The following is a 144,179-nucleotide window of genomic DNA, read 5'->3' on the forward strand; positions in this document are numbered from 1 at the left end:
CACTGCTGTATACCTGCACAGAATGGGGAGATATATACACACTCAAACAGGAGGATAATAAGTATATAATACACTGCTGCCTACATAGCATGGAGAGATATATACTCACTCATACAGGAGGATAATAAGTATATAATACACTGCTGTATACCTGCACAGAATGGGGAGATATATACACACTCATACAGGAGGATAATAAGTATATAATACACTGCTGCCTACATAGCATGGAGAGATATATACTCACTCAGGAGGAAGATAAGTATATAATACACTGCTGATCACCAGGGCTGTATTTACAGCTTGGGCTGCCCTAGGTCTCAATACGCCCGTTGTGAAGGCCCATTTGAACACGCCAATTATCGCTATTAGCAAAAGATCTAAATATCACCAACATATATGACTAAATAATGCCACCATACAATAACTTAAAGTGACTGTACCACCAGCCCCAGGCTGAAGCATTGGAGGCGGGCCGACCCACCCTTAGGGTACTATTACACCAACAGATCTGACGACAGATTATCTGCCAAAGATTTGAAGCCAAACCCAGGAGTGGATTTGAAAAGAGGAGAAATCCAGTCTTTCCTTTATGACCTGTTCTCTGATTATAGTCTGTTTCTGGCTTTGGCTTCAAATCTTTGGCAGATAATCTGTCATCAGATCTGTTGGTGTAATAGTACCCTAGTGGGAAGAAACTCCAGCCCCTCCATGACGTGACTGCATTAGAATCAATGGAACCCTATGATGGAGGGGCGGGGGGGTTTCCCCCCACTAAGGGTGGGTCGGCCGCCTCCAGTGCTTCAGCCTGGGCCTGGTGGTACAGTCACTTTAATGCCGCTACTGTAGACTAACTGCATAGCATGATAACTAAAGTCCCTCTAGTAATTGCCAAGTTGCATTATATAAGCAAGAAAAAAAAATTCCTGTAGTGCTTCTCTAACTCCCCACTTTTGGCCATAAGTACCAAGGCCTATTTTTCAAATCTTTGTGAAACTTAAAGTGTACTGATCGTCTTTCTCTGGTGGCAGGATATCCTGTACATGCGCGCAGCGGAGATGGAATACTTCCGTCAGTGTCGTTGCATACAGTGCAATTGATGGTATTGTTGGACCTTCACAGGTACTGTAGCATGGTGGCAGCATTTTGACAGTGTATCCTGCCACCAGCGAAAGATGATCGTTACACTTTAAGGCTATGTTCATATTCTGTACAAACAACAACCGTTCAGCTTGAATGGCTGTTGTTTAACACAACCTACGGCTGGAGTTATTGAACACGTTCATTACTTCTGACCATAGTTAGCGTTAAACAACAGTTGTTCACGTGGAACGGCCGTTGTTTGTACAGCGTATGGACATATATGTGGTCACCAGTAGCTGCGCAATCATGGCAACATTGTACATCTATTGGTGACCACATAGGGACATGGATTAAACTACATACATGGACCAGAATTGTGGGGAAACAGTATTAAAGGTGATATTCTCTATTATCAGGAGTGATTCTCTATTATCAGGAGTGATTCTCTATTATCAGGAGTGATTCTCTATTATCAGGAGTGATTCTCTATTATTATCTCTCTGTACCCTCTGGACTGCCATGATGAGTTTTAGCTACTATGTAAAGTTAAGTTGTGGCTCTGCCTCCTCAGCCTAATGCAGCAGCCTGCTGGGAGTAGTAGTATTAGAAGTCATCTGATTACTCCCCCTAGAGAAGGGGCTTTCCTTATAGTGACTTTAGGGGACATCAGACAATACACAGATAATGAGCACTTCTTCCGCAGTCCCTCCAGGTCACTGTCTGTGGTCCAGGCTGGTCAGGCAGAGAAGCCTCATTCATCCTCCTTCCCTCCTGGCAGTGCCTGGTAGCGTCAGCAGCTGGCTGACAGACATGATAGCAGACAGCTAACCTCAGTGCACAGCAGGGAAGGGGTTAAGTCACTCCCATCCTCCCCTCCCCCCTTCTCTGCTGAGTCCGTACAGTGCTCTGGGTGCTCAGCACGGAAGGTGGGGGATGTGCTGACTCCAAAGGTAACTTAACCCCTTCCTTGTAAACTGCCTCCTGCTCGGCCTCATTAACACCCCCCAATCCCCTTATACCGGGCCGTGCAGCAGCAGTGCTCCTCTTCTCCCTCCTTCGCGGTCTTCTGGTGGGCGGGAGCAGGGAGTAGTTCCCCTGCTTCATTGGTGCAGCCGGCTGATACACTCCTGAGGCCGGGAACAGACTCATCAGAGGGAGTTTGTATCTCCCGCACTCTTGTGGCCGGAGGCAGAATGCAGCTTCCGGTCACAGGAGCCAGCCAATCACAGCCACGCATCTGCCAGCGCTCACCAGGAGCACTAGTAGTTAAAGGGCCAGCTGTGTTTTGGGGAGCGGGACACTTGGGGCCCGTTCCGGGACGGCGGGACATGACCCCGAAATCGGGACTCTCCCGCCGAAAACGGGACGGTTGGGAGGTATGAATAATAACGCTTTTATTTGTATTGTGCCAACTGATTCCGCAGCACTTTACATAGTTTTAGCCAGTTTTGGATAATTGACATTTCACATATTCCACACAAAAGAAAGCTGAGATTATGTGTTAGAAACTGCATCCAGTAACATCAAGTGGAACTTACATCACGCTTAAATGCCCTTGGATCAGGTTCTATGGCCGCTTCACATCTGGAAGGAGAGTGACATGTCCTTTGACTTAGAAGAGCGAATAATTGTGACTGGTTAAAGGGGTTATCCAGCGCTACAAAAACATGGCCACTTTCCCCCTACTGTTGTCTCCAGTTTGGGCGGGGTTTTGAAACTCAGTTCCATTGAAGTTAATGGTGCTTAATTGCAAAACGCACCTGAACTGGAGACAACAGTAGGGGGAAAAGTGGCCATGTTTTTGTAGCGCTGGATAGCCCCTTCAATTTTCTGACCATGTACTGAGTGGTGCCCTGAGAGCGCCCGAAGAACCCCCATGGCCATGCAGGTCACTCCCACCGCATCTCTGGGAGTCTCAGCAGCTAGACTTGTACCAGACTCTTATGACAAGGTTATCTTTTAGAGGAATCCTTTATATTATAGCGATGAATTTCATTGACATGTGCGTTTTGTGTTAGTCCTGGGGGTGCTTTGCTTGTAACAGCCTATGGCTGTATCCATGTTTTCCTTCCAGGACTCCCTTGGGTGGCATCCAACTTCTCCAGCCAATGGGAGTCATGTGCCGAGTGTTTGGGTTTAGATGAACGTTGCTAAACCCGAACTTTCAGCAAACACTGCTTGTGACCAAACACACTGCACACATGGCAGATATATTGCGTTATAGTAAGATTTGTGTTGCCTAAATGGAAAATAATAAATACATTTTGGAAAAGGAAGATTTGTGTTGCCCATAGCAACCAATCAGCGCTCAGTTTTCATTTTACCAGAGAAATATAAAAAAAAATTAAAGCTGGGCTCTGATTGGTTGCTATGGACAACAAAGCGAATGTTACTATATAAGTTTTATAAATCGCCCCCAGAGGGCGCTCCACTCTAGGTTACAATGAACAGCCTCGCTATCAGTAGCTTGCTATATGGTTCCCTGTTACTATGTGGTGAACCCTTCTGTCAGTAATGGATATAGCACAGGGTATCTCCGCCATTCTTGCAGAACAGCTCGGCTCACACTGTCTTATAAGCGGCCGCTGTTCTTTTCTCTAACCTGCTAGAGGGCGGCAGCCATTTTGTTGGAGCCCAGAAGTGCAAATGCTATGGAGACAGTGTGCGCTGCTCCTCTGGCGGCGCTCTGCAGGTAACGGGCTCTGCTGATTGATCTCATTCATTAGCCTCAGGATTTATGGGGATGCGTATTTCTGTGATGACATGTGTGTAATGACAGGGCGGTTAGTGTAGTCCCCCAGGGCTGTCACGTCTCCTCCTGTGCCAGCACACTGTCACTGCCCCGACAGCTGTCACAGGGGCTGATGTGCCGCATCATGGTGGACATCAGGGGAACAAAGCAGGGGCAAGTGTTATGCGGAGCAGGTGCTGTAGGGATGTAGGGATGCTGGGGCTGGAGGTATGGTATGGAGCACAGCAGGTCCTGATGTGCTACAGCTGTATGAGGAGGGATAATATTATAGAACTACTGTATGGACTCTACTAATAGAGGATATCATGTCTGGTACTACTCTATGGACACCACTACAATATAATAATGTCTGATGATAAAGGATATCATGTCTGGTACTACTCTATGGACACTACTACAATATAATAATGTCTGATGATAAAGGATATCATGTCTGGTACTACTCTATGGACACTACTACAATATAATAATGTCTGATGATAAAGGATATCATGTCTGGTACTACTCTATGGACACTACTTCAATATAATAATGTCTGATGATAAAGGATATCATGTCTGGTACTACTCTATGGACACTACTACAATATAATAGGAACAGTACAAGATCAGGACACATTACATGAAGGCAAAAGACAGGCTGGTACATGGGGGAAGAGGGCCCGGCCCCACGAGGGCTTGCAATCTATAAAAATAAAGGATATCATGTCAGGTACTACTGTATGGACACTACTACAGCAGAAACTAATGTCTGATGATAAAAGATATTGGCTCAGATTTATCGAAGGGTTTAAATGGACTACAGCTATATCAATTTTTACTTTTTGGAATAGTTTGGCGCAAAAAAAAACACCACAATGATGCAACATTCTAAAACCCATAACTTTCTTGTTTTTATATTTAGTTACATTAACATTTTTGATTCCTTTTTTGAGTTTCTTTGGGAGGCAGATTAATAATATGCCGCCATTCTCACATTGATTTCTTTTATTTTTATCCCATTCACCATATATAATTATATATAGAGATGAGCGAATCGCTTTGTTTGATCCGCACTCCGCTCATCAAGTCACTGGCCTTCCCAAGCTGTTTCCTGCCGCTCCACCCCGGGTGCCGGGGAAAACTGGGAAAAGTTTCCCAAAGTTGGATCCAGCTTTTCCTGGCATCCTGGGAGGAGCGGCAGGGAGCGGAGCAGCGCTGACAGGCAAGCGGCTTGATGAACGGAGCTCAGATCAAACGAAACTAATTTTATATTTTCACAGTTTGGGTCATTATGGATATGGCAGTACCAAATATGTATGTTTGTTATCTTGATTTTTTATTGCATGTTTTATAAGAAAAATAATTTTTTTTAAGTACAATTGGTTCTGCAAAAAAAGAAGCCATTACACAGCTCTGTCAAAGAAGAAATAAGAGTTAGGCTATGCTCACACACACAGTATTTCTGTCAGTTCTTTTGGTCTAAAAAAAAAAGACTGATGAAAATACTGTATGTGCTCAAAGAGTATTTTTTGTGTTTTTTTTGTATTTTACTTTGAAGCTATTTTGATGAGTTAAATCAGTATATACTGTTTCTCAATCTTTAGGCATACATAAGGATGTCAGTAAGAATGTCGTGATGGACACGCACCAGACCCTCACATCTGCAGGTAACAGGAGGCTTCACAAACTGGAGTTAGGACCCATTCACACTACAGAAACGTCGCTGAAATTTCGTGCAGAACCCTCCCCCCCCCTCATCCAGACTCTGCCTCCCTTCTGCTGTCTGCGGCTCTCCACTCAAAGAATTGAAATGTCAATTGTTTGAGCGGAGAGGCACAGAGAGCAGAAGTGCGCGAGCCCTCCCATTAAAACAGATAGAAGGCAGGATTTGGTGCCAAGTCCGCGCAGGGGGGTTCCACATAGAATTTTGGTGCTAATTCTGTAGTGTGAACGGGCCCCTAGACTTTCGTAGAAGAACCAAGTTTTAACTGTATTGCCTTTCTCTCCAACATATATTTCTACAGACGGAGAATCAGCTTTATGTAATGACGAACATTTATTAGACACCTGCAGTTATATTCAGTGGCCATCTTATTCCAAGAAGACATCTTCTCCTTTCGAAGGTCAGAATCTTTGCAGTACTGATAGTTGTAGCTCTCCAGATGATACAGACCAAGAGCCATCCGCTCATGTTAAGGAGGAATCCACTTCATGTGATGGAGATTTCACAGACACTGAAATGTGTATGTCTCTTCATATCAAGGAAGAATCTGTTTCAGGCGAGGAGGAGGATGAGAATCTCAGTGACAATGACTCGCATACTTCTATGGAACATGTAGATCATTTGTCCCCTCATATTAAGAAAGAATCTATCTCTGATGAAGAGGATAATCTCACAGATTATCCACAAGATCCATGCCTCCATATCAAGGAGGAGTCATTCTCTGGTGATGAAGGTGATTACATTGATGGGTTTTTGCCCACAGATCATTTTGAACAACACCCATGTGGTCAAAAAGGAGAATCTGTCCCTTGTGAAGATGACAACCCTATTAATAAGCAAAGACATGACATGTCTAAAGAAAAGGCATTCAAATGTTCAGAGTGTGGTAAATGTTTTCTGAGGAACTCTTTTCTTTCTGTGCATCTGAGAATTCACACAGGAGAGAAACGGTTTCAGTGTTCAGAGTGCGGTAAGCGTTTCTTGGACAGTTCTCACCTTGTGGTTCATCGAAGAATTCACTCTGGAGAAAAACCTTATCCTTGTTCTATGTGCCACAAACATTTCCGTAGCAAGGGACATCTTGTATCGCATCAAAGAGCCCATGCAGGAGACAAGCCATATGCATGTTCTGAATGTGGTAGATGCTTTTTATGGAAAGGTCAGCTTGTGGTTCATCAAAGAACACACACGGGAGAGAAACCCTTCCAATGCTCTCAGTGTGGGAGAAGGTTTATTGCAAAAGATAAGATGGAGAGGCATCAAAGAACCCATGCCAAAGACCAATCATTCATATGTTCCCAGTGTGGGAAGAACTGTAGGGATAAATCAGCCCTTTCCACCCATGAAAAAATTCACTTAAAGGAGAAGCCAATCATCTGTTGTGAATGCGGGAAGGGTTTTCTAACCAACACTCAACTTATTATACACCAGAGAATCCACACAGGGGAAAAGCCATTTCAGTGCTTGGATTGCGGAAAAGAATTTCCTGCGAGAAGTAACTTAAACCGACATTACAAGACCCACACGGGTGAGAAGAAGCATAGGTGTACAGATTGTGGGAAGGGTTTCTCTGAGAGGTCTTCACTACTTGTGCACCTGAGAATTCACACTGGGGAGAAGCCATTTGCTTGCTCTGAGTGTGGACTGCCATTTTCCGACAAGAGGACACTAAAGACGCATGAACTGAGTCACACGAAGGATCAACATCCCTTTGTTTGCCCCCAGTGTGGGAAAAGGTTTGCTCAAAACTATAGTTTGAAGAGGCATCAAAAGGGCCACATGGATGACAAGCAACACATACAGACTTTCTGAGGTTTTCTGGATTCTATCATCAGCCCTAGGGAGTCTAATGTAGACGTCTATGGGTTTTCCAGAGCAAAGATAAAATATGGCTTTCCACTAAGTACAATAAAATAATTCCTGCCTCTGTTTTCTTGCCACTTCCTTAGCTCCTATAAACCCTATAGAAGAAAAGCTTTGGTAGATATAAAGGAGACATATCACCAAGATATTTTTTTTTTTGCTGATTAGAGCCAGAATTTGAAATGTTTTTTTTTTTTTCTTCTTTTTTTTCCATGTGTGTGGGGGCAGCCATATTACCTGAGTTTTCTGCAAAGCATTTAGAGATATACTGTACATCGTCCCGTTGGATAGCAATAGACTGGGTGGGATCTTGATTTGTATACCCAATTTAAAGGGGTATTCTCATTTTAGCTTGTTATCCCCTATCCATAGGATAAGGGATAACACACTGTTACCACCACACTTGACAGCCACTGAGGCCTGCACTCCGCTCTATGGGGCCACCGAGTGCTGAACTAAGAGACGTTTGGCAGCTCCATAGAGAATAAATGGAGTAGTGGCTGTCGGGGCACTTTGAGCTCTCCATTCATTGTGGCTCTATTCTCGGAATTTGTGGAGGTCCCGGAGGTTAGACCCCTAGATATCAGCTTGTTATTCCGTATCTATTAATAGGGGATAACAAGCTAAGATGGGAATATTTAACCTTTAACTCAGAAGAGCCTGAGGTTATGTTCATTTACTGACTATTTATTGTGGAAATCTCTGTGATGTTCCTATTAATCTAATCATATTCTTAGTTATAGTAACAAAAGGGTAGAGCTGTGACAGCATTCCACATCGAATGATGTATAACGTACCATGTCTAATGAATATGGAGGTAAATACTTTGGTTCAAAGTATTTTAGAAGTGATATCTTTAGGCCAACAAAAAAATTGTTAGAGCTGTGAGCTTTCGGGATTCAAAAGCTCCCGTCGTCAGACGGTTTACAAATGAATGACTCACAGAAACAGCACAACGTTTTAGGGATGTTACAAGCAAGAAAAGAGAGACATCTGGGAATAAGGGTGGGTTGTGTCAGGGGGGTGAAGATAGATACATCACATAGATAATGGTGCGTTTACATGTAACGATTATCGTGCAAATTTGCACGATAATGATCGAATTCGAACGATAATCGTACGTGTAAACGCAGCGAACGATCAAACGACGAACGAGAAATCGGTCATTTTGATCTTACAACATGTTCTCAAATCGTCGTTCGCAAAAAATTTGCAGATCGTTCCGTGTAAACAGTCGTTCGCCGATTTAACCAATGTGTGAGATAGGCTTAAACGATCGCAAAACGATTTTCCGTACGATATGATGTACTGTCTAAACGCTGATCGTTATAAAAAAAATCGTTACTCCGAAATCGTTAATCGTACGATCGGGCAAATTATCGTTTCGTGTAAACGCAGCGTAAGCCAGTGCAATAAAAGTGACTTGTAAATTAAAGGTTATTTAGAAGTCCCACTACATTGACCCATTTCACAGATAAAACCAAACTGACCAAGAAACTTGGACTTATAAATAACCTTTAATTTACAACAAGTCCTTTTTATTGCACTGGGTTATCTATGTGATGCATGGGTCTCCAAACTGCGGCCCTCCAGCTGTTGCGAAACCACAACTCCCATCACGCCTGGACAGGCTAAAGCTTTAGATTTGATGGGACATGATGGGAAATGTAGTTTTGCAACAGCTGGAGGGCCGCAGTTTGGAGACCCATGAATTGTGATGTATCTATCCTCACCCTCCTGACACAACTAGAGATGAGCGAACTGCTCAGACTTTTGGTCCTAAAGCAGTTCGCTCTCTCATCATGCCTTTGATCCCAGCCGCATACTTGCGCTCACGGGAATATGCAGCCAGTATATTCCAGGGAATCCCTGTTGAATTCCCTGGAATATCCTGGCCGCATATTCGTGGGAGCGCAAGTATGCGGCTGGGATCAAAGGCATGATGAGAGCGCTGATGCTGTCGGATCAAAAGGCAGACATCTCTAGACACAACCCCCCCCCCCCCACACACACACACACCCTTATTCACTCCTAAAACACTTTGAACGAATGTATTCTCTGGCTAACACGGTACCATACTACTCATGTATAATAAAGAAAGCATGCTGGTTCTTACAAACAGATACTCTTTAAAGTGACTCTGTACCCACAATCTGACCCCCCAAAACAATTGTACCTTCAGATAGCTGCTTTTAACCTCTTAACGACCACGGGCGTATATTTACGCCCTGCGGTCGTTAAGGACGTTCAGAGCAGGGCCGCGCTCTGAACCGCGGCGGTCCCGGGAGCCGCTTGTAGCCCGGGATCGCAGGTATTAGCGGGCACGGTCCGATCACCATGCCCGCTAATACAGTAATCGGATGCAGCTGTCAAAGTAGACAGCTGCATCCGATTACCGTTTGCAGCTTCATCCCTGGTGTCTAGTGGGGAGATCGCTCCTCCGGGACGTTGTCCCGGAGGAGCGATCTCCGTTACTAAAGCCGGCCGGGGACCGCTCCAAGATGGCGCCGTCCCCGACTCGGCACTCGTTTACTTCTGGCTGCAGCAGCCGGAAGTAAACGAGTGCCTATCTCTATGAGAGATCAGAGCACTTATACTAGAAGTCCCCTAGGGGGGCTTCTAGTATAATTGTAAAAGTAAAAAAAAAAAGTGTTGTTTATAGTAAAAAGCCCCCTCCCCTAATAAAAAGTCAGAATCACCCCCCTTCTCCCAGGTTATTAATAAAAGTAAATAAATAAATAAATAAACATGTTTGCTATCGCCGCGTGCGTAATCGCCCGAACTATTAATTAATCACATTCCTGATCTCGTACGGTAAATGGCGTAAGCGCAAAAAAATCCCAAAGTGCAAAATTGCGCTTTTTTGGTCGCATCAAATCCAGAAAAATGTTAATAAAAAGCGACCAAAAAGTCATATATGCGCAATCAAGGTACCGATAGAAAGAACACATCATGGCGCAAAAAATGACACCTGACACAGCCCCATAGACCAAAGGATAAAAGCGCTATAAGCCTGGAATGGAGCGATTTTAAGGAACATATATTTGTAAACAATGGTTTTAATTTTTTACAGGCCATCAGATACAATATAAGTTATACATGTTATATATCGTTTTAATCATAACGACTTGTGGAACATAAATAACAAGTCAGTTTTACCCCAGGGCGAAAACACATATCCACTAAATACACAAAATGTGTTTTTTTTTTCAATTTCACCACACATTGAATTTTTTCCTGCTTTTGCAGTGTACTTTATGCAAAAATTCAGCCTGTCATTGCAAAGTACAATTAGTGACGCAAAAAATAAGGGCTCATGTGGGTCTCTAGGTAAAAAAAATACAAATGCTATGGCCTTTTATGCGGAAAAAACGAAAACACAAAAATCTAAATTGCCCCGGTCCTTAAGGGGTTAATCCAAGATCTGTCCTGAGGTCCGTTCGGCAGGTGATGCAGTTATTGTCATAAAAACAACTTTTAATCCTACAGCGCTGTGTCTAATGGCCGGGGCTTACATTTGTATATGCATTAGGCTGGCACCACCTCTCCGTCCTTCCTCCCCACCCTCCTCATTATTAGGAATGATCCAGGAACATTTACTGTTGTTTGAGCTTTGCACAGGTGTCTTAACGATCCAGCCCATGTTCATTATGCACACAGGTGGGGAATAGGAAACAATCTGCCTGGAGCATTCCTAATCATGAGGAGGGTGGGGAGGAGGGACCGAAAGGTGGTGCCAGCCTAATGCATATACTAATGTAAGCCGCGGCCGTTAGACACAGCGCTGCAGGATTAAGTTGTTTTTAAAACAATAACTGCATCACCTGCCGAACGGACCCCAGGACAGATCTTGGATTAGAAGCAGCTATCCAAAGGTACAAGTGGTTTGGGGGGGACAGATTGTGGGTACAGAGTCGCTTTAAAGGTTGCTTCACATGTACCGGATCACAGGAGGTTTCACTCTCCATGTTCCGCAGCGAAATCCGCTACGATTCCCGGTGCTGTCATTTGCTATGGGTTAGCATACTTGCAGGGGATTTTTCATTCCACTGCGAGTATGTAAAGCCCTGTCCCCCTTAACCCAGCCCTGCCCGGGTAATACATTAACAGGCCACACTCCTGCTTGCTGCTCAGTCTCCCAGCTACTGGTGTCCTGCTCAGCCAATCAGTGCGCTGGCACTGCTATAAAATAACAGAGAAGCAAAACTCACCTGATAGATCCAGCGCTGGCACTGCTATAAAATAACAGAGAAGCAATACTCACCTGATAGATCCAGCACTGCCACTACTATAAAATAACAGAGAATCAATACTCACCTGATAGATCCAGCACTGCCACTACTATAAAATAACAGAGAATCAATACTCACCTGATAGATTCAGCACTGACACTACTATAAAAAAAGAGAGAATCAATACTCACCTGATAAATCCAGCGCTGCCCCTACTATAAAATAACAGAGAAGCAATAGTCACCTGATAGATCCAGGGCTACCGCTGCAGTTCTCCTCACTGTCTGCTTATACTTGGCCATACTGGTGATATACTAATGTTGCCTACATGACTGTTGTAGCCAAACACTGGCCTTACATGTTTACAGTGCAGTATATAGGTTGTATGGGTATGCCAAGGAAAGAAATATTTAGATCACTGTGATGCAGGGGTGGATTAACTTTACCATAGGCCCCGGGCTGTTCACCAAGCCTGGGCCCCCCCACACCACTGTAACTATGGCAGCACTAGCGTGGTGTTCATAGTACAGGACAGATAATGTCATGATGTCCTGATTTGTGCAAAATTGCCATAAAAAAAACTGTGACTTTTTGCAAATCATGGAGGAAGTGTAGCCAGGAGACAATACACCACTGAAAGTATAAGTCTTTTTGGGTGGTCATTGGCCCCCCAGGAGCTCAGGGCCCCGGGCTGCCGCCCGAAACGCCCCTATTGTAATCCACTACTGCTGTGATGTACCTGTCCTCTGTAAAGTACTTCGAAAAGCGGTACTGCTTGGGTCAGGGTTGAACACCTTGATTCCGAATTAATATCTTGTGATAGATGTGATAGAGTTCCTGTTCATTCTTGCTCTTTCAATCTAATCATTCACTGTGTGTTGTGTGGTAGCTTGCAGTCTATCAGTAACTGTAAGCCATGGCAGTCATCTCTTTTGGCTTCCCATGCCATGGCTGCAATATTTGGACAAGACCATGGCCACATGCAGCGGCAGTATTATCGAGAAAGTAGTGCAGGCATTGGGGACTGTATATAAGCATGGTTTCATCCATGTGTGGTAGACGCAACATGAGCTCCAGGCCTTGAAGGCATGTTCCCATTTCAGCTTATTAATATTAATCCAGTTTACGGAAACTTTCAGAGGCCCCAAATAAAATCATTGGAGCACCGGCCGCAGTGAGCGCTTCAATTATTGTCAGAACAATTGTGATACGTTACCTCTCCATCTATGGGATCCCGGCCAGAGTGTATACACATAGTATACGCACCGGCCGGGATCCCTAGCAGCACCGCAGACAATTGACATGCCAGTTTTCTGCGGCCGCTATTCAACCATGTCAGTGCACACTGTGGAGCGAACGGCCGGAGCCATAGTGTGCTGTTGGGAGTTCGGATGCGTCCACATCAGAACACTGTGGACGAAAAGATCTTTTCAGCGACCAGCCGGGTCATAGCCTATTGCTGTGGAGCTACGCAGCATGCACATTACACACTTTAACCCCTAGACGACCCTGGACGTAGGGTTACGTCATGGAAGTCTGTCCCCAGACGACCCATGACGTAACTCTACGTCCTGGGTGTTTCTCCGGCTAGGGGGAGGTGGAGGTGGGGGCCGGCTGCAGTGAGCAGCCGGGACCTCACCAGTAATGACACGCTGCAGCGATCGCGCTGCCGCGTGTCATTAACCCCTTAAACGCCGCGACCGCGGCGTTTAAGTGAAAGTGACAGGGGGAGTCCCCTGTCACTTACCGATCGGTACACCGAAACGGACCGCCGGAGGTCTCTCACCTGCCTCCGTGCGGTCCGATCGACGATCTGCTACACTGAGCCTGCACAGGCAGGCTCAATGAGCAGATCGCCGATAACACTGATCAATGCTATGCCTATGGCATAGCAATCATCAGTGTAGAAATCAAACTAGTGAATGTAAAAGTCCCCCAAAGGGACTTCAAATGTGTAAAAAAAAAAAAGTTCAAAACACTATTACACTACCCCAAAACCCCTCCCCAATAAAAGTTGAAATAACCCCCCTTTCCCATATATAAATAAAACATATAAAAATAAATAAATAGATAAACATATAATATACCGTAGCGTGCGTAATTGTCCGATCTATTAAAATATAACAAGCGTCATTGTGATCGGTGAACGGCGTACACGAAAAGAGGGAAAAAAGTGCGCAGATTACCGATTTTATGTTACATTATATATAAAAAAAAATCAATAAAAAGTGATCAAAACGTCCGATCTTCACAAATATGGTATTAATAAAAACTAGAGATCATGGCGGAAAAAATGACACCCCATACAGCCCCGTAGGTGAAAAAATAAAAAATAAAACCGTTATAAGTGTCACAATAGGCCCATTTTATTAATATTTAATTGCCAAAAAAAAAAAGGATTTCATAAAAAAATACATATATAACATTAGAGAATCTGTGTAACCTGCATATGGTTGTGTTCGGACTGACCTATAGAATAATAGTGTCATGTCGCTGTTACCATATAGTGTATTACGTAGACACAGAAACCCCTCAGACGTTACCATATTGCATTCTTTTTTACGATTTCACCAATTTATACTTCATAAATAATATATTTGGAATTCCATCGTACATGTTATGGTAAAATGAATGACGCCATTACACAGTACAACTATTCCTGTAAAAAACAAGCACTTACATGGCTTGTAGATAGAAAACTGAGAGTGCTGGAGCTCTTAGAAGGGGAGGAGGGAAAAACGAAAGCACTAAGATCAAAATTTGCGCTGTCCACTGGGTCATTTTTGGCCTGGTCCTCAAAGGGTTAACTATACAGACAGTGACAACAATCCTCACACACTGCTCAGGCACCGCCCCCTCCACAGCCTCAGAGATCACATGACTGTGACATCATTAAAGGTCCTTGAGCCATTACAGTATCTTCTAATGTTATTATTTCTTCCTGTATCAGGAGATTAAAGTGTTTATGTTCCTGACACCTGCATGAATAGAGCTGTATGCCTGATGTCTCAGCTGCGGGGTCACCTCTGATACATAATTAGGTATGTATGTATATATGTATGTGTGTGTGTATATTCTGTATATTATGTATCTATATATGTATCTCCTGTATATTAGGTAGGTATTAGAGATAAGCAAATCGGGTTCGAGACGATCCGAACCCGAACGTTTGGCATTTGATTAGCGGGGGGCTGCTGAACTTGGATAAAGCTCTAAGGTTGTCTGGAAAACATGGATACAGCCAATGACTATATCCATGTTTTCCACATAGCCTTAGGGCTTTATCCAACTTCAGCAGCCACCGCTAATCCAATGCCGAAAGTTTGGGTTCGGATTGACTCGAGCATGCTCCAGGATCGCTCATCTCTAGTAGGTATGCATGTATCTCCTGTATATTAGGTAGGTAGGTATCTCCTGTATATTAGGTAGGTAGGTATCTCCTGTATATTAGGTAGGTAGGTATCTCCTGTATATTAGGTAGGTAGCCATGTATCTCCTGTATATTAGGTAGGTATGCATGTATCTCCTGTATATTAGGTAGCTAGGTATGTATCTACTGTATATTAAGTTAGGCATGCATGTATGTCCTGTATATAAGGTAGGTAGGTATGTATATCTTGTATATTATGTATCTATACATGTATCACCAGTATATTAGGTAGGTAGGCATGTATCTCCTGTATATTAGATATGTATGCATGTATCTCCTGTATATTAGGTATCTATACATGTATCACATGTATGTAAGGTAGGTAAGTATGTATCTTCTGTATATTAGATATGTATGCATGTATCTCCTGAACATATAAGGGTCTTCACTCTATTCTTACTGGTTAAAGAACAAAATACCAGAATTACAGTCAAGACTGGCACACAGGAAGTATAGACATCAGGGAGTTATTTGATTTAATATAAATACGTGAGGGAACATCCAGCATCTTCATTTGGTGCAAGATGGGCTGCCCACTTATAGGGGCCTGCCAGTTGCCACTCATTGGCATTCCCCTCTACCCACCATGATACCGTTGCAGAGAACTAGACAGTGGTGTGCCACTATGCCAACTAATCCTACAGGCAGGACTACAGGGCCCTCTATAACTCCTTACCTCACCAAACGGTGAGCAACAGGGGGTGATGTACGAAAAATAGGTTGTGGGCTAACTATACAGTACAGTAGTGAAATATATGGCAGCCTTCTTGCAGAAATAAAGTGTGACACATTTTATTTTGATAGAAGAAGGCTGTCGTGATTTTTTCTATAATGGAATTTTTGGGCCAAAATATCCACAAGATATCCGTTCTGATACCCACCATCCTCAATGATCAGCTGTTCTGCAGCCACACTACACAGTGAACAGGGCCGAAAGCAGTGTGTCCGTCCACTGTGTAGTACGAGCACTCAACAGTTGATTGATGTGGGTGCTAGTTGTCAGCACCCCGACAATCTGTCCATTTTGCCCGGAAGCCCCCTTTAACCATACTTTAAGCTTTGATTCTTATTGGTTGGGTATTGTCTTTGTATTCTTCTCAGTGTTGTTAATGGTTTTCAGATGCTACTCTACTGATAAAAATCTTATCCAATAACTTCCATTCAGGGTAGGTTCCTCTTGTCTTCCTGTGACAATGGACATAAATGATGACAAGATTTCTGGGAGAATATTAAATCTAACCCTTGAGGTCATCTATCTGCTGACTGGAGAGGTGAGGCATGCAACTAGAAATACAGCAGAGAGAAGTCAAGAGAAGTAAGGGATTCTGTGATATGAAATGTATATGTGTGTGTTAGTAACACAGAAATGGGCTCTAAAGAAGCACTATGGGGATTTCGTTTTTGCTTGTTTAGTACAGCACATTAAATTATAAAGTAAAGGCTGTTGTGTATTCCTGATTGCAGCTGAGCTGGGATGAAACAAATGACACTGCAGAAATACTAGGGGGTGAGTTATCATTATATGGGGGAAAAAAACCTGAGTGTTTTTTTTTAATCAGAGCATTGGAAAATAAGACATATTATAGCATAGCATAAGCTATAGCATAAGAAGTAATCCCGTGATGGTATTTAGCTGTGTACTTATTGTGTAGGATTATAGTTTCACAAAGAAAACATTGGATGAACATGAGAGTTGTGGTCATAACTCAGGAAGATGGAACAGGACTCAAAGTCCCGTCATGGTGCCCCCTTCTTACATGTTAACACAAGAGAAAAACAATGAGCAGAAGATCTTACAGCTCACCAACAGGATTGTCCATCTTTTAACTGGAGAGGTGAGCATTGCTGGAACATTCCGCAGTAACACCAGGGAAGGTGTATGGTTAATGACTGCATCATTTTGGTTGTCTATTTAATCTAAAGATATTACTATTCATTCACATAGGTTTGGGACTATTTAGAAGGACACAAGGGTCTGCACAAGGATGTCCAAGAACTTGACCAGGCCCTCGCATCACAGGGTAGGAGAAGACTTTTATTGACTTTTATCGTCTTCCTATAAATGATATATAGATAATACATTATTCTGCATTTTCTTTTCTCAAGCAGATGAATACTCTAGAAGAAATACCCCAGAAAGCTGTCCCAGCCCTCTTTATTCCAAGGATTGTCCAGAGGAAGATCAGGATAGCTCACAAGACTGTCAGGTAGAATGGAATACAATTCTTATCCCCTTCTCCTTCATTGCAATAAAGTTTTTAAGTGTCACTGTTGTTATAATTTTCAAAATCTAAATCAACAGTAGATGTGATGTAGAGCAAGTTTGCAATTTACATATTTTTATTATTAGTAATTATATATATAGGTTCCGGGGGGATGCCGGCTATCACTTGGGGCGGCCACCTGAGGTTTGCCTCAGGCGGCAGAAACCCTTGAATCGGCCCTGTATATATATATTATTTTTCATGCTTAAAACACAGCTATACTTACCAGAAGTCCAGGTCCAGTCTCCTGAAGACAGCTTTTGAGTATTGTGTTGAGACTTTAGTACAGTGTCATGGCTAAATGCATCCATGAATCACATGACTGCCTTCTCTGTGAGTTTAAACCAGTACAAGACTAAAAATCTGCCTTCAGGAGACTGGACCTGGATACAGGTAAATATGGGTATGTTTTACACCCTGATAACCAAAAAAATGAATATAAGGCTGGGTTTACACTATGTTTTTGCAATCTGTTTTTTTTATAAAGTTTTTGCAAAAAAATGGATTAAAAATGAATGCATTTATATACATCCATTTTGATTAGTTTTTCCATTGACTTTCATTATAAAAAAAAGGATCAAAACGTATCTTTTTTTTTTTAATCTACACAAAAACGTGGTAGTCTACGTTTTTGTGTACATTTTTAAAAAAAAGTTTTGATCTGTTTTTTTTTTTATAATGAAAGTCAGTGGAAAAACTGATCAAAACAGATGCAAACAAATGTATCCGTTTTTTCCATCCGTTTTTCATCTTTTTTTTTTTTTTTTTTTTTTTCAAAAACGTATGGAAAAAACGGATTTCCAAAACGCAGTGTGAACCCAGCCTAAATTGCAAACTTGCTTTATATCACATATACTGTTGATTTAGATTTAGAAATTTATATTGACAGTGACACTTTAAGCTACTTTAGTATTTTTTTTGGTTTATTACATAGGATGAAAATTTGATTGATATTAAAGTTGAAGTACTAGAGGAAGAAGAGGAAACATATGGCACGGATGGCACAGATTCTGGCCCAGGTATGTTGCAACAGATTATAATATGGGCGGTCCGGACGGCAAGTTCTAGGCAAGATGTGCTCCAGCATCACACATGTGCGCCAGGTGCGTGCCACAGCCAGAGAAGCCAGTGTCTAATGGTGCGTTTACACAGACAGATTTATCTGACAGATTTCTGAAGCCAAAACCAGGAACAGACTATAAAAAAGAACAGGTCATAAAAGAAAGACTGATTTCTCCTCTTTTCAGATCCATTCCTGGCTTTGGCTTCAAAAATCTGTCAGATAAATCTGTCTGTGTAAACGCACCCGGGGGCTAGGTTCACACTATGTAACTGTGCGGCTGTATTTTTTATGCGGCTGTAAATGTGCGGATGAAACTCCGGCCGTGGGAAAAAATAGACATGCGGCTCAAAACATACGGTCATTTACTTGGAAATCTGGTTCAACTAAAAATAACAAATAAAATCTTAAGAAAGTGATGCAAACACCTCTGGATGCATCTGGGAAAGCAGGGAAACAGTTTACATGAATTGCTATTACCGGGGTTTGCGATCCTCTGCACTAATACCGATGTCTCTCATGGTTAATCTATTAAAATAATAAAACACATTTTTGTTGTAATAAAGTCCCTTTCGTTGTTCACTAACTAAATTTAAACTAATCCATCATTTGGCAATTAAATATACTGTTAAAATAAATAGATATATAAATAAATGTATATTTATATATATATTTATTTTTGACAGTATATTTAATTGCACAATGATGGATTCGTTAGAATTAAATTATTGACCAACGAAACTGAATTTATTTAATCGAAAATGTGTTTTATTAATTAAATATTAATTAGTACAGGAAGCTCCATAAGCCGTTAATTCATATTGCCGGCAAATAGAGCTTCTGTACTAATCATCACTTTACTTTAATGAAAACATCAAATGTTTCTTCTAATTATGTTATGCACAATAGCATTATTAGAAGAAACATTTAGAATTATATGTGCGCTCAGCTGATTGGCTGATCGGCTCAGCGCACATATAATGAGCCGGTCCGCAGTACAGTGACTTCATTGTGCTGCGGACCAGCGAAGAGGACACATCGGGGTGAGTATAGAGCTCTCCCCACCCCCTCCCCAGCACTGCACCCCTCCCAGCAAGGAAGGGGGGGGTCAGTTAACCCCTTCCTTGCTGGGATGGGTGCAGTCTGACATCAGTCTGGCCCCCAAGGGGTTAAGGGGGATGCAATACATCCTCCCTTAACCCCTTGGGGGCCAGACTGTAAGCAGCGATCTGTAAAGATGCTGCATACTGTAAGGAGCACAACACCGCTCACAATGATGGGTGTTGTGCTCCTGTTTGTGTGTTTTTTGTGTGTTTCTCCCTTTTTGTTTTTCAGATATCGGTATCCTGTGGATTACGTCGGATTCCGTGGACTACGTCGATGACCAGCGTTTTTTTAATGTTTTTTTTAATAAAATGGTCAATGAGGGGTGTGGGGGTGTTTTTATTTGAATTAAAAAATTTTTTTTAACTTGTGTCTTGTCTTTATTTCTTTACTTTATAGACTTAGTAGTGGAAGCCGTCTAATAGACGGAATCCATTACTAAGTTGGGGCCTAGTGTTAGCCGGTATAAAATGGCTAACACTAACCCCCTATTATTACCCCTGTACCCAATGCCACCAGGGGTACTGGGAAGAGTCGGGTGCCAGTGGTCCCGGAGCGTCAAAATTGGCGCTCCTGGACCGGGCGGCAGCAGGCTGGTAAGATTTAGGCTGGGGAGGGCCTAAACCAATGGCTCTTCCCACCCTGGTGTTACCAGGCTGCTGTCGTTTGGTTTTTAACCCGGCTGGTTATAAAAATAGGGGGGACCCTATGCGATTTTTTTTAAATTATTTATTTATTTTAAAAAAAAACGCATAGGGTCCCCCCTATTTTTATAACCAGCCGGGTTAAAAACCAAACGACAGCAGCCGGGTAACACCAGGGTGGGAAGAGCCATTGGTTTAGGCCCTCCCCAGTCTAAATCTTACCAGCCTGCTGCCGCCCGGTCCAGGAGCGCCAATTTTGACGCTCCGGGACCACTGGCACCCGGCTCTTCCCAGTACCCCTGGTGGCATTGGGTACTGGGGTAATAATAGGGGGTTAGTGTTAGCCATTTTATACCGGCTAACACTAGGCCCCAACTTAGGTAATGGATTCCGTCTATTAGACGGCTTCCACTACTAAGTCTATAAAGTAAAGAAATAAAGACAAGACACAAGTTAAAAAAATGTTTTATTCAAATAAAAACACCCCCACACCCCTCATTGACCATTTTATTTAAGAAAAAACATTAAAAAACGCTGGTCATCGACGTAGTCCACGGAATCCGACGTAATCCACAGGATACCGATATCTGAAAAACAAAAAGGGAGAAACACACAAAAAACACACAACAGGAGCACAACACCCATCATTGTGAGCGGTGTTGTGCACCTTACAGTATGCAGCATCTTTACAGATCGCTGCTTACAGTCTGGCCCCCAAGGGGTTAAGGGAGGATGTATTGCATCCCCCTTAACCCCTTGGGGGCCAGACTGATGTCAGACTGCACCCATCCCAGCAAGGAAGGGGTTAACTGACCCCTCCTTCCTTGCTGGGAGGGGTGCAGTGCTGGGGAGGGGGTGGGGAGAGCTCTATACTCACCCCGATGTGTCCTCTTCGCTGGTCCGCAGCACAATGAAGTCACTGTACTGCGGACCGGCTCATTATATGTGCGCTGAGCCGATCAGCCAATCAGCTGAGTGCACATATAATTCTAAATGTTTCTTCTAATAATGCTATTGTGATAACATAATTAGAAGAAACATTTGATGTTTTCATTAAAGTAAAGTGATGATTAGTACAGAATGCTCTATTGCCGGCATATGAATTAACGGCTTATGGAGCTTCCTGTACTAATTAATATTTAATTAATAAAACACATTTTCGATTAAATAAATTCAGTTTCGTTGTTCAATAATTTAATTCTAACGAATCCATCATTGTGCAATTAAATATACTGTCAAAAAATAAATATATATATAAATATACATTTATTTATATATCTATTTATTTTAACAGTATATTTAATTGCCAAATGATGGATTCGTTAGAATTAAATTATTGACCAACGAAAGGGACTTTATTACAAAGAAAATGTGTTTTATTAATTTAATATATTAACTATTAGAGGCATCGGCATTCAGCATCATTGCCGGCTATTTTTGAAGTACTCCGTACGGACCGCCTGTCAATCCTCGGCCGCATGTCCAGCCGCAAACAATGGTCTTGTTCATTTTTTACGGGTCCGTTTACGATCGGGCCGTAGATTCATACATAGTGTGCACTGTGCAGCCGTATATCCTATACTTTCCAGCGTACGCATGAACCACCAAAAATACCGCCGCACAATTACAGCCGCAAATACAGCCGCACAGTTACATAGTCTGAACCTGGCCTAAGAATGGAATCATGCTTGTGTGTGTGTAAACTGGCAGGTGAGTAGAGAGGTGGGTTACAGAGAAAGAAGTTCTGCACTGTGGTGCTAGTTTACAGGTGGAGCAGTATGTGGTTTTGGGTTACTCCAGGTGCAGCAGTTATTTATGTCTGCACTTATGGTACTTTTACACGGAGTGATAATTTGCGATCGCACGATTAACGATTCTGAATGAACAATGTGTTTTTCATATGGATCAGTGTTTATACGGAATGATATATTGTACGGAAAAATCGTTTAATCGTTTAAGCCTATCTCACACATAGGTTACATCGGTGAAAGATTGTTTGCACGGAATGATCTGCGAATTTTTTGCGACCGACCAATGACGATTTGAGAACTTGTTGAAAGATCAAAATGAACGATTTCTCGCTCGTCGCTTGATACGTGGACACCAAGGAAACAACAAAATGCCAGATAAATGCAATACATCCACCATGTTGGAGGTTTTTCGCGTCCCTTAAAACTTTTATCTAAAATTGGACAATTTGCTGTCATTTTTTGAGTGGTTCATTGCATTACTGTTTTCTAACGTTAAAAGGGGTACTCCAGAGAAAACCAATGGTTTTTAAATCACCTGGTGTCAGAAAGTTATACAGATTTTTAAATGACCTCCATAAAAAAACTTTAAACCTTCCAGTACTTATCAGCTGCTGGGATGTCCTGCAGGAAATGGTGTATTCATAGTATTAATAGAGCTAGAACAGAATGGGGGAGCAGAGACCAGGGCTTGTACTGCCACTCAAACGTTAGATGGTCTACAAACCTTTGCATTTATTTTAATTATAAAGAAATATAACGTTATTAAATTTATGTATTAAAAAAAAATAAAGTCTCAGTGGAGTATCCCTTTAATAGACTTTTGTATAAAAATATGCCACATAGAAAATGTTACACATATTTGTATTTTTTTTTAGGAGATAGGAAGAATAGCAGGGCTATTGTAGAAGAAGCTCCCAATGTATCTACTATTTGTGACAGACCAGACGTTCCAGTCATTGAGGAGACTCTGCTTACTTGTGGAGCAGATATACTGTGTGATAGAAGTTTTCCTGCTACAACAAACATTGATACACAGTGTACATCTCATACGTGCAGTGGATTGTTTCCATGTTTTGACTGCTTTACAAAAAAATCTAAAAGTCTTATTCCACAAGAGACAATTGACATGGGTAAAAATCCATTTGTGTGCGCTGCCTGTGGGAAATGCTTTACCAAGAAATCGAGTCTGGTACGTCATCATATTATTCATACAGGCGAAAAGCCGTTCCCTTGTTCTGAATGCGGGAAGAGCTTCAAAACACGGAGTGATCTGGTCAAACATCAGAAAACGCACACGGGAGAGAGACCATTTTCATGCACTGAATGTGGGAAATGTTTTACAGGTAAATCTAATCTTTTCTATCATCAGCTCATCCACACAGGGGAGAAGCCATTTCCATGCTCTGAGTGTGGAAAATGTTTTACACGTAAGCAGCAGCTTCTTGTTCACCAAAGGACACACACGGGGGAGAAACCATTCTGCTGTTTGGAATGCGGGAAACGTTTCAGTAGTAAGTGCGATCTTGGCTTCCATGAGAAGACTCACACTGGGGAGAGGCCGTTTTCATGTTCCAAATGTGGAAAAAGTTTCATTCGTAAGTTTCGGCTTGTTTATCACCAAAAGTTTTGCACACATGAAGAGGCCTAAGTACAAGTTTGGAGAACATACACTTTTGAAGGGGTTCTTTAATATAATAAAAAATATTAACTGCTGCCTGCTAGGGCTATAAGATAATAGATGATGCTGTACTTGCCTCCCTCCTCCATCACTGATGTGCTGGGCATTGCAGCCATGCTCCAGTCATCTGATGTAAACCTTATCTGAAATGTGAATCACTATAGTTATTATATTGTCTTTCTTGTTACCTTTTTCTAACCTGCAACATCTGAATTATCATTGTTATCAATCTTATTTTTATTGTATTGATCGCTCTTTCAATAAACTTGAATTGTTTATTTAAAAAGGGAAAGAAATATAGTCGCTCTGTCCATTAAGCTCTATGGGCCCGCTAACAATTTGTTGCAGTATATGGCTATGTTCAACAATGTAAAAATAAGTGCAAATAACGGCCGTTGTCACAAAAGAAAGGGCGTTATTAATGTTCAAGTTCATTCTTAACGGATGTTGTTTTGTAACAATGGCCACTATTTGCACTTATTTTACATGGTGTGAACATAGCCTATATCAGCATTAGAGATGAGCGAACCTGGAGCATGCTCGAGTCGATCCGAACCCGAACTTTCGGCATTTGATTAGCTGGGGCTGCTGAACTTAGATAAAGCCCTAAGGCTATGTGGAAAACATGGATATAGTCATTGGCTGCATCCATGTTTTCCAGACAACCTTAGAGCTTTATCCAAGTTCAGCAGCCACCGCTACTTAAATACTGAACATTCGGGTTCGGATCGACTCGAACCCGAACCCGGTTCGCTCATCTCTAATCAGCATGCTTTTTTAAAAGGATGCTGATAGATACCTTCAACACACTGATGAAATGCTTGTGTATCCAGCCTTACGTGGATCAATTTAAAAAGGGGTTATCTAGGCTTAGAAAAACACTTGGCCACTTTCTTCAAAGTTTAGTTATGGTTTTGCAGCTTAGTTCCATTGAAGTGAATGGATCTGAATTGTAATACCACACACAACCTGAGAAGACATGTGGTGGTGTTTTTTGTTTTTTTTAAGAAAGTTGTTTCTTTTTGTATTTCTAATTCTGGATAACCTTTAACAATAGTTGATGGTCACAGCTCCCACAGTGACTTTTTCACATATACTTAAAGGGGTTATCCAGCGCTACAAAAACATGGCCACTCTCCCCCTACTGTTGTCTCCAGTTCATGTGCAGTTTGCAATTAAGCTCCATTTACTTCAATGGAACTGAGTTTCCAAACCCCAACCAAACTGGAGACAACAGTAGGGGGAAAGTGGCCATGTTTTTGTAGTGCTGGATAAGCCCTTTAATACTTAAAAGGGGTTATCCAGTACGTTTTATATGTTGCTGCCCTATTATAAAACATAATAAAAATCTTATTACTTTCCTAGCGGCATCTTTGTGTTCTCCGCTGACCACAGCCACTGCCACTTCCGAGACTAACTCCATCCTGGCAGTGACAGCCCGTCAGCGGGTCACTGGCCACAGCACTGTCCCATCTCAGTCCGTGATTGACCGAGTGGGCTGTCACTCCCAAAACGAGTTTGTCTTGAAAGTGGCACCTTTAGCCAGTGGGGCATCTGGAGATGTCGCTGGAGGACACCAGTGGAGCGCAGGGAGGTAAGGATAAGAGGTTTGCTATGTTTTATAATAGTACACCACACAAAAAGAAAAAAAACTGCATATGTAATATAGGCAGAGCCGACACACCAAAGGTACAGTATGTGACACTATCGGACTGCTGATGTTGAATTTCACGCATATAAGAGCTACGGTCCATGATAACAACCGACCGGCCTTTATCCGCTGGCTTTACTATTAATTCACTGTCCTCTCTCAGGGATTGAAGAGCACATTTTTCCTCCAAACTCATATTGTAGTGTATCCCCAAATCACCTTTCTTAATAGAGCTGATTAGGCCCTTCACATCTCTAGAAACACAAAGGTTTAAACTGGGTGTGATACCTTAGGAGGGTTAAACGTGTTTTTTAATCTCAAACCGAGATCGTTCAATTTAATCATGTTAGTACAATCCAAGTTAGATAAAGCAATAGATGTCATTATTTGATTGGGAAAAAAATACTTTTAGACGTACATTGCGAAAAAAAGCATCAAATCAATATCCATAGAAAATGTATCAAATTGCTCCACTGGGCTAAATGAGTCCTTCTCAAGGACTTTCATTTGTACCGCAGATATGTTCTTAGAAGAAATGTTCATTACTAGGGATGTCTCCCTACCTAGGGACGAGTTTGTGTGATTTCTTGGATGGTGACTCCCTGCCCGTCTCCTCTTGCGGGTAGGAAAGGTGAGCGGCTTCTGGAAATGACTTCTCCGTCACAAGTGCATCCAAAATATCCTGTGCCTCGTATCGTAATAATTCCCCCCCCCCATAGTAATAATGACTTCTGCAGTGTAACCTCACATAGTAAAACACCCCTGTTGTACATGCCCATAGTAATAATGTCCCCCTGCTGTACACCCCATAGTAATAATGACCGCTGCTGTGCACCCCCACATAGTAAAACACCCCTGCTGTACATCTTATAGTAATAATGTTCTCTGCTGTGCCCCCATAGGTAATTATACAGAACACAGATCACTGATCTCAGGGAGACCACCTAAAGAAAACACTGTAGGCTGCCGGTTAAAGTGCTCAATACAGTGAACTCCTTGGTGCATTGCTCCCTGGGAAATACAAATATGCAAAAATGAGCCTGTGGAGCCTCAATTAAGAGTCTCAAAACACAGGACTAGCCAGATATCCCTCAGGGAAGGGCCCAGCCAAGGGGTGGCTTCTGTAGGGAAACCACCATGGCTGTAATTAACCCCCTCCATCCCCTTTCCACCTGCAATTAACCCCCCTCTGCCTGCAATTAGCCCTATACGCCCCACCACCTGCAATTAATCCCCTCTGACCCCATACCCACATGCCACCTGAAAAGTTCAAGGTCACCTGAGAGTGACAATAACCATAGGATCCGTTCCCAGGCAGCCCCACATCATGTCTTGAGGGTGCTATTGTTACTGGTTTATTTCCTTACCACTTGGGATTTTTTTTATTATTGTTTGCTGTGAGCTTTGTATTTATTAAGAATATCTTTTCCCTCACTTTGTTGTAATATTCGGTATTCTGATTACTTGTATTGCACATTGCAGCCATTTCTCCCACTGTGGTTTAACCGTAGATGGTTATTCTTAGAGATGACTGAAGCATTGTTTGGGAAACTTTTATCCCTACGCTACCCCTCCAAATCCAAAAAAATTAAACAAAAATTTCAGGATACCACATGGTATTTTACAAGACAACTTTCAGATGACCCGCCAATTTAACACTACAGCATGGAAATACACATGCGGAGACCCACAGACAACCCCCAACCCCCTTCCCATCCTTTACCTTCTTTGTTTTCTTTCTTTCCAAATACAGTGGTACCTTGGTTTAAGAGTAACTTGGTTTAAGAGCGTTTTGGTTTAAGAGCTCAGAGTTTTTAAAAATTGTGACTTGGTATAAGAGCATTGTTTTGGTTTAAGAACTCCCTGTACTGGGTGGAAGGGCGAGTTTGGGAGGAGAATATTCTGTATAGCGGGGTCTACAGCCCTGTAATCTGACCTAGAAAGTCTCCCTCACCTTCCAAACCATGGCAGATCCACTTCAGGCTGGGGCTTACATCAGGGGACAGGACTGTGGAGGTAATCTCTTCATAGCTGTAACCTCTCTCTCCCCAGACAGAGAGTGCTGCTATACTGCTGCTGCTATCACATATACCCTGCTCATTCGTTCATGCTCTCCTGCAGTTTCTGTCAGTCCTGATTGGTCCATGCTGAACACACCCCTCTTCTCCATTGCTGTCATGTGACCACACAGCCCTCTGACAGCAGCCCTGCTTTTCTATTATAGCTATTTTCTAGTACTACGCTACTGCATTATGGGGATCTGCAGTTCCATCCTGTATCCACAAACTGCTGCTGTTTTTTCAGGTTTATGCAGTTATTATACATTATACTCCACATAATTATTGCTATACTGTGCAGTAACCTATATTATACATATCCAGCTGTTTATAAATGTTTTTTTCATCTGTTCTACCTGTTATTCAGAATTTAAAAAAATCATTATTTTTTGGGTGTGGAACCAATTGTCTGCAGTTCAATCATTTCTTATGGGAAAATTTGCTTTGGTTTAAGGGTGGATTTGGATTACAAGCACGGTCCCGGAACAAATTATGCTCGTAATTCAAAGCACCACTGTATTATTAAATTGTCAAGCTTCGGCAAGCATTATAGGTTTTCATGTGTTTAGACTACTTGAGAGGCTTTAATGCCAGAGTCATTGTCATCCGTTTTTGTCCGTTGATTATTCGCTCCATGCAGGAAGGCACTCCTGTGTAACAAAATTGTACAATTCTCTTCTAGAGACTGTACGCTTTCTAGCTTAAACCCTCACTACAGACCCTGGAAAGTTTATCAAGATTGTGAATATTATTGTACCAATGTATGACCAATGAACTCCTGATTATATTATTTGTACATGTACTGCCGAAGACTTGTGTAATAAAAACAGTTTATAGAGAGATGAGAGATGCAGATTCGTACAAAGCAAAACTGATCTGCGCTTATATCCCTCAGGATGCTGGCTCCGTGCAGAGGGAGGATACCGCCAGGGACCGCCTGGAAAAAGGCCTGCAAAACATGGATACAGACTTTAGACTTTTAGACCCCCTTTAACACAACAATCTATCCGGATTTCTTATCAGGATATTCAGATCGATAATCATTTGGTTTAACAGGACATGTTAAATTGCCACGATCACCCGGCATGCGCAATGACGGCTGATCATGGTCTTTCAACATTGAAACATTACGAATAGTGCAGCAACCATCTGCTCCATGTCGCTCCACGTAACAGGAGCGGCGTGTACCAGACCCAGTTGACCTCAATGGGCTGCCCAAACGATTCTTAGATCCCTGTTCCTCCCCACTTTTCCCCTGCTCGCTGTCTGTGTGTGTGTGTAGCTGTCTGCGTGTGTGTGTAGGGGGAAGAATGAGCACTGACCTCACAGGTCGGCAATTGCCCCCCCCCCCAAAACTGTTGTGTGTAATACGGCCTTTAGACAAAAACCTGATTGTAAACAAGATTAACTTGTTTGCCTCCTGTTGTATAGTCTTAAACATACCCTGGGGGCCAACATGTCAGTGGAATGGAGAGCTGTCTGTACTTCATTAGATATTAAAGAGAACCTTAAAGAGGACCTGTCTCCCCTGGTGCCGGGGTGACAGGCTCCCGACCCCCCACTAGAGCCCCTCATACTTACTTGATCGCGCCGGGTCCCGCTTCTTCAGCTGGTCCCGGGACAGAGATATCCCCGCGGAAAGCCTGGCGCGCGTGCCACTTAGATGAGTCCTACGCTCATAGAGAATGAATGGAGCGTCGGACTCACCATTCATTTTCTATGAGCGTCGGACTCATCTCAGCGGCGCAATCAAGTAAGTATGAGGGGATCTAGCGGGGGATCGAGAGCCTGTCACCCCGGCACCGGGGGTGACAGGTCCTCTTTAAGCCGGATAGTTTAAAAAAGTAAGACATTCCAAATACAAAGATGCCACCCGCAGTAAGATGGTAGGTACTGTCACAGAACTGGAATTGACCTATATCATGTTAAAGCGATGTGATATAATAGACTTTTTCAAAAAAGGGGTGGAACTCTGGGTGTATGTATGTGTGTATATTATTTTATTTGATATATATACAAACTGTATTAGGCTATGTTCACACACAGCCATCGGCAACAATGGCCGTACTTTGTGCAGTGTGGTGCCTATTGTTCTATGGGATCCCGGCTGGAGCGTATACACATCGTATAAGCTCCGGCCGAGAAGCCATGCGGTTCCCATTCAGTGAATTATGGCCGCAGAAAGACCTGTCAGTTCATTGTGTGCTGTGGGAGGTTCTGATACATCAGAACCCTGCGGCCGGAAAGATCATCCGGCCGATACTGCAGTACATAACTCAAGCTGTAGACCTAGAATTAGAACAAAGTTGCAGGATTAGCAGTTATATGTTTTTTATGCTTGGATTCAACTGATGGGGAAGACATTCTGAGAATATTGCATCACTGAGTGGAAGCATCTAAGTAGTGAGTATTGAGTCATTGACTCAGGTCCTGTATATACATTGCATTTTATATATTTGTTATATAGTTGTTAGTATAGTCAACTACTAATTTGGTTGTTGGCACCAAGATTTTTTCTAGGTTGATTGAAGTTAATGTAAGATTAACCCTTTCCCGCACGAGGACGTAACTGTACGTCCTCGCACGGGTGCGGGCGTTCACAGCGGAGCCGCGCGGCGACCCCGCTCTGAACCGCCGCGGTCCCGGGTGCCGCTTGTAGCCCGGGACCGCCGGTATTAGCGGGCACAGTCCGATCGCCATGCCCGCTAATACAGTAATCAGATGCAGCTGTCAAACATGACAGCTGCATCCGATTACCGGATACAGCCGTTCCATGGTGTCTAGTGGCGGAGATCGCTGGTCTGATGCCGGCCGGGGACTCGTCCAAGATGGCGCCGTCCCCGGCTCGGCACTCGTTTGTATTCGGCTGCAGCAGCCGAAAGCAAACGAGTGCCGATCTCATTGATCTTTGCTGTATATCTATACAGCAAAGATCTCAATGAGAGATCAAAGTGTATATACTAGAAGTCCCCTAGGGGGGCTTCTAGTATATGTGTAAAAAAAAAAAAAGTATTGTTATAAGTAAAAATCCCCCTCCCCTAATAAAAGTCTGAGTCACCCCCCTTTTCCCAGGTTATAAATAAAAGTAAACAAATAAATAAATAAACATGTTTGCTATCGCCACGTGCGTAATCGCCCGAACTATTAATTAATCACATTCCTGATCTCGTACGGTAAACGGCGTCAGCGCAAAAAAATCCCAAAGTGCAAAATTGCGCTTTTTTGGTCGCATCAAATCCAGAAAAAATTTAATAAAAAGCGATCTTGTTCTTCACCTATATAAACAACAAAAGACTTAAAACTGAAAATGTTGGTCCCCTCAAAAATCATCTGGGTGTAATGGTGGAGGGGGAAGAGGAAAAGGCCAATCTATTAAAGAGTCACTGTCGTATTTTTTTTTTTTGCAGAAATCAATAGTCCAGGCGATTTTAAGAAACTTTGTAATTGGGTTTATTAGCCAAATCTGCCATTATCTGCATGTAAAAAGCCTTTTCCCAGGTCCCCCCCTCCTTCCTCTTTTTCATCCACTCTGAAAAATCTGAAAATTGTGACTTGTTGCAGGAGACGTCCCCTGTCTGTTCTAGGGAGAGGGGAGGGGGGAGGAGGAAGGAGGGAGTTAGCCGGCAGCAGAAAGCAGATAACAGAGGATTACAGGCACGGAGCTGGGTGACAGCTGTAATCCGAGCTCACACAGGTCACTGGTGATGGTCACAAGAGATATCAGGTGAGGGATTTGTAGATTAACTCTTTGTTGTCCTGTTTTGGTCTTTTCTTTAGCTCTCTCCATAGGAGAACAATGAAGACAGGGGGGAGAGCTTCAAACTGCTTTTTCATGATAAAAATGCTTTTTTCGGATAATAAACCCAATTACAAAGTTTCTTAAAATCGCCTGGACTATTGATTTCTGCAAAAAAAAATTTCACGACAGTGACACTTTAAATACATTTTTCTCTACTGTATTGACAGAGGAGAATCCCATAACAGAGGACATGACTAGGGATAATATAAATCCTCCCATAAATCTCACCTGCCTAACACAACAAGAAGTGGGAAGACGCCTTAAAAACATTAAAATCCATAAGTCACCAGGCCCAGAAGGTATCCATCCTAGAGTTTTGCAAGAATTAAATACTGTGTTAGACAGACCGTTATTCCTAATATTTAAAGATTCTATTACGACAGGGATTGTTCCACAGGACTGGCGCATAGCTAATGTGGTACCAATATTCAAGAAGGGGTCAAAGAGTGATCCTGGAAACTACAGGCCCGTAAGTCTAACATCTATAGTAGGTAAAGTATTTGAGGGGTTTATAAGAGATGCTATACTGGAGTATCTTAATGAAAATGATCTTAAGACGCAGCACCAGCATGGATTTATGAGGGATCGGTCCTGTCAGACTAATCTGATCGGCTTCTATGAAGAGGTAAGTTATAGACTGGATCTGGGGGAGGCTGTGGATGTTGTGTATCTGGACTTTTCGAAGGCATTTGATACTGTGCTGCATGAAAGGTTGGTCTACAAAATGAGGATGCTGGGACTCGGGGAAAACGTATGCAAATGGGTAAGTAACTGGTTGTGTGATAGAAAACAGAGGGTGGTCATTGATGGAACATATTCAGATTGGGTTTTAGTTACTAGTAGGGTACCACAGGGGTCAGTGTTGGGTCCACTTTTTTTTATATTTTTTATTAATGATCTTGTTGAGGGGCTACAGAGTATAATCTCCATTTTTGCAGATGATACTAAACTGGGTAAAGTAATCAGCACAGAGGATGATAATATCATATTACAGAGGGATTTGGAGAAGCTAGAGGCTTGGGTGGTGAAATGGCAAATGAAATTTAATGTGGATGAATGTAAGGTTATGCACTTGGGCCATAGAAATAATAAATACAGTTATGTGCTAAATAATAAAACACTGGGTAAAACTACTTCCGAAAAGGACCTGGGGGTATTGGTGGACAGTAAACTCAACTTTAGTCATCAGTGCCAGGCAGCAGCTGCCAAGGCTAATAAAATAATGGGATGCATCAAAAGAGGTATAGATGCTAAAGATTAGAACATAGTTTTGCCTCTTTATAAATCACTGGTCAGACCACACATGGAATACTGTGTACAGTTTTGGGCACCGGTATATAAGAAGGAAACAGCTGAACTGGAGCGGGTGCAGAGGAGGGCAACAAAGGTCATTAAGGGAATGGGCGGGTTACAGTACCAGGACAGGTTATCAAGCTTGGGGTTATTTACGCTAGAAAAAAGATGTCTTAGGGGCGATCTGATCACAATGTACAAATATATGAATGGACAGTGCAGAGATCTTTGTAGTGATCTTTTTACTCCTAGGACTGTAACCATGACAAGGGGGCATCCTCTACGTCTAGAGGAAAGAAGATTTTATCATCAGCATTGACGCGGGTTCTTTACTGTACGAGCGGTAAGACTGTGGAACTCTCTGCAACATGATGTTGTCATGGCCGATTCATTAAATAAGTTCAAGGGAGGCCTGGATGCTTTTCTTGAACAATATAATATTACAAGTTATGGGCATTAGATTTCCGGTGATACGTTGATCCAGGGATTATTCTGGTTGCCATTGGAGTCGGGGGGGAGTTTTCTCCCTGTGGTGGGGTGGTTGTCGTCTGCCTCACAGGGGTTTTTGCCTTTCCTGGATCAACACAGTAGGGTTTCCCTAGGTTGAACCTGATGGACTCTAGTCTTCTTTCAACCTTATTTAGTATGTTACTATGTTACTATGATCAAAAAGTTGTATATGCGCAATCAAGGCGCAAAAAATGACACCTCACACAGCCCCATAGACCAAAGGATAAAAGCGCTATAAGCCTGGGAATGGAGCGGTTTTAAGGAACGTATATTTGTTAACAATGGTTTGAATTTTTTACAGGCCATCAGATACAATATAAGTTATACATCTTATATATCGTTTTAATCGTAACAACTTGAGGAACATGCATAACAAGTCAGTTTTACCCCAGGGCGTATGGCGTAAAAACACATTCCCCCCAAATTAAAAAAAAAGTGTTTTTTTTTTCAATTTCACCACACTTTGAATTTTTTTCTGGTTTCGTAGTGTACCAAATGCAAAAATTCAGCCTGTCATTGCAAAGTACAATTAGTGACGCAAAAAATAAGGGCTCATGTGGGTCTGTAGGTGTGAAAATGCAAGTGCTATGGCCTTTTAAGCACAAGGAGGAAAAAACGAAAACGCAAAAACGAAAATTAGCCTGGTCCCGAAGGGGTTAAAAAGATTAAAAAAGAAACAAAAAAAAAAAAACAGACATCTCTGCAAAGAAAGTGAGATGAGAGTAAAAACTCCTAATTTTAAGGGGGATCAACCTAGGTCACTAGGTAAGGTGCATTACATACAGTTAGTCAAGTAAAGGTGATGAGAATCATGAGACTCTGACAGTTGACTGACGGTTAGAATGTCTACCCTCAGGGAGTGGATTGCCATTGGTGTATTAATGTGAGAGGAACTAAAGAAAAGCATAAGGAAAGCATAAGGAAAGGAGTAGCTGGATAAAATTGTGAAGCTGAAGTTGTAAAGATCTAACAGGTGAGGGGAAAGACTTTTCCTACATAATTGTGATTTAGAAGATAAGATGGAAGAGTATGGAGAAAGATGTAGACTTATAGGGGGAGATTTATTAAAGGGTGTAAATATACACCTGGTGTAAACTGTCCACAGCAACCAATCACAGCTCCTTTTATATGTTACCAGAGCTGAAAGATGAGCTGTGATTGGTTGCTGTGGGAAGTTTACACCAGGTGTATATTTACACCCTTTCATAAATCTCCCCCATAGACCGCAAACTACAATTTGTGAAAGTGTTTCTTGTTTAGTGTCGGGAGCATATAGCACAACATAGAATAGTTCTCATAAAAAAATTAACATTGAAAAATAATGTATCTGTTATATGTATGAAAAATCATTTTAATCTACCGTATCCTTTATGGCCTTTACAGCAAAAGAATGCGTGAAAAAGTGTTAATGTCTTTACTGAATGAGATGTGTGCACACATATCATGTTATACATCAGGACACTCTTCCCGTATCAGTGATGTTTTGTATGGTATTTATAGTAAATATTTTAAATATCATGAGCTGTAGGGGTGGAATGTGCCGTAATGTGCCGGTTTTAATGTTAAAGAGTCACTGTCGTTCATTTTTTTTTGCAGAAATCAATAGTACAGACGATTTTAAGAAACTTTGTAATTGGGTTTATTAGGCAAATATGCCATTATCTGCATTCAAAAAGACTTTCCCCAGGTCCCCCCCCCTCTCCTTTCTGTCATCCACTGCTCATTATCAGGAAATCTCGACTTTTTTACATCAGTCGGGCCCTGTCTGTTCTATGGAGAGGGGAGGGGGAGGAGGGAGATTAGTCAGCAGCAGAGAACAAAGGATTACACAGCGGGAACTGTGTGAAAGTGCTATTCAGAGGTCAGAGAGGTCAGTGCTGACTTGAGAGGAGATAGTCCGGTGATGTAGCTGTAAATGAACTCTTTGTTGTCTTGTTTTGGTGCCTCATCTCCCTCCACCCCTCCCCTCTCCATAGAGAAGAATGAAGACAGGGGGCAGAGCTTCAAACTGCTTTTTCATGATAAAAATGCATTTTTCGGCTAATAAACCCAATTACAAAGTTTCTTCGCCTGTACTATTGATTTCTGCAAAAAAAAAAAATTAAACGACAGTGACACTTTAAGTTGAATATTAATCATTATAACAAGTTTACCAAAACTATGTGTAAGAGTTACTGTATTTTGAACATTGGCTAAACATTTTAACAGTGTCCCAACAAAGTATGAGAGGGTAGAGAGGGGGGGAAGCTTCGGAAGACCACCATACACTTTATACTAATGGCCTTAAAGGGGTTATCCAGGTAACAAAACCAATATTCTAAATGATCCCCCTTCCAAATACCCCCCCCCCCCCTATGTTTAATATACATGTATAACCTATCTTGCACCCTTTCCCTGTTTTTTTCTAATTTTTATCAGCTTTGGATGTATAAAATCCTCTACTCTGGGTCCACTCAGACCACGCTCAGCTCCCTGTTCCCTCCTCCCTTTATAGACACAGGACATGTGATCTCCTCTCTGGGGGCTGGGTTAGCTGTCTATTAACTTGGTAACCCGACCCCCAGGAGACATTATCTGCATCATCTCCATGCATCTGTGCTGCTTCTATAGATTTACATGTGTCCCTGAGCCTAGGTTTCTGTAATATGAAAAGGTATAATTCTATCTCTGCTTGCTGTGAATGCAGGCATATGCATGTGTATTTGTGTCACAGCTCTGTATATTGTAAGTGTTACTGATGTTATTAGTGTCTGGATGGAACTAGAAGGTTTTCATTCACAGTCAGCAAGTAGAGATCTAAACCTACACTACATTCCTCACCCCCAGTAAACAGATGCCTGTTATGCAGCACATAGCTACACCCTGCGTGCATCAGCTCTGTTACATCATCAGCTAGTATGCAATACATATTTGGGTCATGTGATGCAAAATCAAAGAGAAAACCAGTCCTGTTAAGTGTGCAATAGTAATGACAGAAGTGGCCAGGGAACAAAGCTAAAGGGGTTATCCAGCGCTACAAAAACATGGCCACTTTCCCCCTACTGTTGTCTCCAGTTCAGGTGTGGTTTGCAATTAAGCTCCATTTAGTTCAATGGAACTGAGATTCAAAACCCCACCCAAACTGGAGACAACAGTAGGGGGAAAGTGGCCATGTTTTTGTAGCGCTGGATAACCCCTTAAGGTTGCAAGTACACAAACAGACTAATCAGGGAGATGCATGATGGGAAATGTAGTTTCCTATATTGGATATAGATTGGCTTTTAGAAAAACTTGTAAATCAGGAATGGCAGCAGCTTGAAAGACATGAGGCTCAAAATACTCAGGGGGACTTGGTGTGTAAGACCAGCTAGCATTTCTTTTTTTTTCGCTTTTAGGTGGATAACCCCTTTAAAGGGGTATTCCCCCCAAAATTATTTTTGCATTAAAATGTTGCCTACCCGTAGCTTTACATCTTTCCAATATCAATTTATTATGGATTCTGCACAGTATGCTGTTATCTAGATCCATTCACCCCCACTGAATACATAGAATCATCAGCTCTCAGTCCAACCCGACACGCTCCCTGCTCCTGGCCCGCACCCTCCGAGACGGCATCACGTGCCTCAGTCTCTTCAATGGGCTGGGTTAACCCAGCCCACTGAAGAGAGGGAGGATAGCTACAGTCTCCCTCAGCTTCCTCCAGTGCTACTGTGACCCCCTCCCCACACACACATCCAACCATGCCCGCTCCTGTCAGCCCCCCCGGCTCACCCCTGTGCTGTGACATCCCCCGCCCCCCCCCCCCCTAGATTCAACCATGCCCGCTCCTATGATCCCCCGGCTGGCTCCCTCCCCTTGATACAACCATGCCCGCTCCTATGATCCCCCGGTCCACTCCCCCCCCCCTTGATACAACCATGCCCGCTCCTATGATCCCCCGGTCCACTCCCCCCCCCCCTGATACAACCTTGCCCGCTTCTATGATCCCCCGGCCCGCTCCCCCCTCTTGATACAACCATGCCCGCTCCTATGCTGCGCTATGACACTTTCCCCTACACACACACACAGCCGACTGTGTCTGCTCTACCTTCCGTGCAAGCCCGATCCTGCACAATGTCAGCATGGGTATCACAGCACAGGAGCGGGCACCGTCAGCTGTGTGTGCAGGGGTAAGTGTAACAGCTCAGGAGTGCTCACCCGCAGCACACACACACCCGCCGGGTGTGTGTGCCGCGGGTGAGCGTTCCTGTGCTGTGCTTCTGTTCTAGTGCTCATCCAGCAAGTCCCGGCGGGCGCGATCGGTGCTGTGGCGGGGAAGACTCACCGGCAGCACGCGGCACCCCCTCCGTGTGACTCGTGCGCGGCGTCCGCACCCCGGACTCACCCACACAACCCCCCCCCCCCCGTGACTAGCCAGCGGCACCCCCCCCACTCTCTCCCCCGCGACTCACCGGCAGCGCATGGCAAAGACCGTTCCCCAATGCCCCCCCCCACAGGTGACTCACCCGAAGCACCGCAACACCGCCCCTGCAGTGGCACAATTGCCTCTACAGCCCCCCCACCCCACTCTCACCCCACAACTCACTCAACTGATATGCCGCACACTCACTCGAAACTGCTATGCCGCTCACTCACTCGACTCTACTATGCGGCTCACTCACTCGACTCTGCTATGCCGCTCACTCACTCGACTCTGCTATATCTTGTGGATATCAGCTCTGCTACATCATGTACCAACCAGCATAAGCATTGCATGATGGGAGATGTAGTTTTCTGGCCGGCGCCATGTTGGATTTAGTTTGGCCTTTTTGAAAACTTTAACTATAGAACGGAAGCAGCTAGAAAGACGGGAGACGGCTCAAAATTCTCAGGGGGACTTATGAGCTAGCTAGGTTTGGGAGCATTTTATTTTTTTTATCTCTTGGGGGGAATACCACTTTAAATGTATGGAGACCTTTAAAACAATACATAATTGGTACCAACAGAAGTCCCATACGCTGCTTGAGTGAAAAAACAGAGAAAAAAGATGCGATACAATTTTAAAAAGGAGTCTGATTCAAGGAAAAAAGGGATGGGATGTGTGATGTGCCATTGCTATTCTTACTAGAAATCTGCATCAGTAACCAACCAGATGTTACTAACTGGGGGCATGTCCCTACACAGTCTGGCACTGTCAGTTGTGACTGGATGGTGTAAGGCTAGGTTCACACTGTGTTCTTGCAATCCGTTTTTTCATCCGTTTTTTGCAAAAAACGGATGAAAAACGGATGAAAACTAAAGCAGATGCATTTGTATGCATCCGTTTTGATCCGTTTTTCCATTGACTTCCATTATAAAAAAAAAGGATCAAAACGGATCCAATACTACTACTACTTTTTTTTTTAAAAAACAGATGAAAAAAGCTGTGTGAACCTAGCCTAACAGTGTAGGGACATGCTCTGAAATGGTAATAATACCCCATTGGTTGATCGTCGATTTCTAGTAAGAATAACAAAAAAATAGCTCATCACAGAGCTACAAGAAAAGATGATCCAGAATTCTTATTTCATGGACATTGAATGTATTTGCTAACACAGACAGGTCAGGAGTGGTGACAGGTCCTCTTTAAAGTGAATGTTCCATTAGGCTTAATAAATAAATAAAAAAAAAATTTGCCTACCTTGTCGGCGCCGGTGTTGAGATCCCGGTGATGTGGTCCTCTTTTCTAAATTCTGCCCTGTTCTTAGCGCCGTTTTATTCTTATGCACTGGAGGTGGAGCCATCACCCCCAGTGTAAAGGATATGCCCTCCCCTTGGTGACGCGGCCATGCTTGATTATAATGGAGGCGCATCATTGAGGGGAGGGGATATCGTTACACTGGGGGCGCTAGCCCACCTTCAGTGCGAAGAGCAGGTGCACAATAAGAAAATGATGCTGATAACATCATGCAGATCTGTTCTGAGGAAGGGAGAGTTTCTCCCAAAACGTCAACCTCATGCAAGTTATATGCTTTTTAAATAAAGTGTTATTTTGTTTTCTAACAATATTGGAGTCCTTGGATGATATTCAGTGGCAGCACTGGAACACTTCGTGCCACATTTTTCTTTCTTGCTAAAATTACTTTCGGCTGCCTACTACCCGCACTACTGACCAGAACGCTGCTTGCTGGACCCTGGTGGGTCACCCTACCTTACCATGGATTGTTTAGTCCAAAATAAAGGTCCACGGACCCTGATTGGCTGAGCTTGCTGGAAGCCATGTGATGCGCTCCAGCCAATGAAAAGGCTGCCAGTGCGCAAGCGCACTGGCAGCCTCTTCCATCCCCTGGACCTGGAAGTGAGAGACATCGCTGGACGGCGGTGACGGAGAGGCAGACGGCGGGCGAATCGAGTGGCGATCATCACCGGAGGGATGGTGAGTATGGTGCCTGTGTGTGTCTGTGTTTTTTTTTTTTTTTTGGGGGGGGGGGGGTCCTGCGGGAGTTGTCCTTTAATGAAGTATTTAGGTCTTATTATCAGGCCCTATATAATATTCATGGTCAATATGATAACATTCCTTAAGATGCCCTACAGACAAAAATTGTGCAGGAAACGCCCCCCCCCCCCCCTACTATCTCCAATGACAATTGTTTATTTTTAGATGATAATTTTTCAGAGGAGGAGGTGGGGATAGCTTTAAAAGCTACCCCTGCGAGGAAGGCACCAATGCCAGATGGCTGTATGCCACATTTAAAAAAAAGATATAGGGAAATATTGTCCCTTCATTACTAAAGTATACAACCATATATCCCCTCTAGTTTAATTTGCCCATCAATCTCTTTGCTATAATTACAGTTATTCCTAAACTGAGAAAGATTCTCGCCTTATCCCTGATGGGCGGACAGGGGCTCTGCAAGGCAGGAAGGAGGCCTCCTCCCACACCCGATTTATCATGATTTACACCTCCTCACAGGCATAAATTATGATACAAATATACACCTGCTCCAGGGCCAGCATATGCCGCTTAGTAAAGAGAGCTCTTGATTATTTCGTGGTTTTACAGGATAAATGTCCTTAAAATGGACATAATGCCAAGATTTTCGTATATTTTTCAAACAATCTCATCATTTTTTTCAGAAACTGAAATTTTTGTTCTTAAGGGTGCCTTCACACCTACCGTATTGCAGTAGAAAATCCGCTGCGGATCCGCAGCAGATTTAACTAAATGAATGAACACAGCATTAAATACGCACTGTCAAATCCGCTGCGGATCCGCAGCGGATTTTCTACTGCGATACAGTAGGTGTGAAGGCACCCTTAAATTTATTTGGTAAAGACAAAGTGAGGGGGGGGGGGGGGGCTACCAGGTCCCAGACTGTACCACACAACATCTATCTTGCTGCTGTTGTTAGGGTATGTGCACACTAAGTACTTTTGCCGAAAACTCTGTTGCGGAATTCGCCGCTCGCGGACTCGCTCGCTGTCATAGACTCTATTCTATGCACGGGTGGATTCCTTCATCCGTCCAAAGAATGATCAAGGGTGTGCACATACCCTTAGATTGGTTCTTTGACAGTAAGAATAAGAAATGGGTTCTGTTGGAGTGCTATATGGTTTATCCATACCTCCATCTTCTTACCTGGCTTCCCCCTTCTAGCAGACTAACAGGGATAGAATCATGAAGAGATGTCTCTTAGCTAATTGAAATAGGCCTCTCACCCCATCTTCCATAACTTGGCCTTTCCCCCAGGGGTGTGCGAGAAAAATTTTATGGGATGGCTAGCAGACAGAGACCCCAGAGTGTATCATATTATTGAGGTTTCTATGTTACCAACCTTAGAAACTCTACGCACACTATATTGTGTTTGTTTATGTTAGTTTGTAAATGGATATGTTATGTGTACATTTTTGTATGAAAAACCTTAACGTGTCACTGTCATTATAAAAAAAATTTAACATGTCATAGAGAGGTCAAAAGTTTTGATCGGGGACAAAGAGCTTGGGGAGGAGCACGCTTCTCCCACCTCGTTCTCCCAATCGGTACAGGTCTGAACACCCTGACCAATCCCAACTTGTCCCGACATGTCTCTATGACATGTCAAAAGTTTTCTATAAAGACAGTCACACTTTAAGAAATAGAGATTAAATAGAGTTCTTGAAGGTTTAGAAAAAATCATTGTACACATCATCTATGGAAGATTATTAATAATACCCAACATGATAACTCTGTTTTTAATAATCAGAAATGATGCAATATAGAATTATTTATAGCATTTTATAAATGTATTTTCCTTCAGATCTCCCCAAAGAGAACATTTCTGGAAGATGTCTCAAATACAGGACTTGTTATTGCAAGATACATGTAAGTAAATAATGTGTCTGATATCAGCCCAGTGAGTAAGTATTTCAGGAAAAGGTCAGATTTTGAGGACCAATCCGCTTTAACTTTACTGAAGCAATTTGAGGGAGGAAATCAGACTGCTTTTGTCTTGGACAGATTGATCATTCTCAGCTATTAAAGGGGTACTCCAGCAGGGGGCACTTTTGTGCGGCGGGTCCCGCATTACGGCGCTCTGGTGCTAGTTTCCCGGCCGCTTACGGGTGTCTGACGCGGGCCCGAGACGTGACGTCTCAGGTCCGCTCAGCCACTCAGTGAAGGAGGCGGGATCCTTTTCAAGTACGCTCAGATCCCGCCTCCTTCACTGAGCGGACCTGAGATGTCACATCTCGGGCCCGCGTCAGACACCCGGAAGCGGCCAGGAACCGGGCCCCGCCACTGGAACCGGGGAGGTGAGTGGACGTCTTTTTCCTCGGCCACCTCCTCCCCGGTCCCAGCACAAAAGTGCCCCCCTGCTGGAGTACCCCTTTAATGTCTGGATTATGGCTTAACAGGGAAAGAAATCACATGGAAGATGGCTGAGTTCTAATAGACTTTTGATTTCCTTTGCAATTGCAGGTTTGTGATGTTTAGCAACGTAACATACATGTAAAGCATGGCTGCCTGGGATTTAAAGGGAAATTCTGGTCAGGTAAAATACATGTTCAATCATAAGCCGTCCTGGAGGCTAGCAATTTGTTCCATACTTATTATTGTTATTATCCTTTTAATCTTCTTCCCCCAGTTTACATGAGCCATCTTAGAAGGAAGGTGAGACAGAGAGAAGAGCTCACACACAGTTTTCCGTGTCTTCACCACAAAGCAGCAGGCTCAGAACTGGGGGAAGAAGACTTAAACAATAATGACTAGTATGGAAGGAATTGTTTGTCTCAAGGAGGAGGGATGATTTAACACCCCTTTAAGGATGGGTGCTGCAGCTGTACATCACAGAACTGTAGTTAGTCCATGAAGTAAGTTCATGAGCATAACGTTAAGTACACATTGACATTAGATCACGCTGGTCACGGCGCTGTTTCAGCTTATTCAGTGATTGGCTGAGCGGGCTGTCAATGTTGAGACAAATCCGTCTCGGAAGTAGCGTCCTTTCACTGGGGGACCTGAAGTCGTAACAAGAGGACCCTGTTTAAGCCTTATAGATGAGTATGGACTGTTTATTATTTTCTATGCAACCCCAGCAAGATATAAAAAAATATTAATGCCCAAAGTACCCCTTTAAGAGGTTGGCCAATAAAGTATTACAAATGTAATATTAAAATAAAATATTGTGTGTAAACATAGCCTTAGCGTTCAATAACCCTTCCTAGTTTTTATCTTTAGCTTTATTGGTCAATATCTTAGACCATGCTTCATAGGTTATGTATGTATTTGTAACCCGATCCCTCCATTCCTTGACATTCCCAGTTGTCTAGAGATCCATCAGAACATAAAGGCATCTCAGATTATAAGTTTGTTACAGTATTATCAAAAAGTTTGGAGATCACTAGTCAACCGTATTGACTATGTAACTATGTAACTATGTAACTTTCCCAATGAATTTTGTAACTTTCCAATAAATTCTCTTTACCATAAGATCATAAATTAGAGCTTTTATAACACAGTTATAATATTTCTTTTTCACTTTGTATGAAACAGACAAAAAACACCTTCAAGTGGGGAAACAGCTTAAAGGAAAGGATAGCACTTGCAATGGAACAGACGATCTACTCAGTAATGTGACTATTGTGAAAGAGGGCATGTCTGTCGTGGAGTTCATACAGAACAAAACAGATAGCTTGGGACCGGTAAGTTACAGCCATGTTTATCCCAAGATATTTTTGTTAGTGTCTAACATAGTCGAAGGTTTCTGTTCAAAATGAGACAATAAGAGCACAGGTCTGTTTCAGTCTCTGATATTAGCGCATCAGTTGCTGTATTTTTATTGTGTTGGTTCAGATCACCATTTGGTTTTGAGCCAAAGACAATCAACTCGTACCACAAGAATATTGCAGAAAACTATTTCTTTGTATTCCTCTGTAATAACTATATTGTGACAACAGGATAACCAGGACGCCTTCTATGTTGCTGACCTCTATGATGTGGTGAACAAATACCACAATTTCTGTAAGGAATTGTCCCGGGTCAAGCCTTTCTATGCTGTGAAATGCAACAGCAGTAAATTGGTTCTTCAGACACTCGCAATTCTGGGTACTGGATTTGACTGTGCCAGCAAGGTAATCTGCTAACTGTATCAAAACCAGTTTCAAGATCACAACCAGGCTTGGGTTGTATGCATGAAAATCATATAAGAGATGTGTAGTTGACATGGGTCCATTGAGAACTCTGGTTATCATAATGGTCCCACCACTTTTCCGAGCTTCTACTCTGTTGCAAGCTTTAATAAGCAAGCTGGGCCCCAAGCCATGATAGGGATAGGATGGGAGGAGGTGTTATAACTCTCTGAAGAACAGCAGCTTGGGAAATAATTTCTGACACTTTTCACTGAAGAATAAGTTTGGAAACACAGACTGATATGTGAAGGGTACCATATGTCTCCTTGACCTAACATCTAACAGTGTCAGCAGTTTGGAACATGAATTGCAGCTGACAGATTCACCTTAAAGGAGAAGTCCGGCCAAAATAATTTTTTTATATGTTGTTACTTATGAAAAGTTATACAATTTTCTAATGTACATTAATTATGGGAAATGCTCATATACTGCTATTTCCCTTAATTTAGTGTATCAGGAAGTGTTAGAATTCTCTCAGATCCAGTGACGTCACGACGAAAGGTGTAATTCCTATGGAGTGTCCAGCAGGTGGCGCTCTTTATATAGAAGTCAATGAGTACCATTGATTTCTATATATAGTGCGCCCCTGCTGGACACTCCATAGGAATTACAGTGTATGTAATGTAATGTTATGCACTGTACTTTTGGGGACTTTATGAATACATTTATAGAATACTTTGGGGAGCAAGTGTCCTTGCTCCCCAAAGTATCCCATAAATGTATTCAATGAATAGATTTGCAGGGTACCGAGCAGGGAGGGAGAGAGGTGCAATCTACCTCCCCCCTCCCTGCTCGGTGCTGGGAACATATCCAAAGTACTACTCCCCCATTATCTGCAGATAATGGGCGAGTAGTACCTGTGCTATCTATCGCCGCCTGCGCCGCCGCTCACACAGGGGCTGCCTCTTGACTGCCGCTCACTACCACCCACCCGCCCACGCCGCTACTCACTATCCAGCCGGCCGCTACTTACTATCCAGCCGGCCGCTCACTCACTCCCACCCGCCCGCGCCGCTACTCACTATCTGGCCGGCCGCGCCGCTCCTCACTATCCCTGACTCCCGCCCGCACGCCCCATTCCTCACCGGGGGACACCAGGAAGTGCCGTGCTCCGGGTCGGGGTGGGGGCGGGCTGACGTGGCCGTCATGCATGAGCAGAGCGCGGCGGCCGGCCAGATAGTGTGAGGAGCGGTGAGGAACGGGGCGTGCGGGCGGGAGTCAGGGATAGTGAGGAGCGGCGCGGCCGGCCGGATATTGAGTAGCGGCGCGGGCGGGTGGGAGTGAGTGGCCGGCTGGATAGTAAGTAGCAGCCGGCTGGATAGTGAGTAGCGGCGCGGGCGGGTGGGTGTTAGTGAGCGGCAGTCAGAGGCAGCCCCTGTGTGAGCTGCGGCGCGGGCGGCGATAGATAGCACAGGTACTACTCCCCCATTATCTGCAGATAATGGGGGAGTAGTACTTTGGATATGTTCCCAGCACCGAGCAGGGAGGGGGGAGGTAGATTGCACCTCTCTTCCTTCCTGCTCGGTGCCCTGCAAATCTATTCATTGAATACATTTATGGGATACTTTGGGGAGCAAGGACACTTGCTCCCCAAAGTATTCTATAAATGTATTCATAAAGTCCCCAAAAGTACAGTGCATAACATTACATTACATACACTGTAATTCCTATGGAGTGTCCAGCAGGGGCGCACTATATATAGAAGTCAATGGTACTCATTGACTTCTATATAAAGAGCGGCATCCTGCTGGACACTCCATAGGAATTACACCTTTCGTCGTGACGTCACTGGATCTGAGAGAATTCTAACATTTCCTGATAAACTAAATTAAGGGAAATAGCAGTATATGAGCATTTCCCATAATTAATGTACATTAGAAAATTGTATAACTTTTCATAAGTAATAACATATAAAAAAATAATTTTGGCCGGACTTCTCCTTTAAGGCTACAAACCCACTTGCCGGATCTGCAGCGAGTCCCCTCGCTGCGTATTTGCAGTGAGAGTCGCTGTAGATCCCGGCCCTATACTTTCAATGGCAGACAAACACGCAGCAGGGATGTACATCTCTGCTGCGAGTTTGTCCGCAGCCCGCCCCGTTAACCCCCTGGCCGCCGAAGCTGATACTTTACCTGATCCCGGCTCCGGCTTGCTTCGGCGGTTCCCGGTGTCCTCAGCAAGACGGAGCAGGGACCAGGTGAAGTATATGCTCCAGCCAGCCGCCCGCCCGCAGCCCCTTTAACACCTCCTGCAGCCCTGGCCGCCCGATTGCTCCCCTGCAGCCCCGATCGGCAGGGGCGTGATTGGGGCTGCGGGGGATCGATCGGTGCTGCGGGGGGGGGGGGGGGGAGTTATAGCGATCAGTGCTGCGGGGGGGGGGGGGGGGGTTGGGGTGCGGTGGCGATCGGGGCTGCGGGGGGGCGATCGGGCGGCCGGGCTGTGGGAGGTGTTAGAGGGCTGCAGCTCCGGCAGCCGGGGGTTAACGGGGCGGGCTGCGGACCAACTCGCAGCAGGAATGTACATCCCATTGAAAGTATAGGGCTGGGATCTGCAGCGAGTCTCGCTGCAAATACGCAGTGAGGGGTCTCGCTGCAAATCCGGCAGGTGGGTTTGTAGCCTAACAGTACACTTGATGAAGGGGTAGTTCTTGGGTCTAAAAAGCTGTTATAAAGGGAGTGAGTCATGTTTATGGGGCATGTACTAAAGTGCAACTGCTGCATTCGCAGAAAACCATGCAACCTTGGTTGCAGTTGAATGCCCTGTCCACCCAGCCCTTCTGGGGAGAAAGCTATTGGGCAGCATTGGTACAGACTCAGAGGTGGGGGAGGAAAGTAAAAAAATTTTTAGATCGCATTCACTTTAAAAGATCATTTTAGAAAACAGTTGTAAAATACCCAGGTCCATAAAAAACATTGGGCTCTCCAAACTTTCGTGCCCTCACAATGCTCTATCTTCAGCTATGGGTGATATTATATGTGCAGTTGCTAACTTTGCTTGTCTACAGGTAGAGATAGACCTGGTATTGAGTCTAGGAGTGCCAGCCGATGATATAGTCTATGCTAACACTTGTAAGCAGCCATCTCACATTCGCCACGCAGCCAAGAATGGGGTATTGAAAATGACCTTTGACTGTGAAAGTGAACTGCTAAAAGTGGCAGAGAATCACCCAGCAGCCGAGTAAGTGGACACAAGATGTCATATTAATCAACTTCTTTTCCTTATGCTACAGTTACCAATACAGGGAGGAATTAGCTTCAGCTGTAGTTGTACGAGAGTAATATAATATCCCAAACTTCTCACTTTTTATGTCTAAAAAAAGTTTAAAGTCTGGTGGAGCTGAGATAAATGTTGTGTGGTTTAATTTTGAAGAGTCATATGGACAATAATGGACAAAACTGTTTCTAGTCTATTTATAAGATGAACATAACTGGATCTATCAACTTGAATGGGACCCTTTTAAAAGGGGTTATCCAGCGCTACAAAAACATGGCCACTTTTCCCCCTACTGTTGTCTCCAGTTCAGGCGCGGTTTGCAATTAAGCTCCATTTACTTCAATGGAACTGAGTTTCAAAACCCCACCCGAACTGGAGACAACAGTAGGGGGAAAGTGACTATGTTTTTGTAGCGCTAGATAACCCCTTTAAAGTGGTTATTCAGCGCTACAAAAACATGGCCAATTTTCCCCATCTACTGTCTCCAGATTGGGTGTGGTTTCAAACTCCGTTCCATTAAAGTAAATGGAGCTTAATTGCAAACCACACCTGAACTGGAGACAAGAGGGGGAAAAGTGGCCATGTTTTTGTAGCGCTGGGTAACCCCTTTAAGACTTTTCCTTCTTATTTTATTATCATACTTGCAGGATGATCCTCCGAATTGTCACCAATGACACTGACTCAGTAAGTGTCCTCAGTAAGAAATTTGGTGCCTGTTTACCAAAGTGTGAAGGTCTCTTAAAGCTGGCAAACATTCTAAATTTACAAGTAGTTGGAGTCAGGTAAATACTTTTTTTTTTAAATCAAATTCCAGAATAAATGTTTGATATACTCATGTTTTCTCAGCGAATATCCATAAAATATATGCACAAAGTGTTGTAGTCACTGAATAAGAAACCTTATAAACAGACTACCACTAATCACTAGAATAAGAAGAGTTTAACTAAATCTGACCTATGGGTCTGGGACCCCACCTTACCACAACTATCCCCTCTCCTTTCTTTCTTTTCCCTTCCCTCTTACTATCCCTTCCTCCTTCCCTCCTTTCCTCCCCAACTATTACATATCTCTTTATGTTTTGATATGAAATACCATCCGAAAATGTCTATTATGCTCTCTCAGGTATATGGCCTCCGCACTAACACATCAAAAAGTCTACAATATTCTAAATGTTTTTGATATACCTTCTTTTGGTCCTGTTATGGCACCTGAATCATATTCAGACCTTTTAAAGACCAGCTTGGCTTGTATGTTATTGTTTATTCATCCATACCTTGTTTATATTACTTTGTATTTTATAAATACAATCAAAAACAACCTCTGTACCCCCGCCACCCAGCCAATCAGCATATTCATAACAGAGCAAGCGAGGCCTGATACGGAAATCATGGCGGTGCAAAGGTTGGACCCCCGCAATTTCCTACTTTTCCTATGAAATCCTTTTTTTTTTTTTGCAATTAATTATTAATAAAATGGGCCTTTTGTCACGCTTATAACGGGTTTAGTTTTTCACCTATGGGGCTGTATGGGGTGTCATTTTTTGCGCCATGATCTCTAGATTTTATTAATACCATTTTTGTGTAGATCGGACGTTTTGATTACCTTATATTAATTTTTCTTATTTAGCAATCCTGGCACTTTTTTCCCTCTTTTCGTTTACGCCGTTCACGATGACGATTGCTATATTTTAATAGATCAGACAATTACGCACCCTACGGTATATCATATGTTTATTTATTTTTATATGTTTTATTTATATAATAGGAAAGGGGGGTGATTTTAACTTTTATTGGGGGAGGGGCTTTGGGGTATTTATAAAGACATTTTTACCTTTTTTGTTTTACACACTGGGGGACTTTTATCTGCAATCATTAGATTGCATACACTGTACAATGCTATGCCATAGGCATAGCATTGATTAGTGTTATAGACGCTCTGCTGATTGAGCCTGCCTGTGGCAGACTTAATCAGCAGAGAGCTGATCGGACCACACGGAGGAGGGTAAGAGACCTACAGTGGTGCATTAAAACGATTGGGACTCCTGCATCGGTAAGTGACAGGGGTTAATGACAGGCTGCAGCGCTGCAGTCTGTCATCAATGGTGAGGGCCCGGCTGCTCACTGCAGCCGACCCCCACCTGCTATGAAGCGTGCTCTGCTCAGGAGCGTGCTTCATAGCACAGGACGTCCCTGTATGCCCAGGGTTGTCTGGGCACAGGTGGCCAGGGCGTACAGGTACGTCCTAGGTTGTCTAAGGTTAAGCAATTGTTCATGGCCTATTCTCATGACTGCAAACAAGCACTGATCACAGAGTTGAGCGTGTAATAGGACTCTTAGGCTTAATCTGTCTCTCTATATCTGCTGATATGCTTGAAAATAACAGTTAGAAGTGAGCAAAGCAAAAACCGATCTGCACTCTTATCCCTCAGGCTGCCTGCTATGTGCAGAAGGCAGATACCACCAAGGCACCTCCTTGAAAACATGGATACAGCCAACCTCCCACTGCACAGAGCATTCAGCTTGAGAGATATGAGCACAGATCAGTTTTGCTTTGCTTATCTTAAATAACGATATTAGACCATTAGAACATTGCACTTTGCTAGCTGTGTTGCACCTTTTTGCTGTTTCTGAAGACTCGTATGGAATAAACCAACACTACTTTTCTATACGTCTGCTGGAGTGCTGTGGGTTATTTGTCATCTATATCTGTTGATCTCCATAATAGCTTGGTTAGCTTTGCCTTCTACGTAACTTAATTATTCAACCTCTGCTGCAGCTTTCACATTGGTTCAAAATCCAAAAGGCCAGAAACTTTCTCCTGGGCCATTGCTGATGCCAGATATGTATTTGACCTTGGAAGGAAATTTGGTCATGCAATGAGGCTCTTAGATATCGGAGGAGGTTTTCCTGGAGACGACAACTTTCAGCCAGCATTTAGTGAGGTAATCTTACCAAGTAGACCTGATACGGTGCCTTCCAGCGCTGGGGTCCTGGGTTAAAATCCCACCAAGGGCAACATCTGCAAAGGGTTTGTATATTCTCTCTGTGTTTGCGTGGGTTTCCTCCGGGTACTCCGGTTTCCTCCCACACCCAAAACATACAGATAGGTGAATTTAGATTGTGAGCCCTAATGGGGACAGAGAGCAATAATTGGCAAAAACTATGTGAAGTGCTGTGGAATCTGTGTGCTATATAAATAAAGGCATTATTATTATATCTACTATGCATATTTCAAAAATGTTTGTCTGAACTTGTGTATGGTACATCCATCATATGACAGCCCCTTCAGTACATGTGATTGGCATAAGAGCAGTATGAATGAATTAAAGTCCTAAGTAAAGGGTTATATCACTGCAGAGGGGAAGCTAAGCATTTATGTGGAGGCATGGTAAGAGGAACATGCGGGTGGCTATATACGTGAACAGAGGGTTAAAGGAATACCCCCAGTGCACCAAACCACCTACTTTGCATCTCAGTAAGACTTTTACAGAAAAGTGGTGCAGCCTCAGATTCTCCAGATTTGAGTGCTTCTCAATAAATTCAGTGTGAGATATAGAGGCAAGGTTTATATATATATATATATATATATATATATATATATATATACACACACTACCATTCAAAAGTTTGGGGTCACCCAAACAATTTTGTGTTTTCCATGAAAAGTCACACTTATTCACCACCATACGTTGTGAAATGAATAGAAAATAGAGTCAAGTCATTGACAAGGTTAGAAATAATGTTTTGTATTTGAAATAACATTGTTTTTACATCAAACTTTGCTTTTGTCAAAGAATCCTCCTTTTGCACCAATTACTGCATTGCACACCTTTGGCATTCTAGCTATTAATCTGTTGAGGTAAGCTGGAGAAATTGCAGTCAAGCTGCTCCCACAACAGCTCAAGGGGGTTCAGATCTGGTGACTGCGCTGGCCACTCCATTACCGATAGAATACCAGCTGCCTGCTTCTGCTGTAAATAGTTCTTGCACAATTTGGAGGTGTGTTTAGGGTCATTGTCCTGTTGTAGGATGAAATTGGCTCCAATCAAGCGCTGTCCACTGGGTATGGCATGGCGTTGCAAAATTGAGTGATAGCCTTCCTTATTCAGAATCCATTTTACCCTGTACAAATCTCCCACCTTACCAGCACCAAAGCAACCCCAGACCATCACATTACCTCCACCATGCTTAACAGATGGCGTCAGGCATTCTTCCAGCATCTTTTCATTTGTTCTGCGTCTCACAAATGTTCTTCTTTGTGATCCAAACACCTCAAACTTGGATTCATCCGTCCACAACACTTTTTCCAGTCTTCCTCTGTCCAATGTCTGTGTTCTTTTGCCTATCTTAATCTTTTTCTTTTATTGGCCAGTCTCAGATATGGCTTTTCTTTCTGAAGCCCAAAATCCTGCAGCCGCCTCTTTACTGTAGATGTTGACACTGGTGTTTTGCGGGTACTATTTAATGAAGATGCCAGTTGGGGACCTGTGAGGCGTCTGTTTCTCAAACTAGAGACTCTAATGTGCTTACCTTCTTGCTTAGTTGTGCAACGCGGCCTCCCACTTCTTTTTCTACTCTGGTTAGAGCCTGTTTGGGCTGTCCTCTGAAGGGAGTAGTACACACCGTTGTAGGAAATCTTCAATTTCTTAGCAATTTCTCGCATGGAATAGCCTTAATTTCTAAGAACAGGAATAGACTGTCGAGTTTCAGATGAAAGTTTCTTTTTTTCTGGCCATTTTGAGCGTTTAACTGACCCCACAAATGTGATGCTCCTGAAACACAATCTGCTCAAAGGAAGGTCAGTTTTGTAGCTTCTGTAACGAGCTAGGCTGTTTTCAGATGTGTGAACATGATTGCACAAGGGTTTTCTAATCATCAATTAGCCTTCTGAGCCAATGAGCAAACACATTGTACCATTAGAACACTGGAGTGATCGTTGCTGGAAATGGGCCTCTATACACCTATGTAGATATTGCACCAAAAACCAGATATTTGCAGCTAGAATAGTCATTTACCACATTAGCAATGTATAGAGTGTATTTGTTTAAAGTTAGGACTAGTTTAAAGTTATCTTTATTGAAAAGTACAGTGCTTTTCCTTAAAAAATACGGATATTTCAATGTGACCCCAAACTTTTGAACGGTAGTGTATATATATATATATATATATATATACACCCCTATACTAATGCAATTTGGCACCTCTGGTCTTTTTCCAAGATTAAACTTTGGCATTTTATTTATGTCCGCTAAGTCATGCACTGCTTTAAACAAACAATGAAGCCCCTGTAATCACACTAATATCTAATGTTGATGTCAGGAACTTACCTGACCTGACCTCGGCTGGAGCGCAGCGCTGTCTTCCCGGCCAGGGCCGCATGATGTCACGGATACTCAACGGCAGGGGCTGGCTGGCTGGCTGGCAAATTTTGGCCTGGGGGGCAAGCACACAGCACTGGCCCATAAGTAACCGGCTAGCGGCCCATCCTTCAAGGACCATTCTGGCCCTTACCTATTATTACCCTCCCCACATCAGTGCAGGGAAGGTAGATGTCATAATCCCCCCCTCCCCCAAGCAATCCCCCTGTGGGTATAGGCAATCCCCCACCCATGGTTTATTCCTCCTTTTAGAATACCCCCCTCATGTGTCCACCCTGATTAGTAAAAATAATAATAAAACAACAAACACACATACTTAGGGTGCCTTCACACGTACCAGATCCACAGCGGATTTCATGCAGTGAATTTGCAGCGAAATCCACTGCTGTGAGTATGTGAGATGACCCCTCCACCGCAGCCTGCCGGCCGGAGCATACGTTACCTGCTCGGCGTCGCTGCTGCATGTAAGGCTTCCGGCTCCGGTCCTGCTCAGCCAATCAGTGCTGCCATGCACTGATTGGCTGCCTACGAACGATGAGAGCCAGGAGCCTAACTTGCAGCCGCGGCGCTGAGCAGGTAATGTATGCTCGGGCCGGGGCTGCAGGCGGTGGGAGGTTAACTCACATACTCGCAGCGGGATGAATGCCACTGGATCCACAGCGAATGTGCTGCCGATCCAGTACGTTTGAAATCGCCCTCATATGTACTCTTGCATATATGTCTCCTCTTTGTACTCCTGTATATATGTATCTTCTATGTACTCCTGTGAATGCCTCCTCCTGTATATATGTATCCTCTATGTCCTACTGTATATATGTCTCCCCCTGTATATATTAAAGTGTCACTGTCATTTAAATTTTTTTTATTTTTTTTTCCAGAAATCAATAGTCCAGGCGATTTTGAAAAACTTTGTAATTGGGTTTATTAGGCAAATATGCCATTATCTGCATTGAAAACTAAGGGGGACATTTATTAAATCCGGCGTTTTTTACACCGGACTCATAAATGTCCCCGCATCTCCGGCGCTACGGGGATTTATGTAGAGACGGACTGCCTCTACATAAATCCCGTGCGCTCTGGTGCGCACCGCCGAAAACCTACGCCAGCTGAGGACTGGAGTAGGTTTTCGGCGTATCTTTTTGCGGAACGGATGATGAATCGCGCGGACTCTGAGTCCGCGCCCTCTGTTCCGCCCCCTGTTCCGCGGAAAGTGCCGATTTGCGAATATTTTATTCGCAAATCGGCCATTTGCGAATAAAATATTGCGCAAATCGGCAAATTTCCACCGAAAAACCCCGGAGCGACAGATGATACAGGTCCCCCTTAGACTTTTCCCAGGTCCCCCCCCCCTCTTCTCTCTCATTCACTGCTCATTATCAGGAAATCTCTACTCTTTTACATCAGTTGGATACTGTCTGTTCTATGGAGAGGGGAGATTAGTCATCAACAGCTGACAGCGCTATTCAGAGGTCATAGAGGTTAGTGCTCACTTCAGAGGAGATAGAAACATAGAAACATAGAAGTTTGTCGACAGAAAAAGACCACTGGGTCCATCTAGTCTGCCCTTTTAGTATCCCGGTGATGTAGCTGTAAATTAAGTCTTTGTTGTCCTGTTTTGGTTCCTCATCTCCCTCCACCCCTTCCCTCTTCACAGAGAACTATGAAGACAGGGGCAAGAGCTTCAAACTGCTTTTTCATGATAAAAATGCATTTGTGGGCTAATAAACCCAATTACAAAGTTTCTTAAAATCACCTGTACTATCGATTTCTGTAAAAAAAATTTTACGACAGTGACACTTTAATGCTCTATGTACTCCTGTGTATGCCTCCTTCTGTATATATGTATCCTTTATGTCATACTGAATATATGTCTCCCCCTATTTACAGTGGTACCTTGGTTTAAGAGTGTTTTGGTTTAAGAGCTCACAGTTTTTCAAAATTGTGACTCGGTTTAAGAGCATTGCTTTGGTTTAAGAGCTCCCTGTACTGGGTTGGAGCGCGAGTGGAGGAGAGGCACGGTCTGCATAACGGGGTCTACAGCACTGTACTCTGACCCAGGAAGTCTCCCTCACCTTTCAAATTATAGCAGATCCACTTCAGGCTGGGGCTTACATCAGGGGACAGGACTGTGGAGGTAATCTCTCTATAGCTGTAACCCCTCTCTCCCTGGACTGAGAGTGCCGCTATACTGTGCCCACATCTGTCCTGCTCATTCCTTCATGCTCCCTGCAGTCTCTGTCAGCCCTTGTGTTTCCCATCCTCTCCTTTACTGTACAGTAACTTATAATATCACGTATTATGCTGTTTATAAATGTTTGTTTTATCTGTTTTACATGTTATTCAGAATAATAAATCATTATTTTTGGGGTGGGGAACCAATTGTCTACATCTCTATGATTTCTAATGGGAAAATTTGCTTTGGTTTAAGAGTGGATTTGGATTACAAGCACGGTCCCGGAACGAATTATGCTCATAATCCAAAGCACCACTGTATATTAATCCTCTATGTACTCCTGTGTATATGTCTCTTCCTGTATATATGTATCCTCTATGTATGCTTGTATAGGCCTCCTCCTGTGTATATATGTACCCTCTATGTACTCCTGTGTATGCTTCCTCCTATATATATATGTGTCCTCTATGTACTCCTGTGTATGCTTCCTCCTATATATATGTATCCTCTATGTACTCCTGTGTATGCTTCCTCCTATATATATATGTATCCTCTATGTACTCCTGTGTATGCTTCCTCCTATATATATATGTACCCTCTATGTACTCCTGTGTATGCTTCCTCCTATATATATATATGTATCCTCTATGTACTCCTGTGTATGCTTCCTCCTATATATATATGTATCCTCTATGTACTCCTGTGTATGCTTCCTCCTATATATATGTATCCTCTATGTACTCCTGTGTATGCTTCCTCCTATATATATGTACCCTCTATGTACTCCTGTGTATGCTTCCTCCTATATATATATGTTTCCTCTATGTATGCTTGTATAGGCCTCCTCCTGTGTATATATGTACCCTCTATGTACTCCTGTGTATGCTTCCTCCTATATATATATGTTTCCTCTATGTATGCTTGTATAGGCCTCCTCCTGTGTATATATGTACCCTCTATGTACTCCTGTGTATGCTTCCTCCTATATATATGTGTCCTCTATGTACTCCTGTGTATGCTTCCTCCTATATATATGTATCCTCTATGTACTCCTGTGTATGCTTCCTCCTATATATATATGTATCCTCTATGTACTCCTGTGTATGCTTCCTCCTATATATATGTGTCCTCTATGTACTCCTGTGTATGCTTCCTCCTATATATATGTATCCTCTATGTACTCCTGTGTATGCTTCCTCCTATATATACTATATATATGTATCCTCTATGTATTCCTGTATATGCTTCCTCATATATATATATATATATATATATATATATATATATATATATGTACCCTCTATGTACTCCTGTGTATGCTTCCTCCTATATATATGTATCCTCTGTGTACTCCTGTGTCGGCCTCCCCCTGTGTATATATGTATACTCTATGTACTGTACAGTAATTACCTGGCTCCCTGCAGAACACCTTCTTCTGGGGTAGTGTCTAAATCCCATACCTCAAAGGGACCTTGCTGGGGGCGGCCACACAGCTCCCAGGCAAGCCCCGCCCCGGCCAGATTTCATTGGCTGCTCCACTTCGAGCTTCCTAGCAGCCAAAATCAGACCCTGCCGGACCCCCGACCCTAATCAGACCCTGCCGGACCCCGACCCTAATCCAAACGTTTAGTACTAGGGTTAGGGTCCAAGGGTGATTAACACCAACCCTGAGGGTTAGGGTTAGGGTTGTTGTGTGGGAAGGGGATAGATAAGTCATGTTTATAGTAACCCTAAACCGACACCCAACCCTAACCCTAAAACTAAATGTTCGGATTAGGGTCGGGGGTCCGGCAGGGTCTGATTTTGGCTGCTAGCAAGCCCGGAGTGAAGCAGCCAATGAAATCCGTCCGGGGCAGGGCTTGCCTGGGAGCTGTGTACCCGCCCCCAGCAAGGTCCCTTTACGGTATGGGATTTAGTCACTACCCTTCTTCTGGTCTTTAGGCTCTATCCAGACAGCAGGAGAGAGCTGGGTGGAGAGAGTGGCCTCTAGTGGCCGGAGGACAAAGCAGCACTGTATGCTTTTAGCTATGAGCCTCATAGGCTTAGGTTAAAAGCATAGGGGTAGACGCAGGGTGCCGGGCTTTACGTTGCGGGGGGCGGGGCTTGGCATTGCGGTGGCAGGGCTTCAGCACAGAGCACAGACCGGCCCCTGTGCACTCAAGAGACAAGAGGACTGGAGCTGTAGGAAGCTGCAGAGTGGCCATGGGACATTCACCTAGCTGTCTGTGGCGACTGCCCTATGTTCTGGGGGAAGACTGGCTTGGGGGGCAGATGCGCCGTGGGCTCCAGTGACGCGGGACTGCTCAGCTGGGCGGTATTGTGCTCAGCTGAGCACTGAGCACCCAGCCTGCAGCTTCTCAGCTGTCTTGGGTCAGGGCTCAGTAGTCCGGACCAATTGCTTTCTGGTCCGGGCTCCTGGTCCTGTATTTAAAGAGCCAGCGGTCATGTCCTGATCGCTAACTATTAAGTTTCATGCCCTGATCCCAGCTCCCCCTGTCTATTCCTGCGATCCCCATACCTAACTCCTCTGCTCGATTTCCCTGTTACCTTACCTCCCGCCTGACCTTTGACTATCCGTTTGATCTCCGACTTTGAACTGCGTTGCCTGTTTGGTTCTGACTTGGCTCCCCTTTATTGTGTTTGTTTGTCTGTCTTGTTCTGTGTGCACGTATCTAGTACAGGGAACGTCTTCATGGTTGTCTGCGGCTGCCTAAGGCCGTTTGAGGCAAGTAGGCAGGGACAGTGGGTGGGTTCAGTATCAGGGCCCACTGTCTCGTCTTGTCCTCACCTCCCTGTCCTGACAGATGAATTATCTTTGCTGGGTTCTGAAATGCGTAGGATCTCCAAAAAGGATTGTCTCTTAAAGGGGTACTCCAGCAAAAAAATTGCTTTCAGATCAACTGGTGGAAGAAACTTATACAGATTTGTAAATTACTCCTGTGTAAAAAAATCTCAAGTCTTCCAGTACTTATCAGCTGCTGTATGTCCTGCAGGAAGGGGTGTACTACATTTTGACATGTTGCTCTCTGCTGCCACCTCTGTCTATGTCAGGAACTGTCCAAAGAAGGAGAGATTTTCTATGATGATTCGCTATTGCTTTGGACAGTTCCTGTCAGGGATAGAGGTGGCAGCAGAGAGCACTGTGTCAGACTGGAAAGAACACTCACTTTCTTCAGGGCATAAAGCAGCTGATAAGTACTAGAATTCTTTAGATTTTTAAATAGAAGTAAATTACAAATCTGTATAACTTTCTGAAACCAGTTGATTTAAATAGATTTTTTCCCGCTGGAGGACCCATTTAAAAGCCTGTTCTTAAAATGGTCAAACTGTTCAAACTATTGATCCCATGACTGTATGTAATATACATCAAAACATCACCTTACCTTGAATATACAGTATCTTACTAACATTTTCATATTACAGTATTCTGTAACCCCCACTAATTTATTGAAATATTGCCCTAGTCTTTTGACTGCTCATCATTCCTATTCTTTTCTACTGAGGAAGTAAAGGCCAACTGTTTTGGACTATGTAGCGGTTCCACTTAATTTCTAATCACCTTGTGTAACAGAATATTGGATAAGCCATAAGCCAGGCCTACCTTAATCCTTTGAGAACCAGGCCCTAAATGACCCAGTGGACTGCGCAAATTTTGTTCTTTGCGCTTTCGTTTTTTCCTCCTCCCCTTCTAAGAGCTCTAGCACTTTAAGTTTTCTATCTACAGGGCCATGTAAGTGCTTGTTTTTTACATGTACATGTTTTTTACATTTGTGATGGCGTCTTTCATTTTACCATAACATGTATGATGGAATTGTAAAATTATTATTTATGAAGATATAAATTGGTGAAATCGTAAAAAAAGAATGCAATATGGTAACGTTTGGGGGGTTCCTGTGTCTACGTAATGCACTATATGGTAAAAGCGACATGATACTATTACTCTATAGGTCAGTCCGAACACAACCATATGCAGGTTTACACAGATTCTCTAATGTTATTTTTTTTTTTTTTAATGAAACCCTTTTTTTTGGCAATTAATTATTAATAAAATGGGACTATTGTGACGCTTATAACGCTTTTAATTTTACACCTACGGGGCTGTATGGGGTGTCATTTTTTCCGCCATGATCTCTAGTTTTTATTAATACCATATTTGTGAAGATCGGACGTTTTGATCACTTTTTATTGATTTATTTTTTATATATATATATATATATATATATAATGTAACATAAAATCGGTAATCTGCGCACTTTTTCCCCTCTTTTCGTGTACGCCATTTGCCATGACGATTGGTTTTTTTAATAGATCGGACAATTACGCACACTACGGTATTTAATATGTTTATTTATTTATTTTTTTATATGTTTTATTCATATAATGGGAAAGGGGGGTGATTTCAACTTTTATTGGGGGAGGGGCTTTGGGGTAGTGTGTTGGTGTTTTTAACTTTTTTTTTTTTTTTTACACATTTGAAGTCCCTTTGGGGGACTTTTACATACAATACTTTGATTTATTCACTGATCATTGCTATGCCATAGGCATAGCATTGATCAGTGTTATCGGCGCTCTGCCGTGTTATCGGCGCGATCGCTGCAGCGTGTCATTAACTGTGAGGTGCCGGCTGCTGATTGCAGCCGGCCCCCACCTGCTATGAAGTGTGCTCCACTCCGGAGCGCGCTTCATAGGTCAGGATGTACCGGTACGTCCTTAATCGCCTGGGCACAGACGTCCAGGACGTACCGGTACATCCTAAGTCGTCCAGGGGTTAAACACATGGTTAAAGGGGTATTCCATTTAAAAATAACTTTTCATATATTGCTGCTCATGGTGAGACTAACAATTCCTTCCATACATGTTATTTTCTGTTTAGTCTCCTTCCCAGTACTGAGCTGCTGCTTTCTGCTGTAAATTTAAAAAATCTGCATGTGAGCTTTTTTCTACGCCACCCCTCCTTCCAAGACAGCTGATGTAAACAAGTACCTGGTAACTTTGTAGCTTCTTTGTAATGCTGGGAGGGTTAATTTCGGGTCAAGTTGCTAATTAATGCTGCGTTTACATGGAGCGATAATTCGCCCGATTGTACGATTAACGATTTAGAAGTAACATGTTTTTTTTTTTAATAACGATCATCGTTTAGACGAAACGATATATCGTATGGAAAAATCGTTTTGCGATCGCTTAAGCATATCTCGCACATAGGTTAAATCGGTGAACGACTGTTTACACGAAAGAATCTGCGAATTTTTTGCGAATGACGAACGACGATTTAAGAACATGTTGTAAGATCAAAACGAACGATTTCTCGCTCGTCGTTTGATTGTTCACTGCGTTTACACGTACAATTATCGTTCAAATTTGATCGTTATCGAGCAAATTCAAACGATAATCGTTCCTTGTAAACACAGCATTACTCACCGTGATTACTCCTCCCAGCATTAGAAAGTTGCAGATAGGGACTTGTTTACATCAGCCGTTTTGGAAGGGAGAGGGAGGAGCGGCCGGGACACAGAGAGAAAAGCTCATACAGTTTTTTTGTGTCTTCAGCAGAAAGCAGCAACTAAGAACTGGGAGAAGGAGACTGAATACATAATAACAAGTATGGAATGAATTGTCTCACCATATGAAAGGTTATGTTTGAGCAAAATACCCCTATAAAAACAATTACTGATAACAGGGTCTACAGTATTAATTTATTTATTTATCTGTCTATCTATCTTGCACCTGTAATCTTCTCTCATTTTAGTTTACTGCTGTCATAAATAAAGCTTTGGATCAGTATTTTCCCAACAAGGAAGAAGTGGAAATTATCGCAGAGCCTGGGAGATATTTTGTAGCTTCTGCTTTTACAGCTGCTCTCAATATCATTGGCAAAAAGGAAGATTATTTCACAGGTCAGTATATTCATAAGTCCTTATGGGGTCTATGGAGAATATACTGGGAATAATCAACAATCCTTTTTGGATAGGCGTTATTTAGAGGAAAAAATACAGCCTTATTTTGACAATTAAACCCGTAAATAACTATCGTGCTCTTTATTTACTGCTGTAATTCTCAAAATATGGACATATTTTAGCCTCTAAATGATGGCCATCCTAAAATACAGCCGAAGAAAAACGTTGTGTGAACATGGACTAAAGGAAACCTTCCACCCACTGTTAGGATAGGGACAGGGAGACACAAGGACAGGTAACCCCTAAAGCTGGCACCCGCCCCACTGTCCCTACCTACTTGCCTCAGATGCTGTAATTAGCAAACGGACAACTGGAAAGCAGTCCCTGAGCTCACTGAAGTGAAACACAGAACGAAACAAGACAAAACACAGGTCAGGTGTCCAAGTCAAAAACCAGCCGAGCAGTGAAGTACAAAGTCGTATCTAAGGGGTTAGTCAAAGGTCGGAAGCTGAAGTCAAGTAACCAGGTAACAAATGCAGGAAAACAATGCTGGGTCAAGAAACACCAGAGGCACTGGTGTTAGACACTATCACTGGCAAGGAACACAAGACAATGCCAGGTACTTATGGAACCTGGAGTCCCGGCCCCAGAAGCGATTGGTGCCGAGACTCCAGTTCCGGCCCAGTTGCTGACAGCTGACTGGTGTGTCAGCTGTCAGACACTAATCACAGTATAACATATACCTAATGACGATTGAGTTGGGGTGGGGAATCCCAGGCCGTGGCCACATATAATCAAGCGCCACAGTGCCATACTAGCAGGTTGGGAACATATTCATTCTCCAGCGCTGAGGGAGGAGCCGCGCGAGCCTCCCATAGAGTGTTATTATGACAGGGAGGCTGGCAGCATTCTTCGCCGCGGAATTCCGCCACTTTTTCTATGTGTGAACGTAGCCTAATATGCCCCCATGCAGTGCTGAAGGTGCAGTGGAGCTGTGCATGAGAAGATGCTGCAGACTGGGCACTGAGGAAAAGGGGGCAACTGTATTAAACTACAAAACAGTCCACCCTCATGCTCTTTGAAGTGTTTGGGCATCCCCACCGCTCATTTACCACAGAACACACAGGGCCTGTTCCTAGATGACTGGAGAAGGGATGGCATGCAAAGTATATTGCAGTGCTTCTCAATTCCAGTCCTCAGGCCTCACCAACAGGTCATGTTTTGAGGCTATCCTATACAAAGAACAGCTGTGATAATACCTGATGCACTGAGTATAATTATATCGGACCGCACCAATCACCTTTACTTTCCGGGTTACTGAGTCACCGACCCCGGATAGCTCCTGATCAGCTGTCATTGGCTGGCCAAAATTGATCAGCCAATGGCAGTGATCGTCGCCGTGAGGGGGGCCTAAATGTACGCCCGCTGTCCTTAAGGTGTTAAGAATCAACAATAATGCAGATCTAATTATCTCCAAAGTTGACCAGAAAGATTTTCACTTTCCTATTGGACTCCAATTGCCCCATGGCCCAGTCATTCGAGGTTAAAATGACAGTTCCTACCAGGGCCTAACATATTAATATATACCAAAATATAAGGAAGGTGTCATCTACTACAGTGAAGCATATGTATCTATGTGGTTCCAAGAAATCAATTCTGACCAATTCATTTTTTTTTCTTACAGACATAGATGGGAAAGAGCAGCGAAAACTCTCTTATTATCTGAATGATGGAGCATTCGGAACATTTAGGCTTGATGAATTACGTGGAAAAGGTGTTAAACTAAAGCCACTGAAGGTAAAAGAGAAATATATCTAGAATCAACACCTGGGGGGGGGGGGGATTTGTAAAAGGGTGTAAATATACACCTGGTGTAAACTGCCCACAGCAGCCAATCACAGCTCAACTTTTAGCTCTGGTAGAATAAAAGAGGAGCTGTGATTGGTTGCTGTGAGCAGTTTACACCAGGTGTATATTTACACCCTTTCATAAATCTCCCGCCTTGGCTTCTAGTAAAAGTGACTAAAAGGGTTTGTCAGGGCACAAGGGGGTTGTCCTGGTCTTTACTGTTGTGCAGACAGGAGATGGCCGTTCAGCATAGAGAATCTCCAGACATGCCCTTTGATTTATAGCAGCTGTATATAAATAATTAAACACAGAATACAGTATATTCTTGTATCTCCTAATAGGACTACCAACATGCACAGAAGCATTTTCCTAGCATACTCTGGGGACCCTGCTGCACAGACCATGACATTATTACTGAAGAGGTCAGCCTCCCAGAACTGGAGATAGGTGATTGGATAATATTCTCAAACATGGGCGCCTACAGCTTATCAGTGACATCAACATTTAATGGATTTCATCATCCAGCTGTGTATTACCCACTGAGGAAAGACAAGATCACGATAACACAGAAAATGTGAAGCTTCAGCACAGGATCCATATTAAACAATCATTGTAACTTTCACTGTCCAAACTTAGGGTGCCTTCACACACACCGGATCCGCAGCGGATTTCATGCTGCGGATCCAGTGACAATGCATCCCTATGAGAATAGTCATTCCGCTGTAAGTCCCGGCCCCATTAACCCCCAACGTCCAGAATGATTCTTTACCTTATCGGTGGTGGGGGTTAATAGGGCAAGGACTTACATACTCGCAGCACAATGACAATCCCATTGCGAGTATGTATTCTCATAGGGATGCATTGACACTGGGTCCGCAGCGGATTTCGCTGCGAATCCGCAGCATGAACTCCGCTGCGGATCCGGTGTGTGCGAAGGCACCTTTAATAAAAGAGCTAAAAAATTAAATGTTCCCAACCCTTGCTGATCTTACTCACCAAGTCCCACTGAGTATTTTGAGCTGTCTCTTGTCTTTCTAGCTGCCGCTGTCCCTGAGTTACAGGTTTTTCTAAAAGCCTGTCTAAATCCAAGATGGCGCCGGCCAGGAAACTATATTTCCCATCATGCAATCCTTCTCCCTGAGCTTTATTTCCTACCCACTGCTGTCATTACTACCTTGCACAGTAAACACAGGACTATGTTTACTGTGCAACTGAAGCTGCAACTGAAAAAGAGCAGCCCTGACAGAGCAGACCAATCTCTGACAATAGTAATTAGTGGAATCATTATATAATATAGTATTATATACCTTCAAAGCCTTCAAGCACCTCCTGGCATTACTCGTGCAACACCTTCTGGCATTACTCCTGCAACGCCTTCTGGCATTACTCCTGCAACATCTTCTGGCATTACTCCTGCAACACCTCCTGGCAATACTCCAGCAAAACCTCCTGGCATTACTGCTGCAACACCCCTGGCAATACTCCCGCAGCACCTCCTGACAATACTTCAGCAACCCCTCCTGGCAATACTCATACAATATCTCCTGGCAATACTCCAGCAACACCTCCTGGCATAACTGCTACAACACTGCCTGGCAATACTCCTGGAGCACCTCCTGGCATTACTCATGCAACACCTGTCATTATAATTATTATTTTTTTCTTTTACAGTTTACACAAAGTGGGCTTGTAATTAGTATTGACCAAGCCCACTATAATAAACATTGGTAGTGATTGCTGCTTAACATGCACTCAACCACTTTGTCTATTAAGTGCCAGGAAGGAGGAGCAGACAGAGGTTGTAATGGATGATGGTGTACCGGATCACAGCTGCAGCACTATGCAGTGGGAGGGGGAAGTGGGGGGGAGACCCACCACAGCATGAGTGACAGAAGGGAGTCGGCAGCTGAGGGGGGAGCTGTCCCCTGTGAGTTACAATGGTGGCAGGCTGTGGCGGTGTTCTGCAGGATAGTAGGGGCATTGTCTTTTCCGGGTTCAGGGGGCTGCGTGCTGGGGTGACCAGGGGCTTCAAGTGTGCTGCCAGGAGGGTAATGGGAGATATGATGGGAAACACGGCCCACTGAAGGTGATGTCAGTGGGTCACGTGTCCTCCTTCACTTCAGTGGTCAGGGTTATAATTGCTAACCCATCCCATTGAAGAGAGGGGAGGACACTTGATCCACGTCTCAGAAGGTAGTGGCCAGGAAGAAGCAGCAAGTGGACTCCAATTAGCTAATGTTTTGCATCCAGAGGGGGTGAGTAGGGAGAAATAGCCCCAAAACGTCTCAGAACAGGTAATTACTTTCTTTGAGCAATATATGGAGCTATGGGTGGGCTACTTAACTATGCAAAAAAGATTATAGGAGGATTACCCCTTTAAGGCCCGATTACCGGCCGTTCAGGCCAATAATCAATTTGTTTAATAGTGTATGTGGAAAGGCAACAATCAACCAACATGCACAACTGATTGTGGTCTTTCAACATGCTGAAAGATCCCGATCATGCCAGCGGAGGTCTTCTGCTTATTGTTCTGTGTAATAGGAGCCTCGAGAGCAGACCGTTGCTGACTACAATGGGCCACCTGAACAATCTAAGGATTGTTCGGGCAGCCCCCCCCACTTGCTCTCTGTGTGTATAATGGGGCCTCACACTCAGCTATTCACACTGCTGCTATAATGTGTCTGCACTTACACTCAGCTATACACACTGTTGTATAGAAAAGTTTCTGTCACTGTCCTCCTGCACAGCTCTGTGATTCTCCCTTCCTAACTTATAATATGATACATTCAGCTGTTTCTGAATGTTTGTTTTATTTGTCTTACATGTTATTCAGAATAAAAGTTCATTATTGGGGAGGGGGGGAGGTTGGAACCAATTGTCTGCATTTCAATTATTTCTTATGGGAAAATTTGCTTTGGTTTAAGAGTGGATTTGGATTACAAGCATGGTTCTGGAACGAATTATGCTCGTAATCCAAGGCACCACTGTATAATAAAAATTATGCTATATGTTACATGGCCTATTTGCTTTTGTGTTCTGTCAGCTCTGGTATATACGGCCTAACAACAGATGGTAAGAATCAGGAAACATTTATCCTGTCTATCTAGTTCCGGCTCATTATGGTGATGTATCGTCGTTACCAGCTTTGCTTTCCTATGCGGAAGCTTATAGTAATAAAGTATACTGGATGGTTTCTTTTAATAACAGGAGTTAATTAGGGACATTTACCACCATACACCTATACAGCAGCATAGTGTAGGGGGTGCCAGGGGGGCCAATGACCCCAGCACAGAAATATTAGGGGGTGCACAATCTGATATTTTGTGTTCTGAAGAAGGTAAATCACACTGTGCATTTGACAGATTTGGGTGCCTCGCGCCCTACCAAGCGAATATGAAATGACTCCTAGTGCTTCCATGCATCTGGTGTAATTGTGTATGGAAACACTAGGGTTCCCGCTCTGTATCTTCATTCACTGGACAGGCCAAAGATTCTAACCAGTTGCCTATGCGGTCAGTAGCGGTCTTCGGCACAAAGCACCCCAAGCGATCGCTTGGGGCCCCCAACATCAGGGGGGCCCCACACTCCGCTCTTGTGCTCAAGACCGCTGGACAGGGCTGCTGCCCCGCTCGCTTCTGCGATCTGAACTGTAACTATGAGCACTCGTAATGAGCGCTCATAGTTACATGCAGCAGCAGAACTGACAGGGCGGGAGCCATTGGCTCCCTTCCTGTCAGTCACTCTTGTGGCCGCAGGAAGGGTTTTCCCTGCGGTCACAAGTGGCAGCTTTGTCCTTGTGGTGCTGTCGCTCCAGTGACATCACTGGAGCATCGGCGCCAGGACAAGGGGAGTGCGGCCTCTTGTGATCGCAGGGAAAACCCTTCCTGCGGCCACAAGATTGAAGAGAAGAGGAGACGCCCAGACCCAGGTGAGTATAAGTGTTTGTTTTATTGTGTTATATGCTATATGGGAAGGGGAGCACACAGAGGTCTGTTTAACTGGGGGAGCGCACAGCGGGGGAATATATAAACGGGGGGAGCACACGGGGCTCTATATAAATGGGGGGAGCACACACGGTGGCTATATACCAGGGGGAGCACACAGGGGTGCTATATATAACTGGGGGAGCACACAGGGGGACTATAGACTACTGGGGCTTCACAGAGGGGTCTATATACTATTGGGGGCAGCACACAGGGGGGTCTATATACTACTTGGGGCAGCAGAATGGGGTCTATATAAAACTGTGGGAGCACACAGGAGGTCTATATCCAAGTGGGGGAGAACACAGGGGGCTATATACTACTGGGGGAGCACACAGGGGGTCTATATACTACTGGTGGGGCACACAGGCAGTCGATATACTACTGGGGGAACATACAGGGGGTCTATATACTACTGGTGAGACACACAGGGGGTCTATATATAACTGGGGAAGCACACAGGGGTCTGTATACTACTGGGAGAGCACACAGGGGTTTATATACTACTGGTGGGGCACACAGGGGGTCTATATACTACTGGGGGAACATACAGGAGGTCTATACTACTGGTGAGGCACACAGGGGGTCTATATACTACTGGGGGCAGCACACAGGGGGGCCATATATATAACTGGGGGAGCACATAGGGGTCTGTATAGGGGCAGCACACAAGGGGTCTATATACTGCTGTAGGAGCACACAGGAGTCTATATACTACTGGAGGACTACACAGGGGTCTATATCCAAGTGGGGGAGCACACAGGAGGTCTATATCCAAGTGGGGGAGCACACAGGGGGGCTAAATACCACTGAGGGAGCACACAGGCGGGCTATATACTAGTGGGGGAGCACACAGGGGGTATATAAAACTGGGGGCAGCGCACAGTGGTTAGTACGACTGGGGGCAGCACACAGGGGGTCTATATACAACTGGGGCAGCACTCAGGAGGTCTATATACTTCTGGGGGAGCACACGGGGGCTATATATAACTGGGGGAGCACACAGGGGTCTATACACTACTGGGGGAAGCACACAAGGGGTATATACTACTGGGGCAGGACACAAGGGGTATATACTATTGGGGGCAGCACACAAAGGGTATTTACTACTGGCGGTAGCGCACAAGGGGTATATACTATTGGGGGCAGCACACAGCAGTCTACTGTTGTGGAGTGCATGTAGAGGGGGGGCCCCAGACATAACTTTGCTTGGGGCCCCAGAAATGCCAAGACCGCCCCTGTATGTGGTGCACTGCCATGCCTCATGCTGTCTAGTGAGATCTAATGATGTCATCAGTCTATATATGTTTGTTTGGCGATATATATATATATATATATATATATATATATACATATAATGGCCCAATCAGCCAGTCACTGACGGAGGAGAGACATCGCTATTGTTAATTAACTGAGCGGGCTGTTAGGTCACTTTCACAAGTCACTTTCAAAAGTAGAAGGCATAGTGCTCATTGGGATCTGTAATACTGCACAGGGGGCCCCAAGGAGCGAGGGTGTATATTATTATGAATTTCAGGGCATTGTAGTGTGTATTATAATGAATTTCAAGGGGGCACACTGTGTATTATAATGAACCTAAAAATGTACCTGGCGCTGCCCGGGTATAAAGTGTCAGTGTCTTTAATTAGATTTGTTCCAAGGTGCCCAGGAGGCAAATTTATGCCCTTGTTTTTTTTTGTTTAAGGGGAAATGGCCAGGAGCCCTATATACCGTTTATAGACTATATACCCCTATATACACTGTTTATGTAAATTGTAGCTTATGCACATTAGAAATAAACTAAAAACTTTAAACATCCTAAATACCTAATAGCCAAACTGAAATGTCATGTGATCAGACTGTATACAGAGCCTGGTTATATACAACATTGGTAGTTTTATATACAGAGCCTGGTTATATACAATATTGTCAGTGTTATATGCAGCCTGGTTATATGCAACATTGTCAGTGTAATATACAGCCTGGTTATATGCAACATTGGCAGTCTTATACAGTATACAGCATGGTTATGTACAACATTGGCAGTGTTATACAGTATACAGCCTGGTAAACAACATTAACAGTGTTATACTGAGCCTGGCTATATACAACATTGGCAGTGTTATATACAGTCTGGTTATGTACAACATTGGTAGTGTTATGCTGAGCCTGGTTATATACAACATTGACAATGTTAGTGGAGGTACTGTATACCTGTAGTATATAGTTGGTGGAGGTCCTTTATACCTGTAGTGTATAGTTTGGGGGTCCTGTATACCTGTAGTATAGATTTGTTGGAGGTCCTGTATACCTGTAGTGTATAGTTTGGAGATCCAGTATAACTGTATACACTCCCCCCCATGCAGGTAGCCCCCATATTGTATACACTCCTCCCTGCAAGTATCCCCCATACTGTATACACTGCCCCTCTTTCAGATAGCCCCCATACTGTATACACTCCCCCTGCAGGTATCCCCCATGGTGTATACACTCCCCCCCTGCAGGTAACCCCCATACTGTATACACTCCCCCCTGCAGGTAACCCCATACTGTATACACTCCCCCTGCAGGTATTCCCCATGCTGTATACATGGCCCCCTTGCAGGTATCCCCCATACTGTATACACTCCCCCCTGCAGGTATCCCCCATATTGTATACACTGCCCTCCCTTGCAGATAGCCCCTATACTGTATACACTCCCCCCTTCAAGTAGCCCCCATGCTGTATACATCCCCCCCTGCAGGTTGCCCCCATGCTGTATACACTCCCCCCTTCAAGTAGCCCCGATACTGTATACACTCCCCCCTGCAGGTAGCCCCCATGCTGTATACCCCCCCCAAACACACACACATACACACAAACACCCCCGGAAGGTAGCCCCCATGCTGTATAACCCTCCCACCCCCCACACACACTTGCAGGTAGCCCCCATGCTGTATATGTTCCCTAACACCACCCGGCAGGTAGGCCCCTTACTGTATACACTGTATATACACTGTACACTGTTACTGTATTTATTTCTATGGTTCTGTTGTGAGGCAGCTGACCCTAGCAACCAATCAGATTCCAGCTCCCTGTGAAAATGAAAGCAGTAATCCTATTGGTTTCTAAGGCTTCCAACTGCCATTACTGCTGGGCAGCTGCAGCTAATTATGTCACCTGTGTGTGCAGTGTGGAGATTCTCCCATTCATTTCTATGAGGCGGTCTTCCCCATCCCCCTCCCCTCCTGTACATCTGGCAAGGACGGGACATTCGCTCTAACTAACCTTCCCAGGCACCCAATGTATCTGTGGGCCAATTTTGGGATCAAACAGTTCAGGCGTTTTAGAAGTCTATACGGGACAGGCGGACAGACTTCATTTTTATGATATAGATTAGGGATGCACGATGCACCGAAATATCAATACTTCTATCGATATTCTGGGCAAAAAAACGGTTCGATACCAGGATTTCCTGGTATCGATACTTTATGTTAAGCTGCCTAATTGTGCCGCTAAACATAAAGTTTAGTGCAGAGAACACAGTCGGCGGCTAGCTGAGCGCCGGCCGTGTTTTCTATGTGCCTCTCACTGCCCCCACCTGCCACTTTCTCTGCTCTCTCTCCCTTCGTTCCTGGCGGCGCCAATTTCAAATAGCCGGCACATAGAAATTGCTTGTGCCGGCTATGTAACTGTGTTAATGCCGCTGTCACACTGACAGCGGCATTAACCCCTCCTGAGCTACTCCTATGCAGCAGGGGTCGGCCACTATGTGTAGCAGACCCCTGCTGCTGGTGTCTCTCTGATAATAGGGTCCGGCTCAGCCCCACTCTGTTATCAGAGAAAAGGATTTATGTGGCATGTGGAGCTGCACGGAGGTGAGAGGTCCGGGAGAGGAGGACGGAGGAGAAGGGAGAGGAAGTGAGGAGGCTGAAGAGGGAGAGCAGAACGGAGAAGGCTGGAGGTGACGTGAGGAGGAGATGCGGCCACTCCATCTGGCTGCACTGTGAGGTGGGGGCCGCAGGACTGTGAGGAGGAGCGGCCGAGGCACTCAGATAACTCCCTGGGAAGACATCAGTGGGGGATGAACAGGAGGTCTCCCGTGCTCTGACCGGGGAGGGGGCTGTAACCTGCGGATTACCCTGTCGCCCAAATCCATGTCACCATGCCCTGAAAGAAGGAAAAGTGCAACTACAACCCTCATCATCCCAATAACTGAAGTGTGTGTGCTACATGACTACAGCCCCCACCATCCCCCTGGTAGCTGAAGTGTGTGTTACATGACTACAGCCCCCACCATCCCCCTGGTAGCTGAAGTGTGTGTTACATGACTACAGCCTCCACCATCCCCCTGGTAGCTAAAGTGTGTGTTACATGACTACAGCCCCCACCATCCCCCTGGTAGCTGGTGTGTGTTACATAACTACAATCCCCATCATCCCCAGATAGCTAGTGTTACATGACTACAGTCCCCATCATCCCCCTGATAGCTGAAGTGTTACATGACTACAACCACACCATCCACAAATAGCTGAAGTGTATTAGGGTATGTTCATATGGCGTTTTTGTCCACACGTCGGGCTGCACGTCGGGAATCAGTGAGAAAAGGATGCTGCCGTGCAGCCAGACGTGCGGCCGACGGCCAAATTGACTTAAATGAGCAGGACGGAGTCATTATATGACAACGTTCTGCTCATTTACCGGACGTACGCGGCTTTTGTGCAGGACTTAAAAGCGTAGTTGACTACGCTTTTGAGTCCTGCACAAAAGCCGTGTGCCGTCGGCCGCATGGCGGGCTGCACGTCAGCATCCTTTTCTCACTGATTCCCGACGTGCAGCCCGATGTGTGGACAAAATATGAACATACCCTTACATGACTACAATCCCCATCATCCCCGATAGTTAAAGTGTGTGTTACATGACTACAACCCCCATTGTCCGGACATAGCTGGAGTGTTATTGTCCTTACTATAAAATTATCACCTTCCTGATCACGCATGGTAAACAGAGCAAGCGCAAAAAAAACACAAAGTTCAGTATCACATAAAAACGTGGTACTAAAACTACAGATCAAGGCACAAAAATCACAGCCAGACAGGCTAAAAAATTTCAAAGTGTTAGGAGTGCGAGTAGGGCACATTTTAAATAATGGAAACTTTATTTTTAAAGTAATAAAATTAAAGGAACTTAAAGGGAACCTGTCACCCCCCGTACCGGGGTGACAGGCTCCCGACCCCCCGTTAGAGACCCCTATACTTACCTCATCCCGCCGGGTCTCGCTTCTGGATTCGGTCGGGTCCCGGAGATCTCAGCCGCTGCAGCCCGGCGCGCGCGCTGACAGATGAGTCCAACGCTCATAGAGAATGACGGAGCGCTGGACTCTCCTGTCATTCTCTATGGGTGTTGGACTCATCTCTCAGCGCGCGCGCCGGGCTGCAGCGGCTGAGATCTCCGGGACCCGACCGAATCCAGAAGCGGGACCCGGCGGGATGAGGTAAGTATAGGGGTCTCTAACGGGGGGTCGGGAGCCTGTCACCCCGGTACGGGGGGTGACAGGTTCCCTTTAAGTTGGTTTGTACTGACCTGACGGTCAGGGTGGGGTGGGGGGAGGGGCATTTCTATTCTTGTGGTTTTTTTTTATATAATTTATTCAGTATGGAATTGGTATCGAGCATTGAAGTTCGCATTGGTATCAAACTCAAAATTTTGGTATTGTGACATCACTTATAGATATCATTATCTGGGATGTTAATGGTCCGCAGTTTACAGGGTGCAGATTTTTTGCCTATGCTACACCACTGCACCTATACACTGTCAGGTATGCCAGCCAATAGGCGGCTTTAATAAAAGAGGCCAATATGACTCCTATATAGTGAACCATGGTGGATCTGCTGAAGCATTGAGGCTTCTTACATAGGCTATGTGGTGTTCTGTAATAAATGGGATTTTAAAACGTTAAAGTCACACAAAGCATGAGAAATCTACAATTCCTTTTCAAGAAAACCATTGACTGACGTCTGGGGAGGTGACACCACAGAAGAGCACTCACTAGAGCACTGAGAAGAGAGAGGGCAGTACCAGTCACGTGATTCTCATTTAGTCTAGCCACGCCCCCTGAATTGTGATAGGCCGACAGCGTCCGAGACGACGCCATTTTGCCGTAGATTAGAATATAGGGGTTGTGACACAAAATTTCAGCCCTCGCACTTCGTATTCTCCGTTTTCCTTTCGTTAGGGGATGCGGCTGTATAACATGTACGTGCGGTGCTCTTTCCTCTACGGACGGCAGCCGTTTTCGCAAAGCCAACATACAGACACGGGATACAAAAGTGCAACTTAGTTTCTGACCTGGGTTGTTGTCTGTAGGTGGCCATTTTGTTGTAGCCTCTAGGGTTCTAGGCTGACTATATCAAACGCCTCATCTGAAATGATGCTACAAAGACCAGGATGCCGTGTTGTAAGCCCAAGACTACAACTCCCAGAATCCCTCTGCCCTATCCACCAGAGCAGGCTGACTAGCGGCTTTGTGTGACAGGAGTGAGTGCTGTCCCCTAGAAGAGGTAACCATTGTCCTTTACTGACATTATAGCAGCTAGATAGAACCCTATCAGTGGGTAGGGCTCTCCCTGGGGGTGGCTAGCTGATACATATGGCTGTGGCAATGATGCATGGCATTTTGGCATCTTTTCTAGATATATTCCATTGCTAGATAATAAAATAAATGTTATAGTATAAATATCATTAGCCAATGCTGGGATATAGAGGTAATGTTGGTGATGGACAGAGATGGGAGACAGGTCATGGTGCCAATCCTGCCACCTACAGGGGAGAGTACAAGACATATAGGGGGAGATTTATCAAACATGGTGTAAAGTGTAACTGGCTCAGTTGCCCCTAGCAACCAATCAGATTCCACCTTTCATTCCTCACAGACTCTTTGCAAAATGTGGAAAGGTGGAATCTGATTGGTTGCTAGGGGCAGCTGAGCCAGTTACACTTTACACCATGTTTGATACATCTCTTCCATAGACTAGGCCTCCATGTTGTATCCTGACCCTCCCTGGTGGTCCAGTGGTCAGTGCCCCATTGCCTGCTGCGTTCACAGGACCAGTGTGTCATGGTAGGGATAGGCCTGAATGGTCCAGTAATTTATAATCTCTATGAATTAGGGCTGGGCGATTAATCGAATTAATTTGCCCAGAAAGTTAGAATCGATTTGATTTTTTCTGAAAATCGTAAATTCGATTTTCACAAAAAAACATTAGGGGCGGAGCGGTGCAGGGACGGGCGGCGCGGTAAAGTGTCGGGTCCGGAGAGTGTCAGGACAGCGCGGTGAGGTGCAGGGACGGCAGTCAGGAGAGATGCGGCACCGGCGGCTCCAGCCTCTCCACAGAGCCGCGGCTGACCTGTCCCCGTCCCTTACACGGCAGAGCCGCTCTGACCTGCGTCCAGTTCCCCTCATGTCACACGTGCAGGTCCCCGGTCTGAGGAGGAGGCGGCACGGACTGCAGCAGAAGGAGATAGCGTTGCTACGGGTCCTGGAGCTGTACAGCGGGCAGCGACACTATCTCCTTCTGCTGCAATCCCTGCCGCTTCCTCCACAGACCGGGGACCTGCACGTGTGACAGGAAGGGAACCGGACGCAGGTCAGCGCGGCTCTGCTGTGTAAGGGGCGAGGACAGGTCAGCCGCGGCTCTGTGGAGAGGCTGGAGCCGCCGGTGCCGCATCTCTCCTGACTGCCGGCCCTGCACCTCAACGCGCCTGCCTTAAGGCCCTATTCCACCAACAGATCTGACGACAGATTATCTGCCAAAGATTTGAAGCCAAACCCAGGAACAGACTATAATCAGAGAACAGGTCATAAAGGAAAGCCTGAGAGCTCTACTCTTTTTAAATCCACTCCTGGGTTTGGCTTTAAATCTTTGGCAGATAATCTGTCGTCAGATTTGTTGGTGGAATAGGGCCTTTAGTCCTCCTCAGCTGCCCCATAACCCCTCAGTGACCCCCAGTCTGCCCCATACCCCCTCAGTGACCCCCAGTCTGCCCCATACCCCCTCAGTGACCCCCAGTCTGCCCCTTACCCCCCAGTGACCCCCAGTCTGCCCCTTACCCCCAAGATACCCCCAGTCTGCCCCATACCCCCTCAGTGACCCCCAGCCTGCCCCATACCCCTCAGTGACCCCCAGTCTGCCCCATACCCCTCAGTGACCCCCAGTCTGCCCCATACCCCCTCAGTGACCCCCAGCCTGCCCCATACCCCTCAGTGACCCCCAGTCTGCCCCTTACCCCCCAGTGACCCCCAGTCTGCCCCTTACCCCTCAGTGACCCCCAGCCTGCCCCATACCTCCTCAGTCTGCCCCATACCCCCCAGTCTGCCCCATACCCCCTCAGTCTGCCCCATACCCCCCAGTTACCCCGGTCTGCCCCATACCCCCCAGTGACCCCCAGTCTGCCCTATACCCCCCAGTGACCCCAGTCTGCCTCATACCCACTCAGTTATCCCCAGTCTGCCCCATACCCCCTCAGTGACCCCTAGTCTGCCTCACTCCCCCTTAGCTGCCTCAGCTGCCCCAGTCCCCCTCAGTGACCCCCAGCCTGCCCCATACCCCTCAGTGACCCCCCAGTCTGCCCCTTACCCCCCAGTGACCCCCAGTCTGCCCCTTACCCCTCAGTGACCCCCAGCCTGCCCCATACCTCCTCAGTCTGCCCCATACCCCCCAGTGACCCCCAGTCTGCCCCATACCCCCCAGTGACCCCGGTCTGCCCCATACCCCCCAGTGACCCCCAGTCTGCCCTATACCCCCCAGTGACCCCAGTCTGCCCCATCCCCCCCCCAGTGACCCCCAGTCTGCCCCATACCCACTCAGTTATCCCCAGTCTGCCCCATACCCCCTCAGTGACCCCTAGTCTGCCTCACTCCCCCTTAGCTGCCTCAGCTGCCCCAGTCCCCCTCAGCTGCCCCAGTCCCCCTAATCTATTTCTGTACTACCACACCCCTCATCTTTACCTGTACTACGACACCCCTTATCCACTATACCCCCACTATTACACCCTACCTAGATGGAGGCACATAGAAGATCTACCTAGATGGAGGCACATAGAAGATGGAGGCACATAGAAGAAAAAAAAATTGAGATTTAAATCGAGAATCGTCCAAAAATTTTTAAAAATCAAGATTTTATTTTTTGGCCATATCGCCCAGCCCTACTATGAATGGCCTCATAGGCAGTTTGGCCAGTGATGTCATTGCACTTTAGCCTCACGGTTAGCAGATGCATGATTAACCAGAACAGTGATGGACAACGAGTCTGCATAAGGGTATGTGCACACTACGGAATCCGTGCGGATAACTTCCATCAGATTCTGCCGTTCGCCCCCTTGAAGTTCCTCCTCCTATAGGCTCCATTCTATGCTCAGACAGATTCCGCCGTCCACCCAAAGAATTGACATGTGAATTGTTTGGGCAGACGGCGGAATCTGCCTGAGTATAGAATGGAGTCTATGGGAGGGGTGGAACTTCAAGTGGGAGCGCGCACGGAATTCACTGGAAGTTATCCACGGATTCTGTGCACATACCCTAAGGGCCCTATTACACCAAAAGATGTCTGACAAATTATCTGATAGATTTTTTCAGCCAAAGTCAGGAACGGACTATAAACAGAGAGAACAGGTCGTAAAGATAAGAATAAGATCTCTCCTCTTTTCAAATCCATTTCTGGCTTTGGCTGAAAAAATCTGTCAGATAATCTTTCAGACATCTTTTGGTGTAATAGGGCCTTTATGCTGGAACTATTGTCTGGTGCTCTTCTAATCAAACACCTAAAGATGATGCCTGAAGAGAACAATCACTTCTCTGCCATTGTTCTTTGAGAAAGTTGGAACCAGTTTGATGATTGTCATAAGGAGAAAGAAAATACTAATTCAGGTTGATCTAAAAACATTGCTTTTGTTTGTTTCAGGGATTTGTCATGAAGCCATAATGTGCAGCTATGAAATACACATTGTTTTTGTCATATCTGGGATATGACCATGCTGTAAGTGTGGCAGTACCAAGGTGTCCCACCTGTGTCTGATGGGTTGCTGGACACATGGCGGAGATTAGTGATGTCACCACAAGATTAGTCAGATAATTCCTGATTTAGTTACCATGTCTGTCTCTGGGTTCTGTTCATCACCTATATTCCCTTTGACAGAAAATAACTTCAGCTGCTATAGGAACCTTGGCTCCATCCCTAGTAGTTCCTTCTGTATTTCTGTAGTGACCAGCATTAATAGCTCATGTCCCTAATGGCTTCTGACACATAATTTGGCTGATTTGAGATCAGGTCACTTACATCTCATGTTTATTTGCATGAATGTCTGTGGGGAAGAACGTGAGAGAAGCTTTTGGAAGAAACAAACTTGAAGATGAAGATGGCAGAGAGGATACTAAGTCTCACCCTGGAGATCATCTACCTGCTGACGGGAGAGGTGATGAATTAGGTTACATGATGTTACTATATTATCAAATAAAGTGGGAGAGGACTGACGTTAAAGCCAAACAAGAACGCCCAGAGTCATACAGTCGAATATTCTGCTTCTCTTCCTCCATCCTAGAGAAGATGGGGTTTGGACTGAAGTTCATAAGGTGCTTTAGGATTATATACAGTGAGCATGAATAGTTTTTAATGGAGAATATAATAAACAAGTTATACTAACCTTTCCTGGTGCTTCTGGAGCTGCAGTGCCTCTAATGGTCTCCTGTAGCTTCCAGTTCCTGCAACGTTATGGAACTGGAACTGCCCACCCACGATGAGCAGTGTGACCAGCCCCAGGACCCCCGCCGCTAGGCATTTTGCCCTGAGTTGTGATGACATTACGACTTTGGGGAAAATGCCTGTCCCAGGTGATGGACAGCCCGCTCAGCAGCATCCTGCCCCAGTCACTGAGTGGCCAGTCCATCAGCTGGGTTGTGGCGTTGGCTCTGCTGGAGATCTCGAAGCCCAGCGGGGGTCCTGGTGCAGCAGTCTGGCACTGGAGAGGCACGGGAAGAGGCCAGACTTGTCCTTTAAATTAGACAAGACAAGAGAGGAAGTTTCTAAGGAAGTTAAAATTAATTAGTGACATCATTACTTTATACAATATTGTAATCTTGTTTGTTGAAATAGGATTATGGACCTGTGAGAAAGGCAGCTAAGACTGTAACACCCATCATCGCCCCCAGTGAATCAGAAGGCAGGAGCAGGACCCAGAGCTCCGTTACAGAGCATCCACATCATTCACCGACACAGAGAAGAAACAATGAGCAGAAGATCCTAGAAATCACAAACAAGATCATTGCACTGCTGACTGGAGAGGTGAGGGCTGCTGGGAATGTGGGGAGATTATACAGCAACAAATGGATGGTGACACCCAGTGACTGTATCATTGTGTGTGTCAGGTACCTATAAGGTGTCAGGATGTCACTGTACATTTATCTATGGAGGAGTGGGAGTTTCTAGATGGACACAAGGATGTGTATAAGGATGTCATAGTGGAGAACCACCAGCCCATCAAATCAGTGGGTAAGAGAAGACTATCATAGATCATAAAGGATGGTGACATAGATGACCCAACCATCTGATCATCACATATAGAAAATGTGTCTGGTGACTGTGTGTATTTTCCACAGATATATCCAGTAAGAGAAATACACCAGAGAGATGTCCCAGACCTCTCAACCCACAGAGTACACAGAATAATGAAAGCAAGGGTAACCATCTGGTAGGTGAAACAAAAAGAAAATATCCTGCAGCTTTTGTGGGGATTTCTAAGTCCATTGATATTGTATTTACCATGGGATTGACTTCTGTAGTTTAGGGCTGGCATAGTCCAGTCTTGGAAGTTACCTCAAAGATGGCTGCCTCTATAATCCCAAACCAATAAATGAATGTGTGGGTGGGTTTTTACTTTATGTGTAGACCCACTTAAATATTTTTTTGTGTACCTAGGCAGAAGATTTGATTGATCTTACTGGAAATGTTATAGAGGAAGATGAAGAAGTCCAGGATGATCAAGATGGGGAGAACATTCTTATAGGTATTTCTTTAGGTATGTTGCAGGAAACAATTCAAACATATACCAGCCCTATGGGTAAATATATGGCTACTTTAAATCTGCCCAGATCTTTTTTTGGACTTACCTGCTGATGGCCTAAATGTAGGATTGTTCATAAACAGAATTAAAGCGACTCTGTACCAACAATCTGACCCCCCCAAACCACTTGTACCTTCGGATAGCTGCTTTTAATCCAAGATCTTTCCTGCGGTCCGATTTGCAGGTGATGCAGTTATTGTTCTAAAGAAATACTTTTAAACTTGAAGCCCCGTGCCAAACGGGAGTATCTGTGCCCTAACTTTGCACCACCCCTCCGCCCCTCCTCCCCACCCTCTTCATCATTAGGAATGCTTCAGGCAGATTGCCTCCTAATCACCACCTGTGGCAGCCCGGCACATGGGCTGGATCGTTAAGGACCTGTGCAATGTTCAGCATGGAGAAAATGTTTCAGTGGCATTCCTAATGCTGAAGAGGGTGGGGAGGAGGGAGGGATGGGTCATGCATAGTTAGGGCACAAATACTCCCGTTTGGCACGGGCTTCAAAGTTAAAAGAATTTTTTTAGGACCATAACTACACCACCTGCCGAACAGACCACAGGACAGATCTTGGATTAAAAGCACCTACCCGAAGGTACAAGTGGTTTGGGGGGTCAGATTGTGGGTACAGAGTCGCTTTAAAGATTGCCACATCCCTTTTAAAGCAGCTCATCTATACGTGTGGCTTGTCTTGTACTGCAGTCAGGACTGCCATCTGAGATCTTCCTTCTTTTGGAAAGTTTATTAAAAATCCATGAAGTACAAGCAAAATTTGTGTAGACAACCAAGTGGATGGGACTTAACTGCAGTCAGCCGCCCATATGCATGAGCCATTGTGTCATTGAAAACAATTAAAAAACTGTCTGGGGTCCAGAGGAACTAGGCCCTATGAGGTAAAGAATAGGGACAAATCCTGGAGATGCCAACTATGTATAGGTCCTGGAGAGCCTCTTTAAGAACAAGAATGACGCTATCACTAATAATGCCCCCTATGGAAAACAATATAACTACTGTATTAGAATTCCATGAAGATCCATCTGCTCTTCAGCACTATATACTACTAACACCAGGAGTTAGTTCAGTTTGATCAAAGCCCACAGACTGCTTTAAGGTTCATGATTCATGTGGGTCCCTAACTTAAAGGGAACCTGTCACGTCAGAAGATAGGAAAGAGCCCGCCCCACCCCCCGGTGGAGCCCCGGATACTTAACTCATCCAGCAAGTCCCTCTCCAGAAGCTGGTCCCGCCGCGGAGAAATCGTCGCTCAACGATTTACGACATCTGCCCTGCTCATTCCTTCATGCTCCCTGCAGTCTGTCAGTCCTGATTGGTCCATGCTGGACACACCCCTTCTCCATTGCTGTCATGTGACCACACAGACCTCTGACAGCAGCCCTGCATCTCTATTCTAGCCTGTTGTACTACGCTACTGCATTTGCATTCTGTATCTACAAACTGCTGCTGTGTTATCAGGTTTATGCAGTTACTATACATTATATACCACATGCTGATTGCTATACTGTAAGTAACTTATAATATGATATATTCTGCTGTTTTCCATTGTTTGTTCCATTTGTTTTACATGTTATTCAGAATATAAAATCATTATTTTGTGGTGTGGAATTAATCTGCATTTCAATGATTTCTTATGGGAAAATTTGCTTTGGTTTAAGAGTGGATTTGGATTACAAGCACGGTCCCGGAACGAATTATGCTCGTAATCCAAGGCACCACTGTATAACGTTTTATAGTCTACAATCATGTATTTTATCCATGTATGTTTGTGTCACTATATGATAGTTTTGTTATTTTTTCCTTTCAGGATTTGTATACAATAATGTATTTCTCCTTCTCCTTGAGGGCGGAGCCTATTTTTTGGCACCCTTTTTAAACCTGTACATTACTCCTGTATGGCACGCACTGTTATCTGATGAAGGGGGTATATCACCAGAAACTTATAATATTTGTGCTTTATAATAATAAATATCCAGCTTCTTAATACCTTTTGTATATGTTTTTGTTTTCTTTTTAAACCATCTGACAGATTCTCTTTAATATATTCAGTCAACGTGTATTTATTTTCTACAGATGGATCCAGTAAGAGAATTACCCCACACAGAAGTCCAAGGTCTGGTTATGCACTCCAGAATCATCAGGTACCTGGAATTACTTCTTGGAGTTGGTACTTACTAAAAAGCAATTCTTACCCTATTGCTTTATTAATTCTGTAGCAGTTTATCCCGTCCTGTGGTCGGGCTACCGAGAAAGGACCATACGGTTTTGGCAAAGCACAGTTTGGGCTGAGTTTCTGTATGAGCTGCTTCTCCCCGCAGGTTCTCCTGTCTGCTCAGGTTGCCAGGAGATAAAGTAAAGTGTGTGCCACCATTTCTCCTGTCATTCTGTACTACTATGTCTAGTGGAAAAAACATATATATAGCGCACTGTATTGTAAATCAATGGGGACTGGATTTTGCTCCATAGTATACAACATTGTACACATTTAAAATATGTTGGAAATGAATGAATGAATCAATCAAACGGATGTTTCAGCAGGATGGCCAAACATAGAGATTTTATTAAAATGGGAAATTTTGTAGTTGTTCTTATAAATGTCTACTTTAGGTTTACAAATGATTTACCCAGAAATTAATACTTTTTAATATAATTTTTTTTTAAGGGTGAGACTTTAAAATCATTGGATATTAGTATATGTGAAATAGATGATGGGGAAGAGGAGGAGACGTACATGTGGGGTGATCAGCCGTGTACAGAGGAGACATTGGAAGATATCAGCCCAGGTGAGTATACCGTCTCCTTTGGGCACAGAGTGTCAACATTTCAGTGTGCAGATTTGGGGTGACAGATTTGCTTTAAATGGGCACTTTTGTTATAACTTTCAAATTCTAAATCAACAGTCATGCTGTAAAACAAAGCTATTCTTACTTGAAATCCAGGTCCAGTCTCCTAAAGTGGCACTCAGCAAGAACGGCCCTCGACAGTTCCTTAGAAGATAACTGTAGATTTTTGTGCAGCCATTTAGATGTATTGCTCTGCAGATCGCACTGGGAAATGTGTGGCCGATAGCGATATATCTTGCCACAGTACAAAACTTGATCAGCTGAGGATCAGACATTTTCCCGCTCGTCGGCTGATCGCTGTAAACTTTACACAAGCCAATTATTGGCCAAAGGAGCATTTCTAGTAGTGCTTCTGGCAATAATCGGCCTATGTAAAAGGGCCTTAAAAAGTGGAAGAAGCTCTGTGGAGAGCATTGGATCTCTGGCAGAGGGAGGAAAGACAGATATAAATTGACAATGCTCTGTGGAGGGATGTGGTGGAAGAACATAAAATGGGGTAAGTTGCGGTCTGTCTCTTTTCACAGGCTCCATGTCACTTTATGGTTGGTCCACCCCCCAGCTCCCAGTATTTTGACACCAACCTGTTGGACCAACTATTGACCCTCCCTCTATTCTGGATGTGGAGACTAGAGATAGCTGAGCCGTCTGCATTGGGCTTGATGACCAGCTCATCTCACTCCTTCCCTGGTTGTCAAAGCCCTTATGTCAAGTCACTCAACTGATCTCATGGTGGGGAAAATAACATGTGAAGCTGCTCTACCAATGCACCAATGTTTTTTTGTGCTCAGTTTATGCTTAAAAATGATGCAGAGTGACATGTGTGTCTCATACTCGCTCACTTCTTCATCCTGTTCATAATTTGCTTTGTATTTTCAACTCCCTTTCATATCTTGTTTTGTAGCTTTCTCTTCCTCTTCATTTAAATTCTCACTTACAGTGCTGGCCAAAAGTATTGGCACCCCTGCAATTCTGTCATATAATACTCAATTTCTTCCAGAAAATGAAAGCAATCACAAACGCTTTGGTATTAATATCTTCATTTAATTTGTCTTCAATGGAAAACCACAAAAAGAATTGTCAAAGAGCCAAATCGGATATAATTCCACACATCCATTCATGTGATGCTTCTCTAATTTGTGAAATTAACAGCACCTGTTACTTACCTGTGGCACATAACAGGTGGTGGCAATAACTAAATCACACTTGCAGCCAGTTGAAATGGATTAAAGGTGACTCAACCACTGTCCTGTGTCCCTGTGTGTACCACATTGAGCATGGAGAAAAGAAAGAAGACCAAAGAACTGTCTGAGGACTTAAGAAGCCAAATTGTGAGAAAGCATGAGCAATCTCAAGGCTACAAGTCCATCTCCAAAGACCTGAATGTTCCTGTGTCTACCGTGCGCAGTGTCATCAAGGAGTGTAAAACCCATGGCACCCTAGATGTCGACGGAAAAGAAAAATTGATGAGAGATTTCAACGAAAGATTGTGCGGATGGTGGCTAAAGAACCTCGGTTAACATCCAAACAAGTTCAAGCTGCCCTGCAGTCAGTAGCGGATTATAATAGGTCCGTTTAGGGCGGTAGCCCGGGGCCCTGAGCTCCCGGGGGGCCCATGGCCACCCAAAAAGACTTATACTTTCAGTGGTGTAATGTCTCCTGGCTACAGTTCTGCCATGATTTGCAAAAAATCTTGGCTTTTCTACATCAATTTTGCACAATTCAGGGCATCATGACATTATCTATCCTGTACTATGAACACCATGCTATTGGTGCCTCAGTTACAGTGGGCTGGGGGGGCCCAGGCTTGATGAACAGCCCGCGTCTATGGTAAAGTTAATCCGCCCCAGCCTGCAGTCCAAGGGTACAACAGTGTTAACCTGTACTGTGAAGTATAGTATATATTGAAAACATTGTAATCCTTATCATGGCCTCAGTCATATATTGCACACATGGAGTCTACATCCTGTAAGGTAATCTGGTTACATAGATACAGATAATGCTGGCAGTCTGCTAGAACATACTATCTAGGATATACTGGATTACTTAAAGTGCCTTACCACATATAGACGTGTTAATATAAACCAGATGTGAAGACCACTTTAATGTTTATATGCCAAGAGCTATGCCTCATCTCTGGAGAACAACCAATGAGAAGATTACATGTCTGCTCTTGTCCATTTTGAGCCCACCCTTATTGTATAAAACCCTTTGTACTTACAATAAAGCACATCAGTGCACTCCTAACTCAGTTGAGTAAGGATTGGCACCAGCCTTTTATTTGGTATTATCGCCAGCTCTCAACTTTATTTAAATTTGGACAGGGATAGTTACTCAGAAATCAAGGTGGACAAATTAAACTCCAGCCTTGACAGTACTATCCATCGGCGTCTGAATGAAAAGCGACTTTATGGTAGGATACCCAGGAACACCCCACTTCTGACCCAGAGACATAAAAAAGCCAGGCTAGAGTTTGCCAAAACTTACTTGAGAAAGCCAAAAACTTTTGGGAAGAATGTTTTCTGGTCAGATGAGACAAAAGTAGAGCTTTTTGGGAAAAGGCATCAACATAGAGTTTACAGGATAATAAATAGAGGCCTCTGGCACTGGACTGCTTGACCATGTGCATGGCTTTATGAAGTCTCAAGACTACTAACAAATTTTGCAGCATTATGTCGGGCCCAGTGTGAGAAAGCTGGGTCTCCCTCAGAGGTCATGGGTCTTCCAGCAGGACAATGACCCAAAACACACTTCAAAAAGCAGTAGAAAATGGTTTGAGAGAAAGTACTGGAGACTTCTAAAGTGGCCAACAATGAGTCCAGACCTGAATCCCATAGAACACCTGTGGAGAGATCTCTCAATGGCAGTTTGGAGAAGGTGCCCTTCAAATCTCAGGGACCTGGAGCAATTTGCCAAAGAAGAATGGTCTAAAATTCCAGCAGAGCATTGTAAGAAACTCATTGATGGTTACCGGAAGTGGTTGTTCGCAGTAATTTTGTCTAAAGGTTGTGCTACCAAGTATTAGGCTGAGGGTGCTAATACTTTTGTCCTGTTCATTTTTGTGTAAAATCATCAATGATTTGACTTTTTTTTCATTTTCTTTTGTGTTTTTTCATTGCAAGCAAAATAAATGAAGATATTATTACCAAGGCATTTGTGATTGCAGTATTATCTGACAGAATTGCAGGGGTGCCAATACTTTTGGCCAGCACTGTACGTTCTCTCTCATCTATGTTTTGTCTGTTTTTCCTGTCACTTTTCTTCTTCTCTTCTTCTTTACTTATTCTTTCTGATCTTTTCCTTATATTCCCATCTTCCCTTTTCCTTTCAGCAGATAGACATAACATCAGAAACACAGTGGCTAAGCAGATCCTATCCTCTCCTGAAACAGAAGAAAACACCCATGATTCCTTAGAAGTACATCCCTACCCATGTGATATTCGTCCAATTCACCTTCATTCAGAGTTGTCCTTTCAGCACTCCAACTATGAAAAATATTTTCCTAGCTATTATACAGCCCAAAAAGAAAGTGAACTGTTTTCATGCTCTCAGTGTGGTAAATTATTTTCCCAGAATGCAAAACTTACTAAACATCTGAGAATACACACAGGTGAGAAGCCCTATGGATGCTCTGAATGTGGAAAGTGTTTCTCTGAGAAATCAAATCTGATGAAGCATATGAGAATCCACACTGGAGAGAAGCCATATTCATGTGTTCAGTGTGGCCGAGCCTTTACACGCAGGTCCCATCTCATTCAGCATGAGAGAATCCACACAGGAGAGAAGCCTTTTTCATGTTCTGTTTGCGGGAAATGTTTTGCTCATAAATCTGTTCAGGTAAAACATGAAAGAATTCACACAGGGGAAAAACCCTTTATGTGCCCTAAATGTGGTAAATGCTTTGGTCAGAAATCGACTCTAGCTGTACATCAAAAAATTCACACGCATCTACATAGGTGAAGCTACAGCTATAAAGAATTAATATGGTGTGATCTACTGTCATGCTGATATTATATGATATGTTCAAGGAAAACGGCTGTGTCTTTTTTTCTATAACAACAGTTCTGCACAACACTACAGGTATTTTGTTACCCTGGGGGTTGTCCAACCATAAGAACTGAAATAATCATTTAGTTTAAAAAGTTAAGTTTTTAAATCTTATTTTTTTTGTTCACCGGGATACCCCACCTGGTAAAATGCTGTTGTCATAGACATTCTGTCTCTAGCAACAGCTAGAGAAGACAGAATACAAAAAGGTGTGGCTAGCAGCCCTCTACTGCGACTGCAAGTGTATCAGCAAACTCCTGCCTTCAGCACCCCATTGCATGTAAGCTAAAGTTAGGCCCAGCCTTTTACACAGTACGAGAGGCAGGACAGGATAAGATAAAGTACCCAGGTGGCAGTGGTGGTGGTGATCGAGGATTTCTGGTGCTGACATCTGTGGTGGGTTAAGAGAGTCTATTTGCAGAATCTCCTGAGGTGTGTGACATCACATACAGGGTACCCTAGGGGTGAAATTGGTAGCAATGCATTCCATTACTGGGCATTTCCGGCAGTTTCTAACTAAAGTCCTCCTCTCTGTCAGACACTTAGATCCATAACAGAGAGGAGGGCTTTAGCACAGAGACTGCCAAGGATTAAACAAAAATTGGAGGGAAGTAAGGGTATGAGTAGTATAGTTTAAAGTATACCTGACACCGCTGCCACATCATCAGTGAATTCCAATCTGCATCTGGAAGTTCAGGTATTCATGGCTATGCACATGCCGCATGACAGCCATTGGATCAGAATAGGGATGAAGCACAGCGCCATCAAAGCACAGAGGGTAATTTTCTGGTGATCCGGCAGCGGCCGTGGTGACAGGTACAATTTAAGTAAACAAGGTTGCAACAGCACCTAGGAAACCGATCCTTGTAGACAGAAATATGGGGTGGCTGGCAGTCCCAATTACCAGCAAACATTCATCAAAGAGGAGAGAACTCCTGCACAGCATCCTAAGAGTCTTCAAATGAGCTTTATTGCATAACCTGTTAAGAGCTAGATTTTGATCACACCTGGTCTTCGCTCTTACGAGGTTATGCAATAAAACTTGTTTGAAGACTCTTTGGATGCTGCTGAGTTCTCTCCTTTTAGGTACAATTTAAAGAGACACTGTCACCCCCTTTTTGTAGTTTTCCTACCTTATTTTATATCATGGTGCTAGTTCCAGTAAAAACTCTTTTATCATCTGCGAATTGTGCTATCTGGGCGGGTCTTCAGAGCCGAAGCGATACTTAGCCCCACCCACAACACCACCGTTGGCCCCACTCCTGTGATGTCATCGGCACATAGGCCCTGCCCCTCAGTGGCCATTGGTATGGGTCGACCTAGAAAGGGTGGGGCCTAGACCTTTAGGCTGGCCTGTTCCAAATGTCATCGAGGAACGGGGCCTATGCGCTGATGACGTCGGCGGGGACGAGGCATTGTGGCCAAGGCTAAGTGGTGCTTCGGCTGTGAAGCCCCGCCCAGATAGCACAATCGGCAGATGATAAAAGATCACTTTTTACTGGATCAAGCACCATGACGTATGATATAAAATAAGGTATGAAAACTGCTAAATTTACCCTTTATACCTGTGTAGAGAAGTCATAATGCAAAAAGAGGGGAGACAGTGTCACTTTAAAAGGTTTATCCAGTGCTACAAAAACATGGCCACTTTTCCCCTCTCTTGTCTCCAGATTGGGTGGGGTTTTAAACTCAGTTACATTTAAGTAAATGGAGCTTATTTGCAAAACGCACCTGAGATGGAGAGAAGAGAGGGGGAAAAGTGGCCATGTTTTTGTAGCGCTGGATAACCCCTTTAAGCGTTTGGGTCTAACAGGAACAGGGACTCTTCCATCTCTGGACATAAACAGAGTGTGAACAGGAGATAAGTTCTAATGGTTGGACAACCCCTTCTTATCAACATTAATGTGTTGAATGTGACTAACATGTACAACCTTTCACATGGTTGATTTAGTAGAATTTATGTTTTCTTAGTCATTTCTTGTGTTGTTGAGTAATGTAATCCTCATGTCTGTAACATATTTATTATATAAAACTGGAACAATTGTGTTTTTATCTTAAGATAAATTTTATATTATTTTAGTTACTATGTAACTAAACTCTCTCAGTAATTATGTTATTATCAGTAGGCTAAATGACATGACCAGTAAACTGTCTGGACCTCAATCTAACCGAAAATGTAAGGTGACATAGGAAAAATGTAAGGAGACACAGCCTCTGCAATTTAGTAAAATATTTCCTCACAATCAGGACAGGAAAAATTGAGGTCTCCGATGATAAAGTTGCTAATGCTGGCTAGGTGTTAGGACTAGGGAACTGGACGACACAAGACAGGTGATGCCCTGACACCCACCCCGCTGTTCCTGGCTAATTGCGTCAGCTGCCCTAGGCGGCAGCGGACAACTGGTCGAAAGTCCCTAGCCTATTCAGGTGTGACACAAAACACGGACAGACAAACAAAACACAAGAATGGCTGGGTGAGGAGTCTGGGTCGGCAACTAGCGGTCTGTACGGTACAAAAAAAAATCCAAAGAGTAGTAAAAAGCCAGAGGACAAGGGTATCAGAAAAACAATCATAAAGGAAGACTAGGTCAAGATACACTAGGGGTACGAAGGTCTATCACAGGCAGGAAACACAGGTAGGGGAGGGTTCTTATGGAGCCCCGAGTCCCAGCCCCAGACATGATTGGGGCTGAGACTCTAGTTCCGGGCCAAAAATTGACAGCTGACTGGTGGTACCGGCCGTCAGTCAGTTAATCATAATACAGAACACCTTTGACGATCAGCCGGGGGGTGATGCTGCAGCTATATGAAAGAAAGCACTACCGTGCCCCTAGCAATCAGCTTATCTCTAGTTACATTATGTTATGCATCCTCCATTATAGAGCCTTGGTTCCTTCTCAAACTGAGAAGTTGGACATGCTGGGTATGATTTGCATTGTATAATTTATGACTGTAGGACTGTGACTCACTGTTTCTTTCTATAACCAATAGAGATTTATACTGGGAAAAAGCAGCAAATTAGTAGCACATTGTTAAGTTACAAAGCAGTAATAATAAGAGGTATTCCAAGTTGTACTTTTTCATAAATGTGCTCAGCCTTTTGGTTTTCACAGACATAGGCAATGTTCACACATAGGGGGTGATTTATCAAAGGGTGTAAAATATACACTGGTGCAAACTGCCCACAGCAACCAATCTCAGTATTGTCAATCTCAACCAATGTCAGTATTTTTTTCAATCAAAACCAAAAACTTATTTCCACTATTGATTTTGGTTAAAAAAAATTGACAAAAATACTACTATGTGGGAACATAGCTGTATTGTGTTTGAGGCTGGTGCACTGCCTGCTTAACCAATCACCACTGCAGTCACTGACAGGCTGAGTGGGCAATCCATTAGCGGACCGTGGCATTTCAGCAGCCAGGGCTGTAATGTGCCAGGAAGCCGGCCAAAATTACAGCTGTCTAAGAGCAGTGCTGCGGGGGCACAGAAACAGGTAAGTATACTTTCTTTATTATGTTCCTGCACCCCTCTGCCTGCCTGTGATTTTTTATGTTCATGGGACTTCTCCTTTAACCCTTTGATGACCCAGGACGTGCCTCTATCTCCTAAGGTGGGTAGTTCAGAGGAGGGTCTCCAAGCTGCTGGTGACTGCGGCTACTAGAGGGCGTCGGTCTCCGCCCGGCTAATTAGCCATTTAAATGTAGCTGCATTTAAGTGGCTTTTAATCCCCATTTCTGGTGATCTAGTGTTGGGATCTAGTGGTGCACTGTTCTTATTGATCAATGCAGCACATAGGAGATCAGTGGAGTTATTACAGAAGTCCCCTGGAGGGGACTACAAATTAATGGTTTTAAAAAAATAATATTTTTTTCATCAATAAAAAATCCCATCCAGAATGCCAAAGCGCAAAATAGTAGATTTTTGGTCACATGGAATCAATAAAAATAATAATAAAAAGTGATCAAAAAGATGTATATACGCAAGCAAGCTACCAATAGAAAGTATAGATCATGGCGTAAAAACTGACACCTCGCACAGCCCCATTGACCAAAGGACCAATTTTAGGAACATTTAGTTTTTTTTAAAAAGGTTTTAATTTTTTAAAAACTGTCAAATAAAATACAGCACAAATAATTTTTTTCTGGTTTCGCTGCATGTTTATGAAAAATTAAGTCTGTCATTGCATAGAAGAATTGGATTGACAAAAAATAAGGGCTCAAGTGGGTCTGTAGGTGAAAAAATGCAAGTGCTATGGCCTTTTAAACAATGGCCTTTGTAACAACAATGGCGCTATGGCCTTTGTAACTGCAAATAAGAATTGCAGGGAGGAGGAATTTTCAATAATTTTTGGGAATGGTGTTCATTCTTCACAGAAAACCATGAGAAATCAGTTCAGTAGAATTTCTCAGTTTTGTATGTAGCGCTAGACAAATTAAATTTTTTTTTTTTTAAGAAACATACAAAATATAAGTCATTGTTTGAGATTAAAGGCCTAAGTAAAAGTGGCGGAATTTAAAGCGGAGTCTTGGACACTGATAGAAATTCCACCTGTCCCATTGATTCACAGGAATATGTACAAATAGATTTTTAACCCCTTAACGACACAGGGTGTACATTTACGCCCCCGCAGCCTGGGCCTTGGCCCCCCGCGGTCCTGGGCTATGGAGCGGGCTCACGAGCTGAGCTTGCCCCATAGTGGGTGAAGACCGGTTGCTATCAACCCCTTAAACGCCGCGATTGCGCTGCGACCGATGGCGGCGTTTAAGTGTAAGTGACCGAAGCATCTCTTGTCACTTAACGATCTGGACTCCCGTGGCGTGTCTTTGGGGGTCCCGATCTCATGGCCTGACTGCCGGAGGTCTCTTACCTTCCTCCTCCCCCCTTCCCATTTTAAGATTAACATATAATATACCGTAGTGTGCGCAATCGTCTGATCTATTAAAATAAAACAATATTATTCCTGCACAGTGAATGGCGTGAACAAAAAGCGGTAAAAAAAAAAAAATTGCTTTTTTAAAATTACATTATGTATAAAAAAAAATTATTAAAAAGCGATCAATACGTCTAAACTAGAAAAATGTTTTACTAATAAAAACTGGAGATCATGGCACAAAAAAATTACGCCCCATACGACCCAGTATGTGAAAAAGCGCTATAAGAGTCAAAATAGGACCATTTTAAATATACCTATTTCCAAAAAAAGGTTTTACTGCTAATAAAAATAGTAAAACGTTAGAAAACCTAGTAAACTTGCATATCGCTGTGTTCTGACCGACCTATAGAATACAGATAAAATGCCAGTTTTACCGTTAAGTGCATGATGTAAACATGGAACCCCCCGAAAATTTGCGGAATCGCATTTTTTGACTCAAATTCACCCCATTAATGATATTTTGGGGTTTTCATCATTCATTTTATGGCAGATTGAAAAGCTGCATTACAAAGTACAAGTGTTCCTGAAAAAAACAAGCCTTCACACAGCCCTGTAGGTGGAAAAATGAAAGAGTTATGGGTCTTAGAAGGCGAGGAGGAAAAAACTAAAGCAAAAGGTGACAATTGGCCCGGTCCTTAAGTGGTCACGAAAAGAAAATCCCACATTAATTTGACTTTGAAAAATCAAATATTTATTTTTTTTCCTTTTGTTTAAATCAAAACATCAAACAGCATCAAGTCTTTTTGTCATGTGCAAACATCTTAGTGATTTAAACTGATTTATAACTGAATGAAGTAAAAATATACAATGCCAAAAATATTACATATATACATTTTCTTTATTTAAAGGGGTCATCGATGCTTAGAAAAACATACCTACGTTTATCCAGAAACAGAATCTGTCCTCAGTGTGTGTGTAGTTTTGCAGTTTACTTCCACGTAAAGGGGTACTCCGGCGGGGGGGCTATTTTGGGATCTAGCCGGGGAGGAGGTGGCTGGGGGCAACGACGTCCACTCACCTCCCCGGTTCCAGCGGTGGGTCCTGTATCGCGGCGCTCTGGTTCCCTGATGCGGGCTCGAGACGTGACGTCTCAAGTCCGCTCAGCCAGTCAGTGACAGAGGCGGGATCCGTTTCAAGTGCGCTCAGATCCCACCTCTGCACTGACGTCACGTCCTGAGCCCGCGTCAGACACCAGGAAGCGGCCGGGGTCCGGAGCGCCGCGATACGGGACCAGCCGCTGGAACTGGGAAGGTGAGTGGATGTAGTTTGCCTCAGCCACCTCCTCCCCGGCCAGATCCCAAAATAGCCCCCCCCGCCGGAGTACCCCTTTAAGTAAATAGAGATGAGTTGCAATATCACACACAACCTGAGCACAGGTAAGGTGCTGTTTTTGGAAGAAAGCAGCTCTGTTTTTCTAATCCTGGATAACCCGTTTAATATGTTATATTCCTAAATAATAGATTTTCTAGGTTTCTTTCCTAATAAAGGACTGGAAACAGTTATTGACAGACATACAGCAGGAATAACAGAAATGTAAATGATAGAGACAACTTTTATGATGACAATAAGCGGAACGCTGTATTTTCCATATGAACATACTTGTTTCACACCAAAAGAGCACTTCTCCTTCGGGAGAAATACTATGACATACATAGGACCAGTCAGTCACCATTCACACAGTCAGTCTTTACTCATTCAGTCAGTGCTAGCTTTATAAATATTGAACCAAACACTTTCATTACGTCCTGCAGTACAGTTACCCACCCATGAAACAAAAAGGGTTATCCTGACATTTTTTTTTATTTAGTGCCTAGGGAGATGGGAAGCAAAAAAAAATCCCTGATGTGATCTGATATGCTACTTTCCAAGCTCCTTGCCTCTGTCGCTGCAGGCTTCCAGGTTCAGACAGGGAGGTGACATCACAGGCCTGCTTGGCCAATCAGAGGCTGAGGCATGACATATATGTGTCTTTCTATAAAAAAAATAACTTTGCCCAGACAACCCCTTTAACAGCCCTTCAGGGGCAAATGGGCCCTTTTGTGCTGGCTAAGAGCAACTTCAACCAGGTACCTGATATCATACCCACACTGACTATTTCACTGTAGGTTATACATCATTGCTTAGCTCCATTGTAGCAGAAAACAATAACAGTTGAGTGGAAAAAGTGAACAGTGGTCTTAAAGGGGTATTCTAGCAATTCTCGAAAAAAAACCTTACTTACTGCTCCCCAAGAGTTTGATACCTCGCCCCCATTTCCACACCGCTCTGATTGTCCATTCTGAAGTTTTCTGAATGATTGTAGACTTGCAATATGGCGTCACCCGAGAAAATACATTTCCCGGCATGCCGTTTATTACTAATACAGAGGCTATGTGATGTCTCTGACATTATCTGTGGGCCGGATTAACTATATAACTGTATAACTTACCCAGCTGACATCTCAGTTGGGACAAAATTATGTGTATTGGCAATATATATATAATACATGCCTATTAGACAAAGGTGGGGGGTGGAGATTACCTTTTGCCTGGCCGGAATACCCCTTTAAACCAGATAAAAGACCAGTTATGCAAGTAGATTTGCTTGCATATACTACATGTCTACAAACTGTGGCTATAACTCTATAGTAAAATATATTCTTATAACTGTATGTCCTGCTATATACAAGCGGTGATTACAAAAGGATGGATGTGAGCACTAAAGCTAGTGCACTTGATATCGGGAATACATGCATTCTCTTTAATCGATCTGGCGAGGGTATGCTGCGGTATAAGTCAGCACGCCTTCCTGCCAATAACCCCACCTATACCCAGATTGTGGTTGCGCTTTTAAGTATGATCATAGACAAAGACACTATGGGGGAGATTTATCAAACTGGTGTAAAGTAAAATTGTCTTATGCTGCGTTTACACGGAACGATTATCGTTCGAATTTGCACGATAACGATCGAATTCGAACGATAATCGTACGTGTAAACGCAGCGAACGATCAAACGACGAGTGAGAAATCGTTCATTTTGATCTTACAACATGTTCTTAAATCGTCGTTCGTAAAAAATATGCAGATCGTTCCGTGTAAACAGTCGTTCACCGATTTAACCTATGTGCGAGATAGGCTCAAGCGATCGCAAAACGATTTTTCCGTACAATATATCGTTCTGTCTAAACGCTGATCGTTATAAAAAAAACAAACAAAAAAAAAAACGTTACTTCGAAATTATTAATCGTACGATCAGGCGAATTATTCCTCCGTGTAAACGCAGCATTCGTTGTCCCTAGCAACCAATCAGATTCCACTTTTCATTTCTCACAGATTGTTCGAAAAATGAAAGGTGGAATCTGATTGGTTGCTAGGGGTAACTAAGACAATTCTACTTTACACCAGTTTGATAAATCTTCCCCAATGTCTTGACACAGAATTCTATACTTGGTCACCATGAACCATGAGAAGCCAATGCAAAATTACATTTTTCCAATGTAATAATCTGATTTACAGAATAACAATATCGTTGAGATTTATCAAACATGGTGTAAAGTAGAACAGGCTCAGTTGCCCGTAGCGACCAATCAGATTCCACCTTTCATTTTCCAAAGAATCTGTGAGGAATGAAAAGTAGAATCTAATTGGTTGCTAGGGGTAACTGAGCCAGTTCTACTTTACACCAGTTTGATAAATCTTCCCCATTATTTCTGCCGTTATAAATTCTCCTCCTATGACTTGGTAGATTTCTCCTCCCTGTGAATTTTTCGGTGATGGAATAAATTTATCTTCTTTGCAAACTGTTCTTTACATTCAGGACACGAGAAGGACTTTGGTTTGGCGTGGTTCCTCTGATGGATAACAAAGCCCAATTTACGGATAAAACATTTCCGCCATTCAGAATTCGTCCCTGATTTCTCCCCTGAGTGGATTCTCTGATGTATAATCAGATCTAAATTACTGTTAAAATATTTTCCACAGGTCGAACAAGCATATGACGTCTCTTTCCTTGTATGCATCGCCATGTGGCGTATAAGATAGGTGTTACTTGTAAAGAGCTTTCCGCACTCTATACAGGAAAATGGATTCTTCGCAGTATGTAGCCTTTGATGGTTTAAAAGGTTTTGAACTTTAATGAAAGATTTTCCGCAATCAGGGCAGGAAAACGTTTTTTCTCCAGAGTGAAGTTTTCGATGCTCAGAGAGTTCGGACTGGCTGGGAAACCATTTATTACATTCTGAACATGTAAACGGTGTCTTAAGTTGATGAACTTTCTGATGCTGGCTAAGAGATGAGTTTTTGTGGAAACATTTTCCACATACGTCACAGGCAAATGGACCTTTCTTTCTGTGGATTTTTAAATGGACATTGAAATTTGATGCTTTTAAAAAACATTTCCCACACTCATCACAAGAATAAGGTTTTTCTCCAGAATGACGCTTCTGATGTCTTAAGAGATACCAATGACTGACAAAAGATTTCCCACATTCGGGACAGGTGTGGCGTTTCCTAAACATGTGGATTTTCTTGTGTGTAGAAAGTCCTGATTTACACTGAAAACATTTCCCACATTCAGTGCATAAAAATGGCTTGTCTAGATGTTTATGTTGCTGAGCACGTTTTTTATGAACATCTTTGTTTTTTGTAAGTGCCGTATCTGTAGGTAAATAGACATCAATTTCTGCCTTGCTGCTGTTTGAATATTGCGTTTCTTCAGGTACATAAATGTCGATCCCTGATGGTTGTTCCTCTTTGACATGATCAGCTGTATATTTCTGTGTATCGTACATGGGAGTGTAAATAGCTGTGTTTTCATAAGAGTCATATGATACTGGCTCCTCCTTAATATGAACAGGACTTTGTTTAAGATCTGTGCATTCATGGAAATCAGTGTCTGGGGGATTTGATACAGCGTATGAGACTGGTTCCACTTTAATAGGAGTACATTGATATTCTTGCATACGATCCGTTGCCTCCAATTGGACAGCTTTATATTGTATAGGACCCCCTGGAGTGGGGAGCTCGGAGTATGTTACACTTTCTCCGCCATATAAATTTGGCTCCTCTATGTACTCAGAAGGCAGGTTATATGGTGGGTCATTTGTGGGTGTAGGATTACCGTTGTCTGCAAAGTATTTGTCCACAACCCATTGATGTTTCTGCTTTGCAGCCATTGAATATGTATGGTCCAAAAATACATGGCGTATGTAATCAGTAAAGTCTCTATGTTCCTTCTCATGCTCATAACTCACTCCCCAAAAGCTGATGGGTGTACCTTGTATTATATGACCTGTCGGTGGAAATATGCTACTACTGAGAAGTATTGCCTCACGAGAGATTGCTTGGTTTGGCATACTATGTTTACCTACTGATGGACATCTCATTTCCTGCATTGCTGCAAGAAATCTTTGTTGATTCTTCACACTAAGTGGTGGATAGAAGTCTTCACATTCATATGCAGCCCTGGACAAATCTGATAAAAGAAAAAGAGACATGCCATGTAACACCACAAGGAGAACCAAATAACAGGGCTATAACCTGATCCGCACAAGAAAAATCTTGCTTTACACATAAGTATAGCCAAATAATTTTTCATCTAACATTTAAAATATCAGATCCACACTAGTGTTATAGCTTCTGCTTAGAGACTGATGCATTTCCGATGGATCCCAATACACTATTGGATCCGACAGACTTTAATAGGGTCTGTTGAGGTTGCAGAGGTTTGGACAGCAGGAACAACTGTACAGACAGTTGTTTTGCTTTTAGAAATTCATATACAATAGCTATGAAGAAAACCCAAGATGGAGAGTTTAGTTTAAAGTGATACTTCCACCCCCTTACTCTTGCTCCATGTAATTGGTGGACAGTGTCACCTGGGTGGAGCTTCATCACAGTTGGGTCTCATCTTCCTGCTAGGGAGAGAGTCTAACTGCTGTGAAGCCCCGCCTAGGTGACACTGTCCACCAATTAAATGAAGCGATATTACAGCAGAAAGGAGACCCACCAGGTATATATATGGAATGTGCAGCATCTAAGTTTGTGGATGGTGCGGAGAACCGCGCACAGAGGAAGGGCCCTATTCCACTGGACGATTATCGTTCGCATAATCGTTAACGATAAACGATCCAAACGACCGCTATTACGAAAGACCTGAAATCTTTCGCCCATTTACATGGAAAGATAATCGTTACTTATGATCGTTCTTGCGGTCGTCTTGTCGTCGCTATTGCGTTCGTCACTACTGCTAACGACTTCTTATTCAATGCGAACGATTTGCGAACGAGCAACGAAAAAAATAGGTCCAGGTCTTATTAAACGATCAACGATTTCTCGTTCAGTCGTTAACTGCTATTCAAACGAACGATTATCGTTTAGATTAGAACGATTTAACGATAATCTGAACGATAATCGTCCAGTGGAATAGGGTACTAAGGATGACAGTATCACTTTAAAGTGCACCTGTTGTTTCCATGAAAGTGTACTTGTCAGGAAGTCACTCATGTAAGGTAAACAAGGAGACAGAACACACTAAGTCAGTAATAGTGTGACCCCAACTGGATCAGAATGTGGGCCACATGCATTACTGACTGTCACCATGGCTTCCAACACTTTAAGCTCAAGTAGTCTGTTGGGTGTACGCTGCAGTTTATATCAACAACATTTTCTGACAGTTGCCAACATACACCTTTGGGGACATTTATCAAACATGGTGTAAAGTGAAACTGGCCCAGTTGCCCCTAGCAACCAATCAGATTCCACCTTTCATTTTCCAAAGAGCCTGTGAGGAATGAAAGGTGGAATCTGATTGGTTGCTAGGGGCAACTGAGCCAGTTTCACTTTACACCATGTTTGATAAATCTCCACCCTTGAGTTTACAGGGAAAATGTACAGGGAAGACCCCACCAATCTCTAGATATAACTTGCAGCAGTTCACTTCACTTTCCAGATCTGAATATTTGCAGAAGATGAGCCCCAAGTCTATGGAGCCTGTCTCCAGCAGTGAAATGGATTGAGCGGCGACATGGGGAGCGAAGTTCTCCCAGCTATATTTAAAGATCAGCACTACAACCTCAACTGATCAGAACTTTTGACTTGTCTGCATGACACCAAAACAATGTCCAATATGTTCTCTTACCTGGTGATGTGATTATAATATCCTTGTACTGATCCTTGTGTCCTTCTATATACTCACACTCCTCCATGGAGAAATAGACAGCGACATCCTGACACCTTATAGGAACCTGGCATAAATAATGATACAATGATCCTCTGTATACCCAAGCGTTACTACATAATGTCCCAGCATTCCCAGCAGCTCTCACCTCCCCAGTGAGCAGCATAGTGATCTTGTTAATGAGATCCAGGATCCTCTGCTCATTGCTTCTGTCATGTGTAAGTGAGTCAGCCGGCGGCCCTTCGATGGGGTGCTGGGTGCTGCTACATCCTCCAGACTTATGGGGATTACTAATGGGCATGAGGTTTTCATCAGATTTTCCCATGGGTCCATATTCCTACAAAATAAAACAAACTATATATTTATATATATATACATACATATATATATATGTATATTTATTTTTAAAGACATATTGATGGCTATTTTATTGAAACACATAAGTGAAGTTATGTGACCCCACCTCTCCGGTCAGCAGGAAGATGATCTCTAAGGTGATGTTTAATATGCTCTCCGTTAGTTGGCTCTGATATTTCTCCATTTGCAGGAAGTTCTGAACATCATCTTCAATTAAAAAAAACTGACAAAAAAACTTTGAAAACTTCAGGTCTATGTTAAAGGAGCGTAACCCAGAGATACAGAATAAGTGAATGATAAATAAAGGTAAGAAAATAAAAATTCATCAGTACAATGAAGCTGTTCTTCCACAATACTTTGTCTAATCAATGGAGTAATGGGGGCATATTAGTGGTGTCCAACATCAACATAGCATAAGTGATTTGGACTCATGTCACCATTGCCAGTGCCCCAGTGTGATAAGGAAAGGGACTGGATAGGTGTGGTGCTGTTTGCGAAAAAAGGAGTTATGTTTTTTGTTCTAAATCCTGGATAACCCCTTTAATGGGAAACTCAGCAGGTTAGAAGTGTTCCTATAGTGCAGGGAGCACTAATGATCATAATCTGTTACCTTTAACCTTGACAATATTAAGAGGGGGGGGGGGGGGCTGTGGCCTGGGCGGATTGGTGCACTGGGGTGGCAGAAATAGCAAGACAGAACATTTAAAGTGGTGATGGGGTTTAGGGTCCATTTACACAGAAAGATTATCTGACAGATTATCTGCCGAAGATTTAAAGCCAAAGCCAGAAATGGACTTGAAAAGAGGAAAAATCTCAGGCTTTCCTTTATGACCTGTTCCCTGTTTATAGTCTGTTTCTGGCCTTGGCTTCAAATCTTTGGCAGATAATCTGTCAGATAATTTTTCCGTGTAAATGGACCCTTAGCTACTGCTATGTGTAGGAAACGAGAAGAGGGCAATCCTGGCCTACATGCATGCCAGGCAAGGCTTTCTCCACCTGTGCCAGCAGCAGCATTTCATTGTTTAGTGTTACCCCTTCCTTGCTGTGGAGTGGCTATTTCTTTCCAAAGCCCACACTGCTCCCCAGAGATGTCACCACTGCTCTCAACTGCTTCCTATGACTTGTTGTCTCTGTAGGAACTCCTTACTCAGCCTATCACTACCTGCCTCTGCCTGGCTGTCGTCCCCGAGGTAAGTCTCAGAGGTGGAGGCGGGATCAGCTCAGGGGAATACCAGAGACCCGTAAGAACACCAGGGAGCGGGGAGAGGTAAGTATAGCTTCTTTGCTGGTTTTTACATACTTGCAACCATACAGCTATTGTTTTGCCTTGACACATAACCCCTTCAAGGGAGCATTGTGACTGGTTCTGTGATAGAGGGGCTGTGACTAGCTGTCTGATGGGGACTCGGTGTCTGATGGGACTGTGCCTCTCTGTAATTAGATTACTCTGTCACATAGGGGCACTGTGGCTATCAGGGTTATAACACTTATCAGGACATTATGGATGAAACACTAGTACAATGCCTGTCACTGCTATGGGGGCTCTGTGTCTATGGGGAAACACATATAACATGATCTGTAGGCTCATATCATTACCTGGTCTGGCAGCCACTATGCACAACACAGCCCAGAATTCAGTAGATGCTACTTCCTAGTGAGTAGAGGACCTTTGATGATGTCATCACCACATGATCAGTCACATGTGTGGGAGGAGTCAGGGGCCGTTCTTTGTTACAAATATGTGAGGCTTGCTCTATTCTGCATACTTAGATCCACACAGCTCTGCACTGCATAATACACACAGCTCTGCACTGCATAATACACACAGCTCTGCACTGCATAATACACACACACACACACACACACACACAGCTCTGCACTGCATACTATACACAAACAGCTCTGCACTGCATACTACACACACACACACACACACAGCTCTGCACTGCATACTATACACAAACAGCTCTGCACTGCATACTACACACACACACAGTTCTGCACTGCATATTATACACACACACACACACACACACACACAGCTCTGCACTGTATACTATACACACAGCTCTGCACTGCATACCACACACACACACACACACACAGCTCTGCACTGCATACTATATACAAACAGCTCTGCACTGAATACTACACACACACACACAGCTCTGCATACTATATACAAACAGCTCTGCACTGAATACTACACACACAGCTCTGCATACTATATACAAACAGCTCTGCACTGAATACTACACACACAGCTCTGCATACTATATACAAACAGCTCTGCACTGAATACTACACACACAGCTCTGCATACTATATACAAACAGCTCTGCACTGAATACTACACACACAGCTCTGCATACTATATACACACAGCTCTGCACTGAATACTACACACACACAGCTCTGCACTGCATATTACACACACAGCTCTGCATACTATAAACACAGCTATGGACTGCATACTGCATACACAGCTCTGCATACTACACACACAGCTCTGCACTGCATACTATACACACAGCTTTGCATACTATATACACAGCTATGGACTGCATACTGCACACACAGCTCTGCATACTATATACACAGCTCTGCACTGCATAATACACACACAGCTCTGCACTGCATAATATAAACACAGCTAGGCACTGCATAATATACACACCTCTACACTGCATAATATACACACAGCTCTGCACTAAATAATATACACACAGCTCTGCACTGCATACTATATCCACACGGCTCTGCACTGCACATTACACACACACACACACACACACAGCTCTGCACTGCATACTACACACACAGCTCTGCATACTATATACACAGCTATGGACTGCATATTGCACACATAGCTCTGCATACTATATACACAGCTCTGCACTGCATACTATACACACAGCTTTGCATACTATATAAACACAGCTCTGCACTGCATGCTATATAAACAGCTCTGCACGATTTATACACACAGCTCTGCACTGCATAATACACACACAGACACAGCTCTGCACTGCATAATATACACACACACACACACACACACACACAGCTCTGCACTGCATAATACACACACACACAGCTCTGCACAATATGCACACACACACAGCTCTGCACAGCATACTACACACACAGCTCTGCATGCTATATACACAGTTATGGACTGCATACTGCACACACAGCTCTGCATACTATACACACAGCTCTGCTTTGCATACTATACACACAGCTCTGCTTTGCATATTATATAAACACAGCTCTGCACTGCATGGTTCATACACACACAGCTCTGCACTGCATAATATACACACACAGCTCTGCACTGCATATTACACACACACACACACACACACCTACCTCTTCACTGCATAATATACACACAGCTCTGCACTGCATACTACACACACAGCTCTGCACTGCATACTACACACACACAGCTCTGCATACTATATACACAGTTCTGCGCTGCATACTGCACACACAGCTCTGCATACTATATACACAGCTCTGCACTGCATACCACACACAGCTCTGCACTGCATACTATACACACACACAGCTTTGCATACTATGTAAACACAGCTCTGCACTGCATACTATACACACAGCTTTGCACACTATATAAACAGCTCTGCATGATTTATACACACACAGTTATGCACTGCATAATATACACACAGCTCTGCACTGCATAATACACACAGACACAGTTCTGCACTGCATAATATACACACAGCTCTGCACTGCATAATATACAAACACACACAGCTCTGCACTGCATAATACACACACACACACCTCTGCACTGCATTATATATATATATATATATATATATATATATATACACACACACACACACACACACACACACACACACACACAGCTCTGCACTGCATACTACACACACAGCTCTGCATGTTATATACACAGCTATGGACTGCATACTGCATACACAGCTCTGCATACTATATACACAGCTATGGACTGCATACTGCACACACAGCTCTGCATACTATATACACAGCTCTGCACTGCATACTATACCCACAGCTCTGCTTTCCATACTATACACACAGCTTCGCATACTATATAAACACAGCTCTGCACTGCATATTACACACACACCCACCTCTTCACTGCATAATATCCACACAGCTGTGCACTGCATACTATATCCACACAGCTCTGCACTGCATATTATATACACACACAGCTCTGCACTGCATACTACACACACAGCTCTGCATACTATATACACAGCTCTGCACTGCATACTTTACACACAGCTTTGCATGCTATATAAAAACACACAGTTATGCACTGCATACTTTACACACAGCTTTGCATACTATATAAAAACACACACAGTTATGCACTGCATAATATACACACAGCTCTGCACTGTATAATACACACACAGACACAGCTCTGCACTGCATAATATATACACACACACACACACACACCTCTGCACTGCATAATATACACACACACACACACACACACACCGCTCTGCACTGCATACTATACACACAGCTCTGCATGCTATATACACAGCTATGGACTGCATACTGCACACACAGCTCTGCATACTATATACACAGCTATGGACTGCATACTGCACACACAGCTCTGCATACTATATACACAGCTCTGCACTGCATACTACACAAACAGCTCTGCATACTATATACACAGCTATGGATTGCATACTGCACACACAGCTCTGCATACTATATACACAGCTCTGCACTGCATACTTTACACACAGCTTTGCATACTATATAAAAACAGCTCTGTGACTTCCGGTTCCGGCGCGTATGGGATGGCAGCAGTGTGAGTGAGCTCCTCCACCCTCCGCTCATAATATCGCTCCCCGCTCTGACTCCTGACATTACCGGCCCTGCCGCACCACACCTCTGACTTCTCTAAGTGCCGAGGAGTCGGAGGCACCACTTCATTAAGCGGGGAACCAGTTATACACCTCCCCATAAGCCCTCCTTCATTTACCTCACAGCTCTGTCACAGGGACACCTAAGATGGCGCCGACACGAGGTGCTGCTGCTGAGGCACACACAGAGGAAACACATACCTCACAAACCCCAGTGCCGGACCTCTGTGACACCATAATACCAGGACTAAATATGTCTTGCAAGGCACTGGCAATTCAAGTGTCCAAAATGATATTAAATGACATAAAATCCTCTCTTGAGGCCACTATAGTTTCCTCCCTAGCAACCATACAGGGAGATATAGCAACGCACACCTCACAGATTACTGAACTTCAGGAGAGAGTCAGCCTGTTAGAAGATGAAATACATTCTACAAAAATAAAACTACAACAGAATATGAATGTCACAGCTTCATTGCAAACAAAGACTGATGATCTAGAGAACCGCTCTAGGCGCAACAATTTACGTATTGATAGGTTTACCTGAATCCATTCCAGCCATGCAATTACATGCTATATGTTCTCTAGAAATTCCCCAAGCCTTGGGTATCCCCGGTCACATTACTGTGGAAAGAGCGCACCGTGTGGGACCCCCACCAGCGAAACAAAAGCAAGATGCAAATAGAAAAGAACAGAAACCCAGACAAGTGATTGTCAAGTATCTGAATTATAATGATAAAAACAACATTTTACAAAGCTTTAAAAAATCTACAGTTGATGTTGCAATTCGTGGCCACAAAATCCTCATGTTTAATGACTACTCCGCAGCAGTGGTTCAAAAACTTAAAGCTTTCGCACACATTTGCTCGACATTGGTAAGAAATCAAATACGATTTGCTCTTCTTTATCCTGCCATACTGAAAGTTTTCAAATCGGATGGTTCAGCCTCTCTTTACAGTTCTCCTGAGGAAGCCATTTCTTCCCTTCAGGCTGGGTTCACACTATGTATATTTCAGGCAGTATTTGGTCCTCATGTCAGGTCCTCATAGCAACCAAAACCAGGAGTGGATTGAAAACACAGAAAGGATCTGTTCACACAATGTTGAAATTGAGTGGATGGCCGCCATATAACAGTAAATAACGGCCATTATTTCAATACCACAGCCGTTGTTTTAAAATAACAGCAAATATTTGCCATTAAATGATGGCCATCCACTCAATTACAACATTATGTGAACATAGCCTTTCTGTGTTTTTCAATCCACTCCTGGTTTTGGTTGCTATACAGCCTCACAAATACAGCCTCAAATATACATAGTGTGAACCCAGCCTAAAGATGTAAAGGGTCTCACTCCACCTATTCAAGACAAGCACAAGAGACGACGTTTGGATAGTCCTACTGACACGGTAGAAAAAATGGAATGATTATGAACTCCATCTCTATTTTGTTGGACGCTTTGCTGCTCATTAAAACTGAGTATTTTTTTCTCTATTTAGTCCTATATATGTTGACTAAATACTATATTAGGGACACCTTGTTACTACATTAAAGGGGTTGTCCGGCGATGAAAAATTATTCACAGAATAACACACATTACAGAGTTATACAACTTTGTAATGTATGTTATGTCTGTGAATGGCCCCTTTCCCCGTGTTCCACCACCCCCCACCCGTGTACCCGGAAGTGTGGTGTGCTATACATACCTGTCACGTGCCGACCACGGTCTCCGATCCTCAGCAGTGACGTCTTCTTCGGGCGGCCAGCGGATCTTCCCGAGTGCTGGCCACCCTCTGCAGCGTCATCCGAAGCTCAGCCGCGATTGGCTGAGCATAACTGTGCTCAGCCAATCGCGGCTGAGCGGCTGATGACGCGGCCACGTCATCAGCTGCTCAGCCGCGATTGGCTGAGCACAGTTCTGCTCAGCCAGTCGCGGCTGAGCTTCGGATGACGCTGCAGAGGGCGGCCAGCACTCGGGAAGATCCGCCGGTCTCCCGAAGAAGACGTCACTGCTGAGGATCGGAGACCGTGGACGACACGAGATGCGGTGAGTATAATGCACCACACTTCCGGGTCTAGCGTGGGTGGGGGGAAACACGGGGAAGGGGGCCATTCATAGACATAACATACATTACAAAGTTGTATAACTTTGTAATGTGTGTTATTCTGTGAATAATTTTTTATCGCCGGACAACCCCTTTAATATTTTCTTTAGTCTAGGTAGTAATGCATTTGGTGGTGTGTGTGTCTGTGTGTAAGTATGTATGTATATACATGTACAGTATATATATGTATATGTGTGTGTGTGCATGTATATGTATGTATATGTATAATTCCACCTTGTATGGTTTTAGGTTTAGGTACAACTTCTTTAAGTACTAATCATTATATACTGGCTCTTCCTTTTATTTTATTTATTTGCTTCCCTGTGACATTTCTCAGGAGGGTAGGGATGTGTATGTCTTTAATTTTAATATATACTCATTTAGTGGAGCGGAGGTTGATGTGACCTCTCCACCAGTTATTTCTTTCTCTTTATTTCTTCTTTAAGTCCACATCTCACTTTATTCGCTTAGTTTATATTGTTAACTGTTTTATTCTTAGGTATATCACCTTGAGTTTGTTTGAAAATGCTACATGCTATCCTCTTTTTCTGCCTGAAAGGGTTACCCACTATGTTATTGTGCTTCCAGGGTCTCTTCTTATCACCTCCTCTTCTATTAATATTGTATGAAATTAATCACTTGGAATGTTAAGGGACTACGTTCCCCATCTAAGAGGACTTCTATACTTAAACATCTTAAGAGACTTAGGGCCGATATAGTATTATTGCAAGAAACACATTTAACTGAATCAGATTATTTCAGACTCAAACGTTTTTGGGTGGGTGCAGTTTATGGTTCACCAGCTATTAACCGTAAAGGCGGGGTAGTTATTCTTACACATAAAAATTTTGCCTGTACGGTATTATCTCAATATCAAGATGATGAAGGCAGGATATGTCATCTTCTTATTGACACTCCAGCGGGCAAATATAGCATATATAACGTCTATGGTTCCAACACTAAGAGACCTGATTTTTTTAAAAAATTGGAAAACTTCATTCTGCAAGATGACAATAATCTTAAAATAGTTGGTGGAGACCTAAATACTGTTCTTAATACAACTGAAGATAGAAAAAGAACTAAGACCCCTACTGTATATACTTCATCAGATAATATTTTATCCAATTTCCTTAATTCTACCTCCCTATCTGATTCTTGGCGTCATCTACACCCAGATGGTAGAGAATATTCTTTTTACTCTCACTCCCAAACGGCCTGGTCAAGACTACTGTTTAGTGTCACCGGACTCTCTTGGCAGAGTAGAAGACTCTGAAATTCATGATATAGTAATTTCGGATCACTCCCCTGTTAGTTTACAATTAAGAGATATTTTTCAGAAGGGATCCGATATTATTTGGAGATTTCCTTCTCATTTAGCTAATGATGAATCATTTATCAAACTATTAAAAAAATGGTGGTCAGACTTTTATTCTAACAATGCTGAACATACACAAGCCCCAATACTTTTCTGGGAGACTGCAAAAGCAGTTCTAAGGGGCCAAATAATTTCTTACGTGGCTGCCCAGAAGCGTGAAGCACGTACAAACTATCTTCAACTTTCCCAAGATCTGCGCTCTACATACACTCTTTTCCTGTCTTCCCCTACAGATGACAATAAATCTAAATGGACAGCAGCTAGACAAGCTTTCGAAATTGCACAGGAAAAACTCAATGCTATATATAGAGATCAATACATATCCCGTTTATTCCACTATGGTAATAAATCAGGGAAAATGTTAGCTAACCTTGCTAAAGGACGTAGACCTACTACACATATCCCTGCTCTCAAAGATACAGCGGGTAATATACAAAAAGATCCCAAAGTCATGTCACAACTTTTACAACAATTTTACCGCTCACTATATTCCAAAGATAGGCTTGATCTAGCTGCTGGTAAGAACTTTCTAGAGTCATTAACTCTACCTTCTCTTGATACCCCTTCTCTTGATTCTCTCAACGCCCCAGTCACATTGGAGGAAATTACTGCCACTATCTCTACACTTAAAAATTAAAAAGCTCCAGGCCCTGATGGCTATAGTGCGGAATTTTATAAATCTATGTCTTCTGTCATCTCCCCCACTCTTCTTTCTACTTTCCAAACTATTCTGACTGACCATCACATGCTCCCCTCGGGAGATACTGCATATATCAAAATACTACATAAACAGGGGAAGGATCCGACATCTCCTAATTCGTACAGGCCAATCTCTTTAATAAATGTAGACCTAAAATTGTTGGCAAAGATTATGACCAATAGATTGGCAGACATCCTACCATCACTAATAGGCAGCCATCAAGTTGGCTTTATAAAAGGACGTTCTGGTGTCACTAATATAAGAACGGTACTAGCGGCCCAGTCTGGTGTCCAATCTGGGGGTCGTTCCAGCCACTCTCCAGGTCTGTTGGCAATTGACGCCGAAAAGGCTTTTGATAATATCCACAATATACATTGTAATATTTCCACAATATACACATCTCCGAAAGCTAGAATTCATACCCCGGGTTTCCTTTCAGATAGCTTTCCCTTACAAAAAGGTACCAGACAGGGTTGCCCCCTATCCCCTCTATTGTTCAATTTGGCAATGGAGCCTCTTGCTAGATATCTTATTTCTTCTGACTTTTTCTCAGGCATACGGGTTGGTTCCCAAATCATCGAAGTTACATGCTTTGCTGATGATACTTTAATATATTTAGATAACCCAGATCTACATGTTCCGGCAGTATTAGATGCCTTAAAATTTTTTGGTTCCTTCTCTGGGTATAGAATCAATATACATAAAAGTCAACTTCTTTACCTAACTCCACATAAGAGGTCTACTTCGGGTCCTGCGGGGGTCTCCATCGCTAAATCTTATATTACTTATCTTGGAATCCAGATTGGCAGAACTCCCTCCTCACTATATTCCCTGAATTATCGCCCTATAATTAAGAGAATAAAACAAGATCTCCAGAGAAGGGAATCTCTACCATTGTCAATTCTAGGCCGTACCCACTTAATCAAAATGATGTGTTTTGGAAACCTGTTATATCCAATGCAAACAATACCCCTTTTACTCAAACATTCTGACGTTTCCCTACTCCAATCATATTTCACTAAATTTATTTGGCAATCAAAGAGACCTCGTATTGCCTATTTTACTCTCTGCCTCCCTACTTCTAAAGGTGGCGCTCAATGCCCAGATATTAGATTATATAATTTAGCCACTCTCTTTCGCCATGCTAAAGATTGGATTATGGACACGTCATATTTCTCCAATATTTTAATTGAGAAAGCTTTAGCAGCACCTTGGCCTTTACCCACCCTGCTACATGCTAAATTACCAGAACTACCCCCAGAAATTAAGAGAAGTGTTATCTTTAAAGACACCATTGCCACATGGAAGGCGACACGAAAATTATATGGTTTACCCTTTTGCCTATCGAAAAGATTTCCTCTGTGGCATTCACCACTTTACCCACCTGACTCAGACAAATTAGATTACTCAGAGTGGCAGAGTGCACATGTTTCTTCTGTTGGGGATCTGCTGGATACTAATTCCAGCACTTTCTTATCATGGGATATCGTCAGAACACGATTTAAATTGTCTTCATTTAATTTACCTCAATACGATTCTATAATTGAATTTCTTACTTCCAGAGTACGGGACATAGCAGAAGCAGAAAGTGATATGGAATTTGATAATCTAATCCCAACACCACCGGTACATAATTCTTTATCACATACATATGGAGAACTTAGATCACGCTCTCAAAAGAATTTATCTAGACAAATTTTTTTCAAAAAATGGTCCTCCGTAATTTTTTCAGAGGATCTGACCCAACAAATATTGAGAGGATCTCAACTAGTGCATTCTGCCACTCCCAATGTGGTTCTACGTGAAATACATTTCCGCTTTATACACAAGGCTATATATGCCTTTAATATTCCTTTTTCCAACTCCCAAACTGCTCACATAAACAGTTGCCCGAAATGTTCACTTCCTAAAGCAGACCTGTTTCATTGTGCCTGGGCCTGCACGCGAGTGCAGGAATTTTGGGACTCTGTGCGGCTCTATCTTTTGTCCACTTGGGGCCATGCCATACCACTTCTCCCTCTTAGTTATCTTTTTCATTTTATTGATATAGACTCTACTACTCCCTCTCCTAAATTACTTACTTCTAAAGGAATTCATTTAACTCTATTAGTTTCCCTGAAATGTTTATTAAGAAACTGGATACTGGATACTCTACCAGACATTTCTGAGGTAATCTCCGCTCTGAAGGAGATCTTTCATTGGGAACTTTTGGATGTATTGCGCACCAAAGAAAAATCAACAAAAACATTTATGTCCAAATGGACACAATTTCTAATTCATGATTTTACTATAGAAGAGAGAGACTCTGTCATTAATCAATTTAAGGACACTGATTGGTATTGCATGGCCGCCCAAAAGGGAACTCTGGGAGCACTACAAATATCTTAAGCTTTTCCCTTTCTCTGTTAAAGACAACTCTCTCCATTCTATTGGTAGCATATTTGAATATCTGACATCTATACCATGTTTTAAGGTGAAATTATAAATTACTGTTTTTCTACTTATGTTTTTGGTAAGACTACGTTGTATTGTATATGATAATATATCTTTTAAGGTTATTACAAAGGCTCATTGTATCTGTATGATATTGTAAACATACAATCCGTTGTTGCCTGTGAGCGACTTTCTTTTTGAATATGTAATGAATTTTCAATATGTATGTTCAAATATTACATAAGCCACTAATAAAATATTGTTTAAAAAAAAAAAAAAAAAAAAAAAACAGCTCTGTACTGCATGATTCATACACACACACAGCTCTGCACTGCATAATACACACACACACACACACCTCTGCACTGCATAATACAACATAATAAAAACTGACATGTGAGTTTTGTGCGACTGATATTCATTGAACAAAACTGACATTGCAGACTATGTAAAGTACGTCTCCGGCTACACTTGACTTGAAAAAAAAAAAAAGTACGGCTCCGGCTGCACTTGACATTGTTGGTGAATTGGAACGTGGACACACCCGTATGTGCCTACATTCCAGTTCAAAATAAATGAAGTTCATCCGGCCCGTACTGCAGTACAGGATGGGAGGAACTTCACTGACAGCGGCTGTTCTGTGACATGGCTGGGTCACAGCACAGCCGCTGTCATACATAGTGTGAACCCGGCCCAAACTGTTTTGGAGCTCCTGGCATCATAATGAATGATGATGCTGAGTTCCATGGCATATTGCCAATTTTTAGGAACATTACATGGAATGTGTGAATGCCCCCCGTTTTGTTCTACAGACAATTCCTTCTTTTACTAAAACATCTTTTTAAACCGGTCCTGAAGTAAGCTGAGTAGTGGTCATCAGGATGGTTTCATAGCTGGGCCACCCTTAACAGACCTCCATTTCATTATTTACTCTTATGCATAGTGTTGGTTTTATGTCTAGGTTGCAAAGATTTTTGCAGAAGCTAATCAGAGTGTTTAAGGTCTGACCACACGGCTAGAAATTTATCAAACATAGTGTAAAGTGAAACTGGCCCAGTTGCCCCTAGCAACCAATCAGATTCCACCTTTCATTCCTCACAGATTCTTTGGAAAATGAAAGGCGGAATCTGATTGGTTGCTAGGGGCAACTGAGCCAATTCTACTTTACACCATGTTTGATAAATCTCCCCCTATGTGTATAACCTCTGGCTGGGATTCCCTCTGATTTTAACACAATGTATCTTTTCTATTAACCCCTTAAGGATGGCGGGCGTACATGTACGCTCCCGCCGCCAGGGACTTGGCGCATCAGGGCGTACATGTACGCCCTGCCAGGGGGCCGCACTCTGAGGCGAGCTCAGGAGCTGAGTTTGTTTCTATCTGCAGCCAGGCTATCTGCAGCCAGGCCCTCACCCTCAATGGCAGGCCGCCGCGATCGCGCGGCAGCCCGGCATTAACCCCTTAAACGCTGCGATCGCGGCGTTTAAGTGCAAGTGCCTGGAGCATCTCCGGTCACTTACCAATCGGGACCCCCGCAGCGTGTCTGCGGGGGTCCCGATCACACTGCCTGACTGCCGGAGGTATACTGCTTACCTCCGTGCAGTCCAATGTTCTCATAGAGTCTGCCACAGGCCCAGGCAGGCCTGCAGATTACACTGCTCCCTGCTATGCTATTGCATAGCAGTGATCAGTGTATTCAATCTAATGTATTCATGTAAAAGCCCCCTTAGGGGACTTAAAAAGTGTAAAAAAAAAAAATTAATAATGTCCCAAAGCCCCTCCCCCAATAAAAGTGAAAATCACCCTCCCTTCCCATTTTATACACAAAACATATAAAAATAATAAAGGTAATTAGCATATAATATACTGTAGCGTGCGTAATCGTCTGATTTATTAAAATAAAACAATATTTTTCACACACGGTGAACGGCGTGAACACAAAGCTGTAAAAAAACGCAGCGATTGCTTTTTTAAAATTATATTTTATGTATAAAAAAAAAAAAGCGATCAATACATCTGATCTAAAAAAAATTTTACTAATAAAAACTAGAGATGGTGCAAAAAATAAGGTGAAAAAATAAAAGCACTATAAGGCTGGGTTCACACACAGTATATTTCAGGCAGTATTTGGTCCTCATGTCAGGTCCTCATAGCAACCAAAACCCGGAGTGGATTGAAAACACAGAAAGGATCTGTTCACACAATGTTGAAATTGAGTGGATGGCCGCCATATAACAGTAAATAGCTGCCATTATTTCAATATAACAGCAATTGTTTTAAAATAACAGCAAATATTTGCCATTAAATGGCGTCCATCCACTCAATTTCAACATTGTGTGAACAGATCCTTTCTGTGTTTTCAATCCACTCCTGGTTTTGGTTGCAATGAGGACCTGATATGAGGACCAAATACTGCTTGAAATATACTGTGTGTGAACCCAGCCTAAGAGTTAGAAAACCTCATCACTGCTAGCTGCAGAAGTTGGATGCAGCCCTATGGCCTTTACAGGACTCCATAAGGCTGCATCCAACTTCTTCAGCAACAGGTAATCAAATGTTGCACGCTCGGTTTCGGACGGATCCGAGCATGCTCAAGATTCGTTCATCTCTAGTCTTTACTTTTTTAATTTATCTTGGAGATGAATATATGGAAGAGAAACACATTGAGACCCTAACTCATAAGTCTTCAAACTGCAGCCCCCCAGCTGTTGCAATACTACATTTCCCATTATGCTTGGACAGCCAAATTCAAAGCTTTAGCAAGATGTCCTCCTGAAGAACATGCAGTATGATGCATATGAGCTTGTTGATGACGTTGTGGCTTACTGGTAAATCTCATCCTGCAGGCAGCACAATAGAAGGGCTTTTCCCCTGTGTGGAGCCTCTGATGAGCCTGGAGATTTCTTTTACAGGTAAAAAAAAACTTTCCACACAGTTCACAAGAGAATGGTTTTTCCCCTGTGTGTAAATGCGTATTAAGATTTCTTCTACTGGTGAAACATTTCCCACATTCTGCACAAGGAAAGGGCTTTTCCCCTATGTGACTTATGCGGTGTCGATACAAAGTTTTATTGCTATTAAAGCATTTCCCACACTCGGTGCAGAGAAATGGCTTTTCTCCAGTGTGAATCCTTGGGTGACTTACCAGTTGTGGTTTGCTAGTAAAACGCTTGTGACATTCTGAACAGGAATATGGTTTCTCTCCAGTATGGATTCTCTGGTGGATGGTGAAAAGAGAGTGTTGGATAAAACATTTCCCACATTCCTTACATGAATATGGTTTCTCGCCTGTGTGGATCTTCTTGTGCATGGAAAGATGAGTCCTCCTCTTGAAACTGTTGCCACATTCACAACATGTAAACTTTTTGTCCCTTTGGTGAATACTCAAATGTAACACCAATTCTGAATCGGTCTCAAAAGATTTCTTACATTCTGGGCAAGTATAGGAGGTTTTCCTGGTGTGAATTAACTGATGCTCTACAAAACCTATCATACTGGTAAAGCACGTGTTACATTCAGAGCACTCTTGGGGTTTAGCCTTGTTGGTGGGAATACTAGAGGTCAAATCTTCTTCATTACTAGTAGGTGAATATTGAGTGTGATCTGCGGGTGAGTTAACACAGAACGATAATTCGCCCGATTGTACGATTAACGATTTCAAAGTAACATTCCATAGAACTGGTGCAGCTAGTAGGTGAAGTCCTGGAAACGGAAGTTAGAGGTGCGGATCAAGGTGGTTGTTAGTCTTAAGTCGTTAGAGGAGTGTAAGGCACGGGTAGGACGGTAGACAGAGATGAGGGAGGAAATATAGGGAAGTGCAGCACTGTGGAGAGCTTTATGGGTGAGCAGGAGGAGTTTATATTGTATCCTGAGTTTAATAGGGAGCCAGTGTAGTTACTGGTACAGGGGGGAGGCATCGGTATAGCGGCTGGACATGGAGATGAGCCTGGCTGCTGTATTGAGAATGGCTGGAGAGAGGAGAGTTTAGAGGAAGGAAGGCCGATTAGTAAGGAATTGCAGTAGTCTAGACGGGAATGAATCAGAGCGACAATGAGAGTTTTAGCAGATTCGATAGTAAGGAAGGGACGGATTTTAGAGATGTTCTTTAGATGCAGATTACAGGAACGTGAAAGGGATTGAGGGTAAATTCACACGGGCGTCTCGCATAAAAAAACCGCGAGACGCCCGTGTGAATTTACCCTAAATATGAGGAGTGAAGGACAGATCTGAGTCACCTATAACCCTAAGGCAGCGGGCTTGTTGTGTAGGAGTTATGGTTGCACCACAGACAGAGATGGAGAAATCAGGTGGGGGGCGGTTAGCAGAGGGAGGGAAGACAAGCAGCTCAGTTTTAGCAAGGTTGAGTTTTAGGAATATGGAGGAGATAACGTTAGAGACGGCACGCAGACAGTTACTGGTGTTCTGTAAGAGTGCAAGGATGATATCATGGGAGGAGGTATACAGTTGTGTATCATTAGCATAGAGGTGGTACTGAAAACCTGCTAGGGGCAACTGAGCCAGTTCTACCTTACACCATGTTTGATAAATCTCCCCTTACAGGGGTACTCCAGCGGGGGTGGGGGGCACTTTTTTGCTGGGACCGGGCAGGAGGTGGCTGAGAGAAAAGACGTCCACTCACCTGCCCGTTTCTAGTAGCGGGTCCCGCATCGTGGCGCTCTGGTCCCCGGCCGCTTCCTAGTGTCTGACGCAGGCCCGAGACGATACGTCAGTGACAGAGGCGGGATCTGAGCGGACTTGAAACGGATCCCGCCTCCTTCACTGACTGGCTGAGTGGACCTGAGACGTCACGTCTCGGGCCCACGACAGATACCAGAAAGCGGTCGGGAACCAGGCACCGGAGTGCCGCGATGAGGGACCCGCGGCTGGAACCGGGGAGGTGAGTGGACGTCTTTTACCCCAGCCACCTACTCCTCGCTCCCAGCAAAAAAGTGCGCCCCCCCCCCGCTGGAGTACCCCTTTAAGAGTAATAAAGTCTTCTTACCAAGTAGTGCAATTGTCTGGTGATTGTCTATGATGTCTCTGTACTGATCTTTGTGTTCAGCTAAATACTCCCACTCCTCCATGGAGAAATAGACAGTTACATCCTGACACCTTATAGAAATCTTACACAAACAGTGTACTGTCTGTACTGTATAACTACCTAGCATTCCCAGTAGTGCTCACCTCTCCGGTTAGCAGCTCTATAATAAAGTTGGTGATTTCCAGGATGTTAACTTCATTAAGATGACTCCAAGGGCTTTTCATTTTACTTGTGGCACAGGAATAGGCACAACCTGCATAATCTTCCCAAGACTTCTTCTGAGGACCATAATCCTGTAAAATGATAAAAATATATATATATTAGGTATACATTCTCACAGCTTTGGACCCATTCACAACACGTTTTGTATGTGCGTCTGAGGTATTCCTCGTTATACCTTCAAAATATATGACTAGAGTTAAAGCGACTTCTGTAGCCACAATCTGTCCCCCCCCCCCTCCCCAGCCACTTGTACCTACAGATAGCTGCTTTTAATCCAAGATCTGTCCTGGGGTCCATTCGGCAGGTGATGCAGTTATTGTCCTAAAAAACAACTTTTAAACTTGCAGCCCTGTCAAACTGCTGTGGCCTAGAGTATCTGTTCCCTAACCTTGCACCACCCCTCCGTCCCTTCTCCCCACCCTCTTCATCATTAGGAATGCCCCTGGCAGGATTTTTCCTATTCCTCTGCACAGGTGCCTTAATACTCCAGCCCATGTGCCATGCTTACACATGTGGTGAATAGGAGAATACCTGCCTGGAGCATTCCTAATGATGAGGAGGGTGGGGAGGAGGGACGGAGAGGTTGTGCCAGCCTAATGCACAGACATTCAAGGCTACGCCAGTTTGACACAGGGCTGCAAGTTTAAAAGTTGTGTTTTAGGACAATAACTGCATCACCTGCCGAACGGACCCCAGGACAGATCTTGGATAAAAAGCAGCTACCCAAAGGTACAAGTGGGCAGATGGGTGGGCAGATTGTGAATACAGAGTCACTTCAAGTGAAGAGGCCATAGGCTGTATCTATGTTTTCCAGGACTACCTAGGGCTGCATCCCACTTCTGCAGCTGCAGGGAATCAAATGCTGACCGTTCAGGGTCAGAGAACGTTGCCAAACCCTAACAGTTCGGCCTCGACATGGGGGAAGTGCTGCCCATATCACCCAGCCCTTGTAGTGACTATATTTGGTTCTGCTTTAAAGAGTGAAGTCATGTGGCAATTCCCAGAATCCCTCATCTCTCCAGTCAGCAGATAGATGATCTTCAAGGTTAGGTTTAAAATTCTTTCTATCATGGGTCTCTGGACCTCCTTGGCCATCCTCGGTGAGTTCGGAAGATCCATTTATGGCGCATTTATTTCAAAATACTTCTAACACTAGATCTGAGAAGTGACAATAAAGACAAGGTAAACCTTTGCTGTCCAAGTTCTACTGTCTGCCTCTTCATCCAGTCACCTGGGGTCACATCCATCCCTGCACAGGTAAGTCACCTCCATTTCCCTACATAGAACATACCTATATATCACAATTATATTTTAAGGATAGGAGTGAAAGGGTTATAGGAGTACTCTGAAATGGGGGTGCAGATTTACAGCAGGTGAGTAGCACAGTAAGGCAGTTTTTGTTTTTACTAGAAGTAATATACAAACCTGTATAACTTTTTTGGCACCATAGGATAATGTATAGTTACAAAAGGCAAACTGTCGGCACCGTCTCAGCACAGAAACCCACACTAAGACCTCAGCGTGACACTCCCATATGTAATAACACTCGACCACTTGTGGTGCTTTGTTTAAACAAGTCCAGCAATATCTTGGCAATGGAGAATATAGCGAAGGCGTATTTTTGTGGAAAGCACCCTTTGCTGATGCCTTTACTGTCCCAATAAAGCATCTTTTAACTATAGGATAATGGATAACAAGCTGATCACTGGGGTCCAGCTGCCGGGACCCCCACCAATCCCAAGAATGGGGATTACATATACCCCCAATGAATGCATTCTAAATTCACTGCTTGGAAACGTTTGTCAGCCCCATAAAGAGTGGATGAAGTGCCGGCCACAGTGGGCATGCTGGGGCTACATTCAAAGTCATAACGTTCTTGTTCTGCAATGGGTGGGAGTCCCAGTTGTTGATCACAGTTTAGTCCATCGGGGGCTCGGACAACAGTTGTCAATGTAATGGAATCCACAAATCATGTGATTTAATCTCATGCCATTACCTGGTGTGACAGTAGACTATGCAGGGCGCAGCCCTGACAGTGACTAGTCGCATTGACCTGTATATCCCGGTGAGCTGAAGGACCTTTGGTGATGTTATTGCCATATGATCAGTCACATGTATGGGAGAAGCCAGGCTCCAGGCTCAGCGACGGCAATTACTAGAGATGTACGTGCCGTTTCTTTCATTCATTCAGTTTCTCATTCACGGCTAAAGTTGGTTTCTTATTCGCAGGAAATGTATTGTTGTATTTCTACATTAATAGATAATTCCACGGAGAAAAAAAGAACAGATATGGCCGCACATCCACACCGATAGCACTCCCCATCTGCTTCTAAGCACTATAAACACTAACATCAGGAGTTAGTTACAATTTAATCAAAGTGTATAACCCCATACAGTTTCATGGTTCCTGATTTCTGTGGGTCCCTGACCTACAATGGGGCAGTGCCAATGAGTGAGAAGCAAATGGTCAGTTTGAGCCATGAGGATGTGCGGCCATTTTTTTTTTTTTGCTCCATGGAATTATTTCCACATAAATAGAAATTATTTTAATAATTAATTATATTGAACTCAAATGGCCAGAGGTGACTGGTGCTAAAATTAATCTAAAAACAGCTGGCACAAAAATAGGCATCAAAGTAGGTACACTTCGGGTCACTAATCTTGCACTGCTGACACACACAGGGAGGGATAAGAGGAGGCACTATAGTAGGCAGACCGGCACTCTTTACCTATTTGAGTAAGATGTTTTTAAATGACTTTGGGCCACAGATCTTACACTGCCAGCAGTCATTTAGCCCTTTGAAAACATCACACAGCTTTTGCCACTGTGTTCTGGAGGGTTTGTTCATAGGGCACAGTAATAGAGGGCTCAAAGCAAACGAGTACAATATTACTGATCTTAGAAAAAGGGCATTAATGACTTTTTGAAGTGTAAAAATATTACAATATCACTAAGAATCTGGCGAAGGGTCATTGATCCAGGGATTTATTCTGATAAAAAAAAGCACATAGACGATCACAGCTCACCTGAAGCTCAGCGGGATATCCTGATTGGGTGGACAGGTGCATGGGTAACTGATCCAGAATCAGGATAATCATAAACAAAAGCAGACACTCCAACCCCAGTGTCCATAGAAAAATAGTAAACCATTTATTCAGAATCCATTAAAAAACAGGAAGGTAATGGGGGAATGGTCTTCTATTCAATGCAATGTTGTAACAACAGCGCTCTCTTGTGGTTGATTGGGATACCACTACTCTTCTATTTAATTGTTTAAAGCGACTGTGTACCCACAATCTGTCCACCCCAAACCACTTGTATCTTCAGATAGCTGCCTTTAATCCAAGATCTGTCCTGGGGTCCGTTCGGCAGGTGATGCAGTTATTGTCCTAAAAAAACAACTTTTAAACTTGCAGCCCCGTGCCCAACAGCCGGGCTTAGAGTATCTGTGCCCTAACTTTGCACCACCCCTCCGTCCCACCTCCCAACCCTCTTCATCATTAGGAATGCCCCTAGAACATTTCCTCCTGTCTGAACATTGCACTGGTGCCTTAATGATCCAGCCCATGTGCCGGGCTGACTCAGGTGGGGAATAGGACACAATCTGCCTGGAGCATTCCTAATGATGAGGAGGGCAGGGAGGACGGATAGAGAGGGTGTGCCAGCCTAATGCATACACAATCTAGGCCACGGCCGTTGGGCAAAGGGCTGCAAGTTTAAAAGTTGTTTTTTAGCACAATAACTGCATCACCTGCCGAACGGACCCAAGGACAGATCTTGAATTAAAAGCAGCTATCCGAAGGTACAAGTGGTTTGGGGGGGTCAGATTGTGGGTACAGAGTCACTTTAAAGGAGTAGTCCGGCAATTTCTAAAGGCCAGCAGCCTGCAGGGTCAGGGGGGAAACTGATTTCGAGTAACAACTTATCTCTCTGTGTTTGCAATGCCAGTCAGTGCCTGCGGCGGGATGCTGCTCTAGTCACTGACTAACTGAGCGGCCAATCAGCCGGGACAGGAATTTTCCCTTGAGTTGTGATGTCATCATGAGGGTCCCACAGCCACTTCAGCCGCGCACCGCGGGCACAGGGATTACAAGTTAGTACTTGTAATCAATTTTAGAAACCACCGGACATCTCCTTTAATCAAATTATCTGATTCATTAAATTATAAACAATTCAATAATACATACTGAAAAAAAATCTTTTACATGGCAACATAAGACAGCATCTGAAGGGGCACCATTTCGGTCCTGCCAGTGCCTGACGTAAAGCATGTTGCCTCTGGACTAAGGAGGACAGAAGACATGTTCTCAGGACGAATGAATCACACTTCCCTATCTGGCATCTGATGGACAAATCTGGGTTTGGTGAATGCAATGAGAACATGAACTGCCTGACTGCATTGTGGCAGCTGTAATGTCTGGTGGAGGAGGAATAATGTGTAGTGTTGAGCGAACCTGTCAAACTGTTCGGATTCGGCAATGTTCTTTGAACCTGAACACTCTGTGTTTGATTTCCTGCGGCTGCAGAAGTGTGATGCAGCCCTAGTGAATACATGTGAATGTATACACGTTTTTCCAGGAACCTCTAGTAATGCACCCAACTTCTGCAGCCGCAGGGAATCAAACGCTGAGTGTTTGGGTTCAAAGAACATTGCCAATTCCAACAGTTTGCCAGGTCTGCTTAACACTAATAATGTTGTTTTCCAGGGGTCGGCCTCTGCCCCTTAGTTCCACAGAGTTTGTTTTGTCTCAAAAATGCTTTTCTGGATAAATGGAGAAATCAGAAAATAGAAATTGATCAGAAAAAAGAATGTCTCAGTTCTCTGGATCTCAATAGTATAGCATTTTTTTCTTAAACAGACTCTGTACACGCAATCTGATCCACCCCCACCCCCCCCCAAACTGCTAGTACTGTCAGATAGCTGCTTTTAATCCAAGATCTTTTCTGGGGTCCGTTCGGCAGGTGATGCAGTTATTGTCCTAAAAAACAACTTTTAAATTTGCAGCCCAGTTTCAAATTGGCGTGGCCTAGAGTGTCTGTGCCCCAGGCCTGCGAGGCCTCTTTGTCCTTCCTCCCCATCATTAGGAATGCCCCTGGGCAGGATTTCTCCTATTCATCACTTGTCTGAACACTGCACATGAGCCATAATGATCCAGCACATGTGCAGTGTTCAGACAAATGATGATAAGGAGAAATCCTGGCTAGGGGCATGCCTAAAGAACAGAGGTGGGTCAAGCCTAGGGCACAGATACTCTAGACCACGCCAGTTTGACAGAACGGACCCCGGGACAGATCTTGGATTGAAAGCAGCTATATGACGGTACAAGCTTTTTTTTTTTGGGGGGGGGGCAGATTGTGGGTACAGAGTCACTTTAAACTCTTAAACCGATTAAAAAGATAATTATTAAAAAGAATACTTTTTTATTAAATGCTTTCTAAGCTTTATAAAAAAAAACATATCAAAAATAATTCTGTAAGGTACAAAGACGCCAAACCTGAGAACAGTTCCATTATCTATCTATGGTGACGTTCTAGATGCCTTGCAAGATTTCCTTTTTTTGTAAAACATTCTCCACACACTGCACAAGAATAGGGCTTCTCTCCTATGTGAATTTTCTGATGCAGAACAAGGCCTCTTCTACTGGAAAAAGATTTACCACAGTCCCAACAATAATGTGTTTTCTCTCCTACGTGATTGGTCTGGTGTCCATCGAGCTCAGGTTCTCTAAAGTGAATTTGCTGGTGGTTTAAAAACTGGACGCTGTTTGCAAAGGTTTCCCCACATTGACTGCAAGGGTAAAGATTTTTCCTGGCCTGGGTACTACTATGTTTAACAAGATCTGACTGGCTGTTCTTTTCCATGTGGATCTTCTGATGTTTGGTAAGAACTGAATTACATGTAAAACCCTTACCACATTCAGTACATGTAAATGGTTTCTCTCCCGTGTGGATTCTCTGGTGGATGACGAGATAGGCGTTAGTGGTAAAATACTTGCCACAATCTGGACAGCAATGCCGTTTCTCTCCCGTGTGAGTTCTCTGATGTTTGATGAGCACAGAATTGCAGATGAAGTTCTTCCCACATTCTAAGCAGTGATAAGGCTTTTCTCCAGTATGGGTTCTCCGATGTATCACAAGATCTGAGGTTGTGATGAAACGTTTCCCACACTCGGCGCACGAATGTGGCTTTTCCCCTGTGTGGATCCTCTTATGCCTGACCAAATGTGAACTCCTCATAAACCGCTTACCACATTCAGGACATGAGTATGGCTTCTCTCCTGTGTGACTTCTTTGATGGCTTATGAGGTGTGAATTACGGTTGAAGCTTTTGCCACATTCTGAACAGTAGAAGAGTTTCTCCGCCGGCCTGTTTTTACGATAGTATGTAACATACTCCCCAGTAGAGGATATATGACGTACGATATTGACATTAGAAGATACAGCGCTAAAATTTTGTTCACGTGAAGATAGTTTCTTCTTCTTTTTCTTCTTATCAGGTAATGGGTGATCTGCTGGTGTAGAGGGGTCAGCATCTGCCTCCTCAGTATTGACAGCATCACATGAGACAGGTTCCTCCTTAAGCTGTGTCAGTGTAGAAGTAAGATCAGAGGGTGAATTCATGTTGGAGAGATCTTCACTAGCACATAAGGAATCCTCCTTAAAATTAGTTGATGGATCTTGTGGCGTATGAATGGTAAATATGTCAGTGCTGGTAAGGCTCCGACTATCCATTGAGGCCAGTTCCTTATTAATGTGAGGAGATGAATACCGTGTATGATCTTTGGTTCTCTTAGTGTTAGTTACTTTACCTTCTTTACATACAGGTGATGTCTCCAGATTGCTTGGTTCTAGTGATGAATGCTTTGCATGGCTAGTATCATTTATAGAATCCTGTGAAGAATTTAGGTTACAATTTCCTTCAGATATGTTTGTGGTCTGACGGACATCTGAAAGACAGGTCAATACATTGTTATTTAGATACTCTGGGTCCAGCTGTAAAATCTATGTAGTGTATAGGCTAGAGATAAATATACTGTTATATTGCCAAAGGTGATATCTTGCCTCATGGCAAGTACCTGGTTGGACCTCCAATCCCAATCTTCCTATCCTGTTCATACTGTGGATATAGCATAACTACTTTATACGGGAATACCCATTTGAAGCGAATGCACCACTTCAATGCACATATTAAAGTGAACCAATCACCCTAATTGGGCTTTATATGGAAGAAAAAGAAGTTTTATTACACGGACGTGCGGCAAGCAGAGGCGGGAGTTAGTCAAGCGGGGCAGCCCCACCCCCTGCATGTCTAGTCACCGCCCTCTGCCTGTCTGCACGCTCGACGAGACTGACAGGGAGAGAGGCCAGTAACGCACTCCAGAGAACCATATCACCCCATTTGGGCTGATTGGTTCCCTTTAAGCTTTTCATACGACCTTATTGCCAGCACCACACTGATTCTGATGGTGTGGTCCTTTTTTAAATCCGCTGCCCGATAACCCCTATTTTTTTTTTGGGCCATCAGTGCACTGATATCTCCACCACATGGTGATGTGAGCCTTCTCTTTTCCCTCAGTTCCACCTTCTGGGTCAAGTTCGGCCCCCGATCCTGCTCTGCCCATGATCTATGGGCTCGGTCATCAAAGCAGATGGCAGGCTCATACCCCACTCTAAGCACCAATGAACAGGCTGTGAATGTTAATAAAGAAGAGCTGGCCGCATCAGACTAAAGGAACAGAATTAGCATATTAGGAAAACAGCAACAATATCGGGAACTGGGAGGCGGATTGGGAAAAAAAGGGCCACACCTTCAGAATCGGTAAGGCAACGCTAAAAAGGTTGTGTGAAAAGCTTTATATGTGCATTGAAGTGGTACATCTGCTTTAAGTAAACAGGCCAAGTAAGGTTGGGAGGCTCTTTATATACATTTCATTCGAATAAGTGATCTTCACAATATACAGGGCCGTATTTGCCACTAGGCACCCGTGGTCCGGTGCCTAGGGCGGCGCCCTGCGGGGGGCGGCACCCGCAGGACACATTTCTTTTTTTTATTAAATTTTTTTTTTTTTTTTTACCCCCTCCGCCGCCCCGCCGCTGACATCCGCGCCCGGGTGGTGCGGCGGGGGGGGGGGGTCTTGTGATCAGTCGGCAGGGGGATCAGTCGGGCGGCAGGAACAGAGGCAGGCTGGGAAGGAAGGTCCCCCTATGCAGGGCCGGCGTGAGCTTCCGGCACAGCCTGTCACACAGGCCGGAAGCTCACAGTGCAGCCCCGCGATGCCCGAACTTCCCTGCTCAGCAGCGGCGTGATGACGTCACACGCACGCTGCTGAGCAGGGAAGTTCGGGCATCGCGGGGCTGCACTGTGAGCTTCCGGCCTGTGTGACAGTCTGTGCCGGAAGCTCACGCCGGCCCTGCATAGGGGGACCTTCCTTCCCAGCCTGCCTTTGTCCCTGCCGGCCGGCTAATCCACCGCCCCCCCCCCCCCCTCTTCCCCCCCGATGGTCCCTCTGCCATCCCCCCCCCCCCCCCGACGCTGGTCCCTCTGCCATCCCCACCCCCCGACGCTGGTCCCTCTGCCATCCCCACCCCCCGACGCTGGTCCCTCTGCATCCCCCCCAGCTGGTCCCTCTGCCATCCCCCCCCCGCTGGTCCCTCTGCATCCCCCCCAGCTGGTCCCTCTGCCATCCCCCCCCCCCCCCGCTTGTCCCTCTGCCCCCCCCCCCGGCTGCTCCCCTGCCACCCCAGCTGCCCTCCCATCTTCTTCCCCCTGCTCCCCCTCCCCCTGTCGCCCCAGCTGCTCCCCCTGTTACCCAGCTTCTCCGCCTTTCCCTGCCACCCCTAGCTGCTCCCCCTCCCCCTAGCTTCTCCCCCTGTTCCCCAGCTTCTCCCCTCCCTGTTAACCTGACTGCCCCCCTGTCGCCCCAGCTGCTCCCCCTGTTCCCCAGCTTCTCCCCATTCCCCAGCTTCTCCCCCTGTCGCCCCAGCTTCTCTCCCTGTTCCCCAGCTTCTCCCCTCCCTGTTAACCCGACTGCCCCCCTGTCGCCCCAGCTGCTCCCCCCTGTTCCCCAGCTTCTCCCCATTCCCCAGCTTCTCCCCCTGTCGCCCCAGGTTCTCCCCCTGTCACCCCAGCTTCTCCCCTGCCACCCCAGCTGCCCTCCCATCTTCTCCCCCTGCCACCCCTAGCTGCTCCCCCTGTTCCCCAGCTTCTCGCCCTCCCCCCTGTCACCCCAGCTTATCCCCCTCCCCCTGCCACCCCATCTGCCACCCCATCTTCTCCCCCTGTCGCCCCAGCTTCTCCCCATTGCCCCAGCTTCCTTCATCGCCCCAGCTGCTCCCCCTGTTCCCCAGCTTCTCCTGCTCCCCCTGTCACTCCAGCTACTCCCCAGCTGTTCCTCCTGCCATCCCCAGCTGCCTCCTTTCCCCAGTCACCCTGCTCTGCCCGCCTGCAGACGAGTTGTGGTCGGAGAAGTCATCATGATGGCTGCACCAGATGGAGAAGAAAGAAAAAAGTGAGCAACGGCAATCGGAGAAGACGTCACCTGTGAGTCATTAGTAACTGCACTGTAATCACTTCTATAGTGTGCAGAGCCTGTGTACCATTGGGGTCTAAATGGGTCAGTGTATGGTTTGCGGTAGTGTACTGACACAGCCCTGCGGTCACTACAGTACACTAGCACAAACTTTTAAACTAGAATGCAACTACAACAGCTGCAGGTACTAAAACTCCCAGCATATCCTGAGGGCTGCAGACTTTCAGTACATGCTGGGAGTTGTAGTGCCTGCAGCTGTTGTAGTTGGGTCCTATACACTAGGTGCTTTGTGGGAGATCAGAATACATAGATTTGTAGGGGCTCAGTGCAGGGAAGTGACCCCAGAACATCACTAATAGGGGATAGGGGGAGATGTTGTTGTTCTATCCCCTATTAGTGATGTTCTGGGGTCACTTCCCTGCACTGAGCCCCCACAGATCTCTGTATTCTGATCTTCCACCAAGCCTCCTAGGACCTAACAGCTGCATGCACTACAACTCCCAGCATGTACTGACAGTCTGCAGCCCTCAGGATATGCTAGGAGTTGTAGTACAGTGTAGACAGATGTATTGCTGGACCTTCAGGGCTGATGGTTGTCACCCACAGATTGCAGCCACCAGGAGACTCTGCACACAGTGATTTATTAAAGGGTTGTCCTCTCAGAGACTACAAATCCCAGCATACCCTGAGAGCTGTATAAATGGAGGGTGTTCTGAGATTTGTCACAGATACAGATAAATCCAGGAAAGGAGCGGGTCAGCATGTCGCGTTTCACTGGTTCTATATTGGTGAGCCCCAGGTGCCCCAGTCCGACACTGGACAGAAGCTGTCCCCAAATTAAGTCCCCGCCCTCCTTCCTTCCTCCATCACGTCTGATGATAAGAGCGGGCATCAAGCAAAAGGGCACCCCAGTACTACGGACAGTCGGGGGGTGCCGCTCAGTAGTACTGGGTGCTGGAGTGCCGGCCTGCCAGCTGTGCCAGGGTATACACCATGCATGTAACCTGCCAGTGCCGAGGGGAAGGGGGCACTAGTTCGAGGGGGGGGGGCGCCTTGGCATGCAAAGTGCCTAGGGCAGCATGAACTCTAAATACAGGCCTGACAATATACATGTTCTTACACAGTGACCCAGTGATTTCATCTCCTCTTACCCAATGATGATGTGAGGAGCTGGGGGTCCTCTATTACAACATCTTTGTACTGGTCCTTGTGTCCTTCTAAATACTCCCACTCCTCCATGGTAAAATGGACAGTGACGTCCTCACATCTTACAGGCACCTGACAGACACAATAACACAGTCATCATCCAGACACTTTGGGGGGGGGGGGGGGATTTATTAAACATGGTGTAAAGTGAAACAGGCTCAGTTGCCCCTAGCAACCAATCAGATTCCAGGAAAACAGACTCTTAGGAAAATGAAAGGTGGTGTCTGATTGGTTGTTAGGGGCAACTGAGCCAGTTTCACTTTACACCATGTTTGATAAATCTCCCCTATATTGTCATTGATGTATATTGTATTTGCAGCAGTGCTCACCTCTCCAGTCAGCAGCTCAGTGATCTTACTGGTGAGTCCCAGGATCTTCTGATCATTGTTTTGCTTATGTGTCCTGCCCCGCCCACCTGACACCCGGCTTTGGATGGTGGTTGTTACACGCTTCCTGGACTTCTTTGCAGGCACATAATCCTAAAAGCAAATATGTTAGGCCATATAAGCTTGGGGACCTTTTTGACTAAGATAGTAGTGAGGTCAATTCCCACAATCCCTCACCTCTCCAGTCAGTAGGTAGATGATCTCCAGGGTGAGACTTAATATACTTTTGGTCATGGACTTCACGTCCCTCTCCATCTTCTGGTGATTTTCTTTGTGAACTTCTTTCATGTAGAATCAAATTCACTGCTTAACTTACCAAAAGAAGAATAAAGATTGGGGGAATCATAAAAAAATACAGAGCGAGAGAAAGCGAGAAGAATGAGGAGATCTTGAAGATGATAATTTTCAATGACAGAATGATGAAGACTACAGTATCAGTAAACTATCCCATATATGTATAGGATGGGACAAGAGGGAGATACAGATCATGGGAAATAAGAGTATGTGCACACTGAGGAAAAGTGACGGAAAATCCGTGCGGAATTCTCCGCTCGCAGACTGTGGTGGGCGCACGCATCTCTGCCCGTGTCATAGACTCCATTCTATGCACGGTGGATTCCGTCGTTCGTCCAAAGAATGAACGTGTTCATTCTTTGGACGGACAAAAGAATCCGCCCGTGCATAGAATGGAGTCAATGACACGGGCGGAGACACGCACGCCCACCGCAGTCCACAAGCAGCGAATTCCGCAATGGATTTTCCGTCACTTTTCCTCAGTGTGCACATACCCTAACATGAGGGTGAGCAATAATCATACAGTACTGATGGATGGTGATATATTGAGACCAAGGGATTAAGTTACAGGACTTACACATCTGTAGAGTAGGATGAGGAGGAGACATGATGATGATGATTATAATATATAGGACATGGTTGGGTGGAGACCTAGATGATGACACATAGAGCCATAACATACTAATAATGAGCACATGTATGGGGACAGGAATAGCAGAAGGCATGGGTGACGTGGATGATGACAACACAAAAGGAGGAGAAATAAAGTTGTGTGAACAGTAGTATATAGGTTAGGGCTAAGCAGAAACAGATAAAATATGGATGATGACGAGGGAAGGTATAAAGTAAAAGGTTTCAAAAAGCACATATATAAGGACAGGATTAGGGGCAGACAAGGATAATAACCAAAAACAACCATAACAGGATCTATCATCTATCTGCCTATTATATCAGCTACTGACATATATAGCACTGCACCATATGGAGACATGGATGATGACTGTGTCAACAACAGTTACAGGAATCATACATCTATAGTACTGGATGAGAATACAGGAGTGATACAGCTATAGGACAGCAGACATACTGACATAGATACAGATAGTACTGGATGAGGAGGAGACATGGGTGATGAGTGTATCAGTGACACAAGAGGAGGAGTAAAGTTACAGGGATCATACATCTATATGACAGGACTAGCAGACATGGGTGATGACCATCAGTGACACTAGAGGAGGAGTAAAGTTACAGGGGTCATACATCCATATGACAGGACTAGCAGACATGTGTGATGACCATCAGTGACACTAGAGGAGGAGTAAAGTTACAGGGGTCATACATCCATATGACAGGACTAGCAGACAGGGGTGATGACCATCAGTAACACTAGAGGAGGAGTAAAGTTACAGGGATCATACATCCATATGACAGGACTAGCAGACATGGGTGATGACCATCAGTAACACTAGAGGAGGAGTAAAGTTACGGGGGTCATACATCCATATGACAGGACTAGCAGACAGGGGTGATGACCATCAGTAACACTAGAGGAGGAGTAAAGTTACAGGGGTCATACATCCATATGACAGGACTAGCAGACAGGGGTGATGACCATCAGTAACACTAGAGGAGGAGTAAAGTTACAGGGATCATACATCCATATGACAGGACTAGCAGGCATGGGTGATGACCATCAGTGACACTAGAGGAGGAGTAAAGTTACAGGGGTCATATATCCATATGACAGGACTAGCAGACATGGGTGATAAGTGTATCAGTAACACTAGAGGAGGAGTAAAGTTACAGGGATCATACATCTATATGACAGGACTAGCAGGCATGGGTGATGACCATCAGTGACACTAGAGGAGGAGTAAAGTTACAGGGGTCATACATCCATATGACAGGACTAGCAGACATGGGTGATGACCATCAGTGACACTAGAGGAGGAGTAAAGTTACAGGGGTCATATATCCATATGACAGGACTAGCAGACATGTGTGATGACCATCAGTGACACTAGAGGAGGAGTAAAGTTACAGGGGTCATACATCCATATGACAGGACTAGCAGACATGGGTGATGAGTCCATCCCCAGCATTTACCTAGTCTGATGCCAGCAGTGATGCCTCCTCCATGTGCTCGGACAGGATGTTGGAGGGCAGCGTCCCCTGCTCTTCCTGCCCCTGGATCCTTCTCTCTGGTTAGTCTCTATGATCCTGGTGGCACATCGGATCCACTCTGCAGCCCCTGGCACTGAGCAATGTGATCATACAAGCTCCCCGGCATAGGAGATCCGGTGATCACTCTCGCCCTCCAGTGGTCAGCAGTTGTAATGACACGTGTATAGGGACAATAGAATAACAGATAATGCGTGATATTGTATATTTTTATTGTTGTGGACTACAGGCAGACACGCTTATGGAAATGGTACATATTCCCATCATTGCCAGACGACGAGCTCCGGGAAAATGGCCGCTCCCAGCGCAGACGGGTTTTAGTGATACGGAGAAAAGTTTTGCTCTTTGACGTCACTCACTCCATATATGGTATTGTTATGGAACCCAACGTGAGGTTTGGGCAACCAATTACTGCGATGGGCGGGGCTTAAATGTTACTGACGTAAAGTGTAATTATCGGCCATCAGTTATCAGTCTTTCACCCGGAAGTGGTAGTGGCCGGTGACTACCCAGGAGAGGAAAAGGAGGCAGAGGGCTGCCAGTGCTGGAGCAAGGAGCTGAGCACACTGCATGGTCTGAGCTGCCCCCTGGGATCACTGCTGCTTCCTATATTCTTCTTATGAGTGGAGAATGTGCTCTGCTGTTCCATTCATTGTCTATGGCAGGGATGGGGAAACTGCAGCCCTTTAACTGATGAAAAACTACAATTCCCCAAATGCCTGGACAGCCAAAGCCTTTGTTTGACTGCCCAGGCATGATGGGAATTGTAGTTTTGCAACACCTGGAGGGTTCCCCATCCCTGCTTTGTGGAACTTCCAAAATGAGTCCAGCAGAAAGGACTCTTCCACCATTGTCAGTGAGCCATCTTTAGGGCTTGTTCACATGATTTGGCCTGTGAATATGTCTACTCGGAAATTTAGGGAAGGAGTCTTTAGAGTTAAAGGGGTATTCTGACATTGAGTAAAAAAAAAATGTGTTTGGGTTGTGGGTCTCTTCCTATGTCAAATAATCACTGCTTCTTGGTTTCTCAGTCCTGCAATTCCCGCAATGCATTACTTTCCCTCGCCTATTCCTCACAGCACTCCTACCTGTTCCCGCATGCATGCCTTAAAGGGGTTATCCAGAGGTACAAAAACATGGCCACTTTCCCCCTACTGTTGTCTCCAGTTTGGGTGGGGTTTTGAATCTCAGTTCCATTGAAGTAAATGGCACTTAATTGCAAACTGCACCTGAACTGGAGACAACAGTAGGGGGAAAAGTGGCCATGTTTTTGTAGTGCTTGATAACCCCTTTAATGGCAACCAATTCAGTATAAAATGACTATTCAGCTCAGGAAGTGTTCTGTAAATTATTCCGCACACTTCCCATACATGTCCTTATATCCCCCGTCCCTGCAAATGAAAACTTATAATCTTACTTTTATAGATTGGCGCGCTGTATGGTAATCACCGACAAGTAGTCATCTGGGTGGTGGGCTGTGGGAAGGTAGTCACAGTCCCCTGGGCAGTTTGGCGATGTAATCACGCCTCCAGTGAGGCTGTGACGTCCTCCGGAGACGTGCTGTAGCGTCCAGTGGCGCGCGGATATTCTCATTATGCCGCCTACAGCACAGAATGGGACTTGCTGTACTGCGCATGTGCCGCGTGATATGAACGTTGGTGCGCTGCTGGACGCTACAGCACGCCTCCGGAGGATGTCACAGCCTCACTGGAGTTTGAATCACGCCCAGAGGGGCGTGATTACATTGCCAAACTGCCCAGGGGACTGTGACTACCAGCCCACTGCCCAGATGACTACTTAGGGTAGATTACCATACAGCGCACCAATCTATAAAAGTAAGACTATACATTTTCATTTGCAGGGATGGGGGATATAAAGCGAGTCTGTACCCACAATCTGCCCCCCCCCCAAAACCACTTGTACCTTCGGATAGCTGCTTTTAATCCAAGATCTGTCCTGTGGTCCGTTCGGCAGGTGATGCAGTTATTGTCCTAAAAAAATACTTTTAATCTTGAAGCCCCGTGCCAAACGGGAGTATCTGTGCCCTAACTTTGCACCACCCCTCCGTCCCTCCTCCCCTCCTCCCCACCCTCCTCATCATTAGGAATGCTCCAGGCAGATTGCCTCCTATTCCCCACCTGTGTCAGCCCGGCAAATGGGCTGTATCGTTAAGAAACTGTGCAATGTTCAGCATTGAGAAAATGTTTCAGTGGCATTCTTAATGATGAAGAGGATTGGGAGGAGGTACAGAGGGGTGGTGCAAAGCTAGGGCACAGATACTCCCATTTGGCACGGGCTTCAAATTTAAAAGTGTTTTTTTAGGACAATAACTGCATCACCTGCCGAATGGACCCCAGGACAGATTTTGGATTAAAAGCAGCTATCCGAAGGTACAAGTGGTTTGGGGGGGGTCAGATTGTGGGTACAGAGTCACTATAAGGATATGTATGGGAAGTGTGATGAGTGATTTATCAGCACACTTCTTGAACTAAATAGTCATTTTATACGTGATCGGTTCCCTTTAACCTACCTCATTCTTCCCTAAATGTCCCAGAGAAGATATACAGTGGTGCCTTGGATTACGAGCATAATTCGTTCCAGAACTGTGCTTGTAATCCAAATCCACTATTAAACCAAAACAAATTTTCCCATAAGAAATCGTTGAAATGCAGACAATTGGTTCCTCACCCCAAAAATGATTTTTTTAAAATTCTGAATAACATGTAAAACAAATGAAACAAACATTCAGAAACAGCAGAATATGTGATGATATAGGTTACAGTCCAGTATAGCAGCATGTGGAGTATAATGTATAGTAAGTGTACAAATCTGATAATACAGCAGCAGTTTGTAGATACAGGATGGAGGTGCAGATCCCCATAAAGCAGTAGCGTAGTACAACAGGCTAGAATAGAGAAGCAGGTCTGTGTGGTCACATGACAGCAATGGGGAAGGGGGGTGTTCAGCATGGACCAATCAGGAAATAAGAATCAAAGAGCTGTGCAGGAGACAGTGACAGAAACTTTTCTATACAGCAGTGTGAGTGGCTGAGTGTAAGTGCAGGCACATTATAGCAGCAGTTTGAGTGCCTGAGTGTAAGTGCAGGCAGATTATAGCAGGAATGGAGAGGATGGAAAACAAAAGGGCTGACAGAGACTGCAGGGAACATGAAGGAATAAGCAGGACATATGTGGGCACATACATGCAGCACTCTCTGTCCGGGGAGAGAGGGGTTACAGTTCTGAAGAGATTACCCCCCCCCACACACAGTCCTGTCCCCTGATGCAAGCCCCAGCCTTAAGTCCATCTGCTATGATTTGGAAGGTCAGGGAGAGTTCCTGGGTCAGAGTACAGTGCTGTAGACCACGCTATGCATGCCATGCCCCTCCTCCACTCCCGCTCCCACCCAGTACAGGGAGCTCTTAAACCAAGTTACAATTTTGAAAAACTTTGATCCCTTCTAGCAAAATGCTCTTAAACCAAGTTACTCTTAAACCAAGGTACCACTATATATATATATATATATATATATATATATATCAGGGGCATAACTGGAAATGACTGGGTCTCATAGCAACATTTTGATTCGAGAACGCTTTTGTAGCGCGTGTTCATATTAAAGGTAATTTATTTATTCTTTTTACATCCCAGGTCCTCTTGAATTATCCCTGAAGATGGATAAGGGCAAAAATGATACAACTGAAAGGATATTGAACCTCACCCTAGAGATCATCTGCTTGTTGGCTGGAAAAGTGTGGGATTTTGTAATAAAGTTAGTCTTATGTCTAGGGGGTTATTCCAATGTTATGAAGTGTTCAGTGGGGTGTGGCCTCTGGGTCTATTACCAATACCAGATGGGTGACAGATGCCACTGTATGGTATCTGCCACAGGGATCTGATTAAGGGTATATTCACACGGGCGGGCTCGCAGCAAGGACAGGTAAAGTATGCTTACAGCGGGGGAGCCGGGAGGGAGCAGAAGGGGTTAAGGGCGGTATAATTACATACTCGCTGCGGTCGTTTAGACCACAGCAAGTATGTAGTGTGTGGGAACTGCCAGAACCTGCCGGGCTCGCAGCGAGAATCTCGCTGCGAGCCCGTTCGTGTGAATATACCCTAAAAGATCCAATGATGTCACTGTCAGTATTGTCCATATTGTTTACATAAAACGGCAGTTTTGGTAACGTTTAGGGGGTTCCCGTGCCTATGTAATGCTCTATATGGTAAAAGCGACATGATACCATTATTCTATAGGTCAGTCCGAACAAAACCATATGCAGGTGTACACATACTTTCTAATGCTATTTTTTTTTAAATTAAATCCTTTTTTTTTTTGCAATAAATTATTAATAAAATGGTCCTATTGTGACACTTATAACAGTTTTATTTTTTCACCTACGGGGCTGTATGGGGTGACGTTTTGATCACTTTTTATAAAATTTTTATTATATATATAATGTAACAAAAAATCGGTAATCCGCACACTTTTTCTCCTCTTTTAGTCTACGCCGTTCGCGATGATGCTTGGTATATTTTAATAGATTGGACAATTACGTGCGCTATTATATGTTTATTTATTTTTATATGTTTCATTTATATAATGGGAAAGGTGGGTGATTTCAACTTTAATTGGGGGAGGGGCTTTGGGGTACTTATAAAGACATTTTTCCTTTTTATTTTCTTTACAGTCCCTGGGGGACTTTTACATTCAATACAGTGTGATTATTAACACTGATCATTGCTTTGCTATAGGCATAGCATTGATCAGTGAGATAGGTGCTCTGCTGATTATGCCTGCCTGTTGCAGACTTAAAGAGTCACTGTCGTATTTTTTTTTTTGCAGAAATCAATAGTCCAGGCGATTTTAAGAAACTTTGTAATTGGGTTTATTAGCCAAATCTGCCATTATCTGCATGTAAAAAGCCTTTTCCCAGGTCCCCCCCTCCTTCCTCTTTTTCATCCACTCTGAAAAATCTGAAAACTGTGACTTGTTGCAGGAGACGTCCCCTGTCTGTTCTAGGGAGAGGGGAGGGGGGAGGAGGAAGGAGGGAGTTAGCCGGCAGCAGAAAGCAGATAACAGAGGATTACAGGCACAGAGATGGGTGACAGCTGTAATCCGAGCTCAGACAGGTCACTGGTGACTGTCACAGAAGATATCCCGTGAAGGATTTGTAGATTAACTCTTTGTTGTCCTGTTTTGGTCTTTTCTTTAGCTCTCTCCATAGGAGAACAATGAAGACAGGGGGGAGAGCTTCAAACTGATTTTTCATGATAAAAATGCATTTTTCGGATAATAAACCCAATTACAAAGTTTCTTAAAATCGCCTGGACTATTGATTTCTGCAAAAAAAAAATTCACGACAGTGACACTTTAATCCTCAGAGCACCGATGGGACCCCCGCAGGTCCTGATCGGTAAGTGACAGGTGCCCCTGTCACACTTAAACACCACGGCCGTGCGGCGTTTAGGGAGTTAATGGCACGTTGCAGCGCGATCGCTGCGGAGGCGGCATAAGGGAGTGCTGGAGCAGTGAGGCCGGTCTCCTGAAGAGTGACGTTAGCGTCTCAAGATTGCGGCCGGGGTTGGAAGTGATTCTGTGAGTATACAGTATCACACTTCCGAGTCAACGGTCGGGGGGTGGAAACATGGGGAAGGGGGCCATTCACATAAATAACACACATTACAATGTTGTATAACTTTACTGCAGAGTTCTATGTCCTTCTTGGGGAAAAAAACCCTCTAAATAGTGGGCCAGCCCTGTATCATTTGCAATAAAGTGATCTGGGGGGAAAAAAGACAACAGGTATGCGTCAGGATTATTCTTGTCTGCTCCTTCACTGTTATAAGGGTATTCCGACTTAACAAAAGGCCCTATTACACCAAAAGATGTCTGACAGATTATCTTACAGATTTTTTTCAGTCCGTTCCTGACTTTGGCTGAAAATATCTGACAATAATCTGTCCGACATCTTTTGGTGTAATAGGGCCCTTACCCGCTATGCAAATCCCCCCCCACCTAGGATGTCCAGAAAGATAGGGGCCAACTCCTTTGTCATTCATTGTTTTGCCAGATACAGCCAGGTACAACACACAGAATATGAATGGTGGTGAGCCTACTGCTTCGTTCAAAACAAAGCAGTCAGTTCCCTGTTCAGGAGACTATTGGATGACCCAGCAGTTGGACCCTCTGTGATGTCACACTTATCCGCTCTATACTGTGTATAGGGGATTAGTTAATTTAAGATGGACCAATTTAAAGACCGGACTAATTTCGATTTTTGCGTTTTTGTTTTTTTCCTCCTTGTGCTTAGAAGGCCATAGCAGTTGCAATACTTTGCAATGACAGGCTGTATTTTTTCATAAAGTACACTGCAAACTGGGTTTTGTTTTTACGACGTTTGCCCTGGGGTAAAACTGTCTTGTTATATATGTTTCTCAATTCGTTACGATTACAACAATATATAACATGTATAACTTTTATTTTATTTGATAGATTGTAAAAAATTCTAACCATTTTTAACAAATATATGTTTGCTCTATTACCATGCGTATAACGCTTTTATCCTTTGGTCTATGGGGCTGTGTGAGGTGTCATTTTTTGCACCACGATCTGTACTTTCTATCTATACATTGATTGCGCATATGCGACTTTTTGAACGCTTTTTATTACAATTTTTCTGGATTTGATGCGACCAAAAATGCGCAATTGTGCACTTTGGTATTTTTGTACGCTTACGCTGTTAACCTTGCAAGATCAGGAATGAAATAAATAAATAGTTAGGCACACAGCGATACTAAACATGTTCATTTATTTTTATTTATAAAATGGGGAAAGGGGGGTGATTCAAACTTTTATTAGGGGAGGGGATTATTTATTAATAATACAACATATTTTTTTTTTTTTCTACACATATACTAGAAGCCCCCCTGGGGGACTATAAGTACACTGATCTGTCATTGAGATCTATGCAGTATAGTTATACTGCATAGATCCATGAGATAGGCACTCTATTGCTTTCAGCTGCTGCAGCTGAAAGCAAAAGAATGTTGAGCCGGGATCAGCGCCATTACGGCGCAGACCCCAGCCGACACCAGACGCGGAGATCGAAAACGTCGCAGGGGGGGCGATCCCCCCACTAGACCGCCAGGGAACAGCTGCAGTAAATATTCAGATACAGCTGTCAATGGCGATCGGACCGTGCCCGCTAATAGCCGTGGTCTCGAGCTACATGCAGCACCCAGGACTGTGGCTGTTCAGAGCGGGGTTGTCCCGCTCTGAACTCCCTCAACGACCACAGGGCGTAAATATACCCCCACGGTTGTTAAGGGGTTAAGATCCCAATGACAAAAGGAATTATTACAACTTTAGAGTATAAGCTTGTATTGAATGCATGCACTTTAGAGTCTTGGAGTCTTAAGAAGTTTTTTTTGTAGTGCTACTAATTGATTTTTAAAGGGTACTTTCCATTTAAACAAACTTTTGACATGTCACAGGTATTGGTGGGGGTCCGGGTGCAGAGAACCTTGACGATTTTTAAAACAGAGGGGCAAACGTGCCGCAGCACATGCTCTGCCTCTTCATCTCCGTGTCACTGCTAAATTAGAAGTGAACGTAATTATAATAATGCCCTATGGAACTTCCAGGACAGCGATTACCGTAAGTTCCATAGGGCTCCATTATAATTCTGTCAACTGCTGTCGGCAGAGGTCTCACCTCTGATATGTTGCTATTACATGTCAGTAGTTTGTTTAAATGATAGGTATCCTTTAAGTATTGAGCTTGGGTTGCATGAAATTTTGCTGAAAGCTCTTGCTCTTTAGTTAAAGGGAATCTGTCAGAATGTTGTTCAACACATCTGTTAGGTATGCACAAGCCTAAGGGACAGAAATGGCTGCTCATCGCACCCATGGTTGACACGAGGTTAGTATATAATTTGATCAAACCATATTGCCTCCTGTACCATGTGCAGGTCTCTGATACACATCAGTCCCTAACCAAACAACACTGTGCCGGTCAGCGAACGCAAACCCCGCAAAGTGTGCGCAAACGGGGAAGGGGAACCACGGATTGGCCCTGCAACCCCAATGTCACAGGACCAAACCCCAAGGGCCCCCCCCCAAAACCCTGCAGGCACTGCCAGCAGAGAAAGCGGCCACCAAGCAACACAAGTGTGAACAAGCTGTTACCTTTCACCATTGCTCCTGCTAGTAGAATGGGAGAAACAAAAAAGGTACTCACCATATGTACACCTTTTAGGAACTTGTTGCTTTTTGGGGGGCACCATGGCCATCAGATTCTCTTTCTTTAGGGACAGTGGAAATTATTACTGTATTTTATTCTTTAGGACTATAGACGTACGGACCACAACCCAAAATAAAGTACATCAGTGTCCTCCACCCCGCTCTCCCATACAGGAAAAAAATAAAAGATCCTAGACCTTAACAACAAGATCATAGAACTGCTGACAGCAGAGGTGAGCGCTGCTGGCAATGCTGGGTCATTATACAATACTGCTATGTATCTGGATGATGACTGTATCATTGTGTGTATCAGTGTGATGTCAGGATGTCACTGTCTATTTGTCCATGGAGGAGAGGGACTACATAGAAGGACAGAAGGATCTGTATGGTGACGTCATGGTGGAGGAGTACCAGCTCTTCACATAACTTGGTAAAAGGCATAATGCCGAAAAGAAAAATAATCTAGATTTTTGGCATAGACCAAGCTGTCTGACATTAGGCCATCTTTTTATTATATTATGTGGATTCTTTGTTATTAAATCACTTTTTTCAACTACATCCACTGTACTTGACAGCCAAGCAGTCTTCATAGATATACATTAGTAGTAGTATGGGTGGGACTGGAGAGCTTAAAGTGAAAACTGTGACAAGATGCCACAAGTTTTTTGTTAAATTTGGCCCAGTTAGTTGTATATTCTATTAGGCCCCGTTCACACTGAGCAACAACGGCGGAATTTAGCGGCGCGCTCCTCTGCTCAAAGAAGTGACATGTCATTTCTCTGAGCGGAGAGCGGCAGCAGCGGGGGAGCGTGCGCCCTCTAATTAACTCAAAGCAGGTCACTGAGCACGGAGGGATTTTGCGGTGTAGTGGAAGCATGAGGTAGACCACCCATACTGACATATATGACATGCAGTGTGCCAGGGAGTGAAGTTTAGAAACGCCTTGCTCTGGAGGTCACAGGGGGTCTGAGTGCTCAAACCTTGACTGATGTAAACTCTTGACAGGACTAAGCTCAAATAAAGGGGTCCAGCAACACCACAATAGAGTCTGTAAGGCAATTGTAGGATGCACACCAGAAGGCCAACTATCCTAGGTGAAGACCTTGTAAAGTCACAAAAGAAAAGTCTTACATTGGCCTCAGTTTATAATAATTTCAACATGGTCCATTCATCTATTTTAAAACCAGACTCAACATACAATGCTACAAGCAGTCCGGATCTGGAGAACATGTGAATATCTGAATGATCGACCATTTGGATGATGGACATTTTACTGTCTGGAAACCTCCAGTATTACTGAAGTGCATGCAGTACTGTATAAGATTGCTGGAGTTCATATACAGTACAGTAGTAGTACAGTCAGTGCACCACCATCTCCCATCCTGTACTGTATAAGATTGCTGGAGTTCATATACAGTACAGTAGTAGTACAGTCAGTGCACCACCATCTCCTATCCTGTACTGTATAAGACTGCTGGAGTTCATATACAGTACAGTAGTAGTGCAGTCAGTGCACCACCATCTCCCATCCTGTACTGTATAAGACTGCTGGAGTGCATATACAGTACAGTAGTAGTACAGTCAGTGCACCACCATCTCCCATCCTGTACTGTATAAGATTGCTGGAGTTCATATACAGTACAGTAGTAGTGCACCACCATCTCCAATCCTTTACACTGCTGGGATGGGGGGACTCTATACAGTAAAGGATGAGTGAGGAGTTGGTGACTACTGTACTATAATTGCTGGTTCTGTTAAACATTTCTTGTTTTAAATGTACTACACAGTATAGTAGTATACTGCTGTACTGTAGTGATTAAACTGGACTTTTTCAAATGTAATAAATGAGTATTGTAGGGAACTATTGGTGGGTGTTGGAACCAATTAAATACATTTACATGTTTGTCCTGATTGTGTTTTTTTAATTCCTGATTAGGAATGAAATTAAGTCAGCCATGCCGGTTGATAATCCTTCTACTTCTCTCCCCCTGTAGTCCTCCCCTGGTAGTCCTCAAGCTCCTTAGGAGCCTGAACGGGAGGAGAAGGAGGAGGAAGGAGAGTATAGGGCTTCTTCAGATTCTGAGGAGGAGCTTACTGGCAAACCACTATTCCCTATAGATGATGTGGACACTCTAGTCAAGGCTATCAGAAGTACAATGAAGGTGGAGGAATGCAAGAAACAATTATCTGTTCAGGACAAAATGTTTGAAGGACTTGCTCCTAGGAAAATAAAGGTGTTCCCTTTACATAAAACAATTAGGGACTTGATTCAGAGAAAATGGAAGAAGCCAGATAGGAAGCTTTTGTGCCTAGAACGCTCAAGAGGAAATACCCATTTGAGGAGGCAGATACTGAATACTGGGATAGACCCCTTATGGTTGATCCAGCAGTTGCTAAAATTTCTAGAGGTGCTGCACTCCCATTTGAGGACATTGGCCTACTAAAGGACCCCATGGATAAGAGAGCGGATGGGTTCCTGAAGAAAAGTTGGGAGGCTGCGGCTGCAGCTTTAAGCCAGTGGCTGCTACAACATCGGTAGCAGATCTGGAGACTAGCATTAGAGAGGGTACTCATAGGGAGGAGCTGATTAGATCCCTTCCCTCTCTCTCTAATGCTTTAGATTTCATGTCAGATGCATCGGTTGATGCTCTCAAGCTTATGGCCTGTTAGGGTGAGACTTAGAATAAAGTCTCTCAGCTATACCTGGGTGCTCCAAATTATCAGTAGGGTATTTTTACAAGCTTGGGAGACATGACACAGACACAGGATTCTGTGAATCAAGCTCATCATTTATTGGACAAAAACACATACATAACAAAGAAAGTTGGCATCCAACCAAGAAATACATGGGCAGTGACCAAGTTCCTATTGGTTACATGTTACATACATATTAATTCTTGTTCTGATTGGAGTGAGTGTCAATTATGTATTGGTAGTGTCTAAATCCCATACCGCAAAGGGACCTCACTGGGTGCGCGCACACAGCTCCCAGGCAAGCCCCGCCCCGGCCGGATTTCATTGGCTGCTCCACTCCGGGCTTCCTATCAGTTAAAATCAGACCCTGCCGGACCCCTGACCCTAATCCGAGCGTTTAGTATTAGGGTTAGGGTTGGGGGTCGGATTAGGGTTACGTCCCACTGATTCTCATGTCTAACCCTCCCCACAGCCCCAACCCTAACCCTAACCCTCCTGATTAGCACCAACCCCAAAGGTTAGGGTTAGGGTTGTTGTTTGGGAAGGGAATAGTTAGATGATTTTAGTAACCCTAATCCGACCCCCAACCCTAACCCTAATACTAAACGCTCTGATTAGGGTCGGGGGTCCGGCAGGGTCTGATTTTAACTGATAGGAAGCCCGGAGTGGAACAGCCAATGAAATCCGGCCGGGGCGGGGCTTGCCTGGGAGCTGTGTGCGCACACCCAGTGAGGTCCCTTTGCGGTATGGGATTTAGTCACTACCATTATGTATTCGATTTATCTGAACCATGGGTGTTTACATATCTTGCAAGAGCTGCCATGATATTTGTTCCCAGCTGTCCATGCCCTAGTCTATACTCAACGATCCTCAGACCCTAAAGTAAAGAACAAATTCTACTAGCCATAAACATAGTAAATAAAAGAGCCAAGGGAAAAACAAGTTCTCCTTGTAATAAAGATAGTAAATAGACAGAGCGGGGGCCTCTTTCCCAATAGTTGCATACACAGCATTATACACATTAAGGCTGGGTTCACACTACGTATATTTGAGGCTGTGTATTTGAGGCTGTATATTTGAGGCTGTATAGCAACCAAAACCAGGAGTGGATTGAAAACACAGAAAGGATCTGTTCACATAATGTTGTAATTGAGTGGATGGCCGTCATTTAATGGCAAATATGTGCTGTTATTTTAAAAAAACGACTGTTATATTGAAATAATGACCGTTATTTACTGTTATATGGCGGCCATCCACTCAATTTCAACATTGTGTGAGCCTTTCTGTGTTTTCAATCCACTCCTGGTTTCGGTTGCTATGAGGACCTGACTTGAGGACCAAATACTGCCTGAAATATACGTAGTGTGAACATAGCCTAAGGCTGGGTTCACACAACGTATATTTCAGTCAGTATTGTGGTCCTCATATTGTAACCAAAACCAGGAGTGGATTAAAAACACAGAAAGGCTCTGTTCACACAATGTTGAAATTGAGTGGATGGCCGCCATATAACAGTAAATGATTGCCATTATTTCAATATAACAGCCGTTGTTTTAAAATAACAGCAAATATTTTGCATTAAATGGCGGCCATCCACTCAATTTCAACATTGTGTGAACAGAGCCTTTCTGTGTTTTTAATCCACTCCTGGTTTTGGTTGCAATATGAGGACCACAATACTGACTGAAATATACGTAGTGTGAACCCAGCCTTAAAGACTATAGAATGGAGGAACAGATATAAAATAAATTCTCAACTCCACAATAACACATATAAAATAGACTCTCAACTCCGCATTTTCCCCCATTTGAACCCCCATCCACCTCCCCTTCACCCCCATTGTCCATTCTTTATAGTTCTTTGCCGGACTTCGCAAGGCACAATGGTTGAAGGAGGTGCAAGGGTTCAATCAGTCCTTTATACTGTTGAGAGAGTCCTCGTCCTGGGCCTCCATAGTGTATGATATCCACGGTTTCGTCACAGTTTTCTTGCATGCACATAAAATGAAACACATTTTAGTCTCACGATTACATATAATATAAATAGACATAAGGCAAATGGAAAGAAAAGCTTGAAGTACACATATAAGCACACATACTCATGAGCCGCCCTCCTATACCCATAAGTAAGTTTAAAGGATTCAGAAATGAGAAGTGTCTCCCCACCCGCTCGCCCTATTACTGTATATACTATACTACACTAATAACAGACATTAACTGTTCAATTATTACTGGTGTATTTGAATCTTACTGAATTGTCTCGTGTCACTGAGATCATCACATATTATACATAAAATAACCACTATATAAATAAAAACAAGGTGTAAACTATACATCACCTAAGGTTTCAAAGCCTTTTCATGAAAATCATATATCACATGATCCCCCCTTGTCACGGTTAGCGACATATGGATCCTTAAACCTGTCTTTTGACTGATAAAGCCGCTCAGACTCCTGGCCTCTTTCCCTGCTATGAGGCCACAAGTATCACCCCACACATTGCCTCTTGGCTTTGTTCTCTCACATAGCTGTGGTTGACATTCAGCTAACCTGTAAGGACAACATCAATACAGACAAGGACATACTTATATGGACCACCTGTGGCAGGTGGATGGTGTCCACTTACATTCCCTGAGACAGGCAGGATGGTCACAGACTATGCAGACAGGCACCTTTATTGAGTTACCTACAGTAGGTTATGACAGGTGTAGATAATACAGCCCTACACAAACCTCTTGGCTATATTTGTTGACCCATGGGCCGCCCAATGTGATACTACACCACATTACACATGGCTTCCTTCTGCTGGTTTTGTCAGATAACTTACAGTGAGATACAAGGCTGCCGACACAGTTACTTATTGAATGCCATCTTCACCCTGTACCTCCTCTCCATCCGCTGGTCTCGCAGCTTGTCGCTGCTCGTCTCTGAAAAAGACTTAAAAACAAACAGATCCACATCTCCCCCTCCACCTGTACACTATGTACGGTTACCTCAGGAAGAGACTGGAAACTGCAGCATCAGCAGCTGCTTTCATCTGTCACCCTTTTTGGCCTTAGGGTTTGTCCGCACGTCAGCCGCTCTCTATGGCAGCTCTTCTTCTTTGAACAGTGTTACACATTGACTTGCCCAGGGATCCAACAAATCTCAAACTTGCCAATTGACCCATTATGGTGGATGATCAAAAAAGTGTTCTTGGAGTTCACATAGACATCTGTAAAGTTACCTGTAACCATCTTATGTGTCTCAGTGATTGTCCTCATACCCTGGACAGGGTGGTTACTTTTAGCGGTACGTCATTCTGCATGGGGGTCACCGTATATCCTTGTGTCTTGTGTCATTCAACCTTTTAAAATCTGGGATTATATACAATGATAACTTAAAACTCCATTAATATTTGGGCTTCAATTACATTTTTATCTTTCAGATTTAAAATTTCAAACAAAAAAACACAATAAACATCTCAATAAACATCTGTAGTCAACAAATAAATAACAGTTTGTGAGGTGTTTAACCCCTTAAGGACAGAGCCTGAAATGGCCTTAATGACAGAGACAAATTTTATGAATATGACCAGTGTCACTTTAGTCATTAATAACTTCGGGATGCTTTTACCTATCCGGCTGATTCTGAGATTGTTTTCTCGTGACATATTGTACTTTACATTTCTGGTAAATTGGAGTCGATACTCATAACAAATCTTTATGAAAAAAACCCAAATAATGTGAAAAAATGTGAAAAAATGCATTTTTCCAACTTTGAAACTTCTTTGCGTATACAGAAAGTGGTTATACCACATAAATTATATATTAAATAGCATTAGCAACATGTCTACTTTATGTTGGCGGCATTTATTAAACTATCTTTCATTTTTTTTAGACGATAGGAAGCTTAAAACATTAGCAGCAAATTTCCAAATTTTCAGTAAAATTTCAAAATCAGATATTTTTAGGGACATGTTCAGGTTTAAAGTGTATTTGAGGGGCCTGTATGTTAGAAAGCCCCACAAAGCACCCCATTTCAGAAACTGCACCCCCCAAACTCTGCAAAAGCACATCCAGAAAGTGTTTTAACCCTTTAGGGGAGTCACAGAAATAAAAGCCAAGTGTGTAAGGAATTTGAAAATTTTAATTTTCTGTGCAGAGATTTTATTGTAATCCAATATTTTTCATAATTATAAACCTATTACCAGAGAAATGCACCCCAATAATTATTGCCCCGTTTCTGCAGTTTATAGAAATACCCCATATGTGGCCCTATTGCGCTATTTGACGCAACCACAAGCCTCAGATATAAGGGAGCGCCTAGTGAATTTCAACGCCTCCGTTATATTTGGTCATTTTTGACTGTACCACTTCAGGTTGGCAGAGGCTCTGGGGTGTCAAAACCTAAAAAACACCCCTAAAGGGACACCATTTAGAAAACTACACCCCTCAAGGAATGTAACAAGGGGTGCGGTGAGCATCTGGACCCCACAGGTGCTTCACAGATTTTCCGAACAATATGGCGTGAAAAAAGAAAAATTTATTTTTTACACTAAAACGTTGTTCTAGCCTTCAATTTTTCATTTCTTAAAGGGATAAGAGGCAAAAAAAGACAAAAAATGTGTAGCGCAGTTTCTCCCGAGTACAGAAATACCCCACATGTGGCGATAGAGTGCCAAGGGGGCGCAGGACGAGCCTCCAAAGGGAAGGAGCGCCAATTGGCTTTTGGAAACTGAATTTCACTGAAAAGGATTTCAAGGGCCATGTCGCATTTACAGAGCCCTCGTGCTGCCAAAACACTGGAAACCCCCCACAAGTGATTCCATTCTGGAAACTACACCCCTCAAGGAATCTAACAAGGGGTGCAGTGAGCATATGGACCCCACTGGTGACGGGCACAAATGTGGAACAATGTGACGTGAAAGGGAAAAATTTCATTTTTTCACTTTCATGGCACAAATGTGCCCGTCATCAAGGGGTCCATATCCTCACTGCACCCCTTGTTAGATTCCTTGAGGGGTGCAGTTTCCAGAATGGGGTCACTTGTGGGGGGTTTCCAGTGTTTTGGCAGCAGGAGGGCTCTGTAAATGCGACATGGCGTTCATCATCCATTCTAGCCAAATCCAACCTCCAAAATCCAAATGGCGCTCCTTCCCTTCGGAGGCTTGCCCTGCGCCCACATGGCGCTTTATGTCCACATGTGGGGTATTTACGGACTCGGGGGAAATTGCTCTACACATATTGTGTGTTTTTTTCTCTTTTAACCCCTTGTGAAAATGATAAATTCAAGGCTAAACCAACATTATAGTGTAAAAAATGTAATATTTCATTTTCACGCCACATTGTTCCACATTTGTGCCCGTCACCAGTGGGGTCCATATGCTCACTACACCCCTTGTTACATTCCCTGAGGGGTGTAGTTTCCATAATGGGGTCACTTGTGGGGGGTTTCAACTGTCTTGGCAACACAGAGGC

The 144,179-nt window shown here is 43.9% G+C and overlaps 6 protein-coding genes across 14 annotated transcripts; 4 read left to right on the forward strand and 2 right to left on the reverse strand.

Annotated features, from left to right (window-relative positions):
• The first annotated feature begins 3,509 nt into the window (after positions 1–3,509).
• Positions 3,510–7,457, forward strand: LOC138799588 (gastrula zinc finger protein XlCGF57.1-like). Of its 2 annotated transcripts, none has more exons than XM_069980999.1 (3): positions 3,510–3,775; positions 5,421–5,483; positions 5,841–7,457. In XM_069980999.1, exons 1-3 carry the CDS (start codon positions 3,730–3,732, stop codon positions 7,349–7,351), a joined length of 1,620 nt encoding a protein of 539 aa, XP_069837100.1. In that variant the 5' UTR covers positions 3,510–3,729; the 3' UTR covers positions 7,352–7,457. The 2 variants fall into 2 exon arrangements, with proteins under 2 accessions (XP_069837100.1, XP_069837101.1); XM_069981000.1 differs by lacking the exon at positions 3,510–3,775 and adding an exon at positions 4,513–4,546.
• A 638-nt stretch (positions 7,458–8,095) lies between these two features.
• On the forward strand, positions 8,096–23,809 carry LOC138799602 (oocyte zinc finger protein XlCOF6.1-like). 2 transcript variants are annotated; one of them, XM_069981034.1, is made up of 8 exons: positions 8,096–8,219; positions 14,585–14,675; positions 16,230–16,335; positions 16,717–16,899; positions 17,010–17,085; positions 17,174–17,271; positions 18,263–18,347; positions 22,763–23,809. In XM_069981034.1, the coding sequence occupies exons 3-8, from the start codon at positions 16,258–16,260 to the stop codon at positions 23,533–23,535; spliced, it is 1,293 nt and encodes a 430-aa protein (XP_069837135.1). In that variant the 5' UTR covers positions 8,096–8,219; positions 14,585–14,675; positions 16,230–16,257; the 3' UTR covers positions 23,536–23,809. The 2 variants fall into 2 exon arrangements, with proteins under 2 accessions (XP_069837135.1, XP_069837134.1); XM_069981033.1 differs by lacking the exon at positions 8,096–8,219 and having other exon boundaries at positions 14,418–14,675.
• A 17,302-nt stretch (positions 23,810–41,111) lies between these two features.
• On the forward strand, positions 41,112–62,574 carry LOC138799599 (ornithine decarboxylase-like). Its single transcript, XM_069981027.1, has 9 exons — positions 41,112–41,174; positions 42,843–42,991; positions 43,247–43,420; positions 46,482–46,654; positions 47,338–47,472; positions 49,466–49,631; positions 59,987–60,134; positions 61,819–61,931; positions 62,324–62,574. Exons 1-9 carry the CDS (start codon positions 41,138–41,140, stop codon positions 62,558–62,560), a joined length of 1,332 nt encoding a protein of 443 aa, XP_069837128.1. The 5' UTR covers positions 41,112–41,137; the 3' UTR covers positions 62,561–62,574.
• A 9,592-nt stretch (positions 62,575–72,166) lies between these two features.
• On the forward strand, positions 72,167–85,911 carry LOC138799594 (oocyte zinc finger protein XlCOF8.4-like). 4 transcript variants are annotated; one of them, XM_069981014.1, is made up of 9 exons: positions 72,167–72,505; positions 76,316–76,415; positions 77,093–77,281; positions 77,365–77,488; positions 77,596–77,687; positions 77,915–78,014; positions 80,145–80,212; positions 80,734–80,854; positions 84,243–85,911. In XM_069981014.1, exons 2-9 carry the CDS (start codon positions 76,353–76,355, stop codon positions 84,869–84,871), a joined length of 1,386 nt encoding a protein of 461 aa, XP_069837115.1. In that variant the 5' UTR covers positions 72,167–72,505; positions 76,316–76,352; the 3' UTR covers positions 84,872–85,911. The 4 variants fall into 4 exon arrangements, with proteins under 4 accessions (XP_069837115.1, XP_069837116.1, XP_069837117.1 ...); XM_069981015.1 differs by having other exon boundaries at positions 84,246–85,911; XM_069981016.1 differs by having other exon boundaries at positions 77,915–78,002.
• Positions 85,912–93,550: 7,639 nt separating this feature from the next.
• On the reverse strand, positions 93,551–102,452 carry LOC138799572 (zinc finger protein 436-like). 3 transcript variants are annotated; one of them, XM_069980942.1, is made up of 5 exons: positions 102,434–102,452; positions 97,514–97,630; positions 97,199–97,387; positions 97,012–97,117; positions 93,551–95,346 (listed from the first exon to the last, which is right to left on the reverse strand). In XM_069980942.1, the coding sequence occupies exons 2-5, from the start codon at positions 97,589–97,591 to the stop codon at positions 93,605–93,607; spliced, it is 2,115 nt and encodes a 704-aa protein (XP_069837043.1). In that variant the 5' UTR covers positions 97,592–97,630; positions 102,434–102,452; the 3' UTR covers positions 93,551–93,604. The 3 variants fall into 3 exon arrangements, with proteins under 3 accessions (XP_069837043.1, XP_069837044.1, XP_069837042.1); XM_069980943.1 differs by lacking the exon at positions 102,434–102,452 and adding an exon at positions 99,004–99,087 and having other exon boundaries at positions 97,514–97,614; XM_069980941.1 differs by lacking the exon at positions 102,434–102,452 and adding an exon at positions 99,004–99,069.
• Positions 102,453–119,668: 17,216 nt separating this feature from the next.
• On the reverse strand, positions 119,669–128,101 carry LOC138799582 (oocyte zinc finger protein XlCOF7.1-like). 2 transcript variants are annotated; one of them, XM_069980973.1, is made up of 5 exons: positions 127,712–128,101; positions 125,489–125,617; positions 125,255–125,404; positions 124,871–124,997; positions 119,669–121,136 (listed from the first exon to the last, which is right to left on the reverse strand). In XM_069980973.1, the coding sequence occupies exons 2-5, from the start codon at positions 125,597–125,599 to the stop codon at positions 119,704–119,706; spliced, it is 1,821 nt and encodes a 606-aa protein (XP_069837074.1). In that variant the 5' UTR covers positions 125,600–125,617; positions 127,712–128,101; the 3' UTR covers positions 119,669–119,703. The 2 variants fall into 2 exon arrangements, with proteins under 2 accessions (XP_069837074.1, XP_069837075.1); XM_069980974.1 differs by having other exon boundaries at positions 125,489–125,622.
• Positions 128,102–144,179: the final 16,078 nt, after the last annotated feature.

The sequence above is a fragment of the Dendropsophus ebraccatus genome, chromosome 8 (assembly GCF_027789765.1).
Source record: "Dendropsophus ebraccatus isolate aDenEbr1 chromosome 8, aDenEbr1.pat, whole genome shotgun sequence".
Classification (NCBI taxonomy): domain Eukaryota; kingdom Metazoa; phylum Chordata; class Amphibia; order Anura; family Hylidae; genus Dendropsophus; species Dendropsophus ebraccatus.

Coding starts and splice junctions, on each gene's coding strand:
- LOC138799602 (XM_069981034.1), top strand. CDS start 16,258: ATGGACATAAATGATGACAAGATTTCTGGGAGAATATTAAATCTAACC. Junction 16,900..17,009: donor TCCATCTTTTAACTGGAGAG/GTGAGCATTGCT, acceptor TCATTCACATAG/GTTTGGGACTATTTAGAAGG. Junction 18,348..22,762: donor TGGCACAGATTCTGGCCCAG/GTATGTTGCAAC, acceptor ATTTTTTTTTAG/GAGATAGGAAGAATAGCAGG.
- LOC138799582 (XM_069980973.1), bottom strand. CDS start 125,599: ATGAAAGAAGTTCACAAAGAAAATCACCAGAAGATGGAGAGGGACGTG. Junction 125,405..125,488: donor TCTACCTACTGACTGGAGAG/GTGAGGGATTGT, acceptor ATTTGCTTTTAG/GATTATGTGCCTGCAAAGAA. Junction 124,998..125,254: donor CTGAGCTGCTGACTGGAGAG/GTGAGCACTGCT, acceptor TGTGTCTGTCAG/GTGCCTGTAAGATGTGAGGA.
- LOC138799572 (XM_069980942.1), bottom strand. CDS start 97,591: ATGGAGAAATATCAGAGCCAACTAACGGAGAGCATATTAAACATCACC. Junction 97,388..97,513: donor TCTTCCTGCTGACCGGAGAG/GTGGGGTCACAT, acceptor TTTATTTTGTAG/GAATATGGACCCATGGGAAA. Junction 97,118..97,198: donor CTATGCTGCTCACTGGGGAG/GTGAGAGCTGCT, acceptor TATTTATGCCAG/GTTCCTATAAGGTGTCAGGA.
- LOC138799599 (XM_069981027.1), top strand. CDS start 41,138: ATGTCTCAAATACAGGACTTGTTATTGCAAGATACAT. Junction 42,992..43,246: donor AAACAGATAGCTTGGGACCG/GTAAGTTACAGC, acceptor TTGTGACAACAG/GATAACCAGGACGCCTTCTA. Junction 46,655..47,337: donor GAGAATCACCCAGCAGCCGA/GTAAGTGGACAC, acceptor TCATACTTGCAG/GATGATCCTCCGAATTGTCA.
- LOC138799594 (XM_069981014.1), top strand. CDS start 76,353: ATGAAGATGGCAGAGAGGATACTAAGTCTCACCCTGGAGATCATCTAC. Junction 78,015..80,144: donor TCTTATAGGTATTTCTTTAG/GTATGTTGCAGG, acceptor TATTTTCTACAG/ATGGATCCAGTAAGAGAATT. Junction 80,213..80,733: donor ATGCACTCCAGAATCATCAG/GTACCTGGAATT, acceptor TTTTTTTTTAAG/GGTGAGACTTTAAAATCATT.
- LOC138799588 (XM_069980999.1), top strand. CDS start 3,730: ATGCTATGGAGACAGTGTGCGCTGCTCCTCTGGCGGCGCTCTGCAG. Junction 3,776..5,420: donor CCTCTGGCGGCGCTCTGCAG/GTAACGGGCTCT, acceptor CTCAATCTTTAG/GCATACATAAGGATGTCAGT. Junction 5,484..5,840: donor CCAGACCCTCACATCTGCAG/GTAACAGGAGGC, acceptor ATATTTCTACAG/ACGGAGAATCAGCTTTATGT.